The sequence below is a fragment of the Saccopteryx leptura genome, chromosome 13, assembly GCF_036850995.1.
Source record: "Saccopteryx leptura isolate mSacLep1 chromosome 13, mSacLep1_pri_phased_curated, whole genome shotgun sequence".
NCBI lineage: Eukaryota > Metazoa > Chordata > Mammalia > Chiroptera > Emballonuridae > Saccopteryx > Saccopteryx leptura.
Genome location: NC_089515.1, coordinates 30,185,632 through 30,329,810, shown reverse-complemented (window position 1 = coordinate 30,329,810; position 144,179 = coordinate 30,185,632). Strand labels below are relative to the sequence as shown.

General features: G+C 44.3%; 1 protein-coding gene, 2 non-coding genes and 2 pseudogenes across 4 annotated transcripts; 3 read left to right on the top strand and 2 right to left on the bottom strand.

Annotated features, from left to right (window-relative positions):
* Positions 1–31,758: 31,758 nt before the first annotated feature.
* ARHGAP19 (Rho GTPase activating protein 19) lies at positions 31,759–115,230 on the bottom strand. 2 transcript variants are annotated; one of them, XM_066355587.1, is made up of 12 exons: positions 115,151–115,230; positions 78,745–79,010; positions 77,613–77,693; positions 75,483–75,692; positions 70,478–70,704; positions 67,535–67,621; positions 56,904–56,969; positions 53,801–53,992; positions 49,048–49,149; positions 43,423–43,527; positions 42,485–42,563; positions 31,759–35,946 (listed from the first exon to the last, which is right to left on the bottom strand). In XM_066355587.1, the coding sequence occupies exons 1-12, from the start codon at positions 115,204–115,206 to the stop codon at positions 35,936–35,938; spliced, it is 1,482 nt and encodes a 493-aa protein (XP_066211684.1). In that variant the 5' UTR covers positions 115,207–115,230; the 3' UTR covers positions 31,759–35,935. The 2 variants fall into 2 exon arrangements, with proteins under 2 accessions (XP_066211684.1, XP_066211683.1); XM_066355586.1 differs by lacking the exon at positions 42,485–42,563.
* On the top strand, positions 61,968–62,073 carry LOC136385124 (U6 spliceosomal RNA). The gene has a single exon (XR_010747734.1). It is a non-coding gene; the product is annotated as a U6 spliceosomal RNA (small nuclear RNA).
* Positions 73,605–73,721, top strand: LOC136385113 (U6 spliceosomal RNA; annotated as a pseudogene).
* Positions 87,084–87,189, top strand: LOC136385112 (U6 spliceosomal RNA). The gene has a single exon (XR_010747724.1). It is a non-coding gene; the product is annotated as a U6 spliceosomal RNA (small nuclear RNA).
* Positions 110,553–111,964, bottom strand: LOC136384858 (small nuclear ribonucleoprotein G-like; annotated as a pseudogene).
* Positions 115,231–144,179: the final 28,949 nt, after the last annotated feature.

The following is a 144,179-nucleotide window of genomic DNA, read 5'->3' as shown; positions in this document are numbered from 1 at the left end:
TGAATTTGGAGGCTTTCTACCCCTGCTGGTGTGAACACCAAGTCTTCCCAATTCTGTGGGAGTGCCAAAGATTGTTCTGCCAGCTTCTTTTGGGTGGAGCTTCCTGGCTTCAAATACTTTAGAGCATGCCTTGGTCGGTGCCCAGCTGAAGAGCAGGGTGGGATGAGGCATGTAGGGTGAAACCACCTGCAAGTTCCTGGCTGCAGCCATTCCCTCCCCAGTGAGAACTCGAACCACATGTCGGCTTCATGTGGGCTACCAGCAGCATGCCTCTCTGGCTTAAAACTTCTCTCCGGGTTGTATGCTGGGCCAATTTAGTGCTCGCCACACTGTTTTCCCTCTGGAAGGAACCACCAACCCACATGACCACTGTCTAATGTCCCATGTACAGTCTCCTTTATATTTTTTTCTGGCTTTTTGTTGTTTAAGGTAGGATGGTACATTTGGCTCATTACTCCATCTTGGACATAAACAAATTTGTAAAAGATCTTTAGCGATAATCTGTATGGTCTAACACTCCCAGTGAGGTGGGAGAAGCAGGCTAGCAGACAGTCGCTTTGCTCTGACTAGTACACGGAAACTGGCCGGTGGGGAAGGGGCTGCCGTCACATGGGGCTTCTCTCCCTTCAGAAGGACCTCCCACTCTTTGCACCTGAGCCCTTGTGCTAGCACGCTCTTCCTGCCATCCTCAGCGTGGCCTGGTCCTCCCAGCCCCAGCAGCCCTTCCCTGACCAAGGTCTGGGGACAGCCCCCTACCCTGCCACGTGATCTCCTGGTTCCTGGGGACCTCCCCCTAGAGCACTGACATTTACCGTAGTGAGTGTGCGAAAAGGCCTAAAGCAGGGGTCTCAAACTCAACTCAGCATGTGGGCCGCAGAGCAAGATCACAGCCGTTTGGCAGGCCACACTAGGTCTACAAAAGGCAACTGTTAGGCTACACTTTTCTCACTGTAGTTAAAAACAAAAAAAAATCAGTACAACAAGCACAATCGTACATGCAGTTTACTCAGTGTCACAAAACGACCAGAAACTGTAGTTCGCATCACAACTGCTGTTAACTAAGCTAATATCTAGCTAGGATGCTAGAGAAATGAAAAATACAAGTAGGCCCCTAGGCTTATTTAATTTTATCCAAAATATTTTGAACTTCGTGGATTAGTCTGCGGGCCGCACAAACTCACGGGCCGCGAGTTTGAGACCCCTGGCCTAAAGGATGATTCAGAAATAGCCAGTTGAGCAGGAGTGAATGAAGAGTGTTCCAGACAGAGAAGACAGAGGAGGAGAAAGCCCAGAGCAGGAACAGGCAGAGGAGGGCCTTTTGACATGACAGGAAGTAGGTTTTCAGGAGCGTGCTGGTCAGGGAAGGGCAGATAAATCTGTTAAGGAATAGGGCTGGAAAAAAAAAAAAAGGAATAGGGCTGAATCCTAAGGGAAATGGGAAGCCTTCTGAGGGCTTTAAGCTGAGGAGTGAGATGTGATCAATTTTCTCTCCTCTACTTTTCCTCTAATTCAGCCCTTTCTTCCTCCTGTGGCACGTGGGAGAGTCCTATCTGGAAACACATGGCATACCCCAAAACTCACACATGAGAAGGAGGAGGCAGCCTTCTCCATCTGAGCCAGTCTGCAGTCCTCCAAAATCCAAGAAGATGACAAAGACTGGCATCAGGAAATTCATTAATCCCCATGAAACACGGGAGCCTCATCTCTAAGGAATAATCTTTTCTTTTCTTTTTTTTGGTAGCAGAGACAGAGAGTGTCAGAGAGAGGGACAGATAGGAACAAACAGGAAGGGAGAGAGATGAGAAACATCAATTCTTCGTTGTGGCTCCTTAGTTGTTCATTGATTGATTTCTCATATGTGCCTTGACTGGGGGGCTACAGCAGACTGAGTGACCCCTTGCTCGAGCCAGCGACCTTGGGTCCAAGCTGGTGAGCCTTGCTCAATCCAGATGAACCCGTGCTCAAGCTGGCGACCTCGGGGTCTCAAACCTGGGTCCTCCACATCCCAGACCAACGCTCTACCCACTGCGCCACCGGCTGGTCAGGCTCTAAGAAATAATCTTAACTGCTAACAAATACTTCCATTGTGTCTATAAATTCTAAGGGCTTATAATATTGTAAGAGCTTTATATATTTAAATATTTAATCCTCCCAACAAACTTGTGAGGTAGGTACTATTTTTATAAATGAGAAGCTGAAAGTTCAGAGAGATCTAGTAATTTATCCGAGGTCACACAGTACATGGGTGGCAGAGCCAGAATATAAATTGGGGATAATTTATATTTATTTTTATATCCAACACCTGTAAGTGCCTTACACTGTACTGTCATGTAAGTGTGTTCATTTCAAAAAAAGCCAAAACTGGTGAGAGTTTTAGGGCAAGGGTCTGTCTAGAAAACGTCCTTTTGACAAACCGATGATTCATTTTGTAGGATTCCTTTTTCTCCTTTCTCCTTAACTTCTTCTGCAAAGGAATGGTTTCTGGGTCGGCTTGGCACATCCAGATATTCTTAGACTTTGCCTTGCCTTCATACACCACGGATGGGGACTTCTAATCTCAAATGCAGTAACTTCCTCAAACTGACACAAACCTAAGCTCAGCAGTTCATTTGCTCAAGCCAGTGACCTTGGGTGGGTCCAAGCTGGTGAGCCTTGCTCAAACCAGATGAGCCCGCGCTCAAGCTGGCGACCTTGGGGTCTCGAACCTGGGTCCTCCGCATCCCAGTCTGACGCTCTATCCATTGCGCCACCGCCTGGTCAGGCTATAGGCGATTTTTAACCTCTTCTTTTATACTTTTCTATATTTTCTGTATCTTCTACTATAAACAGGCTCTAAAAAAAATTAAAACATTAGTTTAGAAATAAACATGTGGCCCTGGCCAGTTGGCTCATTGAATAGAACATCGACCTGGCATATGGACATCCCAGGTTCGATCCCCAGTCAGGACACACATGAGAAGCGACCATCTGCTTCTCTTCCGCATCCTCTCCCCCTTCTCTCCCTCTTCCCATCTCACAGCCAGTGGCTCAGTTGGTCTGAGCATCAGCCCTAGGTGATGAGGATAGCACAGTTGATTTGAGCATTGGCCCCAGATGGGGGTCCCTGGGTGGATCCTGGCCAGGGCACGTGTGGGAGTCTGTCTCTCTATCTCCCGTGTTCTTGCTTAAAAAAGAAAAAAAGAGCCTGACCTGTGGTGGCGCAGTGGATAAAGCGTCGACCTGGAAATGCTGAGGTCACCCGTTCAAAACACTGGGCTTGCCTGGTCAAGGCACATATGGGAGTTGATGCTTCCTGCTCCTCCCCCCTTCTCTCTCTCTGTCTCTCCTCTCTCTCTCTCTCTCTGTCTCTCCCTCTCCTCTCTAAAATGAATAAATAAATAAATAATTTAAAAAAAAAGAAAAAAAGAAAGAAAAATGTAAACACTAAATCTATAACCATTGCCTGATTTTTTTTTTGTGTGTGTGTGTGTGTGTGTGGCAGAGACAGAGTCAGAGAGAGGGACAGATAGGGACAGACAGACAGGAAGGGAGAGTTCTTCATTGTGACACCTTAGTTGTTCATTGATTGCTTTCTCATACATGCCTTGACCGTGGGCCTTCAGCAGACCGAGTAACCCCTTGCTCGAGCCAGCGACCTTGGGCTCAGGCTGGTGAGCTTTTGCTCAAACCCAATGAGCCCGCGCTCAAGCTAACGAGCTCGGGGTCTTGAACCTGGGTCTTCCGCATCCCAGTCCGATGCTCTATCCACTGCACCACCGCCTGGTCAGGCTGAATATAATTACCATTAAGTTTAATATACTAAAATTAACAATTTTATGAGCAAACTAAATGCTGAATAACACAATTTTATGTTACTGCATTGTCAGAGCTTCTATAGCTCTGCAAAGGGTGTTTAAAAACTAAGTGACAGGCCCTGGCCGGTTGGCTCAGCGGTAGAGCGTCGGCCTGGCGTGCAGGGGACCAGGGTTCGATTCCCAGCCAGGACACATAGGAGAAGCGCCCATCTGCTTCTCCACCCCCCCTCCTCCTTCCTCTCGGTCTCTCTCTTCCCCTCCCGCAGCCAAGGCTCCATTGGAGCAAAGATGGCCCAGGCGCTGGGGATGGCTCCTTGGCCTCTGCCCCAGGCACTAGAGTGGCTCTGGTCACGGCAGAGCGACGCCCCAGAGGGGCAGAGCATCGCCCCCTGGTGGGCAGAGCTTCGCCCCTGGTGGGCGTGCCGGGTGGATTCCGGTCGGGCGCATGCGGGAGTCTGTCTGACTGTCTCTCCCCATTTCCAGCTTCAGAAAAAAAAAGAAAAAAAATACAAAAAAAAACAAAAAAAAACTAAGTGACAGCTCTCACAAAATATCTAGAATTTGTGGAAACAGAGAATATATGAGAGGCTACCAGGGCAGAGGGAGGTGGGAATGAAGGGTTACTGCTTACTGAGTACAGAGTTTCTATTTGGAGTGATGAAAAGTTTTGGAAATGGGGTGATAGTTGCATAATACTGTAAATATAATTAACACCATGGAATTGTACACTTAAAAATTGTTAAATGGCAAGTTATATAGATTGATAGCTATATAGCTATAGACAGATATAGATACAGATATATAGATGATATATAGATATAGATGATATAAATATAGCTATAGATATAGATAGATATAGATATAGATGATATAAATATAGCTATAGATATAGATAGCTATAGATATAGATATAGATGATATAGATAGATATATTTACCGCAATATAAAATGGTAATAATAAATGATGGTTCAGTTCAGAGAAAGGATGTGATCCCAAATGCCCTGTCCTCTCAATGGTCTTTGTCTGCAGACGCCCAGGCTAGACCCATAAATGATAAACACAGTAATGGCCACTCACATCAGTGACGGCCACCTGAGGTGACTGACCTGCTCATCACTGCCCCTGGACAGGGACAGGGTCTTTGAACCCAGGCAGTCTGACTCCGGATGTCACACCTTTAAGCATTTCATGGCACTCCACGATGGTAAAACAGTTTGCTGTACATGACATGAATCATCTGTATGTCGGGACCCTGCAAAGAGGTCCTGTTGTCCCTATTCATGGGCAGAAATCTGAGGTTCAGAGCAAACTGCCTGCAAGTTATCCAGCTGGTGGGGGGGGGGCAAAGCTCCATTCTCAGACCCCAGCCTGGCCAGCGGGCAAGGCCAGACAAAGTGTAATGACCGACTGCAGAGGGCAGGAAGAATTTTTAAAGCTGACGGTTAGGCTGCCCTGGGCTTCTGCCAAGTCCGTTTGGAGTGTCTCTCATCCTCTTCAGGGATCATTCACCACTGCCGGGAGCAGGGCCTGGAACCCAGGGTCCAAAATGAGTTTGCTGATGCTTGTCCACCACGAGCCCTGCCTGGCGGGACAAGGGTGGGTTCCGCTGGAGGTTCCGGGAGACAGAGAAGCAGAGGGGCAGCTCAGACACTGGAGAGCAAGGTGGAGCCGTCTGGACTCCCGTGGGGTTGGGGGAGGGCATAGCTAAGAGGAGCTCCTAGCTAATGGGACCACATGCCTGTGTGGGATGAATCAGGACAATGCTACTGGACAACTGGGGGTGGGTGGCGCAGGGACCCTACGGGAGACTTCAGGCACCATCTGTGAGGGGCTGAGGGCAGACACGCACTCCAGTCAGCGCAGGTAGTCCAGCTCTGTGACCAATTTAGTTGCCCAGCCACCCTACCCTTGGTTTTCTCCATGAGGACAAATGCTTAGTGCCCCACATAGCACAGCTGAATGCTTCTCCCAGAATAAGCACTTCAATCCCCCACTTGACAGACGAGGAAATGGAGCCCCTGGAGGACAAGGAACTGACCTAGAGTCACCAGAGTCACCAAGCTGATTGGCTGTCTGTCAGCGTCTGTGCTGCTCATGTTTGCAGCCTGGCACTTGGTCCAATCAGGGACCTAGTAGATGCTCAACAAATGTGTGTAAAACCAGAACGGACTAGGATGGGAGCAGAAAACTCAAGTCCCAGTTTTTGAGGAGAAACAGAATTTTGAAGTCCCAGGATAATAACAGTTGTTCAGAGCCAGAGCAGCCAGAGTCTAGAGAAGTAGACCCAACCCAGGGACCCCAGGCGCCTGCCCACACGGCTCTACTCCTTTCTGCAAGAAAGTTAGAGCTTCCCTCTCTCTTTTCCAACTACTCCCTCCAGCGGTTAGGGCAAGGAATGGCCTAAGGGCTGTGCCTTCCAATGGGAGCTGGAAGGAAGCTTCCACAGCCTCTAGTTACAGTCTATGAAATGTTTCCTTAAATGACTTCCATTAAGTTCATTCAATAAATATTTATTGCGCATCCACCATGAACAAGAGCCTGTATTGCTGAAACAAGAAGTGTGATCCTTGTTAAAATCAGAAACAAATTTATAAGAGTTTTCTACAGCCAGAAGTATTTAGGGGACAAATATAAGCATTCAAAACAGAAATTATTTCAAAAGCAAAAAGCTAAGGTTAGAATGGGTCATTCTTTTTGAGAGAGAGATTATTCCCTTCCTGATGAAAAAAAAAGAAAACAATGTACAGACATGGTGAACTGATGGCGGGGGGGGGGGTCCAAACCTGTTTCCAGCAAATACAGACTACAGACACCACCCGCTCATGACGACCAGAGAAAGCTGAAGGTTTGTCAGCAGGTAAAGCAAGCCTAGACAAGCCCCTGAAAACTCAGGAAAGAATGAGAGGGAATTCAAGATTTCTTCAAGCCTGCAAAAAAACAAAGTTAAATTAAGTAACTGATAATATAAAATATGGCAAAATAGGAAAACAGTGAGAGGTTAGAGAATGAGCTGCCTGGTTGTGTAGTTGTTTACTTTTCTTTAAGTCTTTCTCTAAGTTGCTATAATATTCTAGAGTCAGAGTCTGAGTTCAACAGCTCCAGGTGGACCTGAATCCGAGCACTGATTTTTAGGTGAATAGAGACCATGTTCACAGTTAGTTCACATGTTCAATGCTTTGTGAGTAGAAATCCAGCTAAACATTCACCTTCCCTATGACCCAGCAAGTCCTCTTCTGGAGGGAGATGAATAGATGATAGATAGATGATAGATAGATAGATAGATAGATAGATAGATAGATAGATAGATAGATAGATAGATAGATAGACTATAGATAGATTAGATAGATAGATAGATAGATAGATAGATAGATAGATAGATAGATAGATAGATAGATAGATAGACTATAGATAGATTAGATAGATAGATAGATAGACTATAGATAGATAGATAGATAGATAGATAGATAGATAGACAGACTATAGATAGATAGATAGATGATAGATAGATAGATAGATAGATGATAGATAGATACAGGCTTAGCTCTGGGTGCTATAACAAAATACCACAGGTGGATGGCCTAAACAACAGACATTTGCTTCTCAAGCTCTGGATTCTGGGAAGCCTAAGATCAAGGTGCCCACATTGTTAGGTTCTTGGTGAGATCCCTCTTCCTGGCTTGCAGATGTCTGCCTTCTTGCTGTATTCTCACATGGAAAAGAGGAAAGGCTGATGTCTCTTCCTCTTCTTATAAGGAATAATAGGAATAATTACAAGTTCCATCATTGGGGCTCTACCCTCATGACTTTGTCTAAACCTAATCATCTCCCCAAGACCCCACTTCCTCACAACATCACATTGAGGGTTTGGGCATCAACGTACGAACAGAAATGACAAGTTTAGCCCTGGCCGGTTGGCTCAGCGGTAGAGCGTCGGCCTGGCGTGCGGGGGACTCGGGTACAATTCCCGGCCAGGGCACATAGGAGAAGCGCCCATTTGCTTCTCCACCCCCCCCCTCCTTCCTCTCTGTCTCTCTCTTCCCCTCCCGCAGCCAAGGCTCCATTGGAGCAAGGATGGCCCCGGGCGCTGGGGATGGCTCCTTGGCCTCTGCCCCAGGCGCTAGAGTGGCTCTGGTCGCAGCAGAGCGACGCCCCGGAGGGGCAGAGCATTGCCCCCCGGTGGGTAGAGCGTTGCCCCTGGTGGGCGTGCCAGGTGGATCCCAGTTGGGCGCATGCAGGAGTCTGTCTGACTGTCTCTCCCCGTTTCCAGCTTCAGAAAAATACAAAAAAAAAAAAAAAAGGAATGACAAGTTTAGTCCACTGAAACACATGTATAATAATATTTAGCAGCCTCATTCTTAATAGCCCAAACTTGGAAATAACTCAACTGTTCATCCATAGAAGGATGAATAAATAAATTGTGTTGTATCCATACAGTGGAATAATGAGCAAGAACAAACCTCTGGCAACGTGAATGAACCACACAGGCATTAGGCTGAGTGAAAGAAACCAGACACAGGGTACATATTGTTTAATTCAATTTACATGAAGTAACGTGCAAGCTAAACTAATCTGTGGTGATAGAAGTCAAAATAATGGTCGTGTTAAAGAGAATAGTGGCAGGAAAGGACACAGGGGAATTCTTCTGGGCTTCTGAAAATAATCTATATTTTGATCCCGGTGGTAGGAGTGTGTGTGTGTGTGTGTGTGTGTGTGTGTGTGTGTGTGTGTGTAAATACACTAAGTTGTACACTTAAAGTCAGTGTACTTTATAAAGATCATACCCCATTTAAAAAAAACAAAACATTTCTATCAGGGATGACAAGTACTTGATGGGCATACTACCACTTTCCGGTCTTGCCTGTGGCAGTCGTGGCTAATTAATCACCCTACTCCTTCCCTGAAACAGCTTCCGGACCATTCTCCAGCCAGCACTCCAGCCAGTTTGCTCTGAGACAAAAACAATTAGTGTTCCCTTCTGTGTACACAGGCATCTTAATTAAGAGAGAAGGTATGCTATCATCTCTGATTTGTGTAGCCATGCTTTGGGCAAGCCTGACTTCTGCTATCTGGCTGGTGGCGGCTTCCCTGAGTTCCAGCTTCAGTTCCCAGGAGGAAATGGCTTCGGAGGAGCAGACTGGGAACCTGGAGAATGAAAGCATGAGGGGCGCACCACTGGGAGGGAGCCCCCTGACTCCGCTCTCCAGATAACAAGGGGGGCCAGCAAAGGCTAGAGTTTGAGTGGGGCCCACTTCCTAGCATGTAGCACAAACAGTTTTCTTTGCTCGTAGGGAATGCAGAGAGAAAAGGACGGGAATAAGAGCTGGACGCTGGGAAATGATGCCCTCTTGATTTGCCCACCATCCTCCGGCAGAGGAAACACAGCCTCCCGCTCGCTCGACTGTCACCCAGGCTCCTCTGCGCCTTCTCGGGGATGCTAACCCTTCCTATGGCTCCACCCTTCGCAGCTTACAAGATCGTCTACATTCTCAATCACACAACTAGTGATCTGGACAGAGTGGAATACCTCCACCCCTGGACAGAGTGGAATACACCTGCACCCCGTGTTAAATAAAGAAACTGGGGCCCAGAGATCTTGTGTGACTCACAAACAAAACAAATCCAGTCTGCCTTACTCCTAACACCATGTTCCTTCTCTGTCTTTTCCTCCACTGTTAGTCTTTATTTTTACATCAAAGCACAAAATGGTCAAATTGTTCTATAAGATTTGTTTTCAAAATGGCAGTCCCCCGCCCCATTTCCCTCCCCTGGAGCCAAAAAATTGATTGTGTTAGAATTTATCTCCACGATGTAGAAAATAGGTCCACACCAACTTGAATCTCTGTGGAATCTCAGCCTACTGAGAACACAAAGAAGATTCTACAAGCAACCTGAAAGAGTAAAACTAGTGTCACCTACAAAGAGCTAGGAAATAGAATCGTCTTGGTCCTCTAAACAGCAACGTGGAAGCCCAGAAGCCAGTAGAACAATACCTTCAAAATTCTGAATGAAAATGATCCCCAACTTAAAATTCCAGGCACAGCCAAACTGTCGATCAAATGTGCAGGTGAAATAAAGACATTTTTAAACATTAAGGTCTCAAAATCCTGCCCCTCATGTACCCTCCCTCAGGAAACAATTAGAGGATGCCCCATCCTTTATAACATTCCCAGCATTTTGTGGCTATTGGGCCCGTTTCTATTTTCCCTATCCTTGAAAGCACTGAACCTTCAGAAAAATCCTTCTTCTGTCAACTTACTATGATTTTGAGAGAGTGAAAGCAAATGGATTCAATCAATTATCGTACCCAGAAGTTCTCTGCTCTTTTATTGATTTTTCTAAGTAATGGACCCTTCAAATAAAACCTTATGCAAAAGACAAATAGCTAGGGCACACAGAAGCAACACTGCACGGGGTCTAGTATGGTTTCTCTCCATCGGCTGTTAAGAAAGTTGCTGCAGCTAATTAGTGAAAAAGCAATGATCAGATTAGAACAACACCACTTTGTACCCATAAATTAATGAATGGATCTAGGCATTGAATACCAGCAGCTGTTAACATCCCTCCCTACACGCACCCGCACAAAGCGATAACACATCATGTGTGCTTTTTGATGAAAGAACACACCACCTAGAGTTGCCAAAAAATCAAAACCTGAATGAATCAAGTCTCCAGACCTAAGTATCAATCCACTGGAAATGCAGAGAATAGAGGACACACTGAACTGTATCAGTACATAGTCTGACTGGGGAAGGTCACTGGTGAATGCCCGGGATTCTTCAACATATAAACTAAAAAAAGAGGGAAAGGGATCAAGAGAAGAGAGAACCTTTGAATTAAAAGAGACTTAAATGAAAAAAAAAAAAAAAAAGAAAGAAAGACAGAGATTTAAAGGATATACAAATAGCCTGGGGAAGAAGAACCGCAGGAGAAAGAGGGTGGTTGAAGGAGTTGGAAGGAACGGGAGGGCAGGAAAGAAAAAATAGCCAAATAAAAAGGGGGTAAGCGTACACCCACGTTCATGGCAGTACTAGTCACAATAGTCAAGATGTCCACTGGCCTGACCTGTGGTGGCGCAGTGGATAAAGTGTCGACCTGGAAATGCTGAGGTCGCCGGTTCAAAACCCTGGGCTTGCCTGGTCAAGGCACATATGGGAGTTGAGGCTTCCTGCTCCTCCCCCTTCTCTCTCTGTCTCTCTCTCTCCCCCCACCCTCTCTCCTCTCTAAAAATAAAAATAAAAATATGTCCACTGATAGATGAATGGATAAACAAAATGTGGTACACTATTCAACCTTTAAAGGAAATTCTGACACATGCTGCAACATAAATGAACCTTGAGGATATAATGCTAAGTGAAATAAGCCAGTCATGAAAAGACAAATACTGTATGATCCCTCATATGAGGCACATGGAGTAGTCAAATTCAGAGAGACAGGGGTAGAATGATGGGGAGTTGTTTAATGGATATAGATCTCAATTTTGCAAGGCAAAAACATTCTAGAGATGTGTTGCACAAGAATGTGACTATACTTGCCTGACCAGGCGGTGGTGCAGTGGATAGAGCATCGACTCTGAGGTCGCCAGCTTGAGCAAGGGGTTACTCAGGCTGCTGTAGCCCCACTACATATGAGAAAGCAATCAATGAACAACTAAGGTGTCGCAACAAAAAACAATTGATGCTTCTCATCTCTCTCCGTTCCTGTCTGTCTGTCCCTAACTATTCTTCTTTCTGACTCTCTCTGTTTTTGTAAAAAAATAAAACAAAATACAAATGTGACTATACTTAACACTGTTGGACTGTGCCCTTAAAAGGGGTTAAAGTAGTTAATTGTATGCCTTGTGTTCTTTACTCCAACTACAATTTTTCATTTAATTTTACGAAGTGGTTGAGACTAAATGGTAAGTCTAAGAAGGAGCTTGGGTAATAAAATTATATAGACATGCAGGAAGTAATTACCATAAGAGTCGGGAAGGGGGCTGCTTTGGGGGGAGGAAAGGAGCTGTGTTTGAGACACAGAGCGTGGAGGCTCTGGAACTGTGTTTCTTGATCTAGACCAGGGGTAGTCAACCTTTTTATATCTACCGCCCACTTCTGTATCTGTTAGTAGTAACATTTTCAAACCGCCCACCAGTTCCACAGTAATAGTGATTTATAAAGTAGGGAAGTAACTTTACTTTATAAAATTTATAAAGCAGAGTTACAGTAAGTTAAAGCATATAATAATAATTACTTACCAAGTACTTTATGTCGGATTTTCGCTAAGTTTGGCAGAATAAATCTTTATAAAACAACTTACTATATAGTTAAATCTATCTTTTTATTTATACTTTGGTTGCTCCACTACCGCCCATCATGAAAGCTGGAACACCCACTAGTGGGCGGTAGAGACCAGGTTGACTACCACTGCTCTAGATGCTAACTTTCCAGAGTGGTCACCTTATGATAATTCATTATGCTATGCACTTGTCTTCCACAGTTTCCTGTATCCATTTTAAATAAAATTAAAAAGTAACAACAACAAAAAGATGAAAGCTGTCGGCCAACATATTCTGGTAAAACAACCATTTCATCTAAATGAACAGAGGAGAATTGGGGAGCGAGGGGGCCTGAAGCAAGGCCCACCCCCCTTGGCCGTGCTTACTTTTGCAACCGCCTACCCTGCACCATGTCCTCTCTCTGCACTTGAACCCCAGGTCTGGCACACAGCCAGCCTTCACCCCTAGGGACATTTTCACAGAGCTAAAACAGCTGAGCTCCGCCGGGGGTCACAGAGGGAAACAGGACTCCACAGCAAGACAAACCATGGTCTCACACAAGCTCAGACACCTTTGCTGTCAGCTGTCAAATTTCATTTTCTGGTTCCCAGATTTTCTAATATGATGTCTGCTAAAACCCTGTGCCACCATAATGTGCTGTCACAGGGTCAGGACTGTGACAGCTTTCTGTGAGTCTGGTGATGAGAGTCCCAATGCCAAGTCCCTGATGCTTATACAAACATGGCACCCAGCTTACCCAGGAGGCTGCTGTGGAGTAGTGGTTAAGACCACAGCTTCTGGTTTCTGCTCCCTGGGTTCAAATCTAGCTCTGTTACCTGGCCTGGACCACTGGGGCCATAGGTGACTTATGATTCCCAGGCCTCTCTTTCTCCATGTGCAAAGTGTGCTTTTTAACATTATTTCGAAGGCATATTACAGGGCCTCAATAAGCTGAAATATATAAAGTCTTTTATTTATTTATTTATTTACTTATTTACTTATTTACTTACTTATTATTTTTTTTTATTTTTATTTTTTTTTTATTTTTTTTTTTTTTTAGAGAGGAGAGGGAGAGACAGAGAGAAAGAGAGAGAGGAGAGACAGAGAGAGAGAAGTGGGGGAGGAGCTGGAAGCATCAACTCCCATATGTGCCTTGACCAGGCAAGCCCAGGGTTTCGAACCAGCGACCTCAGCATTTCCAGGTCGACGCTTTATCCACTGCACCACCACAGATCAGGCTTATTTATTTATTTTAAGTGAGAGGAGGAGAGATAATGAGACAGGCTCTCACATGCTCCCTGACCAGGATCCACCCAGCAAACTGTCTTGAGCCTCTGCTAGAATCAATCAAGCTATTTTTAGCACCTAAGGCCAACACTTAGGCCTATGGAGCTATCTTCAGCACCTGGGCCAACGCTCAGACCAATCAAGCCACTGACTGCGAGAGGGGAAGAGGGAGAGAAGGGGGAGAGGGAGGGAAAAAGAAGCAGATGGTTGCCTCTCCTGTATGCCCTGGCTGGGGATCGAACCCAGGACATCCATACGCCAGCCCGATGCTCCATCCACTGAGCCAGCTGGCCAGGGCCTATCAAGTCTTTTCAAAGAGAACCCGGCTTGGCATAAGGAATCAGTACTTATTATTATGTTGTGTAAAGACACAGCCCGAGATCCACAATAAGCAGAGAGGAAACACAGGGAGGTGGGGTAGGTCTCCACCAATGAATCTTTGTGTCCTGGGGGCGGAACAGCTGGAGAAGTCTTGCTGCTTCCAGACTTGTTCTCCAACTGCCTGCCTGACACCTCAAACTCAACATGACAAAGCCCAATTCCTGAGCTCGCCTTCCCATCCTCTCCTAGGGCTCTCTCTCTCTCTCCGAACGCCCTGCTGCCTGCCCAGTTAGGCCAGCCAGAAGCCTGCATAGCACTCTTCACTCCTCCCTCTTCCTCACCTCACTGCCGACCTGTCATCATTGTGACAGACACACCTCACCTTCTGTCACGAAGTCATTCACTTGTCTCCTTCTCCCCATCTTCCCCCAGACGCTATGGACTGTCGTTCCCTGGGGTTACACCACACACTTGTCCTCCTCATCACTACCATAGTCACCACTCAAATTTACTTCTGTGATTATCTGATTCGTCTCTGCCTCCTGGGCTAGACTGTATGCTCCAGGAGGGCGGGGGACATGCCTGCGTTACCACCACAGGATCTCTTCACTCGCCCGTGCCTAGCCTGCACCTAGCAGGTGTCCAGTGAAGAAACGCAGAATGAACTCAGTGCTAGATTGAAAAGGAGCTTGGTTCGCCCAGTCATATGCTGTGGCCCAGGGAGGCGCACCGTCCGCAGCCCTAAGCCACCACTTCTCTCCCCCTGCTCCCTCCCCTTTACCCTTCTGCCTGGGGCGGACCTGGACAAGATTGTTTCCATGAAAACCTGGCCCCACTGAGTCGAAACCTCTGCTGCAGGACCCTATGAGTTCCTGTAGAGCCTGTGAGTTTGCGTACTTCCTCCAAGGCTGGGGGAAAGACATGTGGCCACAGTCGGTGAAGACCTTTGCCCCACCCAGGAACCTCCCCCCACTCTCCCCTGCTGGCTGGCGCAGAGGGCTCCCTACACGGTCACTTGTTTAGTGAGTATTCATCGAGCACCTACTATGTGCCAGGCACCGTGCAAGACGCGTGGGGCACCTCCCTGAACAAACGCAGCAGACACAGCCCGACAGAATTTCTCCCCTTCCTACCTGCTAACAACACCAATTCTGTTCAGAATCCCTTCGTCTTTCTAACACTCCAAAGCACAGTAATTTATTCCGCTTATTAGTGTTCGGTTTAGCAATGGGCATGTGACAATTCTAGCCAACGAAACTTAACGGAAATCTCCTGGGGAGGTTTTCCTCACTCTTACAAAGAGATGTAGGAAGAAACTCCTCCTCCTCGGCCCGTAGGAGGTGCTGTCTGGAGCTGGGGCAGCCATCTCGCAACCTTGAGGGAAACGGATGACACTCAGAGTGGCGGAACTGAAAGATGGAAACAAGGCAGGTCCTCAATGACCCTGTCGCGCTGTTGAACTCACCAGCCTGCACCTGCCCTGCCCCTGGTCTTGCGGCATACAAGGATAAAAGCCCTCAGGATTTATGCTGATCCTGGATGGATTTTCTGTCCCTTGTGCTGAAAGCCACCTACAAAGGCAGGGCAGGGAGTTTACACTTGCTGAGCAATTGCTGGATTCCAGGCCCCAAATCACAAACCTTAAATCTCTCTTGGTAGCCTCACACCCACTCTAGGAGCTGGAAACCATTGCATCCATTCTATAGCAGACAAAGCTGCCTCCCCTCACGACTGTTCCCCCTGCTCACAGGGAATCATGGGCCTCACATTCACTCGGGTACTTGCGACATACAAAATATACAAAGTAGGCCCTGGCCGGTTGGCTCAGTGGTAGAGCGTCGGCCTGGCGTGCAGAAGTCCCGGGTTCGATTCCTGGCCAGGGCACACAGGAGAAGCGCCCATCTGCTTCTCCACCCCTCCCCCCCTCCTTCCTCTCTGTCTCTCTCTTCCCCTCCCGCAGCCGAGGCTCCATTGGAGCAAAGATGGCCCGGGCGCTGGGGATGGCTCCTTGGCCTCTGCCCCAGGCGCTAAAGTGGCTCTGGTCACAACAGAGCAATGCCCCGGAGGGGCAGAGCATTGCCCCCTGGTGGGCAGAGCGTCGCCCCCTGGTGGGCGTGCCGGGTGGATCCCAGTCGAGCGCATGCAGGAGTCTGTCTGACTGTCTCTCCCCGTTTCCAGCTTCAGAAAAAATACAAAAAAAAAAAAAAGAAAAAAAATATATATATACACAAAGTACAATAGATAGATGGGTTTCCAGGTTCAGAGAACAGCTCCATCGTATGGCAAGAGGGCAGCGTCCATGGTTCTAGACTGCTTTGTATTCCTCTGATCCTACAATTCCACGTCTAGAATTTAACTCATAGATTTACTCCGATGTGAAATGACATATGGTCAAGGAAACATACTACCACATAGTATGCAAAGCCAAAGATTAGAAATAATGCAAATAACCATTGGTATGAGAGAGTTGTTGTATGGGGCTCCTGTGGCCATAACAAATTACTGCAGACTGGGCGGCTTAACAGCAAAAATTTCTTCTCTTACAGTTCTCTGGGGGCCAGAAGTCTGAAACCAGTATGATTGGCCCAAGGCTCTAAGACAGAATCCTTCCCTTGCTTATTCTAACTTCTGGTGGCTGCTGGCTTTTTTTTTTCCAGAGTCAGAGAGAGGGATAGATAGGGACAGACAGACAGGAACAGAGAGAGATGAGAAGCATAGATCATTAGTTTTTCGTTGCGACACCTTAGTTGTTCATTGATTGCTTTCTCATATGTGCCTTGACCGGGGGCCTTCAGCAGACCGAGTAACCCCTTGCTCAAGCCAGAGATCTTGGGTCCAAGCTGGTGAACTTTTTGCTCAAACCAGATGAGCCTGCGCTCAAGCTGGTGACCTCGGGGTCTGGAACCTGGGTCCTCCGCATCCCAGTCCGACGCTCTATCCACTGCGCCCTCTCCTGGTCAGGTGGCTGCTGGCTTTTCTTGGTTTGTGACAACGTCACTGCAATCTCTGCCTCAGTGCTCTCCTCTTCTGCATCAGATCTTCTGTCTCATAAGGACCATTGTGACTGCATGTAGGGCCCACCCAGAAGATCACGGACAATCTCCCCATCTTGAGATCATTAATTTAATCACACCTGCAAAGCCCTTTTTTGCCATAAACTTAACATTCACAAGTTTCAGGGATGAGGTTGTAGACATTGTTTAGGGGGCCGTCGTTCAGCCAACCACGTGACACATCCACACCCAGGAACACCATGCAGACGTGAAGAAGAATGAGTGTCTCTCTGTATACAGTCACGAAATGGATTCTAAGGAATATTAAAATTTTTAAATAATTAAAATTTATATAATTTGTATAATTAAAATACCTTAGCTAGTCAGGGGCCTTTACTTGAGGGAGTGAGCAAACCTTCTGTTCTGCATAGTCTGATTCCTCAGTGGCCCTGCCTTTTGTTGGTTGCTATGGTCTTCCGTTAACTTTTTTTTAATTGATTGAGTTTAGAGAGAAAGGATGAGAGAGAAACATCGATTTGTTGTTCTACTTATTTATGCATTCATTGGTTGATTTTTGTAACATGCCCTAACTGGGGGTCAAACCTTCAACCTTGGGGCAGTTGGTGAGCTTTTTGCTCTACCAACTGAGCTGACCAGCCAGGGCTTCCATTAAGTTTTTGTTTTTTGTTTTTTTAATTTTTTTTTTTTTTGCATTTTTCTGAAGCTGGAAACAGGGAGAGACAGTCAGACAGACTCCCGCATGCGCCCGACCGGGATCCACCCGGCACGCCCACCATAGGGCGATGCTCTGCCCATCCTGGGCGTCGCCATGTTGCAACCAGAGCCACTCTAGGCCTGAGGCAGAGGCCACAGAGCCATCCCCAGCGCCCGGGCTATCTTTGCTCCAATGGAGCCTTGGCTGCGGGAGGGGAGGAGAGAGACAGAGAGGAAGGCGCGGCAGAGGGGTGGAGAAGCAAATGGGCGCTTCTCCTGTGTGCCCTGGCCGGGAATCGAACCCGGGTCCTCCGCACGCTAGGCCGACGCTCTACCGCTGAGCCAACCGGCCAGGGTCCATTAAGTTTTACTAAGTACTAAGATGTACCCCAAAGTTGCAGATAGAGTTTTGCCACATTGTGTAGCAGCAATCTACTTTCCCTTTGGTTCAGAGGAATATGGAGCCCAACATGGCCAGGTGACAGTCCCCACCAACAGCGGTCCTCCATCAAAACTATGACCTCCAAACCAGCGGAGCTCAAAGCTGCAGACATGGGAAACAATTCTGTAGACACGTTTTCTGTATCAAATAGGGAAGAGCCCCTCCCATTTCCACCTGCTGATTGTTATAGGAGAAACAGTCACAGCGTCAAAGAAAACAGTGCCCCCTGTAAGACAAAACCCCAACCTTCAGGCCAGCTGGTACCATAACCAAGTCTTCAGTGGTCACCACACTGTTCTATCGGGCCCACTGCTTCTGGCGTACAGGGCATATGGTAAGACTGGTGAATTCCCCAAAGCACAAACCCATTGCTGCTCTCACACTGCTCTGAAATGGGTTCCCTGATCAGAAGCAGCATTATGTGGAATACCAGGACAGAGAATATGATATTCCATGAACACAGAGATGGTCGGGCTGGCACAAGGAATTCAGGAAGGGGTGGCAAACATGTATCCAGAGTAGGTATCTGTTCCAATGAGGACAGTATCGATGCCCCTCCATGATGGAAGGGGTCCAAGTGTAACTGATCTGCCACCAGATGGCTGCCTGACTAGTCCACCCAACTCCAGGAATGGTAAGTCTCTAAAATATCTGGAAGGTATTTCTTTCCTTCCTTTCCTCATTCACTAAACAATTTTCTGAGGCTCCCTGGGCCCAGCTCTATGCTCAGCCTGTCAGTGGCCCAGCAGGGCTGGGCCCTTGGTCACCACATCAGGCTCATGGTTCTTGCACAGGGACATGAGAAACAAGATGGCTACAACTGCCACCACTTCTCAGACAGATTGATATGATGAAATGAGCACTGGACAGGGAGTCCAGAGCACCTGACTTTTAGTTCGAGGCTGGCCACTGGCGCAGCTCCCTCGATGGGAATGAAGGCACATTGCCTCACTGGGTTCCGTCTCCGCGTCCTTGAATCAGAGCAGAAGCCCCAGGATAGCGGGTACCAATGGTGGACAAGAGTGGGGTGGTTGGGGCCTGACCTGTGGTGGCGCAGTGGGTAAAGCGTCGACCTGGAAATGCTGAGGTCACTGGTTCGAAACCCTGGGCTTGCCTGGTCAAGGCACATATGGGAGTTGATGCTTCCAGCTCCTCCCCCCCTTCTCTCTCTCTGTCTCTCCTCTCTCTCTCTCCCTCTGTCTCTCCCTCTCCTCTCTAAAATGAATAATAATAATAAAAAAAAAATTAAAAAAAAAAAGAGTGGGGTGGTTGGACTGGTTCCCTTGGGTGCAGGAAACAAGGAAGTCAGTTGTCTATGGAGAATTTTTAAATAATAAACTAATAAGTCTGCTTTCTATCATCACTATATGCGGGCGTATATGTCAGTGAGAATACTCCTCACCAAGTAAATCTTGTTTGCCTAATTCTAAACAATTTGTACCATTACTATTGTTTTAACAGTAAGCTTAGTTTTAACAATGTATGTGTAGGCTTTAAATTAGCACATTTTACTACTGATCTTTTAATAAACATATTTTACACGAATGTAAACTTGGAGAAATCGCAATTTCACAATTGGCCCCAGACACACACAGACGCAGCTACATATGTTTAGTTTTAGAGTAAGTTTGTAATGGTTGGGAATCTTTCAAGCTCACTTCTGGCTAAAATTTAAACAAGTAAATTGAAGGCAGAGATTTAACCGAGGTCCCCACCCACGGACTCTTTAACACCTGATAGATTAACCCGGGGAAAGGTCACCTGCGCCATCTAGTGGCATAAATGGTGATTACAGGTACATGTACCTGGACTTTCTTATCTGGGAAGGCAACTGTCCAAAAAAAGTAAGAGTATGAACAAATAAATAAATAAATAAACAAAACCAAAATAGTAAGAATTACATATGGTTATTGAGCACTTTAAATGTGGTTTGTCTTAAATGAGATTTGCTGTAGGTGTAAAATGCATACTAGATCTTGAAGCCTTAATATTAAAAAAAAAAGAATAGCCTGACCTGTGGTGGTGCAGTGGATAGAGCATCGACCTGTAATGCTGAGGTCACCGGTTCAAGACCCTGGGCTTGCCCAGTCAAGGCACATACAAGAAGAAATATGATGCTTCCTGTTCCTCCCTCCCATTCTTTTTCTCTCTCCCTCACCTCTCTAAAATCAATAAATAAAATCCGTAAAAAAAATTTTTAAAAAAGAATAAAGTATCTCACTAACAATTGTTTATACTGATTACATGTTGATTTTATATTGATGACATGTTGAAATGATAATACTGAGGGTGGGTTGCAGCAAGGAGATTCAATTAGACAAAGCAACCCAGAGCTGATTGAATTCATATATGTCTCAATACCAGTGAGCAGTTCCCTTACTTCTCCGGGCTTTAGCTTCCTTGTCCATAAAAATAGATTGATGGCCCTGACCAGGCAGTGGCGCAGTGGACAGAGCATCAGACAGGGAAGCAGAGGACCCGGGTTCAAAACCCCAAGATCGCCGGCTTGAGCTTGGGCTCATCTGGCTTGAGTGTGGGCTCACTAGCTTGAGTAGGGGGTCACTGGCTTGAGCGTGGGATCATAGACTTGAGCCCAAGGTCACTGGCTTGAGCAAGGGGTCACTCGCTGTGCTGGAGCCCCCTGGTCAAGGCACATATGAGAAAGCAATCAATGAACAACTAAGGTGCCACAATGAAGAACTAACTGATGCTTCTCATCTCTCTCCCTTCCTGTCTGTCTGTCCCTCTCTCTCTCTGTCACACACACACAAAATAGATTAACGATAACTGTATCACAGGATTATGATGATTAAATGTGATAAGGCATATAAAATTCCTGAGACTCAGTGGGTGCTTAATAGAAAATGGTTTCCTTCCTCTCTGAAATGATCAAAATGGCAAGAAAACTAGAACAGATGGCTTTCCCAGGCACTGGCTGAGGGTCTTGATTTACCTCCCTTTTCCCACATTAATGCTAAGCTGCTGGTGCCTTGGTCAGGTAAGCAGCCTTCCTGACGGTAGAGGACCAGCTGGGGCCCGCCTGGCCACTCCCTCTCGGGGCCACCTCTACGCCCAGCACCAGGCACCAGCTCACTCTGCACTCTTTTGGCCTGTGTGGCTCCCAGTCCAAACACCTGTTCCTCCCCTTCCTGCAGAGAAGTGTCCCCTGCCTCTCTACCTCCATGACTGGGGACAAACAGCTCACGCACTGCCACCTACATCAGCGGTTCTCAGTATGGTCCCTAAACCAGCAGTATCAGCATCACCTGGGAACTTGTTAGAAATGCAAATTCCTGGGTCTCAAACAGAAACTCCAGGGATGTCAGCTGTGTTGCAACACGTCGTCAGGGTGATTCTGGTGTACACGTTCAGAGCCGCTGCTCTATAAAGCCCCACCAGCCGCCAGGCCCTTCCCTGCTGCCAGGTCCCGCCCTCCCACTGCCCCCCCATCTAGTGATCCCTTATTCTATTGAGGAGAAACTCTCCCCGTGCTTAAAACTATCCTCTACTCTCCCCCTTACTCCTTCGCCTGCCATAATGCTGAGCAAACCTCAGTCATAGCAAACCTTCAATATTTTTGTCACACAAACAGGCCACTTTCCTATATCTCTTGCCCAATATTCTTTTAATTGATTTTAGTGAGAGAAATAGAGAGACACAGAGAGAGAAACATTGATTTGTTGTTCCACTTATTTGTGCATTCATTGGTTGATTCTTGCAGGCCCTGACCAGGGATCAAACCCATAACCTTGGAGTATCCGGATGACGTTCTAAACAACTGAGCTACCTAGCCAGGACCATTGCTCCACATTTTTAATTGGACACTAATTAAATATACAACTTCAGCCTGGTCCTAAAGAATCTACAAATTCAGACTCAATATACAAATCATATGTTTCTGTTGCTCATTAAAGCAAATACAGTGGTGGGGTTCAAATAATTTAACAACTGGTTCTCTGCCCTAACAACCATTTTTAAGTATAAAAAAACGATATACTGGAAAGTATTTTATTATCTCATGCATTTAATTCTTAAATAAGAACAATAAAAGAGGTACACAAAACTAGATTATGAGTTTCAAAATATTAATGAAAAAATATTAAATAATACTTGACAAAAAACAATAAAACTGCGTCGGCCTGGCGTGTAGAAGTCCCGGGTTGGATTCCCGGCCAGGGCACACAGGAGAAGCGCCCATCTGCTTCTCCACCCCTCCCCTCTCCTTCCTCTCTGTCTCTCTCTTCCCCTTCCGCAGCCGAGGCTCCATTGGAGCAAAGATGGCCCGGGCGCTGGGGATGGCTCCTTGGCCTCTGCCCCAGGCGCTAGAGTGGCTCTGGTCGGGGCAGAGCGACGCCCTGGAGGGGCAGAGCATCGCCCCCTGGTGGGCGTGCCGGGTGTATCCCAGTTGGGCGCATGCGGGAGTCTGTCTGACTGTCTCTACAGATTTCTAGCTTCAGAAAAATACAAAAAAACAAAACAAAAAACAATAAAACTGTTATTTAAGATATTTCCATATCGCTTCTTGATTGGCGTCCTCCCTTGCAATTTATTTTTACCTATGAGCGGAATGAACATGACTATGGGCGCTCAGAATATGCTGTTGTGCAGATGAATGTTATAAAAGAGTAAGGAATGTACATTTGTGATTTCCACACTGGGCAGCTGTCCAGGCGCCCACCTTAGAGAGAACCCTAGTTACAAGCGCCATTTTAACAACCAGTTCACTGAACTCAACAAAAAATTAGGTGTCCATTCTGTCGAACAGGTGAGAACCGGCTGAATCCCACCACTGAGCAAATACTGTTGACATTTGAACAGTTCATCCAACGTACCCGCTAAAAGGCATGCCTTAAGTGTGGCCTGGCTCTTCCAGAACACAGTCCACCTACCCTGTCCATCCCCCACAGCCTCAGTTTCCCTTTATCTCATCTAAACTCCGCGCTTGTCAGCACCACCTTCCTGGACCGCTCAGCACGCCCTTTATCTACCCTGCACCCTGCTGAAATGCCCCAGAGATCCCTGAGGACTCCGCATGAAACATCACCGGCTCAGCAGATACACAGAATGACTGAACTGTGATGTCAGGCTCCTGTGATGTCACTGCTGCCCCCAGCACCCCAGTACCCCAGCCCGTGTTCATTATGTACTCTGCTCGGCACTACCTACAGGAAGTGTCCCCGGGCCTCCCCTGTCTGGCACTTCTCACCTTCTCTCCAGCCCTCCAGCCACCCACCTCTCACACCACTCTCACAAAGGCCAGGAGCTAAACACAATTGGCACCCTGTTAAAAAAAATAACTCCCTTCCTGCCCCTCAAAAATCAAGCTGATCTGGACAAAACACACGCACAAACATTCTACTGAGGCAGAATACACACAGAAGAAAGTACACGTGCAAGTTTATAGCTCGAGCCTTGCCCAGTTGGCTCGGTTGGTTAGAGCATTGTCCTGAAGCACAGAGGTTACCGGTTCAATCCCCAGTCAGAGCACATGCAGGAAGAAATCAATGTTCCTGTCTCTCTCTTGCACTCATTCTTCCTTCCTCTCTCTAAAAAATCCATTAATACAAAAACATTTTTTGCCTGATCAGGTGGTGGCGCAGTGGATAGAGCGTCGGACTGGGATGTGGAAGATCCAGGCTCGAGACCTCGAGGTCGCCAGCTTGAGGCCAGGCTCATCTGGTGTGAGCAAGGTTCACCAGCTTGAGCCCAAGGTTGCTGGCTTGAGCAAAGGGTCACTGGGTCTGCTGTAGCCTCCCGGTCAAGGCACATATGAGAAAGCAATGAACAACGAAGGAGTTGCAATGAAGAATTGATGTTTCTCATCTCTTTCCCTTCCTGTCTATCCCTATCTGTCCCTCTCTCTGGCTCTCCCTGTCTCTGAAAAAAAACAAAACAAAAAAACCCCAAAGTTGCCAGCTTGAGCGCAGGCTCCTCTGGTCTGAGCAAGGCTCACCAGCATGAGCCCAAGGTCACTGGCTTGAGCAAGGGGTCACTCGGTCTGCTGAAGGCCTATGGTCAAGGCACATATGAGAAAGCAATCAATGAACAACTAAGGTGCTGCAACGAAAAATTGATGTTTCTCATCTCTCTCCCTTCCTATCTGTCCCTATCTATTCCTCTCTTTGTTCCTGTCACACACAAACACACACACACACACACACACACTCACACTCACACACACACTCACAAGTTTTTTTAAAAATTTACAACTCAATGAATCTTCACAACTTGAACACACCTGCGTAACCAGCAGCTCAGAGCTCCCCGGGGTTCACTTACATACTACCCACTGTCCAACCCCACCCTGAGCCATCATTCTGCGATTTTTTTTTTTTTTAAGAAAGAGAGAGAAATAGTGGGGAGAAGTGGGAAGCATCACCTCGTAGTGGTTTGGAACCAGCGACGTCAGCATTCCAAGTGGACGCTTTATCCACTGCACCATCACAGGTCAGGCATCAGTTTTCTAATAGCATAGATTTGTTTTGTCTGTTTTTGTACTTACATAAATGACATAATGCGATATGCACTTTTATGTCTGGTTCTCAGCCACATTGTCACATGTAATTACAGGTCATCTGTTCTCACTGCTGTGTAGTCTTCCCCTGTAGTAGTTTTCCATTCCTGCTGTAACAAACTATCACAAACTTAGTGGAGGTCAGAGGTCAGAAATGGGTCTCACAGGGCTACAATCAAGGTGTCAGCAGAGTAGAGGCTTAAGGAAGAATCTGTTTCCTTACTTTCTCAGTTTCTAGACTCTAGAATCTGGAGGCTGCCTGCGTTCCTTGGCTCCTGGCCCCACTTACATCGGCAAAGCCAGCAACGGCCAGCTGAGTCTAACACTGACATCTCTCTGCTTCTGACTCCAGTCTCTCTCTTCATTTAAAAACACTTGTGATACATTTGGTCACCCTGATCATCCAAGATAATCTCTTCAAGATCAGCTGAGTGATCCCTTATTCCCATGGGCAACCTTGATTCCCCTTGCTATGTAACGTAACATATGCCCAGGATGTGACCATCTGGGAGGGCGCCCTCCTCTGCCCATTCTGCCGTTGACAGGCACTCGGGCAGTCCCAGTACGAGTCTCGGTGAGCACATTCCTGTTGGGTAGAGACACACCAGTGGAGTGGCTGGGTTATAGGCTACATGTCCCGCTTTAGTAGATGCTGCCAGTTTTTCCAAAGTGGCTGAACCCATATAACACTTCCACTAGCCACCTAAGAACTGTAATTGTGTCCCACGTTGCAACAGTTGGCATTTTCCGTGGCTCCTGCTGACATCAGAGACTTCCTTTTCACTCTGCCTTTCCTCAGTTCTGCGGGGTCCAACGATGTTTCAACTTGACCATCCATTCATTTCCATTTCTGTTCCCAGATGCAAAATGTTGAAAAAAGTCAGGCCATTTTCTGACCAAAGCTCAGATTTGTACAATACCTGTGGTCACTTACGGCCATTCAGCAATCCTAATACTTACAGAATCTTGTGGCGACAGCAACGGCAGGAGCTACGCGTATTCCATCGTCCCACTCAGAGCAGTTATGTCACGCACACCATAGTCTGTCATGTTGCTGTGCCTTTAGTTATGCTATTGTCCCTGCACCAAAATCGCTTTCCACAGGCTGCTTCTCACATCCTCACAACATGTGCCCTCCAAAAGAGCCCCCAAACCTCTCGGTGGGACTCTGCTCCCCTCCCCTTTGCTTCCACAGCACTCAGCACTGCCTTACTGCCTACTGCGTCTTATTAACATCCCCCGTCTGTCCCACTGCGCTGGGCCGTAGGGGCCGAACCAGGGTGACTGGACACCTGGCCTTGCATTTATCACTACTCAAGGCCCGAAAGCTCAAATTCTGTGGCATTAGGGACAGGAACCACCACGGGACAGGGACCACCACTCCTGGCACATTTTCACCTGGGAAGGAACGGACTAGAGAAACGATCATTCCGTCAGGGAACATATCTGCTTCAGTTCAGCACTTACAAGAGCCTCCTGTGTGCCAGGCACTGGACCAGGTATTGTGGAAACAGAACATAAGGAGCAGCTCCTGCCTTCAGGAGCCAGGTTTCCAGGAGCCAGAGCCACTCTTCTCAGGGCTGGCCATTGGCCCCAGAAACGCAGAAGCATGTAATAGGGCCCCACCTCCAGCACATCGGAACGCTCAGGTTTCAAGCCAGCCAGGGAATGAAAGGAGGCAGAGTCAACACACCAGCTGCAAGTTGACATGGGATTAGTGACCAGTGACAGAAACAAGATGGTGGCTTGGGGCAGGCGCAGAGGGGTTCGCTGTCAAGTGGCGCGAGAGAACTTTCTGGAGTGATAGAAATGTTGTATACCATAGCTGGAGCAGTGGGTACAGGAATGTCTTCATCTGTCGAAACATATCAAACTGTGCTGTCAGTGGAGTTGATTTGAAGAGAGCTGGATTCGGAGTCCGCATTGCCACTCACTGGGTGGATTATCTCAGGCCTGAGTCACCATCTTTCCATCTTCATTTCCGTCTGTGAAACACCGTCTGTGAGCTGGTTCAATGGTTTTCAGTTTCCTTATTTAACCAGAGTCTTACTCTAAACCAGAGACCAGGGAGCTCCCCGGCTGCTGTGGGCGTGGGGAGTCTGGTGGCGTCCTCAGTCCCTTCCTCTTCCCACGTTATCTCTAAGTCCCAAAGAGCTCTGACTGGCTCTGATTCTGTCTGGGCTGAGGATTTGCTTCAGACTAAATATATCCCCGTTCCTCCATACCAGATGGTTTCCAGATTCCTTTGGAAGGCATGGAAGGGAGGGCAGAGACAGGAACAGAGCCGTGGCCTTCCCCTCCATTCTCTTCTGCCTGCTTCCTTTGACGGAGATCACACAGCAAGTGTTTGAGGAGTGGCCGTAGTACTGGACCTCTGATTAGTGGTCAATTTCAGTTGCATTCAAGTTCCTAATAAAGCCTAGATTACGATCATTAGTAAATCCCAGTGACTCTTCACCAGGGAGAGGCAGGAGGCCCGGGCCTAGGCCTCTACGCTACCGAGAGACCAGTGGGTCTTTGTGCCGGACCACTGGGTCATGCGGGAGGAAAGTCACATTTTCACTGTTTTCTCCTCTGACCAGCACGGCTTCCCCTTCTGCTTTCAGAGAACTGTAGGAGTTCCCTGCAGTTGAAAGCGTGAAGACCCCTCTTAACACTCATAAATTTCAGTTTCCATACCTCATAGCTAGCTGCATTATTATCCATATGGAAAATGCAAGCCACACACACAAACACAACTTATTATGAGTTCATTAACTTATATATATATACACACACATATATACATATAAATTTTTTAAGCATTTATTTGAGCCAAACTGAGAGCATTGGCTGAGGAGCAAGCTCTCAAAATGCTCCTTAAAAATATCTTGATGATGCCTGACCAGGCAGTGGCGCAGTGGATAGAACGTCAGACTGGGATGCAGAGGACCCAGGTTCGAGACCCCAAGGTTGCCAGCTTGAGCGTGGGCTCATTTGGTTTGAGCAAAAATTCACCAGCTTGGACCCAAGGTCGCTGGCTCCAGCAAGGGGTTACTCGGTCTGCTGAAGGACCGCGGTCAAGGCACGTATGAGAAAGCAATCAATGAACAACTAAGGTGTCGCAATGCGCAACGAAAAACTAATGATTGATGCTTCTCATCTCATCTCTGTTCCTGTCTGTCTGTCCCTGTCTATCCCTCACTTTGACTCTCTCTCTGTCTCTGTAAAAAATAAAATAAAATAAATAATTTTTAAAAATATCTTGATGGACCACCCCGTAGGCAGACACTGAAGGGCAGGCAGTGGTTGGCACACCCTGACTTAGAGTCCCCCACCAGGACCCTACTGCCCCGGGGCTGCAGCCCACAGAGGGCGCCAGCGAGCTGGATCCCGATCAGGCATTCCTGGAGCCAGCCCGAGCCGGCAGCTGATAAACCCTAGCCAGCTGCTTTTCCTTGGACTTCCCCTCCTCTCTCCAGGGTGGTCTCAGCACTAAAGGAAATGAAGAGATGGGGCCACAAGTGCGGATGGACTCGAGGCAGAACTTCTGAGGGGAAAGAGGACAGCCAGCTTCAGAACGTAGCGATATAACATGAGCCATATAGGTAACTGAGTATTTTCTAGCAGTCATGTTAAGGTAAAAACAAACAGGCAAAATTACTTTTAGTGATATAATTTAATTAACTATATCTCCAAAATATCATTTCGATATATAATCAATATAAAGAAATTTAGAAGACATTTTCGCATTCTTTTTTTCTTACTAAGTCTGAGTTCTAGGGTGTATTTCACACTCAAGAGCGCAACTCAGTTCAGACTGGCCACATTTGAAGTGCTCAATACCCACACGTGGCGAGAGGCTGCCACACTGGGCAGTGCACTGGGGAGAGCGAAAGCCAGAAGAGAGTCTCTTGGCTTCCCGGCAGGGCCCCCCCCACCCCCCCATGTGGGAAGGCCATTCCTGGAAGGCGCACTGCTGCTGTCATCCCGGAGCCAGCACCTAGCAGCTCCGGAGAATGTCCTGTGCAGACCAGGGACCCAGCAGGAGACAGTGTCATTTGTGCAGAGGATGCCAGGTGGGACTTGCAGGCCAAATCCAGGCCGTGGAGTTGTATTTGGCTCCCACGGTGCTTTTAAATCTCTTGAAGTGGTTGTTGTTCTCTTGACCTTACATTTCCTTCCTGACTCCTGTGGACACTGGGACGTGTAATCCCTGCATAAAGCAGTTCCTAAAGTCAGGCATTCCTGAATGTTAATCTTGGCTCTGCCACTTTTTAGCTGACAATGGATACATTAAACTAGTCCTGGCCCTGGTCGGTTAGCTCAGCGGTAGAGCGTCGGCCTGGTGTGCAGGGGACCCGGGTTCGATTCCCGGCCAGGGCACATAGGAGAAGCGCCCATTTGCTTCTCCACCCCCCCCCCTCCTTCCTCTCTGTCTCTCTCTTCCCCTCCTGCAGCCAAGGCTCCATTGGAGCAAAGATGGCCCGGGCGCTGGGGATGGCTCCTTGGCCGCTGCCCAGGCGTTAAGAGTGGCTCTGGTTGTGGCAGAGCGACGCCCCAGAGGGGCAGAGCATTGCCCCCTGGTGGGCAGAGCATCGCCCCTGGTGGGCATGCCGGGTAGATCCCGGTCGGGCGCATGCGGGAGTCTGTCTGACTGTCTCTCCCCGTTTCCAGCTTCAGAAAAAATACAAAAAAAAAAAAAAAAAAAAAACTCGTCCTATGAGTACTCGACTATAAATTGAAGATAACACTTCACAGAGATGTGACTTTAGTGACACAGGAATTAATTGATAGCACAACGCTGAGTACACAGTAAATACCCAGTAAAGCGTGGTATCAGTTTTCCATCCACAGGGGACTTGTACTCTTTAGAGGCCCCGTCGTAATTCCTCTCCCAACACCGGGACACTGGGCAGCACGTGGCAGAAGGACCTCTGGAAAGCAACCCTCACTTCCAGAGATCGGCTGAGGCACGGCTTCTGTACTCACAATCGTTAGGCAGTTTATTCCCTTCTCTGTTTTCCACAGGTATGGTTCAATTGAAGTAAACATTTCTCCTTATTAAGGCACTGAAAGTATTTAAACGCTGATTTCCAGGAACAAAAGGGGGAAGCTAGCAATGAACCAACAGCCCCTCTTGCTGACCTCCACCCTGGTTCCAAGGGGAAGACCCTCGGGATCTGAGCACCGGCTGCTGCTACTGATAAAGGACAAGAGAGCAATGGTCCCCTTGGACCCACACTTGGCCATGGCTCAACCCCAATTTTAGTTTTTGGTTTTTGCTTGTTATGGGGGTCATCAAGAGACTGGGACTTAAAAGAAACACCTAAAAAAAAGAAAGCGCCCTGGCCGGTTGGCTCAGCGGTAGAGCGTCGGCCTAGCGTGCGGAGGACCCGGGTTCGATTCCCGGCCAGGGCACACAGGAGAAGCGCCCATTTGCTTCTCCACCCCTCCGCCGCGCTTTCCTCTCTGTCTCTCTCTTCCCCTCCCGCAGCCAAAAGGCTCCATTGGAGCAAAGATGGCCCGGGCGCTGGGGATGGCTCTGTGGCCTCTGCCTCAGGCGCTAGAGTGGCTCTGGTCGCAACATGGCGACGCCCAGGATGGGCAGAGCATCGCCCCCTGGTGGGCAGAGCGTCGCCCCTGGTGGGCGTGCCGGGTGGATCCTGGTCGGGCGCATGCGGGAGTCTGTCTGACTGTCTCTCCCTGTTTCCAGCTTCAGAAAAATGAAAAAAAAAAAAAAAAAAAAAAAAAAAAAGAAAGCATGATAGCCACACACCATAACCCCCTCAAACGGGGTTCAGACTTCTTCACCATTCCCATTCCCATATGTGTCTAATTCAGGAATGTAGGTCAGAGCAAAGAGCGGGCAGCCCACCCCAGGAGACAGAGGCCATGGCACTGGCCGGGGAGGAAGGGGAGACCAAGGAGAACTCTCTGCAGGTCTCCGTTCCCCAGCCTTTCTCTCTGCATGCCGGCTTCTTCGTTCCTCTCTGAGGCAGTGCTCAGCACTGCAGTAGACATTTTGATCCTCCTCCCAGCTATTTATCAAAATGACGCCTGTCCCTCTCCTTTTCCTTTCCTCCTCCTGCATTACCCAGTTTCCCTGGTTGTGTCAAGGAGAGAATCTGCATGCTTCGCTTTCAAGGAACCTGGCTCCTGTCTTTACAGTAAGTAATGCAAGTTGGTCTTTGGGGGATGAGGACCAAGGGACAGACAGCCCTGCACACTCGTAGGCAGCTCACGCGGCAGGAGGAGAGGATTGGGGTGATGGAGTAGAGGCAGCCGCAGAGCTTTTTTCCCTACTCCGATTTAAGTAACTCCTTTGTCATCAAAAATGACAACGTCAGCGTCAATAACCTGCTGGTCATAAAATCCATCCTTGGCAGAGAGAGAATTAACATTTGACGAACACTTGCCACCTGCCAGGAGCTGTGCAAGGCTCGTGGTTCTCAGTAGTTCAGTGGTCAAGGACGCCTCTGGGATTCAGGTGGAAGCTTTAAAATCTCTCCCTTAGAAAAGTCAAATGTACACAAAATTTTACAAATGATATCCTGAAGTACAACCACAGACCCCGAATTAAAACCTTTTGTGCTAAGCCCTCACGTCTGAGAGCATGGAATTATTGAGACTAGACACCCCTGTCCCCACGCCCCTTACAGATAAGGGGACAGACATAATACGTGGCAGAAATAACATGTCAGCCAGAGTTGTCTGAACACTACAACTTCTGTTCTAGATGAAAATGCCATTTGCTTTTTACTGTTCTGTAAATATCACTTATTTTTAAATGAGGAAATAAAGATTATGTGAGAAAAGAAAATCTGTGCAAAGTATTCTAAACCCAGCCATGGGAAATCAGAAAGCTCAGACTTCCTGGAGGCTCCATCCCACACCGTCAGCCAAAGGGTCCCCTCCGCACTCCCCACCGGAGAGCAAGCCAAACAGGCGCTTTTCTTAGGGGTTTCATATACCTCAGAACAAGAGGCAACCTCTGTGTCACTAACACCTCAATAAAATGGGGGGGGGGGTAAAAAAGGCAAGCAATTTCTCTTTGAAATAATCTGTCAGTCAAAATGCAAATTAAGAAACCAGTCAAGCCTGACCAGGTGGTGGTGCAGTGGATAGAGCGTTGGACTGGGATGCTAAGGACCTGGGTTTGAGACCCCAAGGTCGCCAGCTTGAGCGTGGGCTCATTTGGCTTGAGCAAAAAGCTCATCAGCTTGGACCCAAGGTCGCTGGCTCAAGCAAGGGGTTACTCGGTCTGCTGAAGGCCCGCAGTCAAGGCACATATGAGAAAGCAATCAATGAACAACTAAGGTGTTGCAACGAAAAACTGATGATTGATGCTTCTCATCTCTCTCCGTTCCTGTCTGTCTGTCCCTATCTATCCCTCTCTCTGACAATCTCTCTCTGTCCCTGTAAAAAAAAAAAAAAGAAACCAGTCAAAGCCTATGGATATGAAATAAAAGACATTTAATTTCAGAATTCTACATGAATATAAAAGAAAGACAATGCATATGATTATTTCTTTACAGTTACATACACACATATATATATATGGGATATATATTCAAACAAGAATGGGAAAAAATGGCGACAGTGATAAAACCTTGCTTTTCCTGTTGAGCGCTCAGGGATAGAGCAAAGGCAACCCTTGCCATGACAAAGGACCCGGGCAGGAGTTTCCCCAACAGGTTCTGCTGGTCCCTAAACATGTCTAGGGGATTGCTCAATGGCTCTTTAGCATCACTGTGGCCTCACACACTCCGGTTTCCATGGTAACACAAGCACTCCGGCTATTATGTACCCTACCTCCTCACTAGCCCCTCCATCAACTCTCCACGGTGGAAAGATGTCAGCATTAGTTGTCTAGGAAAGCCAGGTTTTACAGCAGTTTTAGATTAGGTTAATTACTACTGCTGTGAAAAGCTGTGCATCTTAGGAACCCAAATCCCCCCCCCCCCCCCAAATCTAGGGCAATTCAGCCAAATGCTGGTATCCAGGTTTGGGACTGAAGTCTTCGGCACGAAGACTTCAGGGTGGAGGAGGGCAGGCTCTCTCCCGGGGAAAGGCCTTCTACTTAGAAAAGACTCCGGGAATGAGAGCCATCGGCCTCAAGCATCTGTATGAGGCCCTGTACAAAGGAAGCAGAGCCTAGAGAAGTCGTTCCCACAGACGGCTTTTCCCAGGTATGCATGGCCACACAGCTAGTCCTGCGGGCCCAGCCCCGACCACAGGTTCTCCCAAAAGGCAGTATTTTAAATCATGTCCTAACAGAGGCTCCTGTAAGGGAAGCTAAACAGAAACCCGGCTATTCAGGAGGAAAGCATGGCACCGCTTTGGCATTCCGGGATCAACTGGCTTCCAACCACCTCTGAACACTCACTGGTCACCGCAGTCAATAGCCCTGCACGACTCCATGCCCCAAGGGTGGCCCGTCATCGCTGACTGGCTCTGGAAGGACATTCAGGGTCAAGAATCAGCTGTGGTTGAAGGTGGACCAGCTGGGGTTGAAGTATCAGCTCCCTTTAATACGTTGGCCGCTCAGGTATAATCAGTATCTCTGCTGTGATGGAATTTTTCAAACCAGATTCACTGGTCCCAATGCAAAAGCCCAACATTTTAAAAGGAAAGAAACTCCAATGCCTCTGGTTCTCACTGATTTACCCACACAGATCTGAATCAATGAGGAGGTCTGCGTTTTGAGCTTGAGCCCCTGGCCTGAAAACACTGCCCCGTACCAACACCACAGCAAAACCCATCGCAACTGACCCCTGAGAGAGATGCCATCCTACAAGCCAGATGGAGGGGCATTTCCAAAGAGATTGTTCCAACATGAAAAGTAAACACAACATTTAAAAAAAAATCTTATAGATTTAAAAAATTGTAAATACTGGCTCAAAAATACCCCGCCCACCAGTACAGAAGGGAGACAGTACCCTTCTTCGGCAAATGAAAAGGTTTGTCTCAGACTTCTCCGTACGATTCCACAGGATTAGAACAGTTTTACATTACAAGGCAGAAGGTTATGCTATTTGTTTCTCAAATTTGGATTTCAAGTGGATCACAGCTTCTATTAAAAAAAAAATGACCTCTCATACCCTTAAAGCAAGGGAAAGCATATTTAATAAATAACTTAAGTGAAACACACACACTCAAATACAGACATGAACTGCCCAAGGGAAGCATGTGCGTGTGACAGACATCTCTGTCACCACCCTAGGCCCAAAACACTATCGATTCCATACAACCAAAGACAGGCTCCTAAACCTCAGGTCCCTCCCTCAGTTCCATCCACAGAACAAACTTGATGACAAGGAGGTATCAGGTCACTGCTCTACTCCTCTGTCTGAAGCCAGACCGTGAGTGACAGACCACACCACACCGGCGCGAAGTCGTTAGATGAATAAAGTACGGCATGCAGGGAGAAGACTAACGCAGTCTCGCCTACCAAAAGGGGTTTCTGTTTGAGTTCACTGATGGTGCAAAGAATTTTATTTTTTCTCAATAAGGAAAAAAGCCCAATGGAAACCTCCACAAATGAACTTGTTAATAAGTACTTTTAAGAATGACAAAACTGCTCTAGAGAGAGAGGCTGCTAATCTGTTTTAAACTCCTAACCATCCATTGTTCACCATCTATTAAACTGGAAAGCCAAATTTTCTTGTCTTTCTTCAGTAATGCTGTTACAGCAGCAAAAGAGACAGTTGAGTATGGAAAGAGGATGACGCCTGGACACACAACCACTCTGCTCCAGGGCCATCTCTCATCCAGCAATACTGCAGCATTGTCAACAGTTTAAAAACAGGCAACCACACTTTGCTGGGCAACTGCTTCCCCGCGGAGGCCTGACTCGGCTCCAGCACAGGGCTGAGAATGGCTACCCGGCTTCTCAGAGCAGCACCAACGGGGCCTTCCCGCGGCCCGAGCTGCTCTCGGGGCGGTGGGTATCTACCCGGCTTCTCAGAGCAGCACCAACGGGGGCCTTCCCGCAGCCCGAGCTGCTCTCGGGGCGGTGGGTATCTACCCGGCTTCTCAGAGCAGGCACAAACGGGGCCTTCCCGCGGCCCGGGCTGCTCTCGGGGCAGTGGGTATCTACCGGGCTTCTCAGAGCAGGCACCAACGGGGCCTTCCCGCGGCCCGGGCTGCTCTCGGGGCGGTGGGTATCTACACGGCTTCTCAGAGCAGCACAAACGGAGCCTTCCCACGGGCCGGGCTGCTCTCGGGGCAGTGGGTATCTACACGGCTTCTCAGAGCAGGCACAATCGGAGCCTTCCCCCGGGCCCATTTACACGGGGTCAAAGCCATGCCGTTGCTCACCTCGAACACATGTGGACATCTCAACCCAGTCGGAGCTCAAGCTCCTGCCCCATCACCAAACTCCTCCTGTGCCCGTTAGGACAAGGAGGGGCCTGTGCAGCTCTGAGAACGTTGGTGATGAGCCACACCACTTCCGACTGAGAACTCCTCTCCTTTAAACCCTCCCAGCCCTGCAGAGGCTGCTGCTCACTTGCTTCCAGACTGCGGCTGCTCTCAGAAGACAGTCTAGCACACCTGATCCCTTAGAAGGATGCAGTGTAATCCCACCCCTCAGCAGTCACCCTGGACGTAAAGCCAGCCCCAGCCCAGTCATACTCCAGAGCCACCGGGACACAGATACTTCAGCAAGCCTCTAGGAAGCAGTCAGAGACCTTCCGGGACTCACAGTGATCGGGCACAGAAACGCTGGCACCGCCTGGGCACCAGCGATGTTTCAGGCGAGAGGAAACCGAAAGGAGAGGGCGTGCCCAGCAATCTCGATTACTTGGCATCACTGAAGAAAGAGGAAGAGGAGGGAGAGAAAAGGGGGAGAGGGAGGCAGAGAGGGATACAATTTAATAATTAACATTTGTTAAAATATGGTATCATTCTGAAGTTTCCTTTTTCAATACTGTAGGCCAGATACCCTGCAATCTCAGGACTAAGAAATAATGAAAAATTTCCAGGAAAGCTATAAATTCCTTGGCCGTAAACAAGGTATTGAGGAATACAGCCTCACGAGATCAAGAGCTTCCCCAAAGCTAAAGGGGGAAAGACATCTGGCTTAGAGCCCATTTAAATTACATATACAAAAAACAGCTTTAAACAATACACAAACAAGAAATAAACAAGAAATAACAACGAAAATATCCAATACTACCAAAACAGAGAAAAGTCCAAAATATCAGTTAAAAATAACATCAGTCCACTAGGACTGACAGTACTTAAAAAAAAAAAAAAGTTAAAGAAAGAAAACCACAGGCAGTTGAGCACAAATCTCATATTTGTAAAAAACAGAATTTGCCTAAACAAATACGTGGACCAAGCGCTTGCGCCTGCTGGTGGGGCCCGTTTACGGTGCTGGGTAAGCCGCTGGCCGGGTAGTGGTTTCCCCATCATATTTAAAAAGAGAGAGAGCTGCTAGCACTGCTTCAGAAGGCAGTCTGCGGAAATCATCCAGTGAGTGGGGTTAGAGGTATCAGTCGAGTCATAGGATTAATTTTCACAATTCAAAACGCAGCAAGCAAGCTGCAAGTCCAAGCTTCTCCGTGAGCAGGAATGACACCTGGCCCACAACAGAGAGAATTCTGGGTGCACACAGTGCTCCGGATCCTTCAGAGGAATCCTAGGTTGAAAGAGAGAGAAGAGCATTAAGCATGTTCAGAAATATTTCTTTTTTGCAAACATCCCACCTATAAGGTAGAGAATCTACGCTTAATATTTTCTACAAACTGAGAATTAAAAAATTTAATGGAAAATTGATGAGTTTTTACCAAGTAAACCTCACTTTGTCCTCTTGCTCTAATTAATCTCAGTGCATTACATCATCTTTTTTCTCAAACACAGTTTACATTCCATACCATTCCACACCAGTTTCAGATGTACAGCCAAGTAGCCGGAAAAGCACAAACTCTACAGTGTGGCCCCCTGCTGCCCAAGCACCCACCTGGCCCCATGCCCAGTTACCTTGACATTATTAACTATATAGTTCCCATGCTGCACTCTGCAGCTCTGTGGCTACTCTGCAACTACCACTCTGTCCTGCTTAATTCCCTCACTGTTTCGCCCAGCCCCAGAGTTACAAAGCTACTGAGCAGGGAAGCTGGCCCTGGCCGTGTTTGTCTTTCTGTAATGCACGTGCCTAACTTAAGCTTTTTAATTGTCAAAAAGCATCCAGCTTCAAAGACTGAAGAAACACACGGCCAGCCACACCAATAGATAAAGATCCAGGCTGCCTCCTCCACTGAAGTTCCTGTTATAAAGATCTTGGTTGATTTCAGTAACTGACCATTAGGGTAACTATTTTTTTCTTCCTACACTTTAAATTCCCCCATGTTTTAAATTTGCCAATAAAGAGTGAACCTGTGATCTGATCAAGTTGTAGCACAGTGGATAGAGCACTGACCTGGGATGCTGAGGCCCAGGTTGGAAACCCTGAGGTCACCAGCTTGAGTGCAGGCTCACCAGCTTGGGCATGGGATCACAGACATGATCCCATGGTCGCTGGCCTGAAGCCCAGGATCACTGGTTTGAGCAAAGGGCCATTGGCTCAGCTTGAGCCTCCCACCCCACCCCCTGGTCAAGGTACATAAGAGAAGCAATCAATGAACAACTAAAGTGCAGCAACTACAAATTGATGCTTCTCATCTCTCTCCCTTCCTGTCTCTCTCGCTTAAAAAAAGTGAGCCTGTGAAACCCCAGCCCACACCTCCACCCCAATAGAAGCAGAACCCCAGGCCCATGTGCTTCTCTCGCTCTCTCTCTCCGCCTGTGACCTCGCTATAGGGCCCAGGTGTGCTGGGTAATTTCCAGATCTTGTAAGTAATAAACTTTTTTATCCCCAAAGTTTTCTGATGGTCACTGCTGAAGAGCATCTTACAATCATAACCAAAACTACAATTAAAAAAACCCTACAAGGGTCAGTCCATACACAACATTTCACAACATAAGTTACTGACAGGCCAAGACCCGTACAAAACACCATCACTACCACTTTCACCACCAAATGTTTACTAACTGCATACTAGATGCAAGGCACTGTCATTATGGAAAGAGAACAAATGACAGGAGGCCACAAGTACTATTCTTTTTTTTGCACATTGATTTGAGACAGAGAGAAAGAGGCATCAACTTGCACCACTTGGCTATTCCGTGTAGTTGTGCCCTCACTGCCTGTTAGTATGTGCCCTGATCTACAACCACGCCAGGACAACTAGCCACCCCCACAGTGTATTTTTTTTTCTTTTTTGTGGCAGAGACAGAGACAGGGAGGACAGACAGATAGAAAGGATGAGAAGCATCAGTTCTTCATTGTGGCATCTTAGTTGTTGATTGCTTTCTCATATGTGCCTTGACCGGGGGACTACAACAGAGCAAGAGCAAGTGACCCCTTGCTCAAGCCAGCAATCTCTGGGCTCAAGCCAGCGACCATGGGGTCATGTCTATAATCCCACACTCAAGCCAGCAACCCTGTGCTCAAGCTGGATGAGCCCATGCTCAAGCCAGATGACCCTGTACTCAAGCTGGCGACCTCAGGATTTCAAACCTGGGTCCTCTGCATCCCAGTCCGATGCTCTATCCACTGCGCCACTGCCTGGTCAGGACCCACAAGTGTATTCTTAAGTCTGGCCTTTTTTTCCATAAGAAAAACTAGTTACAGATAACACAATACATGTGAAATAAGCATTTTAGTAGCATCAGGAAGAGTTCAAAGGGAAAAGGGTATCTGGCTGGATTAGCTATAAAAGGTTGCAGCCTGACCTCTGGCGGCACAGTGGCTAAGGCATCAACCTGGAACGCTGAGGTCGCCAGTCTGAAGTCCTGGGCTTGCCCGGCCAAGGCACATATGAAAAGCAATGAATGACTGAAGTAAAGCAACTATGAGTTGATACTTCTTGCTCCCCACCCCATTAAAATCAATCAATAAAATCCTAAGCCCTGGCCAGACAGCTTCGTCCCGGAGCACAGAGGCTGCCGTTTCAACTCCCAGTCAGGGCACATACAAGAACAGATCAACATTCCTGGCTCTCTCTCTCTCCCTCTTCCTCTCTCACTAAAAAGAAAGAATTTTTTTCTAATCTCTTAAAAAAAAAAGGTTTCAAAGAAAAAAAAAGGTTTCGGGGGGAGGGGGCATTTAGGCTGGGCTTTGAAGAATGAGTAAGATTCTCATTGCTGAAATTAATGCCCATTAGTAAGTACATACCTGTGCTTGTATGCACACATATACACACACTTTATGACCTAAATACCAGAGGCCTAGATTAAGTAAACACGAAGGCCTTTGGTAGTGACTTGTAAGAATAGCTTAAGAGGCCCTGGCCAGTTGGCTCAGCGGTAGAGCGTCGGCCTGGCATGCAGGGGACCAGGGTTCGATTCCCGGCCAGGGCACATAGGAGAAGCGCCCATTTGCTTCTCCACACCCCCCCCTTCCTCCCTGTCTCTCTCTTCCCCTCCCGCAGCCAAGGCTCCATTGGAGCAAAGATGGCCCGGGCGCTGGGGATGGCTCCTTGGCCTCTGCCCCAGGCGCTAGAGTGGCTCTGGTCGCAGCAGAGCGACACCCCGGAGGGGCAGAGCATCGCCCCCGGTTGGCAGAGCGTCACCCCTGGTGGGCATGCCGGGTGGATCCTGGTCGGGCGCATGCGGGAGTCTGTCTGACTGTCTCTCCCCATTTCCAGCTTCAGAAAAAAAAAAAAAAAAAAGAATAGCTTAAGAACCCAACACATTGGTTTCCAGGTTTAAGGAGGAGACCTTTTATCTCTTTGTTAATTAAACTGTCACCCTAAATCAACTCTATGACCCACCAGACCAGCAACTTGTTTTGAGCAGGATCATTCCCCCAAAAAATAAATTAAAAAAAATAAGTAGGTGCACCCTGGCCAGATAACTCGGTTGATTAGAGCGTTGTCTCGATACGCAAGTGTTGTGGGTTTGAGCCCTCGTCAGGGCACATGCGGGAGCAGACTGATGTTTTTGTTTCTGTCTGTCTTTCTCCCTGCCTCCTTTCCTCTGTCTCTAAAAATCAATCAATAGAAATTGTTTTAAGAAGCAGGTGCTAATTCAGCAGCTCTCACCTGGGGGTGATTTTGTGCCCCCTCTTGCCAAGGGACATCTGGCAATGTCTGGAGGCATTTCTGCTGTCACAACTAGGGGAAGGGTGCTACTGGCATCTAGTGAGTAGTGACCAGGGTGCTGCTAAACATTGTGCAATGCACAGGGCAGCCCCACAACAAAGACTTACCTGACCCCAAATGTCAATAGTGCCAGGTTAAGAAACCCTGTGTTAAATAAATGTCTTTTTGGAGTACTATTAATGCTAAATTGCATTATCTTCTTCAAAAAATACTTGTTCCTTTTCTAAAATCACCATCAAAAAGATCCACGGTCGCGCCTGACCTGTGGTGGCACAGTGGATAAGGCTGCCTTATCCTGGAATGCTGAAGTCGCTGGTTTGAAGCTCCAGGCTTGCCTGGTCAAGGCACATATGAGAAGCAACTATGTGTTGATGCTTCCCGCTCCTTCCTCCTGCCTTTCTCTCTCTCCTCCTCTCTAAAATCAATAAATAAAATCTTTAAAAAAAAGGGTTGTACTCATTGTATAAAAAATACAGGTGATGCGCCTGACCAGGCGGTGGCGCAGTGGATAGAGTGTCGGACTGGGATGCAGAGGACCCGGGTTCGAGACCCCAAGGTCGCCAGCTTGAGCGCGGGCTCATCTGGTTTGAGCAAAAGCCCACCAGCTTGAACCCAAGGTCGCTGGCTCCAGCAAGGGGTTACTCGGTCTGCTGAAGGCCCGCGGTCAAGGCACATATGAGAAAGCAATCAATGAACAACTAAGGTGTTGCAACGCGCAATGAAAAACTAATGATTGATGCTTCTCATCTCTCTCGTTCCTGTCTGTCTGTCCCTGTCTATCCCTCTCTGTAATAAATTAATAAATAAATAAATAAATAAATAAATAAAATAAAAATTAAAAAAAAAATACAGGTGATGCAATGAAATCTGTGGGCTTGGAGACTGAAGAGCTCCTATCTGGAGATGCAAGCCTGGACACAGTTATCACCCAGAGAACAGAACTGGGATGCTGAAGCAGACAAAGATGCCGGTGGGGGGCGGGGGGCAATAGCAGAGATGAGCAGGGAACTTAAGCACTGAAAAACACAAAGAGGAGGAGGGGGAGGCAGACAACAGTAAGCTGCCGCAGAGATGGGAGAGAATTGAAGAGGAAGGAGGAGAACAACATGACAGCCAAGGAAGGCATTTCAAGATACCGCAAGTGACCAGGCAGAAAGTAAAATGAAAATGCCATTGCCTAATCCACTGGAAGGTCGTCATTATCCGTGGGCCTCCGCTTTTCTGAATCACTAACATTTCTGAGAATCTAATAAAAATATGTGTATTTTTTCTCCTCCAGAAAAATGCACATATGCGCCTACACATAAAATTATACCAGTAATACCAAGAACTTTATTAGAAATTTATGAAGTCCACAGTTAAGAGGTCAAGCAACCCTGCTCTAAAACTTTTTGGTAAATTATATTAAACTGGCTTATTTTTAAATGCCTTTCTTCCAAAAGCAGAGTTGTCAAGATAGAAAGACCTAACTATTTCTTGACTCTTCAAAAGTTAAAGCAAAAAAAGATGTAACTAATAAAAAAACCACAACGTATTCTTCAAAAATACCATTTGCATGGTTTTGACTTACAGGTATATAGACAGAACTACTTAGACACACATAACTCAAACACCAAACCTGCCTCAAACAGCCCATCTTAGAAGTCAGAAGAAGGTGGAAGAAAAGAATCCAATCATTCATTCAAGGATAAATAAGGAGATTATGCTGAAATCTAATTTTTTAGAAAAGTATAAAGATTTATCCATAATGACTAGGCTTTTCTTTTCTCCCCATAGCTGATGAAAGAGTACTTATACTCATGCCTCATCGGTGTAATGAGCATGGCAAACCAGAGATCACTCCAGCTGCCACACAAGCCTAATCAAACAAGACCAAGTCCCATCCAGTTTTCTTTTGTAACAATAATCACAATGTGCTTCCAAAACATTACTTCACTTGAGCCTCATAAGAAATCGCTAAAGGCCCTGGCCGGTTGGCTCAGCGGTAGAGCGTCGGCCTGGCGTGTGGGGGACCCGGGTTCGGTTCCCGGCCAGGGCACATAGGAGAAGCGCCCATTTGCTTCTCCACCCACTCCCCCCTCCTTCCTCTCTGTCTCTCTCTTCCCCTCCCGCAGCCAAGGCTCCATTGGAGCAAAGATGGCCCGGGCGCTGGGAATGGCTCCTTGGCCTCTGCCCCAGGCGCTAGAGTGGCTCTGGTCGAGGCGGAGCGACGCCCCGGAGGGGCAGAGCATCGCCCCTGGTGGGCGTGCCAGGTGGATCCTGATAGGGCGCATGCGGGAGTCTGTCTGACTGTCTCTCCCCGTTTCCAGCTTCAGAAAAATACAAAAAAAAAAAAAAAAAAAGAAATCGCTAAAGTAGATGTAACTATATCCTCATTTTCAGAGGAGGAAACTTGGCCTCAGAGAGAATGAATGGTTTCCCAGGCCAGAGGAATGATGACTGAAATCAGGTCTAACTCTTATACAAAGCCCTGGTCTCCCCGGGGAACGCATGGCTTCTTCAGAGGAGAGCACAGCAGCCCCTGACTTTTATCAGAAGACCCTGGGCAGTCAGCAGTCCCAGCACTAAATGATCCTCTCTGTTCTAAGCCTCAAAAACATCTTGTGTATGTTTTCCAGGGTCCTTCAGAACGAGCTGTTTATCTGGAAGGCTTCGCTGATAAAGCTGAAGTCTACAACAGAAGGGAGCAGAGCTACTTCATGTTCACTGAGCATATTCTCAGAACTTCCGCACTTGGTTTCAAAAATTAGTTAACACTTGTTTTTAATTTGCTTAACAAATACTCTGAAGATATCTTTCACGTGTTCCATCTGTCCAAGAACACAGAGACCAGGTGGGTCTGTGTTCACGGCTCTACCCCGCTCACCTGGGAGAGGGCTGAGGAGATGCTCAGTAACCATCTGCTAAGTGAACTCAAGGGCAAGGACCCAGCCTTGTAATTTTTACATTTCTGACAAGTGGGAATTCGAAAAGTGCTACTGACTGACGAGGTGCAGAAAGGAACCACATTCAATAAGAATATAGAATTAGTACCTTTTTTCCCCTCTTTCTTCCCCTCAGACCACTTCAATCTTGTTGGTGTCATCAGGGCAGCTGGGGAGCCAGAAAAGAACTGTAACAAGAAAATTTTATGGGGGCTTATAAATTCTAGTGTCATTCTACCAAACAAACTTGACTAACAGAGAAATTATTTACTGGTTCAGTTTCGATATGAAGAATTCTACTGACATATTTATATCTACTTAATCTTAAATGGCTTTCTTGCTGGCTTAATGAAGCAAGCATGCCTGGGGATGCCAAGGACCCCTCCACAGGCAATGCAGTGCCAGGTAGCCTGGCTCAATGCTACCCACGCTGTGCAGTCTCCCAGTAATCAGCGCTCCCCCCGCACGGTGTTCAGGAGCTATTTCACTGTATTGTCTTCTCTGCTTATGACTGGCTATATCTTCCTTGAACTCAAAATGTGTCTGTTGAATGAATCAATGAAAACCTATAGAAAGATGAGAGTCACCAAGGATGAAATGATTAAGAAAAGGGCAGCATGACCAGGTAGAGGCACAGTGAATAGAGTGTTGGACTGGGATGCGGAGGACCCAAGTTCGAAACCTCGAGGTTGCCAGCTTGAGCACGGGCTCATCTGGTTTGAGCAACGCTCACCAGCTTGAGCCCAAGGTCGCTGGCTCAAGCAAGGTCACTCGCTCTGCTGTAGGCCCCTGGTCAAGGCACATACGAGAAAGCAATCAATGAACAGCTAAGGTGACACAACAAAAAACTGATGCTTCTCATTTCTCTCTCTTCCTGTCTGTCCCTCTCTGTCTCTATCACAAAAAAAGAAGAAAAAAAAAAAAGAAAAAGGCATGGTTGAATGGTCCAGAGAAACACAGTAAAACAGATGTCAGTGTATCAATATTCCTCCTTTCTATAGATGAACACATACAAAGAGAAAGTACATACAAAGAACAATATCTTACTAAGTTCATGTTTTCTTTGCTTTTTAATTCCCCAATGGCTGGAGATTCCGGAGTCGGGGCCTTGTTCTTCTTTTCTGACATCATCTGATTTCCCAGGACCTTCCGCTGATTTAGGAAGAGAAAATATTTTATTTGTAAACATCTACTGTATCTATAGTATAGCTATTCTGGCTTTCAAAACTATAGTTTCTGATAAATTCTCCCGGGCCATCTTTTACAAAGGAGGTCAAAGTATGTTACCAAAAAAAAAAAAAAAAGAAGAAAAGAAAACCCTAAAATCATTGCCTTTCTTTCTTTTTTTTTTTTTTTTTCTGAAGTTGGAAACGGGGAGGCAGTCAGACAGACTCCCGCATGTGCCCGACAGGAATCCACCCGGCATGCCCACCAGGGGGCAATGCTCTGCTGCAATCAGAGCCACTCTAGCGCCTGAGGCAGAGGCCACAGAGCCATCCTCAGTGCCCAGGCCAACTTTGCTCCAATGGAGCCTTGGCTGCGGGAGGGGAAGAGAGAGACAGAGAGGAAGGAGAGGGGGAGGGGTGGAGAAGCAGATGGGCGCCTCTCCTGTGTGCCCTGGCCGGGAATCGAACCTGGGACTCCCACATGCCAGGCCAACGCTCTACCACTGAGCCAACTAGCCAGGGCCTTCATTGCCTTTCTTTTAGGTAGGAAAAGAAAACCCTGAGCCTGACCAGGCGGTGGCACAGTGGATAGAGCGTAGGACTGGGATGCGCGGAGGACCCAGGTTCGAGACCCTGAGGTCGCCAGTTTGAGCGCGGGCTCATCTGGTTTGAGCAAAGCTCACCAGCTCGGACCCAAGGTCGCTGGCTCGAGCAAGGGGTTACTCTGTCTATTGAAGGCTCACGGTCAAGGCATATATTAGAAAGCAATCAATGAACAACTAAGGTGTCGCAACGAAAAACTAATGATGCTTCTCATCTCTCTCCTTTCCTGTCTGTCTGCCCCTATCTATCCCTCTCTCTGACTCTCTGTCTGTCTCTGAAAAGACAAAACAAAACAAAACCCTGAAATCATTGTCTTTCTTTTAGGTAATCACTTTTCCTCTACATTTAATAGGGCTGCCCTGGCCAAGTAGCTCAGTTGGTTAGAGCGTTGTCCCAATATGCCAACATTGTGAGTTAGAGCCCCAGTCAGGACACATACAAGAATCAACCAATGAATGCATGAATAAGCGAAACAACAAATCGACATTTCTCTCTCTCTCCCTTCCTCTCTCTCTCTAAAATCAGTAAATAAAAATAGGCGCTGGTCAATTGGCTCAGCGGATAGAGTGCTGGCCTGGCGTATGGACATCCCAGGTTCCATTCCTGGTCAGGGCACACAAGAGAAGACACCATCTGCTTCTCTCCTCCCTCTCCCCTTCTCTTTTTTCTCCTCCTGCAGCCAGTGGTTCAACTGGTTCAAGCGTCGGCCCCAGGTGCTGAGGATAGCTCAGTTGGTCTGAGCATCAGTCCCAGACGGGGGTTGCCAGGTAGATCCCAGTCAGGGCACATGTAGGAGTCTATCTATTTCCCCTCCTCTCACTTAAAATAAATAAAAATAAATAAATATTTTTTTTAAAAGGGAGGCTGCAATGTTAGCAGCAACTTTGCAGTTGATTTAGACTCCCTAATACAGGCAACTACTGTGTGCTTCTGTGACCACAAAAGAAATGCCAGTTACTTGTATAATTTTTTCCCAAAGCTATTGTCTCTGGCAGTTCTCAAGAGGCCCCTCCTCCACTCCCAACCAAAGAATACTTACACTGGGTCCACTCTAAGACTTTGCTTTCCTGTCGTGTCCACACACAGGAATGGAAAATTTTGAGAAATTCTGTAAGAGTTTCTAATATGGCCACAAGAGGTTACAGAATTTCCTAAGAGGGTCACATGACTATAAAAGCATTCAGAGCAAAACTAAAGGCCCTTTCATCTCTGAACAGCTTAGAGAGCTGATGTAACTTAATGTAACAGCTGACAGTGACAATTCCATCTCTGAAAAAATCTTCCCTCTTTTCTTCATTAGAAAATAAATTTAAATTCCAAAAAAAGAACATGAAAACTAGAACACTAAACTCTACAACAGGGGTCCCCAAACTTTTTACACAGGGGGCCAGTTCACTGTCCCTCAGACCGTTGGCGGGCCGGACTATAAAAAAAACTATGAACAGCCTGACCCATGGTGGCGCAGTGGATAAAGCGTCGACCTGGAACACTGAGGTCGCTGGTTCGAAACCCTGGGCTTGCCTGGTCAAGGCACATATGGGAGTTGATGCTTCCTGCTCCTACCTCCTTCTCTCTCTCTCTCTCCCTCTTTCCCTTTCTCTCTCTCTCTCTCTCCTCTCTGAAAACTGAATAAAATCTTTAAAAAAAAAAAAACCAAAAAAAAAAAAAAACTATGAACAAATTCCTATGCACACTGCACATATCTTATTTTAAAGTAAAAAAACAAAATGGGAACAAATACAATATTTAAAATAAAGAACAAGTAAATTTAAATCAACAAACTGACCAATATTTTGACCATAGTTCCAATGGGAACTATGCTCCTCTCACTGACCACCAATGAAAGAGGTGCCCTTCCAGAAGTGCGGCGGGGGCCGGATAAATGGCCTAAGGGGGCCGCATGTGGCCCGCGGGCCGTAGTTTGGGGACCCCTGCTCTACAATATACATATTAGCAGCAATATTCAGAATATCCAAATGTGATAAATTATTTATGAGAGAAATTTTAGAGGAAAAAAGTTTAGCAAAAGAAAAAAAAAAAAGAAATCAAAACAATAAAAATCAAATAGCTAAAACAGAAATATTTGACTGACTCCTTTCAGAAGTCAGAGAATGCCTCAGAGTAAGCTGAACTGGGGATGCCAAGAGCCAAAGCATTGACTGTAAAGCCTCCAGAGAACTCTGTAAAAGACATTTCATTACTCCACTGCTATAGAGCCAAAACCTACAACTATTACTAGCTCAAAAGTCTCTTCATTTATAATAAAAACACCTGCCAACCAGGCGGTGCCGTAGTAGATAGAGCTTTGGCCTGGGAGGCAGAAGACCCAGGTTCGAAACCCCAAGGTCACCAGCTTGAGCGTAGGCTCACCAGCTTGAGTGCGGGAGTCACCAGCTTGAGTGTGGGATCATAGACACAATCCTATGGTCGCTGGCATGTGCCCAAAGGTCACTGGCTTGAAGCTCAAGGTCGCTGGCTGGAGCAAGGGGTCACTCACTCTGCTGGAGCCCCCCAGTCAAGGCACATATGAGAAAGCAATCAATGAACAACTAAGGAACCGCAACAAAGAACTAATGTTTCTCATCTCTCTCCTTTCCTGTCTGTCTGTCCCTGTTTGTCTGTCTCTCTCTCTCTCTCTCTCTCTCTCACTAAATAAATAAATAATGCTACTATAAACATGGGCATACAAATATTTGTTTGTGTCTCTGCTTTCAATTTGGGGAATTATATACCCAGAAGTGAAAACTGATAGATCATACAGTAATTTTATTTTTAATGTTTTTAGAAACCACCATACTGTTTTCTATAGAGGGTGTGCCATTTTACACTCCACCAAAGGTACACAAGGGTTCCAGTTCTCCATATCCACACCAACACTTATTTTCTATTCTTTGTTACAATAGTCATCCTTGTGGTTATGAATTGGTATCTCATTATGGTTTTGATTTGCATTTCCCTAATGATAAGTGATACTGTACATCTTATTCGTGTGTTTATTGGCCATTTGTATATCTTTTTCCTAGAAATATCTATTTAAGTCCTTTGGCTATTTTTCAATTGGGTTTTTTTGAGGGGGCTGTGGGGGTTCGGTTTTTTGCTATTGTAAGAGTTCTTTTTTTTGCCTGACCAGGCGGTGGCGCAGTGGATGGAGCGTTGGACTGGGATGCCGAGGACCCAGGTTCGAGACCCTGAGGTTGCCAGTTTGAGCGCGGGCTCATCTGGCTTGAGCAAATTAAAAACACACTCACCAGCTTAGACCTAAGGTCACTGGCTCAAAAACAAGGGGTTACTTGGTCTACTGAAGGCTCACGGTCAAGGCACATATGAGAGGGCAATCAATGAGCAACTAGGGTGTCACAACGAAAAACTGATGATTGATGCTTCTCATCTCTCTCTGTTCCTGTCTGTCTGTCCCTATCTCTGACTCTCTCTCTCTGTCCCTGTAAAGAAAAATAAATAAATAAATAAAAATTAAAATAAAAAAAAAAGAGTTCTTTTTATATTCTGGATATTACTTTCTTATCAGATATGTTTTACAAATATTTTCTCCCATTCTGTTTGTTGCCTTTTCACTCTGTGAGTGGCAAAGGAAACTTTAATGTCAAGCAAACCTAATGTTCCAGAGGCTATTGGCCCCAGTGGCTCAGGACTGAGCATGAATTTTAAACTTCTATTAATGATATTAACTAGGACCAAAATTAGAGTTGGATGAAGTTGCAAATGCTAACAACTACAGCTTACTAGAAAAAAATATATGTACTATATTTTTCGCTCCATAAGACAAACTTTTTTCCCCCAAAAGTGGAGGGGAAATGCCCGTGCGTGTTATGGAGTGAATGTTTGGTTTTTTTAGCTGCTGCAGGTTCCCGGACAACTAGAAGAGTATTTGAACATTAAAGTCTCTTCTCATTTGTTAATAACACTGCTAATGGTTGTTAATACTGCTGTTGAGTTTACATTGTTGAAATATTACTGTCGTATGTTTTATTAAATATTTTAACACACCATTTGGTTCAGAATATTTTTTTAAAATTTTTCTCCTTAAAACCCTAGGTTCGTCTTATGGAGCAAAAAATACGGTATATCACAAGACATACACATATTTGAGGGGGCACAATTTTTCATTTTAAGCAAAGAGCTCCTTAATTCTTGCTAGATTTATAGATGTTAATAATGTTAAAACAATTTTAAAAAGAAAAACAGGAGAATATAGAACAGTGCTAATCTCACTCCAAGTTTACTAGATAGAACCTTGCCTTAGTTTTTCCTGGAAATCTGAACCCCATAATCAAGTTATCTACTGCCACCTGATGACAATATCCCTTAACTACAAGTTCCATAAAGACGGGTAAATCGAATCTGCAGACAATGATGGCAGCAACAGCATAGAAGTACATATTGTATTTGTTTTAAAAAGAAAATTTGTAACGAATTTGATACAATGTAAGAGAATATAACTGATCAAACATGAAGCTCACAAAAATTTGAGTTATTTAAAACATAAAATCCATGTTTTAACAATTTTCCTAGTCTCTGTCAACCTTTTCATTTCTCTATAACTTGAGCAAAATTGCACAATGAAGTGTGTAGTGAAAAGAAGGCCACGAGGAAAAAGAGACTCCCTACAGGAGCAGGAATAAGGACTCTGCTCTCAGCCCCAGAGGAAGGACAGGCCTTTATTTCTTTTATTCCTCCCTTCTCCAATCACAGAGCCCCTTCTCTGATTTGAAGCACAGCAAAATGCTTTGAAAAACAAAACCTCTTCCCAAGTTCTGTCCTTATCCCCCTACAAATGAGCCCTTTATAGGATCCCAAAGAATAGAAGAAAACTGTTTATGCCTAAGACAGTCCAACTGTTCGATTTTCTCAGTCAATGCAGAAACCACCAGCGCAATGGACCCACCTTAATAAGGCCACTGAAGGAATGTGAACGGGCCCTCTTCTTCTGTACCCGGGGAGTGGAAGGTTCTTGCCCTGGTGTTTGGGTCACAGACTGCTTATTAAACTAAAAGAAAACAAAAAGAACATTTTGTTAATATTCTCTCATCAAGAGATAGATAGCATTCTGTGACAACCTTATGAATAGCTAAGTGTAAATACCGAGACAAGTCCAGGAATAAGTGAGTCTGCACACAAACACATTAGTAAGGTGGCAAGCAAATCACAAAGGCAGAAAAGATGCTGCCAAAAAACAGGTCCAAGTTTATTAAATTAGTATGAGGGTTAATTAAATAGTACACAGCAAAAAGTCAAATTGGAATCGGATCTATCAACAGTATTAGATCTAACTGCCAGATTACAGCAAATAACAGAGGACTAAATAACATATTATATGTCACTACAGAAACGCAACCAGCCAAATCCAGACTGCGGGATATAGGAAGAACAACAACATGATTTATTTCGCAAATAAACTGCGAGAGGTGGGGAGAATGTGTACATATATTTAAATGCCATGTGATATCTTGAATTGGATCCCAGAACAAAGATATTACTGAAACACTGGTAAAATCTGAGTAAGGTCTGTAATGTTAACAGTAGTACCCTTGTTAATTTCTTAGTTTTGATACTGTTAACAGAAGAAACTGAGTGAAAGGTATGTGGTATTCTCTGTACTATCTTTGCAATTTTTCACTAAATATAAACTAAGTCAAATTTTAATAGTTTATTCAAATAAAGAAAATTTGGCAATTTTTTAAAGGAGAAAGAGAAATGAGAGAAGAGGGACTTATAGATTTAAAAAAGACCTTGTAGTTGCATCAACAACAAAAAATGCATACCCTTTGGTCAAGCCACTTCTAGGAAAAAATCTGCAATGAAAAGACTTATAACAAAAATGTATATGCTTGACCAGTGGTGGTGCAGTGGACAGAGCATCAACCTGAGATGCTGAGGTCCGAGGTTCAAAACCCCAAGGTTGCCGCCTTGAGTATGGGTTCATCTGGCTTGAGCACAGGCTCACCAGCTTGGGCATGGGGCCATCGGCTTGACCATGGGATCATACTTAATCCCTGGTTTGATCCCAAAGGTTACAGGCTTGAAGCCCAAGGTTGTTGGCATGATCAAGAGGTCACTGGCTCAGTTTGAGACCCACCTCTCATCAACGCATGTATGAGAAGCAATCAGTGAACAACTAAAGTAATGCAGCAACAAACTGATGCTTCTCATCTCTCTCCCTTCCTGTCTCTCTCTCTCAAAAAAAGTATAAAAAGAATGTATAAACTAAAAAATGACCTAATTGCCCCAACATGCCCAACAGAAGGCAAACTATACATACATTAGATTATATATAATAAAATATTATGTAACCATTAAAATGTTTACAGCCTTTTAATGACATTAAAATGTTTATGATATAATTTTAAATGAAAAGGGTAGGATATAGAAAAGTTGAATATATATTCTGTCAATTAAGCAGAAGAAAAAACGTGAAAAACACACTTATAAGAAGAAACAATAGAGAAAATACTCTAAAATGTTATCAGTGGTTATCTCTAGATTATATGTAGTTTTTCTTTTTTTCTTTCTCTTTACAGTCTTGTGGAGATTACAATGTCTTCATAGTAAGCATTATTTTTATAATCATGGAGAAAAATTAGAAAATAGTAAAATTATAGTTTATTCAAAAAGAAATGGCAATATTTTAAATGTAGGCAAAGAGTTTGCAGGCATGCATAAGAAAATGCTTATGCTGTAATATTTAGTGAAAAGGGAATGATGAAAGAAAGTCTAAGGCAGGGGTCCCCAAACTTTTTACACAGGGGGCCAGTTCACTGTCCCTCAGACCATTGGAGGGCCGGACTATAAAATAATCTATGAACAAATCCCTTTGCACACTGCACATATCTTTTTTTTTTTTTCTTTTCTTTTCTGAAGTTGGAAATGGGGAGGCAATCAGACAGACTCCCGCATGCGCCCGACCGGGATCCACCTCGCATGCCCACCAGGGGCTGACGCTCTGCCCATCTTGGGGCATTGCTCTGCTGCAATCAGAGCCATTCTAGCGCCTGAGGCAGAGGCCACAGAGCCATCCCCAGCGCCCGGGCCATCTTTTGCTCCAATTGAGCCTTGGCTGCGGGAGGGGAAGAGAGAGACAGAGAGGAAGGAGAGGGGGAGGGGTGGAGAAGCAGATGGGTGCCTCTCCTGTGTGCCCTGGCCGGGAATCGAATCCGGACTCCTGCACGCCAGGCCGACGCTCCACCACCGAGCCAACCAGCCAGGGCCTGCACATATCTTATTTTAAAGTAAAAAAACAAAACGGGAACAAATACAATATTTAAAATAAAGAACAAGTAAATTTGAATCAACAAACTGACCAGTATTTTAATGGGAACTATGCTCCTCTCACTGACCACCATTGAAAGAGGTGCGCCTTCCAGAAGTGTGGCGGGGGCCGGATAAATGGCCTCAGGGGGCCGCATGCGGCCTGCGGTCCGTAGTTTGGGGACCCCTGGTCTATGGTATACTCAAACTATATAAAAATATATCCATACAAAAAGGACTGAAAGAGCCAAAAGTAAACAGGGGTGTGATGAGTGATTTTATTTTTTTATCCTTCTCTATAATTTTCTATTTTTCTTTTTTTTTCTTTTATTTTCTTCTTATTTTTCTTTAAAAAGAAAAAGGAGCCCTGGCCGGTTGGCTCAGAGGTAGAGTGTCGGCCTGGCATGCAGGAGTCCTGGGTTCGATTCCCAGCCAGGGCACACAGGAGAGGCGCCCATCTGCTTCTCCACCCCTCCCCCTCTCCTTCCTCTCTGCCTCTCTCTTCCCCTCCCGCAGCCAAGGCTCCATTGGAGCAAAGTTTGCCCAGACGCTGAGGATGGCTCCATGGCCTCTGCCTCAGGCACTAGAATGGCTCTGGTTGCAACAGAGCGATGCTCCAGATGGGCAGAGCATCACCCCCTGGTGGGCGTGCCGGGTGGATCCCGGTCGGACGCATGTGGGAGTCTGTCTGACTGCCTCCCTGTTTCCAGCTTCAGAAAAATACAAAAAAAAAAAGAGCAAAAACAATACTAAGACAGGATTCTTGATAAGTGATTACACCTGTCATTACTCCTGAATTACTTAGTCACAACCAAGAATTAAATCACTCCACTGCTTTAAGTCTGTACTAATTCTGAGCCAACACTATCTAAAATCCCAGTCATATCACAATTTGCTAGATGTCATAATAACTTCAAAGAGAGTGAAAGAAAATTTCTCTTAAAGGACTTTGTCAATTGTAAAGAACAGCTCAGTTCTCCCTGCCCAGACAGCTCAGCTGGTTAGAGCATAACCCTGAAGTGCAGAGGTTGCCGGTTTGATCCCCGGTCATGGCACATACAGGAACATCTTCTTTGTTCCTGTCTCTCTCTTCCTCTCTCACTAAAATCAATAAATAAAAATAAATAAAGAACAGCCCAGTTCAACATTGTCTGAGCACTTGCTTACGTCTGGCCATATACTTGAGATAAGGTATAAAAAACAAAAACAATTTAAAACACAGACCCTTCCCTCAAGAAGTTCCCAACTGAATACAAAGTCAAGACTGGCCTGGCCAGTTCAGCTGAAATTCAAGAGGGTCTGAGTTAAAATAAATTTCCTGAGAAAGAGACTAACCATGTCATCAGGATTTACTCAAAATGGCAAATGAGAGACCTCCCATTTTTCCAAAAGAAACAAACTTAGCCACTAGAATTCCTATTTCTAAGACAAGGCCCTTGGATAATGGTGTTTTCTAACTGCAAACAACTCACTAAGAGCTACCACTTTTGTTCTGCTATGCCAGCCACTTGACATAGATTCTCTATAATCTACAAAATGGGCATTATTACAATCACCATTTTACAAAGAAGAAAACTGAAATTCAGAAAAGAAAAGTTATTTGCCAAATAGGCCCTGGCTGGATGGCTCAGCAGTAGAGCGTCGGCCCGGTGTGTGGGAGTCCCAGGTTCAATTCCTAGTCAGGGCACACTGGAAGCGCCCATCTGCTTCTCCACCTTTCCCCCTTCTCTCTCTCCCCCTCCTCCCCCCTCTCTCTCACCGCCCCCCCTCCCCACCCCAACAGCCATGGCTCATTTGAGCAAGTTGGCCCAGGTGCTGAGGATGCACCATGGCCTCGATTCAGGTGCTAAAATAGCTCAATTGCTGAGCAATAGAGCAACAGCCCCAGATGGGCAAAGAATCGCCCCCTCGTGGGCTTGCCAGGTGGATCCCGGTGGGGGCACATGCGGGAGTCTGTCTCTCTGCCTTCCCCTCTCACTTAATAAAAAAAAAGTTATTTGCCAAATAAATATGAAGGGCTTAAACTATGGAATAATATAGTGTAACTGCTGGTTCCCTCTCAGAAAACTTGGTACATGACCAAATTAGAGAAACTCTTAACCACACTTGGATCCTTCTGTTTAACTTGAGAAATCCAAGAGCCTCCACTCCTTTCTCTAAAAGGGCAGTAGTACAGAGCGCACTGTACTACTACTTCCATAGACAAGTTTGCTTCCACGGCTGAACCAAAACTTGGGCCAACAGGAGTCAAAAATTGAATGAGATTCTTTTCTATTGTTTTTCTTCTTTCTTTCTTCCTTTTTTAAATGACATTCTTAACAATATTGCTTAGTGATTGTACAACCACGATCACATTCCTAAAGCCCTGTCACTGTCCGCCTGCTTTCGGGCACCTGTCTGATGAGCTGTTTCTTCTTTGCGGACTCGGGCAGATTGTGAACGTGCTGGAACAGCTCTCGCAGGGCCTCTTCCGTGCGCTGCTGGGTCTCCTCCTGATGAGAGCAGGAATCGGTCCGGTTCCGTTTCTGAGATTTTGCCAGTTGGAAGGACTTAGAATGACATGAAACTGTCAGATCAAGATCATCCTAGAGAAAATTTTAAAGCATAGTAAATTAATATATCCTACCAGCTTGGTTTTCAGGTTCCCACAACCCTGAAGCAAAAAGAAGGGTGGGGGAGTGGAGAACACGATATATTCTTATACCCAGGAATGAGAAAGTCTAGAAACTACTATCAGCCCTGGCTGGATAGCTCGGTTGGTTAGAGCGTTGGCCTGATATGCCAGTTCGATCCCCAGTCAGGGCACATACAGGAACAGATTGATGTTTCTGCCTCTCTCTAATATCAATTAAGTAAATTTTAAAAACTATTATCAGATAAAGAGAAACCTCTAATTATATAAGTGAAAGTTTACTTAGAAAGTCACAAAAGTAGAAGAAATGGGCTCAGGAAACAAGTTACAGAGGCAAAAGGTTCCCTTGGAAAAAAAGAAAGAAAAAACAAAAAAAGAAGGGCTCTTTGAGCTTAGGAGAGAAAAGGGTAAAGGAAACTAAAGGTAACACGCCTGGGGGGAAGTGAGGGAAGGGGGAAAAGCGGAGGGGTTCGAAAAGGCACAGGCGTGCTCCAGAGAGGGAGAGCAGGAAACCTGCAATTATAGACTATATTAACTGCCCACTCCCATACCTACCCAGAGAACCTAAATTCATTCAGAGTTGTCACCAAAAGCTATATATGAGCATCTTTCAACCTCACGTATTTTCACTGTAACCCTATGATATACACAGGAAAGTATCATCATTCCCATTTGATAGAAGAAAAAAACTGAAGTTAAGCTCTAAGTTTAAACTTTTCTTGGATACTGAAGTGACAGACCCCTCCGGGAGCCCAGGTACACCAGTTCTTGGCTGGTGTTCTCTCCCACATGACAACGTGATGTGAAACTACATGGCAGCAGTGGAGACACAAAACAACTCTCTTAGAAAAACCACACCCCAGTTAAGCTAGTTGAAATCAAATACCATTTGCCTGGTCACACCAAGTATTTGCTAAATAGATGCAGAAACAAACAGGAACAGGAAAAAATAGTACAAGATGATAGTTTCAGTTTCTGACCAAGATGAACTAAACAAATATCATCAAAACTTACTTGTGAAGACCCTAGCCGGTTGGCTCAGTGATAGAGCATCGGCCTGGCGTGCGGAAGCCCCAGGTTCGATTCCCGGCCAGGGCACACAGGAGAGGCGCCCATCTGCCTCTCTAGCCCTCCCCCTCTCCTTCCTCTCTGTCTCTCTCTTCCCCTCCTGCAGCGAGGCTCCATTGGAGCAAAGATGGCCCGGGCGCTGGGGATGGCTCCTTGGCCTCTGCCCCAGGAGCTAGAGTGGCTCTGGTCGCAACAGAGCGATGCCCCAGAGGGGCAGAGCATCGCCCCCTGGTGGGCGTGCCGGGTGGATCCCGGTCGGGCGCATGCGGGAATCTGTCTGTCTCTCCCTGTTTCCAGCTTCAGAAAAATAAAAAAAATAAAAAATAAAAAAAAAGAAGAAAAAACTTACTTGTGAAATTTTTTTAACTTCTCACTTTTTAAGGTCAATAATCATATGTAATCTTGTTAATAAACATCACACATTTCCTTTCTAAGTTCATATTTTAGCTATTTGATAGTTTGTTACCTCACTGTTGAACCTGAAATAAGACTGTAGTACATAGTACATAAAATTGTACTTTTATTACCATGAAATATTTACTACATTTGACATTTACAAACTGTTTATACCTGTATGCCTTAAGAATGCATACAGGCTCTATGAAAACCTTTAAACACACCATGTGTGCCATCAGCACGGAACCTCGGAAAGCAGGCTGGTGCGGGAGCATTTTCTTCCTAAGGGATTCATTAACCTTTTTAGAAAATAGATCTTAGTATAGACTCAGAGTTTTTTGTGTGTGTCACAGACTTTTTTCAACTTTATTGGATTATATCTGACAAAATTTTAAGATATTTAAAGTAGACAATGTAATAATAAATAATATTCCTAAGAAAAATCTCATATACAAACTGACCCCATACTCCTTTTTTCACACCTAAAAGGAATAAAATAAACATATTTTTAAATAATCTACAGGAGCGCCTGACTGGTGGTGGCACAGTGGATAAAGTGTATACCTGGGACACTGAGGTCCTGGGTTTAAAACACCAAGATCGCCAGATTTCATGCAGGCTCACCAGCTTAAGCCCAAATGTCTCTGACTTGAAGCCCAAGGTCACTGGCTTGAGCCCAAGGTTGCTGGCTTGAGCAAGGGGTCACTGGCTCAGCTGGAGCCCCCCAGTCAAGGCACGTATGAGAAGCAGTCAATGAACAACTAAATGCCACAACTACAAGTTGATGCTTCTCATCTCTCTCCATTCCTATCTGTCGAAGGAAGAAATGGAGGCGGGGGGGGGGGGGGGGGGGGGGGGAGGGAGGGAGGAATTTATAGGAGCACTTTTACTTCAACATAACTTTCAGTCTTTTTCCTTATCTCAAAATAACTAATTTTAAAGTATAACAAAAACATTTTATTTTCCATAGTTTTACTTTGTTTTTTTTGTGGGGTTTTTTTTTTTTTACAGACACAGAGAGAGAGTCAGAGAGAGGGATACGGACAGATAGACAGGAATAGAAAGAGATGAGAAGCATCAATCATCAGCTTTTCGTTGTTATACCTTAGTTGTTCACTGATTGCTTTCTCATATGTGCCTTGACCGTGGGCCTTCAGCAGACCGAGTAACCCCTTGCTTGAGCCAGCGACCTTGGGTCCAAGCTGGTAAGCTTTGCTCAAACCAGATGAGCCCAAGCTCAAACTGGAGACCTCGGCGTCTCAAACTTGGGTTCTTGGCATCCCAGTCTGACGCTCTATCCACTGAGCCACCACCTGGTCAGGCCATACTTTGTTTTAAAACTCCATTAATTTTAATTAATGCTCTCCTTGTTTGAGCTAAGAACAATTTCCTATTCTTACCTTTGATGCTTGAGTTCTGGAGCTCAAATAGTGCAATCTGGCACATTCCCGAATGTAAGCAGGAGCCTGGGCAAGTTACAAAAGAAAAACAAGACCAAATAATTAGTAGTATCTACAGTTCTTTTAAAACTCAAGGACAGCCTACCGGTGGTGGTGCAGAGGATAGAGCACTGACCTGGGACACTGAGGTCCCAGTTTCAAAAGCCCAAGGTCACCGGCTTGAGCGCGGGCTCATCCAGCTTGAGTGTGGAGTCGCCAGCTTAAGTGTGGGATCATAGACATGATCCCGTGTTCAATGGCTTGAGCCCAAAGGTCGCTGGCTTGAGCAAGGGGCTTGAAGCCCCCTAGTAAAGGCACATATGAGAAACAATCAATGAACAACTAAAGTGATACAACTACGAGTTGATGCTTCTCATCTCTTCCTCTTCCTCTTTCTCTCTCAATTAAAAAAAATTAAAAATAAAAGACTTAAGGATCATGGTTCTCAAAATAATTTGACTGGCAGATTACTTTGAAAAAACAAAACACCTTCAAAATGCTTTTTTCTATAGCTTCCACTAAAAAGATAATCTCAACAATCTGATGGGAAAACTGTGAGAAGACACCACTGTAGCCGTTCCTGCTTTTAGAATCAAATATAGTGTTGTCCCAATCTGCCAACATTGTAGATTTCAATCCCCAGTCAGGATACATACAAGAATACACATACAAGAATCAAACAATGAATACATAAGTGGAACAAATCAATGTTTCTCTCTCTAACTCTCTCTCCCTTCCTCTCTCTCTAAAATTCAATAAATAATAATTCTTTTTAAATATATGGCATGAACATACTCAAATGAGTCAGAAAAACTATGTCAATGTTTGAAGTCATGTTTATACTTAACAAAAGCCACTCCTAAAATTCTTACAAATTACAAGTGGTCATATTTCAGAATCACTGTACAGAAAATACCATTTAGAATTACTATGGGGAATAACAGACAAGGAAGAATTTACCTTACTAATATATTGCCCAGAAACCTGTGACAAGAACCCTGATACAGTCCTAGTAGAAGTATAAAATAATATAACCACTATGGAAGAAAATTCAACATCTAAGAAAATGACATTTAGCCTGACCAGGCAGTGGTGCAGTAGATAGAGCGTTGGACTGGGATGTGGAGGACCCAGGTTTGAGACCCCGAGGTCGCCAGCTTGAGCGCGGGCTCATTTGGTTTGAGCAAGGCTCACCAACTTGAGCCCAAGGTCGCTGGCTCAAGCAAGGGGTCACTCCATCTGCGGTAGCCCCTCGGTCAAGGCACATATGAGAAATCAATCAATGAACAACTAAGGAACCGCAACGAAGAATTGATGTCTCTCAGCCCTGGCCGGTTGGCTCAGTGGTAGAGCGTCGGCCTGGCGTACAGAGTCCCGGGTCCAATTCCCAGCCAGGGCACACAGGAGAAGCGCCCATCTGCTTCTCCACCCTTCCCTCTCTCCTTCCTCTCTGTCTCTCTCTTCCCCTCCCACAGCCGAGGCTCCGTTGGAGCAAAGTTTGCCTGGGTGCTGAGGATGGCTCTGTGGCCTCTGACTCAGACGCTAGAGTGGCTCTGATTGCGGCAGAGCGGCGCCCCAAGATGGGCAGAGGATCGCCCCCTGGTGGGCATGCCGGGTGGATCCCGGTCGGGCGCATGAGGGAGTCTGTCTGATTGCCTGCCTGTTTCCAGCTTCAGAAGGATGCAGAGGAAAACAAACAAACAAACAAAAAAAACAAAACAAAAAAAAGAATTGATGTTTCTCATCTCTCTCCCTTCCTGTCTGTCCCTCGCACTGACTCTGTCTCTGCCACACACACACACACAAAAGGAAAATAACATTTAAATTTACCATTTACCTAGAAATCTCACTTCTGTGAATCTATTCTGAAGACTTAATTTCAGTAATACAAAATACACTTGGATATATTACTGAAAAGATTGGACACAATCTCAAATAATACTAACAGCGGTCTGACTGAACGAACTTTTATATACCCACACAATGTAATACTATGCAGTCATTAAAAACTGAAGAAGGTTGACCTGGACTGCTGAGGTCGCCAGTTCAAAACCCTGGGCTTGCCCGGTCAAGGCACATATGGGAGTTGAAGCTTCCTGCTCCTCCCCCCTTCTCTCTCTCTCTCTCTCTCTCTCTCTCTCCCTCTCTCTCTCTCTCTCTCTCTCCCCCCCCCCCCTCTAAAATGAATAAATAATTTTTAAAAAACTGAAGAAGGAAGAGAAGAAGGGATGGAGGGAGGAAGGGAAGAAACACTTTGTGAACGGATATGAAGTGATTTCCTTTGCATGAGAATTATGAAACAATGTATAAAGTACTTGAGCAAAATGAGGAGGAAACAAGAATATACACACATATATACACATTTGTTTTCACAAAAGAAACACTAAGAGAAGAAGCCAGAAAACAATGCAAATAGTAAATGAAAGAACTGTGATTTTTCTAGGTATACCTTCTCATGTAGCTTTACCTTTTCAACCATGTAATACACTACAGATTCAAAAAATAAAATTAAATCCAAAAGGAAAAGAAGGCAAACCCTCAAACTGAATACAAACAGAAAAAAATGAACATATCTATATATCAGATTGATAATATAAGCACAGAGAAAGGAATTATTTTACCTACCTTTTGAAAGCTATATGCTGACTACACACCCTTAATGAGATATATTCAGGGGAAAAGGATCTGAAAGGAAATCTTAAACTTCCATCAGAGGGATTACATAGGTTTACTGTTAGTAATGACAGTTATATTATTTTGAAACTAATTTATGTGTATCATAGGATAAAGCAAATAATATACATAAATGCAATGAAAATCTGAAATTTGCCATGCAAGAAAAAAAGATACAAATATAAAGTAAAAGAAGAAAAAGCTCGATAATGTTAAATCTGATCTTGAATATTAACATGAATTAATGATTTCTTCTTTTTTTTTCATTTATTTATTGATTTTAGAGACAAGGGAAGGGAGAAATACAGACAGAAACACTGATCTGTTCCTGTACGTGCCCTGGCTAGGGATTGACCTGGCACCCTTTGTGTATAGGGATAACACTCTAAACCAGCGGCAGTCCCTACCACCCACTAGTGAGCATTCCAGCTTTCATGGTGGGCGGTAGCGGAGCAACCAAAGTATAAATAAAAAGATAGATTTAACTATAGTAAGTTGTTTTATAAAGATTTATTCTGCCAAACTTAGCAAAAATCCGACATAAAGTACTTGGTAAGTAATTATTATTATGTGCTTTAACTTGCTGTAACTCTGCTTTATAAATTTTATAAAGTTACTTCCCTACTTTATAAATCACCATTACTGTGGAACCGGTGGGCGGTTAGAAAATTTTACTACTAACAGATACAAAAGTAGGCAGTAGGTTAACTACCCTGCAGTCTAAACAAATGAGTTATCTGGCCAGAGCAAACTAATCTTTTTTGTTGTTGTTTTTTAGATAAACAGGAAGGGAGAAAGATGAGAAACATCAACTTATAGTTGTAGACTTTAGTTGTTAATTGATTGCTTTCTCATACATGCCTTGATGGGGTCAGGGCGGGGGGGACTCCCACCAAGCCAGTGACCCCTTGCTCAAGCTGGGGAGCCTGAGCTCAAGCCAGATAAGCCCACGCTCAAGCCAGGAGTTTTGAACCTGGGTCCTCAGCATCCCAGATCAACACTCTATCCACTGCGTCACCACCTGATCAGACTAATGATTTCTTGTTAAAAAGTTTTTATCTACATACTTCCTCACCCTGAACAAGCCAACGTCAGCCCCAGAAAAAATGAGTGTACCCAGTGTTAAAGAAGCCAAGGCTCCTTGGAGAAAATGATTGATTCCCGCACCAGGGCAGAGCAAGAACACAGGGAGCCGGGGCCATTTTTACGCCAGAAAGGAAACACTCAAAGGCTAACAGAGTCCTGTCAAAAAGACACAACAGGAACTGACTTGCAAGAACAATCACTGGAAAAAATCTGGGACAATCTGACTATCAAAATTAGTACTGCCTGACCAGGAGGTGGCACAGTGGATAGAGCATCAGACTGGGATGCGGAAGGACCCAGGTTCGAGACCCCAAGGTCGCCAGCTTGAGTGCAGACTCATCTGGTTTGAGCAAAGCTCACCAGCTTGGACCCAAGGTCGCTGGCTCAAGCAAGGGGTTACTCAGTCTGCTGAAGGCCCACGGTCAAGGCACATATGAGAAAGCAATCAATGAACAACTAAGGTGTTGCAACGCGCAATGGAAACACTAATGATTGATGCTTCTCATCTTTCTCCATTCCTGTCTGTCTGTCCCTGTCTATCCCTCTCTCTGACTCACTCAATGTCTCTGTAAAAAAATAAATAAAAATTTAAAAAAAATTAGTACTAAAGTTGCATAACACTTTGAATAAGTAAAAATCCATCAGTCTATAAAGATACTCATAAAAAAAAGAGAATGAGACAGAGAAAAGGAAAACTATTCTCAAAAGAAGTCAGCTAATAAAGATTAACTAATAGAATTAGAAAATCTACTACTTTGTAATACCAAATGTAAGCATAGATTTCAGCAGGATTATCAGTGGATGCTAAAATCATTATATTACACAATATCCCTGCAAGTTATTTACTGTTCCAAAGGGGAAAAATATGTACCTTCATGTTGAGGTACGTGGCAGCAAGCAAAATCAGTATCACCAAGAGTGAGGCAATCTGACACTGTGCGCCTTGTAATGTGATGCAATATGATGCAGTGTGATACACACAAACATCTTTGCCAAAATTGCTTAACTTGAATCTAATCAAGCCACACACCTAACTACAGTTTGCAGAAACTGCATAGAAGGGGAGAGAGGAACAAGTTAAATGACCTTGAGAAAACTGTGAGACAAATTTAGAATGTGGAGTGTTCTATAACACAACTGGCCCTCATGCTGCAACAAATCAATGACATGAAGTAAAAGCATGACTTTTCCAGATTAAAAGTGACGTAATAATCAAAAGTAAGAAATAAACCTCAATTAGCTTATGTTTAAAAAAAGCAGCTGTGAGTGCTCACTTCAGCAGCACACATACTAAAATCGTAACAATATGGCAGAGATTAGCACGGCCCCTGCGCAAGGATGATGCACAATTCATGAAGCAGTCCATATTTGGTGGGGGGGATCCAGCTATGAAGTATATTCATTTTTTTCTTTCTTTTTTTTGAAATATATTCTTAAGACAAATAAATTTGAATATGTACTGACTTATCTTAGATGTGATAATGGTACTGTGACTAATAGAACATTCTTCCTCTGAGGAGATGCATGGTTAAGTATTTAGGGTGAAGTACATGATGTCTGCAATTCACTGTCAGTGGTTCAGCCACAAAAAGGAAAATAAGAATAAGCAGAGATAAAGCTGAACGTATGCTGAATGTGCAGAGAGTTACATGAATGTTCAGTTTTACTGTGCTTTTCTACGTATTTGAAAGTTTTCAAAATAAAGTTGTAAAAAGTCTTGTGATAGACATTATGATATTGGCAGTTTAATTTTTAACTTGAAAAACTATAAAACAGAGGTAAAGACCAAAAGTAATTTCCTCCAAACACGAATGTGACAGAACCCACACTGCCACCTATTCTATAAACTTAAAATACCCACACAAGCAAAAACTCTACCCAACAAGATAATACAGCAAAAGGGATATCCAGAAAGGGAGTCAGAGACAGACTGGTTTAAATGAAAATGAGGGTCTGTAGTATTATACAATTCATAGGAAAGGACTTACCAAATAAAATAAAAATTGGCCTTAAGTGTATATATTAAGTCCATAGGAAAAGATGTGACTCATGTTGGAGAGAGATAAAATCAGACTGGGTCAGACAATAAAGAAAAGAACTACATTTAGCTAAGAGGAATTTTAGGGGAAATGGTAGGGCAGGAAAAAAAATTACAAAAGAACACAAAATAAGGCAGCATAAGATATGTGGATTAAGGAGGTGAAAATTCACACAAAGGGGCCTGAGAACAGGAAGAAACAACAAAGCACAGGAACAAATCTGGAGTGAAACAGGACCCCAGAAAAAGTGACGGAGCACACAGAACAATCAACCATGTCCATCCTGGAAAAGGCTCAGGGAGGAACATCATCAGCCAAAGCTGTAAAGCAGTGCCCACAAGGACACCAGTTCTGACCCAAACTGAAAGAGAAGAGACCTAGGACCAAAATAAAATCTCCAAAAAACTTTCTTCCTCTCCATTCAAGATCAAAAAACACTATCCTGGAAATAAAGTGGCAAACAAGAATCAAAACCCCAGGGATGAGAAGCTGAAAGAGGGATCCATAGAAGAGGAGAGCAAAACAAGAGTAAAAACAGAGAATGTTTGAGTCCAATCATCAGAATGTGTACCAGGCTCAATTACATCTAGCAGACTATACTCTAGCTTTATCTCTAAGGTTTGTACAATCTGTGCTCTCAAAATCCTCTGCAGTGAGTTATCTGACACAGTAAAAAAGGACTTTGCTGGTGTGATTAAGTTAAGGACCTTGCAGTGGGAAGATTATCCTAGGTTACCTATCAGAGTGGGTCCAATATAATCACATGGGTCCTTAAAAGCAGTGACTCTTTCCCAGCTGTGGTCTGAAGGAAATCTGGCTATGGAAGAATGAGCAGAGACGCAACCGTGACAGCCTTAAGGACAGAGGAAGGGGACTATGAGCCAAGGAATGTGGGCAGCTTCTAGAGCAGGGGTCGGGAACCTATGGCTCACGAGCCAGATGTGGCTCTTTTGATGGCTGCATCTGGCTCGCAGACAAATCTTTAATTAAAAAAATAACCGTTAAAAATATAAAACAGCCTGACCAGGCAGTGGCGCAGTGGATAGAGTGTCGAACTGGGATGTGGAAGACCCAGGTTCGAGACCCGAGGTTGCCAGCTTGGGTGCCAGCTTGGGTGCTGGCTCATCTGGTTTGAGCAAAAAGCTCACCAGCTTGAGCCCAAGGTGCTGGCTCCAGCAAGGGGTTACTCGGTCTGCTGAAGGCCCGCGGTCAAGGCACATATGAGAAAGCAATCAATGAACAACTAAGGTGTTGCAACGCACAACGAAAAACTAATGATTGGTGCTTCACATCTCTCCATTCTTGTCTATCTGTCCCTGTCTATCCCTCTCTCTGACTCTCTCTCTCTGTCTCTGAAAAAAAATTAAAATATATATATATATATAAAACATTCTCATGTATTATAATCCATTCATTTCCTACCGCTCATGTTCATGGTTGCGGTTCTGGAGCCAATCACAGCTGTCCTCCGGGATAACACCAAATTTTTATTGGATAATGCCTAACGTACACAGGTCATTGTACGGCTCTCACAGAATGTCATTTTAAAATATGTGGCGTTCATGGCTCTCTCAGCCAAAAAGGTTCCCGACCCCTGTTCTAGAAGGTGGAAAAGGCTAACAGTCTCTCCTGGAACACCCAGAGACGAATGCAGCCCTGCCAACTCCCTGCTTTCAGTCCAGTGAGACTCATGTCAGACTCCTACAGAACCATTAAGATGATGTTTGTTGTTTAAAGTCACTTAAAAAAAAATCAGGATATCCTTCACAGTGAAATATAAGTACATAGTTTCAGTTTTGCAAAATGAAGAGTTCTGGAGATAAACTGCAGTGATCACTGCACAACAATATGTATGTAATTTGTGAATGAAAAAAGGAGTTCTATGGAAGTAACCTCACTGGATATCTGATCATAAATTCCAAACTGGGCAGGTCATGAGGGACAGTCATGACCAAGGCCTATATTTTCTTTAGTGAGAGGTTTCTAAGCAAGCCCTGTCCATTGTTCATATGCACCCAGGTTAACAAACTTTTAAAATGCCAGAAGTAATACCCTTGCAGGGGTATTACCCCCTTGAAGGGAGTGTTAACCCTCGAGAGAGCACATAATCTTGTTAACTATCCTGTAATCCAGTGTTTTTCAACCAGTGTGCCGTGAGACATGGTCAGGTGTGCTGTGGGGAAATTAAACATGGGTCTCCAAACTACGGCCCGCGGAGGCTATTTATCCAGCCCTCCACCAGCTGCCTCCATCCTAACATAAACATTCCCCTCACAATCCCTCCAGCTATCAGCGACAGGAAGAGTGGAGGCACAGGGAACGCTCACTGACCAATCACCTTCTAGGATTCATCCCGACCACTAGCGATGAACCAATAGTAGGCCGCCTCTCACCCACACCCAGGAAGGTCCCCGCTCGGGCTGCCGCGCCTAGTAGTTGAAACTGCTACTCCTCCCCAAGGTCCCGATTTCTAATCCTGGTCAGGACTGGAGGTAAATGTTGCCACCACTAGATGAAGCCTCAGCCTCAGCTGGTTATGTCTATCCTGATGGTATATATAGATATTTGACCTTTTTCTTTTTTTTTTTTCTTTTTTTAATTTTATTTATTCATTTTTAGAGAGGAGAGAGAAAGGGAGAGAGAGAAACAGAGAGAGAGAAGGGGGGAGGAGCTGGAAGCATCAACTCCCATATGTACCTTGACCAGGCAAGCCCAGGGTTTCGAACCGGCAACCTCAGCATTTCCAGGTCGATGCTTTAGCCACTGCACCACCACAGGTCAGGCCGACCTTTTTCTTTTTAAAAGAGGCCCCCGCAGAGGATGATATACAATGCATCACCATGCATCACGATGTTATCTAACTTTAAAGCTAAAGTTTGCTGATCTTCCTTTGGACAGTTTTTGGTTATCTGTTGCCAAGGAGTTCCCCATTCTGGCCAACAAAGCTATTTTGACATTGCTCCCGTTTTCAACCACATATCTATGTGAGCTGAGCTTCTCAAGCTTGACTGCAATAAAAACTAAAAACAGAGAGAGACTGAGAACTGTTGAGGAAGAGCTTCGTGTGTGTTTTCTACCATTCCTGCCAGGATATCCCTTTTGTGTTCATCAAAACAGGCCCAGGTTTCACACTAAGTGAGTATAAATACATTTAGAAACTATATTATTAACTATATGTATAATATGTACTGTGTTAGAGTGTCATTTTGGTAGGTGGTGTACCCCAGGATTTTTTTTTTTTTTAATTCATTTGAGAGAAGGAAGAAAGGAGCAGGAAGCATCAGCTCCCATATGTGCCCTGACCAGGCAAGCCCAGGGTTTCGAACCGGCGACCTCAGCATTCCAGGTCGACACTTCATCCACTGCGCCACCACAGGTCAGACGCCCCAGGATTTTGTAAATGTAAAAAATGTGCCGTGGCTCAAAAAAGGTTGAAAATCACTGCTGTAATCTAATCCTCACCTTGCTTCCTCCCTACCTCCAAATAATCTTCCTTACTTTTCCCTCCTTAATTTCAAATGCACAACAGAAGCTGCAAACCATTATTTTCTGGAGCATTTGTGATCTTGCTTCCTAGCACATGTCATAAGTTTGGTTCAAATAAACTCATAAAAATTCTCTACAGGTTTGGACACTTCTTACATTGACAAATTAATGCCACTGCACACAGTTAAGACGGTAAATCTTGTCATGTGTATTTTACCACATTAAAAAGAAATGAATAAAAAAGAAGCTAGAACCGGATGGTCTTAAAAATTCTCAGCCTTTCCAGATGGCAAAAGGTGCTAAATTTAAGAAAGTCACTATCAGAGAAGTAGTTCTAAAGAAAAGTACAAGGATGTGACTGTGCAACCTTTATAAAATTTTATAAACATCAAAGGTCAGAATACTCAGTTATACAAAGGGCCCTTTCAAGAGGCATGGTGGGCCTCACAGGTCCTCAATCAAAGCAGAGGGCCTCTAGGAAGCTTAAAGGCAGGGGTCCCCAAACTTTTTACACAGGGGGCCAGTTCACTGTCCCTCAGACCGTTGGAGGGCCAGATTATAAAAAAAACTATGAACAAATCCCTATGCACACTGCACATATCTTATTTTAAAGTAAAAAAACAAAATGAGAACAAATACAATATTTAAAATAAAGAACAAGTAAATTTAAATCAACAAACTGACCAGTATTTCAATGGGAACTATGCTCCTCTCACCGACCACCAATGAAAGAGGTACCCCTTCCGGAAGTGCGGTGGGGGCCGGATAAATGGCCTCAGGGGGCCGTAGTTTGGGGACCCCTGCTTAAAGGTATCGTCCCTCAGCCTTCTCAACTGGAAATTAAGTAGAGGAGGGTTTATCTTCAAAAAATCTGTATATGTAGCTCTTGTCTAATAGAGTGAATCCCACTGAAATCCACAGCAGACCCAGAAGTTCTTGAGGAAATTACATTGGCAGAAACAATGCTAGTTTGGACTAAAAGGGACAAAGAGTACAAAATGAAAGGAGGCTGTCAGACCCTCAGAATTCTACTGGCAGGAAGCAGTCAGGATAAAATAATCAGTGCCCAATACAGGCTGCTTTTCATGAAAAGGGAAGGCTAACCCAAGGGTGAAGCCAGCTTCCCAGAGGCAGAGCCTACTCAGCCTCCAGGCACCTTCCTGTCCTCCCCACCTTGGTTGTTCCCTCCGGGTCTGCGTTCCAGCCCCAGGGCTTCTCTGATCTAGTCATCATCATTTTTAAAGCCCACCTTAGGATCCCACCTTGCTCCATCCTCCTTATTACCACCCAATCCCATCCCTTACCTACCTTAAAAAGTTTCTGGGAGTGTTTAATCATAAAAGCCATCCCATTGTTTAACTTTGTGATATTCTCTTGAAGGTCATTTGCAGTGACCTATTCAGAGAAAAGAAACCAAAAAAGCGGATTAAGAACTGGGAAATACAGGCAGATACTCCATTTACTTACCAATAAATTTATCCTTCAAAGGTAGGATAGTTTCTGTCCCTCACAAAGGTGCCCCTAATACAATGTTTAATTCTGAAAAGGCTTTTTGGCTCAGCAGATTTCCACTAGAATGACATAATCTAGGAAGAACCACGTGTCCCTGCAGTGACGAGGAAATCCTTGAGAACCAATCTTCATTTCCTAATTCTGCTTGAGAATTAGACATGTGTTGGTCAAATAAGTTTGTAAATATGATATATATGTTTGCTCGCTTGTGACTTATATTGGGTGTGGGGGACAGGCTATAAGCAGGCCAGGTCGTTGTAGCCTAAGGTTTGGTTTTGGGACTAAACTTTTCCCCACACCCTTGACTGATTGTATGATCTGGGTGGTGCACTCTCATGAGGAATCCAATTATGCCTTGGATAAGTGACTTTGTATCAGAGACTTCCTTGTTTGTATATTGGATTAAGGGATTTTGGTTTTCTACACTATAAAGTGGGACAGACCAGGAGCTTGGACACACAGTTCCTGCTATCACAATTGCAGGGGCTTCCCTGATCCCTTGCCCTTCATGGGAAGAGCTGGTTTTCTGCTTTTCCCTTGTCTTCTTTTGTGGTTTGCCTGTCTTGGTGAGACACCAATAAATAGGATGGCCCCCCATCCTCTGACTCCGCCATTTCTTTATCGTCTGCCCGAATCCAATGGGAACCTGCATGTGAATGGCCAGGATGGCGGCTCCTGGCCTTACAACATGCAAGCAGAGCTGTTAAAGATCTAGTCTGGAAAGAATCTGTCCCAACCACCAAGGACACTGCCCCCTCAGAGAAACTGGAGTTTCTCCAAAGACAAAAGAGAACTGTCATTACTAACTGATAACAAAGGTAGCATCTGTTTCTTAAAAACACAGGCAAATGGTCATTGATTCCCTTCTCTTGCTCCTCCTGCCTCTTTTTCAGCACTTCAGCATCCTACTATCGCAAGCCCTCATCCTCAACATGGACCTTTATTACTTAATTTTTGCTGTTAGCAAGACCTCTTAAATACTTCTCTTTACAGGCACAGGTTACTCACTCCTTTTTCAGTCTCAGTTAGCTGGTTCCAAAATCCTTATTATAACTTGACCGGTGGTGGCACAGTGGTTAGGGCGTCAACCTGGAACACTGAGGTCCCAGGTTGAAACCCTGAGGTCACCAGCTTGAGTGCAGGCTCACCAGCTTGAGTGTCGGGTCACTGGCTTGAGCCCAAAGGTTGCTGGCTTGAGCCCAAGGTTGCTGGCTTAATTAAGCAAGGGGTCACTGGCTCGGCTGGAACCCCCCCAGCCCAGGTCAAGGCACATTTGAGAAGCAATCAATGAACAACTAAAGTGCCACAACTACGAGTTGATGCTTCTTATCCCTCTCCCTTCCTGTCTCTCTCTTTAAAAAAAATTCCTTAACATGGACAAATGTTGCTGTGTCCTTTCCTTCTCATCACCCAACCATCCTCCCACACTCATCCCCACACCCCACCAAACTTTCTCTGGGGAGAGGCTCTTCCTGGCCCAGAACTTCATATTATTTTTTTCACTAGTTAATCACTAGGTAAAATGTTCCACATAAACCTCTCCTTTACCTACCTTTTCTCATTTCTTATATCCCCAAAATACTTTATAAGTCATCATCTCCATCTATTTCTATTATCTTTCCAACTATCTAGTCAGGTGAATGGGAAAGGTATTATTATGCCCAGTTTACAGGGGAGGAGCCTAGGCACAGAAAAGATAAAGAATACAACTTCCAACCCAGGTATCCTGACTCCTAATTTCATCAATAGTAAAACTTATATAATGAATGGACAAGAATAAGAACCTATGTACTACATGTCAAGAATTAGTTCAAAAGATTTTAGATAATTTCTTTCTCATGTAAGTCACTGAGAAGGCCATATTCTCAGGAATAAGAAGCACATTCAGCTTTATCCAAAGAAAGACTATCTTCAGAAAATATAAAAGTTAGGACAAGGCGGGATTGTTCTATGTGTCATCTTACCTTATTAAAGCTTAGTGACCTTATTCTATAAGATCAAACAGCTCTATTCTAAATTTATTTTTTTATTTATTGATTGATTTAAGGGAGGGAGGGAGGGAAGGAAGAACATTGATCTGTTCCTGTATGTGCCCTGACTGCGGATTGAACCAGCAACCTCTGCGTATTGGGACCATGCTCTACCAGGGGTCCCCAAACTTTTTACACAGGGGGCCAGTACACTGTCCCTCAGACCGTTGGAGGGCCACCACATACAGTGCTCCTCTCACTGACCACCAATGAAAGAGGTACCCCTTCCGGAAGTGTGGCAGGGGGGAGGGGATAAATGGCCTCAGGGGGCCGCATGTGGCCTGCGGGCTATAGTTTGGGGACACCTGCAACCAACCAAGCTATCAGGCCAGGGCTCTATTCTAAATTTATACCATGTAATCTTCAGGAATCAACTTGATTTCCCAAGAAGTCTTTCATGTTAAGAAGGAATTCATACTGACCCAGCCAAAATGAGTATTCTTGTTTATGTACTAGCTATAATTTTTCACTGAATTCCACTAATAAACTGCCATTCAGGTTTATCAAAGATTGATTTATAAGTGAAGTTAACAGGAATTGGCCCCCTCAGGTGTTGATGACTCTTAAATGAACTAATAAAGTAAGTTCCTTAACTTGTTAAACGGAAGACCAGACCTTGGACCCTTGATAACCTCATCAAAGTCCAGTCACACAATGAGGCCCCACCCAAGGAAGCCTAGCAGTCTCTCCTCTTCCTCTCAACACTCACATTTTTTGGCCACAGGACATGGGGTGCAAACATAAGGGCAAGGTTATGGGCAGACATCTTATTCTTATCTTGTTTCTTTGCTGTCTGGTACAGGAGATCGAGCAGTAGCTTCAGCAAGTTACGATTGGGTGGAGGGAGAATGAGGAAGAGCAACTGAAGAGCCTCAATTTGCCGCTCCTTATCTGGTATATTGGTCTTGTTTCCTTTATCATCAAACCGCATCAAATCTGGAGGACAAAAAGATGATTGCAAAGGAGGGCGCAAATACAAGCCAAAAAAAATTAATGTTATTACTATTACCCTCCCCTCAACTCCAATCAAAGAAAGAAAAGAATCAGGCATAAACAGAGACTACAGCAAAACATGACAAAATGTCAACACAATTCAATGATGAAAAGAAAATTCCAATCAAAAATAGGCAAAATACTTGAATAAATATTCCGCAAAGATATACAGCCTGACCAGGCGGTGGCACAGTGGATAGAGCGTCGGACTGGGATACGAAAGACCCAGGTTCCAAACCCTGAAGTTGCCAGCTCGAGTGCGGGCTCATCTGGTTTGAGCAAAAGCTCACCAGCTTGGACCCACGGTCGCTGGCTCAAGCAAGGGGTTACTCGGTCTGCTGAAGGCCCACGGTCAAGGCACATGAGAAAGCAATCAATGAACAACTAAGGAGTCGCAACGAAAAACTAATGATTGATGCTTCTCATCTCTCTCCGTTCCTGTCTGTCCCTATTTATCCCTCTCTCTGACTCTCTCTCTATCTCTGTAAAAAGGAAAAAAAAAGATATACAAATGGCCAATAAGAATTTGTATACTCATTATCATTAACTATCAGAGCAATGTAGATCAAAACCAAAATGAGATACTACTTCATACTCACTAGTATGGCTATAATCAGAAAGACTCACAATAACAAGTGTTGACAAGAATGCTGAGAAAATTAAATGCTCTTACACTGCTGGTGGGAACGTAATATGGTACAAGCACTTTGGAAAACAGTTTGACAATTCCTTAAAAAGTTAAACATAAAGTTTACCATATGACCCACCAATTCCACTCCTATATGTACACCCAAGAAAAATAAAAATATGTCCAGAAACCTTTAATAATTTCACCCCCTTCACTTTTCCTCACCCAGGTATTTTATTGCTAAAAGAAATCTGACAGTGAATTACGCTGATGACAGGATAATCCAGGCAGTTCCTCATGGAGTCAGAATCATTGTTTCTCCTCTATGAGACTACACAAGTTATTAAAAAACAAAGCCCCCTGGCCTGACCAGGTGGCACAGTGGATAGAACATCAAACTGGAATGCAGAGGACCCAGGTTCGAAACCCTGAGGTCACTGGCTTGAGCACAGGCTTATCTGGCTTGAGCACAAGCTCACAAGCTTGAGCAATGAGGGGTCGCTGGCTTGAGCGTGGGATCACAGACATGACCCCATGGTCACCGGCTTGAGCCCAAAGGTTGCTGGCTTGAGCAACGGGTCACTCACTCTGCTGTAGCCTCCTACACATATGAAAAAGCAATCACTGAACAACTAAGGAGCCACTATGAAGAACTGATGCTTCTCATCTCTCTCCCTTCCTGTCTGTCCCTCTCTCTGCCTCTCTGTCTCTGACACAAAAAAATTAATAAATAAACATAGCCCCTTGGATAACTGGAATTTCAAAAGACATAAGTAATTATTTGGGTATAATTAATATAGACCTGAAAATGATTACAGTGTGTTGTTTGAACTGTTGAACTGCAACAATGATTCCAGGTTTAGGAAAGACAGGTCATAGATCTAAAAACTGTTCCATTGCTATGAAACTGAAAACAAAAATCCCATCCAGATATCAGCAAGGGGCATCAAGGTTACAACTATGCCACACCTCAATATGACTTCAAAGAACAGTGAGTCATGGGGTGGTGAAGGGGAGAATTTCAAATACTGTACTAAATTAACTCAATGGGAAAGTAAACAGAAAAAGCATTGTTCATGTTAACACTTATATAAAAAATTTATCAATATTTTCCATACCTTTCTCAAAGATCCAACAATTTTATTTCTCTCCAAACTAACTGTAAAGTTATGTAACATTCCAGTAATATTTTCTCATTTGTATCATATGAATTACTGATAGTACCAAAAAGAATCTAATCTTACTAGATCTTAGAAATTCAAACTTAGTTTTCTTTTCTTTTTCTTTCTTCTTTTCCAAGAGAGAGGAGGGGAGATAGACAGACTACTGCATGTGCCCCAACTGAGATCCACCCCATAACTACCATCTGAGGCCAACACTCTGCTCATCTGGGGCCATGCTTGCAACCGAGCTATTTTTAGCATCTGAGGTAGAGGCTCCACAGAGCTATCCTCAGTACCCAGGGCCCATGCACTGAAACCAATCGAGCCATGGCTGCAGAAAGGAAAGAGAGAGAAAAATGGGGGGGATGGAGGGACAACGGATGGTCACTTCCTGTGTGCCCTAACCGAGAATCAAACCTGAAACCATCCACACACCAGGCCCATGCTGTACCACTGAGCCAATTGGCCAGGGCCAAACTTAGGTTTCTTTTAAAGATTTTATTTATTCCCTGGGTGGTTGGTTCAGAGGATGGAGTATCAGCCTGATGTATGTATGTCCCAGGTTCGATTCCCAGTCTGGGAACACGAGAAGCGACCATTTGCTTCTCTCGCTCCGTCCTGCAGCCAATAGCTCCATTGGTTTGTGTCCGCCCTGGGGTGCTGAGGATAGCTAGCTATAGGCAGTAAAAACAGCTTGGTTAATTGGAGCACTGGCCCCAGACAGGGGTATCCAGCTGGATACCAGTTGGGGCACATGTGGGAGTCTGTCTCACTATCTCCCCTCCTTTCACTTAAAAAATAAAAAAAGATATTATTTATTGATTTTAGAGGAAGGAGAGAAAGAAAGGCTGGGGGAGGGGGTGTAGCGTAAAGCATCAACTCAAAGTTGCTTCTCGTATGTGCCTTGACTGCACAAGCCCAGGGTTTCAAACTGGTGACCTCACCATTTCAGATCAATGCTTCAACCACACTGTACCACCAGTGAAGCTTAGGTTTCTTAAATATAAAAATTATTCAAAAGAAAAAAAATATTTTCCATAAAAATAGAAGAGGTGCTTGCTCGCTTTAGCAGCACATATACTAAAATTGGAACAATACAGAAGAGATTAGCATGGCCCCTGAGCAAGGATGACACGCAAATTCGTGAAAGCATTCCATAAAAAAAAATTAGAAAGGAGAAAAATGCTCAAGGACAGAAAACTAGAGCGGCATAACAGCAGTATAATTGAAGAATGAACTCCCTACAACACACACATTAAAGTAGAATAAGAAAACTATGAGTTGAGCTCAGCGGTAGAGTGTCGGCCTAGCGTGCGGAGGACCCGGGTTCGATTCCCGGCCAGGGCACACAGGAGAAGCGCCCATTTGCTTCTCCACCCCTCCGCCGCGCTTTCCTCTCTGTCTCTCTCTTCCCCTCCCGCAGCCAAGGCTCCATTGGAGCAAAGATGGCCCGGGTGCTGGGGATGGCTCCTTGGCCTCTGCCTCAGGCGCTAGAGTGGCTCTGGTCGCAATATGGCGACGCCCAGGATGGGCAGAGCATCGCCCCTGGTGGGCGTGCCGGGTGGATCCCGGTCGGGCACATGCGGGAGTCTGTCTGACTGTCTCTCCCTGTTTCCAGCTTCAGAAAAATGAAAAAAAAAAAAAAAAAAAGAAAACTATGAGTTGAAAATGGAACATTCTCCAAGATATATTAAGGAAAAAAAAAACACAAACCCACTCATGTCTATAATACCCTACCATTACATAAAAAGAGAGAAAAGGACTATATTTAAGTATTTTTAAGTATATAAAATATCTAAATATATATATATATATCTCTGGAAGGATACATTAACAATCATAGATAGCATTGGTTGCCTCTAAGAAGAAAAACCAGGTGCTAGGACACAAGGGTGGGAGTCTTTTCACTATACACTCTTTTGAACCCTTGAATTTGAACCATGTGAATGTATTGACTATTTAGAAAGCAAATAAAATTATTTTTAAAAATTAAACTTCCTTGAGGTGGTGTATACACAACATAATAACATACAGATGACATACTGTATTATAGGATTGTATATAGCCTGACCAGTGGTGACACAATGGGTAAAGCGTTGACCTGGAACACTGAGGTCCCAGGTTAGAAACCCCGAGGTCACTGGCTTGAGCATAGGCTCACCAGCTTGAGCAAGGGGGCACAGGCTCAGCTGGAGCCCCGCGGTCAAGGCATGTATGAGAAAGCAATCAATGAACAACTAAGGTGCTGCAACTATGAGTTGACGCTTCTCATCTCTCTTCCTTCCTCTCTTGTCTGTCTCTCTCTCTCTCTAAAAATAATAAAAATTAAAAATAGAAAGTAATCAATGAACAACCAAAGTGACGCAACTACAAGTTGATGCTTCTCATCTCTCTCCTTTCCTGTCTCTGTGTGTGTGTCTGTGTGTCTCTCTTGCTTAAAAAAAAAGAATTGTACATATATAACTTTATTAACTAATGTCACCTCAATAAATTCAATTTTTTAAAAATCCTAGTGAAAAGAAATAAAACTTTCAAGAGTAGAGATTATCTCAATATATTTTGCTGCATAATAATATTCAGCAAAAGCCTCAAAGCAAGGCAAATGTACCAAACCTATAACCATCTCAAGAATGTGAATTAATCCAACAAAAAGGCATACATTTACTGAGCAACTAAATATTCAAAGCACTATGCTAGGATCCCCGAGGGATAAAAATAAATAAATAAAACCCAGATTTAAAAAAACAAAACATTTGATTAAATCAAACTGAGCTGGCCAATACTTATGACTACCCAGAGAAGTCCAGAGACCATGAAGTTTTAACCTAGATTAGAATAAATACTGCTGTAGGTTACAAACAACAGAAAATTCCAAAGGACCTTACTAAACTTAAAAAATGAACTTACATCTCCTCACCCCCTATACTCACCAGCAATTTTGAGGTGTGCGTGGAAATGTTTGTGTGTCAGCAAGGGCTCAGGTAACTCTCCTAGAAACATCTTCAGCAAGGTGGCAATGTCATTTGAGTGAAACTCCCCTGATTCCAAGTCAATATCAGTTCCATTGTTGAGAGCGTCTCTTAAAATCTGCTGTCGGACACTATTCCCTGGTACTCGAAACAATCCCTCTATTCGCAAGTCTGTTTAGCATGAAAGAAAACAGAAGATATGCAAAAAGAAAGCAGGATTTAAAAAAGTCTTCTAACAGGCTACTTTACACTTGAAAAGCCCTTTACAAAGACCTAAAAGAATGTTTGCCTTTTTCTCCAGAGTAGTTTAAAACTCCCGAGCCCCTGAGGTGACACATGGTCCCCCCAGGAGTCATTCAGTATTCTGAGGCACATCTGGAGACTAAATTTAACCTAAACAATCGAAATGAGTTTGAAAAATAAATTGGAAGAAAAGTTAGATCTCCCTAAGTCCCCTTTTCCTTTGGCCATCCGAGACTTTGAAGGGGCCGAGTTCATGTGTGGAGGTCTGTTGCTCCTATAAACAGTTGCCCAGCTCAGAATGAATCTAGAATCTCTGAGTTGCCTCTGGAATTGGAACTCTAACCTGTCAGATCAGCTTTCAGTCTAAGGTTCCTGGAACCTCTGCCTCTTCCCAACTAAATAAAGTATGCTTCCCTCCCAACTAGGTTCTAAACTGATCTCAGGAGATTTAAAAAATGGGACATATATAATTTTGATCTGGAAGAACTATGAGAGTTCATGTTTTCAGCTTGGGGATATATTTATCTTCATATCATTCTCTAATTGAGGGGATCAAGTTCAAATGCCTATAGGGCCAGGCAGGCAACAGTAAATGAATGACCAGGAACCATAACAAACTAGAGCACAGACTTGTGCTCTAGCTGATTATGTCAAAGTGGCAACAGGGCCCAAGGATGCTAGATCTTCCTATCATTCCAAGAAATTGAAAACCTGGACTTTCCCCCATTTTAAAATACTGATAACTAATTTTATTTTATTTATTTATTTATTTTTTTGTATTTTTCCGAAGCCAGAAACAGGGAGGCAGTCAGACTCCCGCATGCGCCCGACCAGTATCCACCTGGCACACCCACCAGGGGGCGATGCTCTGCCCATCTGAGGCGTTGCTCTGTTGAGACCAGAGCCACTCTAGCGCCTGAGGCAGAGGCCATGGAGCCATCCTCAGCGCCCGGGCAAACTTTGCTCCAATGGAGCCTTGGCTGCGGGAGGGGAAGAGAGAGACAGAGAAGAAGGAGATGGGGAGGGGTGGAGAAGCAGATGGGCGCCTCTCCTGTTTGCCCTGGCCGGGAATCGAACCCGGGACTCCTGCATGCCAGGCCAATGCTCTACCACTGAGCCAACCGGCCAGGGCTAATTTTATTTTTAATTTAACCATTTGCCAACCAAACAAAACAATGTAGATGACACAAGCCCTAGGCTGCCAGTTCACAACCTCTGCTCTAGCTCCTCACACAGTGTCCCACATAGAATAAGCCATAACTGTTTGTGTTGAATTTATCAAAGAGTCATATAATCCCACACATTTCACCTAGAGCAAGGACATAACTAGCATGACTACTAAAAAAGAAAATGGGAATTAAGTGAAGAATGTATTTTAATCATAGAATTCTTAAGATAAAAAATATTTCTGGTACTAAATTATGCTCCCTTGAGTAAATGTTGTAATTCTCTGGGAACAATGTATTTTTCCTGAAAATAAATGTCTGAGTCAAAGGGAAGATGTGATTGCATAGACATTGTGTATTTCAGTGTTTTTCAACCACCAGTCCACCAGAACTTTCACACAACATCAGGGTGGGTAACTTTCTCACAGACCGGCAAGAAATTTCTAGAGGACCAGCAGTTGAAAAACATTAATCTAACTGATATACATCTTTGAGAAAAAAATCCAAATCGATACATGAGATGAATTTTAAGAGAATACACTTAGAAACATGGCACCTGAAATTATCACTGATGTCTCTGTTGATGGATAATTGGCACCTACTAACTCAAGGATGTTAGCTCTTAATAGAAAACTGACAATTCTTCATTAACAAAGAACAGCAAATTTTCAAGTAGCCTTACTTTTATGTAGATATTCAATTAGCTGGTATATCTGGGCAATGCCTTCCTCTGTCAGTGGGGATCCAAATACTACTCCTTTTTCTAAAAGAAAAAGAAGATATCATATGATAGGACAGGATTATTTTTCCTACAAATAGTACAAAGTCAGTATACTGAAAACCACTCAAGCAACCTATGTTACAGTTCAGCAAGTGTTTTCACAAGGTCAGTAAACAAAAATCTTAGAGCTGGAAGTGCACCAGAAAATGCAATCAAAACAACTCTCAATCAACTCTGCAAGTTTAATATTAGATTAAGGTTCCTTGAAAGCAAAGATCATCTTCTTATTTAAGTAACAACACCTAAAATGTTGATATGTAATTTAAAAACAAATCATAGAACTTAGTCACAATTGCCAAAGAATGACAGATTATCCACTAGAGATAATCCACAGAGTTTCTGTTATAATGTTTAAACTTTTTTGCCACCTTAATGATTTCCTTAACATTTAATAAAATAAAACAGTACCTCTTTAATATCTTATCAAAAGCAGTGCCACAGTTTATTTCCTGGGAAGGCTTCTTTTGGGTTTCACAGCTATTTGCTTTTTCAAAGCATTCCATGGAATAAAAACATTTGGGAACTGACCACTGTAGTACAAGACCATTCTGTCTTTACTGATCCTCTAGCAGTGTATCGTTTTTTCTTTACTTTTTTTTAATTGATTTTAGTAAGAGAGGAAGCGGAGCGGTGGGAAGGAGGATGTCGATCTTCTCCTTATGTGCCCTGACCGGGGATTGAACTGGCAAAGTCTGCGCTTTGGGATGATGCTCTAACCAACCAGCTATCCAGCCAGGGTGTAACATTTTTTTTAACTTCTTATTTTTTAGTATTATTTTAGTACAGTATTAATAGGGCATGAAAATTAGTTGTCCTGATAAATTCCTAACAATGCCCTCTCAGGAACTGATGTAAGTTTGCTTTAGTTTATCTAGACTGTTTTTATAATTTTTATTGTTTTACTACTTATAAAAATGAAAACAAACAAACAAAGACCAAAATTGCATTAGCAACTCCTCAATGAACATGCAGATGTAAGGAGTGAAGCCCAGAAAGCAACTGAGAGTGTCCACCCCCCGGACACATCGCCTACCCTTTCGCTTGAGAGACAGGAGAGACCGGAAGAATCCTGTTGCTGGGCCAGCCCCACCAGGCAACTTAAGGTCCACTTCTCCCATCAGCTGAGCCAACTCAGTTCCAGGCAAATCGATGAGCCTTGTGATATTGCTGACCACCAACTCAGTGAACACCTCAGGTTTCTCATGCCGGAGTTTTTCCACAAAAAAATCAGGGTTGAAGATAATAGGCTGACCTCGAAGGGAAGAGTCATTGCAGATAACAAAATTGCAGATGGCATCACTGAAAAAAATGAAACAAGAGAATCGTTTGGGGGACCATTTTTATATGCATTTCTCATGCCCTCTCAACCATACAATTATTCACTCTCTGTAGGTTAATCTACACATTGGTCTTTTGAAAAACTTTATCTTTAATTTGTTCACTGTACAGAAGACAAGTTAGACTTGTTGCTGTTTGTTACACCCGCCTAGATACTCGGGAATATAAAGAAATGACAGCAGATTGCCTCTATTATGTGACCTGAATTTGCCTCTTATTTTCAGGCATATACCATAGGAATATACAGATCCTTACAGTCTCCCAAATATAATATATTAGAATTAGTAGTTTCATAGACCATATTTCCTTTTTTATTTTTTTTTATTTTTATTTATTCATTTTAGAGAGGAGAGGGAGAGACAGAGAGAGAGAGAGAGAGACAGAGAGAGAGAAGGGGGGGAGGAGCTGGAAGCATCAACTCCCATATGTGCCTTGACCAGGCAAGCCCAGGGTTTTGAACCGGCGACCTCAGCATTTCCAGGTTGACGCTTTATCCACTGCGCCACCACAGGTCAGGCCCATATTTCCTTAATAAAAGAGTCAAACCCTGAATTATTACTACTAAATATTTGTAAAACATCAAACCTGCAGCTGTTCCCCATAACACACCAATGGGTAATCATAAAATCAAGGCCTTCATGTGAATACAGTACTGCCCATGCAGTGATCAACTGCTGACCACACCGTGTTCAGGCTAGTCTCAAAGACAACAGACCATGTGAGAGTAAGTATGAAGAACTAAAACTAAGTCTAAATAGTAGTAGCATTTTTTTTTTTTTCTGAAGCTGGAAACGGGGAGAGACAGTCAGACTCCCGCATGCGCCCGACCGGGATCCACCCGGCACGCCCACCAGGGGGCGATGCTCTGCCCCTCCAGGGCGTTGCTCTGCCGCGACCAGAGCCACTCTAGCGCCTGGGGCAGAGGCCAAGGAGCCATCCCCAGCGCCCGGGCCATCTTTGCTCCAATGGAGCCTTGGCTGCGGGAGGGGAAGAGAGAGACAGGGAGGAAGGAGGGGGTGGGGGTGGAGAAGCAAATGGGCGCTTCTCCTATGTGCCCTGGCCGGGAATCGAACCCGGGTCCCCCGCATGCCAGGCCGACGCTCTACCGCTGAGCTAACCGGCCAGGGCCAGTAGTAGCATTTTGAGGACAATTACCCATAAGGTTCTTTGGTTCTTGGGTCCCTACACAGTCAAGTATTTTCTCATAATCAACCCCCTTTAATTGAGCCAGGGACCCTTAATTCTGTTCCTCATAACCAAATCAGCCTTCGCTAGAATGTAAGGCACAGGTACATAAAACAGATATTAACTCAGCCTTATCCAGGTCCAGAAATAGGTTTTATTTGAAAATCCTTCAATTCCGGCCCATCATCTAAGTCCAACCTTTCCTCAGACAGATTCATCTCTCTACGGTACTTGGAAAAAAAGTCTAGTATTTTGCTTTTAATTTCACTCTTCTGCCTGACCTGTGGTGGCACAATGGATGGAGCATTTACCTGGAACACTGAGGTCGCTGGTTCGAGGCCCTGGGTTCCCCTGGTCAAGGCACATATGGGAGTTGATGCTTCCTGCTCCTCCCCCTTCTCTCTCTCTCTCTCCTCTCTAAAATGAATAAAATCTTTAAAAAAAAAAAAGTCAACCTAGAACACTGAGGTTGCCGGTTCAAAATCCTGGGCTTGCCTAGTCAAGGCACGTATGGGAGTTGATGCTTCCTGCTTCTCCCCCTTTCTCTCTCTCTTTCTCTCTCTCCTCTCTAAAAATGAATAAATAAAATCTAAAAAAAAAATTTCACTCTTCTATCACCGAGTAATACTCAGCAGATATTAATGTTGCCCCCGATCTTAGCTGGTTTTCCAGTCCCACAATACTTGGCTTATACTTCTGACAAAGATCCTTTGCCTCTCAGACATCATTCCTGCCTTACTCTTTGTTTCCTAATGCCTAACTACTGTATTTTTTACTTTTAATATGTTACATATAAGAACTGAATTACTCCATCTCATGGAGCAGACCCATCACCACTTGTTTGTACCCCTACCAATTATCTCTAATGGCTCATTCTAATCCTTATCATATAAACAGTCATCTATTATATAACCGATAAGTAGATACAACAAAAGCCAGAAAGGACAAGTAATCACATGTCAGGCAAAGATGAAATTCATCTGACTCACACAAACATGCTCAAAATAAAAACCATCACAATTTTAAAATCTCCCACAACACCTAGATCCCAAAGCACAGTTCCAGGATAAATGACTTCTCTAAAAATTAAATATAACTAACCTATAACACATTGCCAACTCCTCATGGATAATTTTTAATAATTGTATAATGAAAACAGGGCATGAGTAAACTTCAAAGTCCATCTATACTTCCTTGAAAAATAATTAATAACTTTAATAAGTAGCCCAAATCTTCAGTTGGTGGCTACTAAATTCTTTTTTTTCTCTAAAATGATAATATAAGAACTGACATAAAAACTTCAAATTATGAATGTGTTCTCAAGCCAAAAAGTCATTAAAAAAAGAGAACTTAAAATGCTTGTCTCAACTTTTTACACACTAAGGTAGATTATTTTTCCTGTATAAACTTAAAGATGCTAATGATTATAATATAAGCCAATTAAAATCGAAAGCAACTTTATCCTAAACTGTTCGCAATGCTTTTTTTTTTTTTTAATTTTTTTTTTTTTACAGAGACAGAGAATCAGAGAGAGGGATAGACAGGGACAGACAGACAGGAACGGAGAGAGATGAGAAGCATCAATCATCAGTTATTCGTTTTGACACCTTAGTTATTTATTGATTGCTTTCTCATATGTGCCTTGACCACGAGCCTTCAGCAGACCGAGTAAACCCTTGCTCAAGCCAGCAACCTTGGGTCCAAGCTGGTGAGCTTTTTTTGCTCAAGCCAGATGAGCTAGCGCTCAAGCTGGCGACCTCGGGGTCTCGAACCTGGGTCTTCCGCATCCCAGTCCGATGCTCTATCCACTGCGCCACCGCCTGGTCAGGCTGCTTCTTTTTATTTTTAATACCACCTAATTTCTGTCAAAAACAAGTCATTATAAAATTATTGTTTATAGCCTAACCAGGCAGTAGCACAATGAATAAAGCATCGGCCTGGGACGCTGAGGACCCAGGTTCAAACCCTGAGGTCAGCAGCTTGAATGTGGGGTTCACCAGCTTGCGTGCCAGATGTTGGCTTGAGCATGGGATCATAGCATAGACATGACCCCAAGGTGGCTGACTTGAGCAAGGGGTCCCTGGTTTGGCTGGAGCCCCCTGGTCAAGGCACATAAAAGAAAGCAATCAATGAACAACTAAGGTGGCACAACTATAAATTGATGCTTCTCATCTCTCTATCTCTTTCTCTCTCGCTAAAAAGAAAAAAGAAAGAAAACTAGTGTTTTCAATCACTATCAGTTAAAAATTACTACTCTACTGAGAGAGTCAGAAAGTCATGAAATGTGTTAGCAATGAAGAGTCTTATAATTTAACAGTTTAAACCTGTGGTTCTCAAAGTGTGTGCACTGGTGTACCCTAGAAGATTTCCAGTGTGCCCTATGGTATTCCAGAGAAATGTGTGCCTGTTGGGGACCAAAAAACCAACAGGGTTTTTGGGGTTTAGATCTTTGGGGGACAGAAGTGTGGGGAATTGGCTGTAAACTGACAGTCTGCCCAACCCCCCACTTCACTTGCCTGATTAGGTTGCAAAAGGCTATTAAGCTGTGGTGCTGGATTGTTTACACTACCCCCCATGTTCCCCAGAAAGACTGAAGGCAAGTTTCTTCTTTGTTTGGTGTAAAGTTAAGATGATATGTATGGTGGGGGTTTTCTGCACTTGGTAAAAATTCTTGGGTTGCCTTGGAAACATGATCAGAGACCATTGATTTGCTAATAGCCTCACTTTGCCCTATAAATAAAGCAAAATGTGCTTTTGGGGCTAGCTTTGTTCTTGCCAGCAGCAATTACAGGGCCCTCCTGACCCATATTTTCTTTTTTAATTTTTTTATTTTTTTATTTTTTTTTACAAAGACTGAGAAAGAGTCAGAGAGAGGGATAGACAGGGACAGACAGACAGGAACGGAGAGATGAGAAGCATCAATCATTAGTTTTTCGTTGCACGTTGCAACTTCTTAGTTGTTCATTGGTTGCTTTCTCATATGTGCCTTGACCGCGGGCCTTCAGCAGACCGAGTAACCCCTTGCTCGAGCCAGCGACCCTGGGTCCAAGCTGGTGAGCTTTTTGCTCAAACCAGATGAACCCACGCTCAAGCTGGCAACCTCGGGGTCTCGAACCTGGGTCCTTCCACATCCCAGTCCAACGCTCTATCCACTGTGCCACCGCCTGGTCAGGCACGACCCATATTTTCTTAATTCTGCGTATTATCTTAATTCCGCACCGTTCCCACTCAGGACCTGAAATTACTAGCTGCACTGGTTTGTGGCATGTGCCCAGATATAAAAATAAATACAGTTACTCTATTATAACATTTCATTACGGAAATACTGCTCTTTTTGTTAACATATCATTATTATATTTATTATTAACACATCATTATATTATTTATGTTTCTCATAAACACAAGAATGAAAAAACATAACACATTCGCGCCAGGACCGGCCATATTTACTAAATCTTACTAAGAATATATCTATATATATAAAAAGATAAGTTTTTGTTGTTTTTTTACTTTTTAACCCCCTTTTTTTACGAATTCTAAAAAGCATAACTCAAAAAATGTAACATTGGCCCTGGCCAGTTGGCTCAGTGGTAGAGCGTCAGCCTGGCGTGCAGAAGTCCCGGGTTCGATTCCTGGCCAGGGCACACAGGAGAGGCGCCCATCTGCTTCTCCACCCCTCCCCCTCTCCTTCCTCTCTGTCTCTCTCTTCCCCTCCTGCAGCCAAGGCTCCATTGGAGCAAAGATGGCCCAGGCGCTGGGGATGGCTCTGTGGCCTCTGCCTCAGGCGCTAGAGTGGCTCTGGTCACAACATAGTGACGCCCAGGATGGGCAGAGCATCGCCCCCTGGTGGGTAGAGCGTTGCCCCTGGTGGGCGCGCCGGGTGGATCCCGGTCGGGCGCATGCGGGAGTCTGTCTGACTGTCTCTCCCCGTTTCCAGCTTCAGAAAAATACAAAAAAAAATAATAATAATAACATAAAAATGTTTTTTAATGCCAGAATAAATTTAATTTTGTCGTATTTATTTCGTTCAATTACCATAAAAGCATGCCTGGACTTCATTTTTTTTCTTTAATATTTGACTTAATTGTTATAACATATTTCTCAGAAATTTGTATATAGTGCGCCTACAATTACTTGTAGGATTTTAAATGCACCCCAACTTCAAAAAGTTCGAGAACCACTGGTTTAAACTATCGTTTTACAGATTTCACATCCCTTTTAATTCTGAAAAAACAGATTTCAGATCAAATTAGTTCTAACATATAATATATATAAACAGCATCCATTATATTCCTAAAGTAGAAACATATACATACAACCTCCAGATTTTATTACTATCCAGAGCAAGACTCAGTTACGATTCTAAACCGTACATTACAGTCGACCCTATGGCACTAAACAGGATCAAATACACAAGTGAGAGAGGAGCTAGAAGCACAAAGTCCCAAATACATTGTTTCTCAACAGAATCCTTTCTACCTGGCCTTCGCCCCCAAGTCAGCTCCATCCTAAATAAGTAGGACAAGTAAAAAAACAAATAAGCTCAAGGTGGCTCCTACCTATTCACAAGAAATACAAGAAAAAGCTACCTTGGGAGTCATAACACAAAGTAACAAGCAATCTCCGTTTCTTTTCCCCTTCTCTTTCTTTCTCCCCTTCTTCCCCATGATCATTCAATTTAATTTCTTTAACTCCATTTTTTTCCACTGTTCCTCACTTCTTCTGACAAGACGGGAAAGAGAGAAACAGTTAAAAAGAAAAGTAAAATGGAAAGTGAGAGATGGAAAAGACAGATACAGTAGCTTATGTTTTAAATCATCTCTGTATTACAAAGCCTGCTAATCCCTTTCCACAGAATACATGCTACCACAATGTAAAGCTGGAAACAGGAAGAAGCATGGCTAAGAATTTAAGACATTTCTAGGACTAAAGAAAAAATACTGTATTTAAGTAAAAACACTTCCTACTCTACAGTGTCTTATTTTAAAACAACAAACTCTGCGTTTGCTCAAGTTCAAGAAAAAAAATAAATTTCTTACATAAGAGCCGAAAGCTTCTGATGAGGCATTGGTAAATCGAAGAGACGGGGAAAGCTTTCTCCTTGTTTGCTGGGACAAAGGAACCCTCCTTCCCTTCCCCATTACAGCCTACACAAATTCCAGACATGTTACAGGACACAAGGGCACATTATGGGGCCTGAAAGGCAGTACTTATTAGGACTCTAAGCACTCATCTGCAAGAAGGAACAAAACAGAAATTAAAAACTGGACCAGTTAATTGTATATGCCAACACACCAATGAAGTTCAACAGCAGTCTCCCATCACACTGAAAGATGTATTACATGAAACAGTCACATAATCTAAGAGTATAAGGACAAGTAGTTTTATAATATAGAGGCAAAGGTGATCCCTACCTCACATCATACACAAAAATAATTAATTCCAGCCTGACGTGTGGCGGTGCAGTGCATAAGGCATGCAGAGGTCAACAGTTCAAAACACCAGGCTTGCCTTGTGAAGGCACATACAAGAAGGAACTAGTACTATGAGGTGATGCTTCCTGCTGCCCCCACCTTTCTCTCTACATATATCCTCTCTCTAAGATCAATTAATAAATACATATATATATATATGTAAAATAAATAAATAAGCTCCAGACTGAGTAAAGATCTACATATGAAAAGCCAAACTTTAAAAAGTTTGGAAAATAGTATAGAAGAAAAATTAATGAGGCAGAGGAAAGGTTTTATACAAGATAAAAAGAACATAATCCACAAAAAAGAAATGGATACATTTAACTAAATTAAAACTTAAAATTTCTATAAACAAATGGTATTATAAGGAAAGTTATCAAAAAATGAAGTCACATGCCTCTGCAGAGAGGAAATGCTTGAAAGAACAGGAGTGGGAGAAAAACTATTCACTGTATGTCCTTTTGTACTTTCTGGATTTTTGACTTATATGAATATATCCATTCATAATACTGTGAATAAATTTGAAACTTTAAAAATAATAATAAAAGATAAGCCATAAACTGAAAAAAAAAACTCAAAATACATTTGCCATGCATTAAAAGGATTAGCATTCAGAATTTATCAATATACCTAAAACTTACTTTAAAAATACACTCGCCCTGGCCAGGACACACCGGAAAAGCGCCCATCTGCTTCTCCACTCTTCCTCCTCTCCTTTCTCTCAATCTCTCTCTTCCCGTCCCATAGCCATGGCTCCATTGGAGCAAAGTTGGCCCAGGCACTGAGGATGGCTCCATGGCCTCTAGAATATCTCCAGTTGCAATGTAGCAATGCCCCAGATGGGCAGAGCATTGCCCCCTAGTGGGCTTGCTAGGTGGATCCTGTTGGGGCACATGCAGGAATATCTCTGCCTCCTCACTTCTCACTTCAGAAAAATATAGCCCTGGCTGGTTGGCTCAGTGGTAGAGCGTCGGCCTGGCGTGTGGGAGTCCCAGGTTCGATTTCCAGCCAGGGCACACAGGAGAGGCACCCATCTGCTTCTCCACCCCTCCCCCTCTCCTTCCTCTCTGCCTCTCTCTTCCCCTTCCACAGCCGTGGCTCCACTGGAGCAAAGTTGGCCTGGGCGCTGGGGACGGCTCCATGGCCTCTGCCCCAGGCGCTAGAATGGCTCTGGTTGCAAAAGAGCAACGCCTCAGATGGGCAGAGCATCGCCCCCTGGTGGGCATGCCGGGTGGATCACAGTCGGGTGTATGCGGGAGTCTGTCTGCCTCCCCGTTTCCAACTTCAGAAAAATACAAAAAAAAAAAAAAAAGAAGAAAGAAAAAAAAAAGAAAAATATAAATAAATATGTAAATAAATAAATAAAAATACACTCGAGTTTACTTTGGCAGCACATATACTAAAATTAGAACAATGCAGAGAGATTAGCATGGCCCCTGCACAAAGATGACATGCAAATTTGTGAAGCATTCCATATTTTAAAAAAAACACTCAACAGAAAATTAGTCAAAGAATATGATCAAGTAATTCATAGAAGGGACCTAAATGACTAATAAACATGAAATGAATCTCAATTTTAGAAGTTATCAGGGTAATGCAAACTGAAAAATGTTATCTTTCCCCACCCATCATTCTAGCAAAAACCTATCAGATGCAGGCACTATCCTTTTATTCCTGGTTTAATAAGGATTATTTCTTTATTCATAATCATTAGTCAGTGCTTAACTTTATCAAATTTTTTTACATGTTGATGATCATATGCTTTTTCTCCTTTATTTTGTTAATGTTGTGAATAACACTGATTTATTTTCTAATGTTAAACCAACCTTACATCTCTAGAATAGACCCAATGTTGTTATGATACATTATCTTTTTTAAAAAATATTTTGCCATTGATTTGAGAGAGAGAAGCATCAACCCATGTTCTACTTAGTGCTCCATTTAGCTGTGCACTCTCTGGTCATTTCTGTATATGCCTTGACCAGGGGTCCAACCTGTGACCTTGGTGCACCAGGAGAATGCTCTATCCATTGAGGAACCCAGCCAGGGCTATTATAACTTTTATATATTACTGAATTGTTTGCCAAGTTTGTTTAGGTTACTTCAAACATGTTCATAGTGAGATTACCATGGAATTGTCCTTATTTTGCCTTCAATAAATTTTATATCAAGGTTGTCTTGGCCTTATATAGTTGGGGAGTGTGTCTTATTTTTCTATTTTCTGAAAAAGTATATGTAAGATTGTTATAATTCTTTAAATGTTTGATCAAATTAGCTAATAAAACTCTGGACCTAGAGCTTTCTTTGTGAGAAGGTAATTTTAATTATATATTCAATTTACTCTGTGCTATACGGCTAACCAAATTTTCTATTTCTTGTATTAATTTTGGTAAGTTGTGTATTTCTAGGAATTCATCTATTTCACATACATTCTCACATTTTATTGGCATAAACTTGTTTGTAATATCTTCTTAGGAACTTTTTAATATGTCTAGGTTCCATAGTGATGTCCTCTTCCTCTTTGGTCCTTATATTGGTAATTTACGATTTCTTTTTTTTTTTTTTTTTTTTTTTTTTCTTTTTTTTTTTTCATTTTTCTGAAGCTGGAAACAGGGAGAGACAGTCAGACAGACTCCCGCATGCGCCCGACCGGGATCCACCCGGCACGCCCACCAGGGGCCACGCTCTGCCCACCAGGGGGCGATGCTCTGCCCATCCTGGGCGTCGCCATGTTGCGACCAGAGCCATTCTAGCGCCTGAGGCAGAGGCCACAGAGCCATCCCCAGCGCCCGGGCCATCTCTGCTCCAATGGAGCCTTGGCTGCGGGAGGGGAAGAGAGAGAGAGAGAGGAAAGTGCGGCGGAGGGGTGGAGAAGCAAATGGGCGCTTCTCCTGTGTGCCCTGGCCGGGAATCGAACCCGGGTCCTCCGCACGCTAGGCCGACGCTCTACCGCTGAGCCAACCGGCCAGGGCCACGATTTCTTTTTAATGCATGAATCTTATTAGAGGTTTATAAATTTTGTTAGCTTTGTTAAGGTTTTGCTGAATCCTTTTATTACATGTTTGTTGTTTATTTCATTAATTTCTGCTCTTATCTTTTTTACTTCCTTTTTCTACTTTCTTTATTGGACTCAGGATAAACATTGCACCGCCAATCAGTGACAAAAGGATAACATTTTCACTAAATGGTGCTGGGACACTTAAACATCTGTGGAAGGAAAAAATAAAAATTGACACCTAGCCCTGGCCAGTTGGCTTAGCGGTAGAGCGTCGGCCTGGCGTGTGGGGGACTCGGGTTCGATTCCGGCCAGGGCACATAGGAGAGGCGCCCATTTGCTTCTCCACCCCCCCCCCTTCCTCTCTGTCTCTCTCTTCCCCTTCCGCAGCCAAGGCTCCATTGGAGCAAAGATGGCCCGGGCGCTGGGGATGGCTCCTTGGCCTCTGCCCCAGGCGCTAGAGTGGCTCTGGTCGTGGCAGAGCGACGCCCCGGAGGGGCAGAGAATCGCCCCCTGGTGGGCAGAGCATCGCCTCTGGTGGGCAGGCCGGGCGCATGCGGGAGTCTGTCTGACTGTTTCTCCCCGTTTCCAGCTTCAGAAAAATACAAAAAAAAAAAAATTGACACCTATTTCACACTATATACAAAAATCATTCCAAGTGAACTGTAGACCCAAAGGCGAACAGCAAATTAATAAGCCTTCTAGAAGGTAATATAAAAGAATATATTCATTCTTAAACTCAAGGTGGATAAATAATTTTTAAGTAACACAAAAAATATTAACCAGAAAGAAAAGCATTAATACATTTGACTTCATTAAAATAAGAACTAGTATTCATCAAAAGACACCATTAAGAAAGTGAAAAATAGCCTGATCTGTGGTGGCACAGTGGATAAAGCATTGACCTGGAACGCTGAGGTCACTGGTTCTAAACCCCAGGCTTGCATGGTCAAGGTACATATGAGAAACAACTACTACAAGTTGATGCTTCCAGCTCCTACCTGCTCCTTCTCTTTCTCTCTCTCTCCTCTCTAAATTAGACAAATTTTAAAATCTTAAAAAAAAAAAAAATGAAAAAGCAAGCCACAGAGAATTGGAAAATATATATGCAATACATATAGCAAAAAAAAAAAAGGTGGGGGTCTCATATCCTGATTATATTAAGAATCTATACAAATCAATAAGAAAACAATGTTTCAACAGAAAAACTGGCTTGAGATTTCAATAAAATCTCATAATAAAGAATAGCCAAATGCTCATGAAAAGAACTACTCAGCCTGACCAGGCGATGGCGCAGTGGATAGAGCGTCCGACTGGGATGCGGAGGACCCAGGTTCGAGACCCCGAGCTCGCCAGCTTGAGCACGGGCTCATCTGGTTTGAGCAAAACTCACCAGCTTGAGCCCAAGGTTGCTGGCTCAAGCAAGGGGTGACTCGGTCTGCTGTAGCCCCCCTGGTCAAGGCACATATGAGAAAGCAATCAATGAACAACTAAGGTGTCCCAATGAAAAACTAATGATTGATGCTTCTCATCTTTCTTCGTTCCTGTCTGTCTGTCCCTATCTATCCCTCTCTCTGACTCTGTCTCTGAAAAACAAACAAACAAACAAACAAACAAACAAAAAAAAAAAAAACAAAAAAGAACTACTCAATATCATTAGACATCAGGAAAATGCAAATCAAAAAACAATGACATAGAGCCCTGGCTAGTTAGCTCAGTCAGTTAAGAGCCTCTTCCAAACACAATGGGTTCAATCCCCAGTCAGGACACACACAGGAAGCAATCAAAGAATGCTTAACCTAGTGGAACAACAAATGAATGCTTCCCTTTCCCCTCTCGCATCTCCCCTTTCCTCTCTCTGTTTCTCTCAAAACAAAACAAAAAGAAGACATACTATTTAATAGAATGGCTAAAATGAAAGATACTGACATTAGCAAGGTTTAATGAAAGTAATAGTAATTTTTTTTGAGAGAGAGAGAAGCATCAACTCATAGTTGGTTCACTTTAGTTTTACAATGACTGCTTCTCTTCTGTGCCTTAACTGGGGAGCTCAAGCTAAGTCAAAGAGTCCTTGCTCAAGCCAACAACCTTGGGCTCAAGCCAGCAACATTAGGTTTCAAGCCAGTGAGCTTTGGGCTCAAACTGGCAACCTTGGGATCATGTCAATAATCCTATGCTCAGCCCTGGCCGGTTGGCTCAGCGGTAGAGCGTCGGCCTAGCGTGTGGAGGACCCGGGTTCGATTCCCGGCCAGGGCACATAGGAGAAGCGCCCATTTGCTTCTCCACCCCTCCGCCGCGCCTTCCTCTCTGTCTCTCTCTTCCCCTCCTGCAGCCAAGGCTCCATTGGAGCAGAGATGGCCTGGGCGCTGGGAATGGCTCTGTGGCCTCTGCCTCAGGCGCTAGAGTGGCTCTGGTCGCAACATGGCGACGCCCAGGATGGGCAGAGCATCGCCCCCTGGTGGGCAGAGCGTGGCCCCTGGTGGGCGTGCCGGGTGGATCCCGGTCGGGCGCATGCGGGAGTCTGTCTGACTGTCTCTCCCTGTTTCCAGCTTCAGAAAAATACAAAAAAAAAAAAAAAAAATCTTAAGTGGAAAAACTAAGAGGAACAATGAGTTGATGCTTTTTTCTCTCTCCCTTCACCCCCTATTCTCCCCCCCACCTCTTTCTCAGTGGGAAAATTTTTTTTACATGTTCACTGAAATATTAATTTCTAAACAGCCAAAATTAAAAGCAAAATATCCAGCAGAATGGTTTTTAAATTGTAGCATGTAATGGCATATCTTAAATGTTTATTTTTGTTTTTCTAATTGACTTTAGAGGAAGGGAGAGTGAGAGAGAGACAGGAACCTCAATCTGTTCCTGCATGTGCCCTGACTGGGATCTAACTGGCAACCTCTGTGCCCCAGGATGAAGCTCTAACCAGCTGAGCTATCCGGCCAGGGCTAATGGCACAGCTAACGGCAATGGAAATGAACAAAATCCACTTACATGCACCATCATGGATGAACCGCACATATGATAAGCAAAAGAAGACACAGAAACCACTTACTATATAATGCCAATGATATCAAATTTTAAAGACAAACAAAACTATAGTGTTTAGAGATACTTGCTTAAGTGGTAAGCTTATAAAGAGAAGCCAAGATTTATTTACAATAAATTTTGGGATAATGGTTACCTTTGAGGATTAATGATTAAGAGAAGGAATGAGAGCATGAGGGGAGTTTCGAGGGTGCTAGCAATGTTCTTTTTTAGGATTTATTTATTTATTTATTTATTTTTGTGGCAGAGAGAGAGTCAGAGAGAGGGACAGACAGGAAGGGAGAGAGATGAGAAACATCAATTCTTCGTTGCGGGTCATTAGTTGTTCATTGATTATTTCTCATATGTGCCTTGACCAGAGGGCTACAGCAGACCGAGTGGCTATAGCAGACCGAGTGACCCCTTACTAGAGCCAGCGACCTTGGGTTCAAGCTGGTGAGCTTTGCTCAAACCAGATGAGCCTGGGCTCAAGCTGGCAACTGCTGGGTCTCAACCTGGGTCCTCCACATCCCAGTCCAGACACTCTATCCACTGCACCACCGCCTGGTCAGGCGCTAGCAATGTTCTTGTGATAAATCATTGAGCTACGGGGAAAAGCGAGGGGTTCACTGAAGTAAATATGACAAATGTTAAGATTTGTTGAAGTTGAGTGATAGAAAAAGAGTATTGATTATATTATTCTATATATTCATATGTATAATCAACATCTTTCACGACAAATTATTTTAAGAAACCAAGTAGTTTTGGCCAAAATTTTGCTATAACTTGATGTAAATATAGAATATCAAAGTATATACTAAAAATTAATTTCCTCATCATAAATGTTTTAGATGGCCAGGACCAGGAGAATCAGGTTAGGTATGTAGGCACGAAGACATAGCAAATGGCTTCAGTATTTAAACGCATATACTAGGCAGCTATCCTGAAGAGTGATAAAGGCAAGCAAGACCTACCCTTCAAAAAGGATAATCTTGATAACCTACTTATAGTCTGCAATTATTATTTTTACCACTAGATGGAACCATACATGAAAGGTGAAATGTTTAGTGAAAGAACTGGAAACAGAATTCAAAGCTAAAAAATCAATTACAGAAAAATGAATTACATGTGCTTTAGAGCTATGTTGAAGCCATGAATCTGAAAAATCCAACTGCAAAAAACAACAACAACCCATATCCTGCAGAGGTATCTTTTGGCTGACTACTACTAAAACTGCGTATCCACAAAACTTAATGTTTCCTCCCTAGTGAACTGCTTAACTTGATTTGTTCTTCAAGAACCACAACCTTGGCACTATCTATCAAAATATGAGCTATATTTAAAATTGTCTAAATACGTCAATGTTGCAGGTTCAATCCCAGTCAGGACACATATGAGCTTCAACCAATGAATGCATAGATAAGTGGAACAACAAATTAATATCTCTCTCTTTAAAATCAATCAATAAATTAAACATTTTAAAGATTTTATTGATTGATTTTAAAGAGAGAGAAAGAGAGAGAGAGAGAGAAAGGCAGGGGGTTGGAGGAGCAGGAAGCATCAACCCATAGCTGCTTCTGATATGTGCCCTGACCAGGGAAGCCCAGGGTTTCAAACTGGCGACCTCAACATTCCAGGTTGATGCTTTATTGACTGCACCACCACACATCAGTCAATAAATAAAATTTTTAAAAAATATTTAAAAAACACTATAGCACCTGACCAGGCGGTGGCACAGTGGATAGAGCATTGGACTGGGATGCAGAGGACCGAGGTTCAAGACCCCGAGGTTGCCAGCTTGAGCGTGGGCTCATCTGGTTTGAGCAAAGCTCACCAGCTTGGACCCAAGGTCGCTGGCTTGAGCAAGGGGTTACTCGGTCTGCTGTAGCCCCACGGTCAAGGCACATATGAGAAAGCAATCAATGAACAACTAAGGTGTCGCAACAAAAAACTAAGGATTGATGCTTCTCATCTCTCTCCGTTCCTGTCTGTCTGTCCCTATCTATCCCTCTCTCTGACTCTTTCTGTCTCTGCAAAAAAAACAAAACAAACAAGCAAAACCACTATAGCAAATGTAGTTGTCATTATAGTGACATGCAATTACAAATTTAATATTAAGAACTATGTGATTTCTATACTTCATTCATGAACTTTTTTCTCTTTTTATTGATAGTGATAGAACCTGGCAGAGACACCTTTATCTCTAATCAGATAACATTATTTTAAAGCATGTTAAATAATATTTTACTTCTTTATCACAACACATTTCAGAAACTTGAACAAAGGTTAACCAAATCATTTTCATTTTCATTTTCTATGGTGAAAATGAAAAGGACAAAATATAATTTGGATCACATAATCAGGAACCTTTCTGAAATGAATGTAGTTTTACACAGTATGTTGGACAAAATTTTCTGTTGAACTGGCAGAAAGTTTATCTGTTTTACATTGGCTAAGAACACTGTTGTATTTTGTTATCTTACCAAGTCCCAAAAAAATTAGTTTTATGCTATGTAATATACTCTAGCCAATAAGCAAAAGAAATAAAGTCAAAACTTAGTTATTTATTTGAAATTGATCTACATGACTTTAAGGAAAACATCTCATTTTCATACCTGTGGATATAAATATTTTGATTACATATTAATTCTTCAGAAGCTCAAGGGTTAATAATACAGTGTAACTAAACTCAGCTGGCAGGAGTTTGAATTTTTCTTTATCTGTGGTTGTTTCATTCTTGCAGTAACAAAAAAATTGGAGTCTAGTTTTCAGGCAATAGCTAAGCTTAACAAATCACCTGTATTTATCTTAGTAACTGATATTGTTATTTATTATGTTTTCATCTGATTATCTTTACCACTAGATGGTAAAGACTTTATAGTTTTGAACTGGATACTAACATATTTCTCATTATAAAACATCATTAACTGTCATTAACCCACTCCATGTTTAAATAATTATTTATAAAGTAGAACACAAAACTTGTCAGCATCTAACAAAATTGTTTTAACCCCTGCCCCCACGATAGTTTTATAGTGAATCACAAAACAGAACAGTAGTGGATGCTTAACCTACATGAAGGCTGAACATTTAAAACTTTTTTCAAAAATCATAATTTATTTTATCATTAATAAAAAAAATTTTTAAAAGAGCAATGGTTTTCCTACAAGATCTTAAATAGTAGTAAAGACCATAACACAAAAGAGTTACTGCCTTGGCCGGTTGGCTCAGCAGTAAGGCATCAGCCCAGCATGTGGAAGTCCCGGGTTCGATTCCCAGCCAGGGTACACAAGGAGAAGCACCCATCTGCTTCTCCATCCTTCCCCGTCCCCTTCCTTTCTATCTCCTTCTTCCCCTCCCGCCACCAGGGCTCCATTGGAGCAAAGTTGGCCTGGGCGCTGAGGATGGCTCCATGACCTATGGCTCCAGTTGCAACGGAGCAACAGCCCCAGATGGGCAGAGCATCGCCCCCTAGTGGGCTTACCAGGTGGATCCTGGTTGGGCGCATGTGGGATTCTGTCTCTGCCTCCCTGCTTCTCATTTCAGAAAAATACAAAAAATAAATTTAAATTTAAAAAAAGACTTAGCCTGACCAGGTGGTGGCGCAGTGGATAGAGCATCAGACTGGGATGCGGAAGACCCAGGTTCGAGACCCCAAGGTTGCCAGCTTAAAGCGCAGGCTCATCTGGTTTGAGCAAAGCTCACCAGCTTGAACCCAAGGTCGCTGGCTCAAGCAAGGGGTTACTCGGTCTGCTGAAGGCATGCGGTCAAGGCACATAAGAGAAAGCAATCAATGAACAACTAAATGCCACAACAAATAACTGATGATTGATGCTTCTCATCCCTCTGCCTTCCTATCTCTCTCTATCTATCCCTCTCTCTGACTCTCGCTGTCTCTATAAAGGAAAAAAAAGGAGTTAGCTGTCCAAATGCAAGGTACAGCTAATAAAAGCTCTAAGAATTCAGAAGTAGAAGAGTATCTTTCACCCTTATACCAGAGTTGAGATTTGAACTAGGTATGAGTAGGGTTTGGATAGTAAAAAAAAAAGTAGTGGCCCTGGCCGGTTGGCTCAGTGGTAGAGCGTTGGCCTGGCGTGCGGAAGTCCTGGGTTCGATTCCCAGCCAGGGCACATAGGAGAGCCGCCCATCTGCTTCTCCACCCCTCCCCCTCTCCTTCCTCTCTGTCTCTTTCTTCTCCTCCCGCAGCGAGGCTCCATTGCAGCAAAAGATGGCCCCATTGCAGCAAAAGATGGCCCGGGCTCTGGGGATGGCTCCTTGGCCTCTGCCCCAGGCGCTAGAGTGGCTCTGGTCGCCACAGAGCGACGCCCCGGATGGGCCGAGCATTGCCCCCTGGTGGGCGTGCCGGGTGGATCCTGGTCGGGCGCATGCGGGAGTCTGTCTGACTGCCTCCCCGTTTCCAGCTTCAGAAAAATACAAAAAAAAAAAAAAAAAGTAGTACTTAAATAAGGGACTTTTTGTTTGATTTGTTTTCATTTATTGATTTTAGAGAGGAGAGGAGAGAGAGACATTGATTTGTTGTTCCTCTTATTTATGTATTCACTGGTTGACTCATATGTTCCCTGACCCAGGATCCACTCCACAACCTTGGCATATGAGGACGACACTCTAACCAACTGAGCTACCAGGCTAGGGCTTGTTTTTTTAAGAAACATAAAATGCTTTCTCTATGTATTAGTGGAAAGCCCTTTCCAAGACATAACCTTAAACAAAAGGAAGTGCGAAAGAGAGTTACAGAGACAGAGGACATCTGTTGTTTGTGCTACCCAACATCTATTTCCCCCTTCCTCTGATAACGGCATCCCTATTTTCCTCTGAGCATTAACCTCTCCATCTTTCATTCTATGTGGTTTGGTAAATTGATACCCAGTGTGAGCATATGACTCGGGTATAACTAATCAAAACATTCTATCCTCTTCATTGACTCAGGCAAAGGCCCACAAGCGGAACCAGGACAAAAGGACTTGATTCTTTTTTTTTTTTTTTTTTTAATTTATTCATTTTAGAGAGGAGAGAGACAGAGAGAGAGAGAGGAGAGAGAGACAGGGGGGAGGAGCTGGAAGCATCAACTCCCATATGTGCCTTGACCAGGCAAACCCAGGGTTTCGAACCGGCAACCTCAGCATTTCCAGGTCGACGCTTTATCCACTGCGCCACCACAGGTCAGGCAGGACTGGATTCTTAAAACTCGTGCTAGACATTAAGATAGCTCAACTGGTAGAATATACAACTGAAGCTGTTGGTGGTCCATAACTGCCACCTTTTTGTGAAGAACCTACTTCTTATGAAGCAACTCCAAAGTAACCTAGTGACACTGAGATTTGAGGTTATCAATACAGATTAAGTTGTGCTTGATCTATCTCCTAAACTTCTCAATTTCTTGAGCCTCTTTACTAAGGTAGCTTAAGTCTGTCACATATAACTGAAAGAATCCTAGCAAAAGTAAATATATAAAAATGCCTCTAGTAGGAATCTGAGCCCTCCTTTCCCTATCTTCCCCTTCAGAGGACAGAGTAGCCATCGTGGGTCTTCTGCCTCCCTGCCGCCTTCCTGAGATGGTCTCACTTCTTACTGTGCTCACAATCACCACTGCCTGCAAAGCCTGACCCTGGGGCTGTAGCTGGCAGCTCTACTTAAGAGTCACCTCTCTTCGCTATCTTTCTTTTTTTAATTTGTTTTATCTCTTGTGCTTCTCCTTTCCACACTATTATTCAAATGCTTCTTAGTTTTTCATAAACCAGTCTTGGTTTTTCGCACAAATGCGAACCTTTGTTCAAATGCACCAATCACAGCACACACAGCAAGCATCCTTTGGTTCTTCATCTCAACTCATTTCAGCTATTTTCACCATTTACATTATTCAAAAATTCTTCTAAAAAATTTTAGCCTGACCTGTGGTAGCACAGTGGATAAAATGTTGACCTGGAATGCTGAGATTGCCAGTTTGAAGTCCAGGGCTTCCCCAGTCAAGGCATGTATGACAAGCAAGCAATGAACAACTATAAGTGAAGCAACTATGATTTGATACTTCTCACTTCCCCTCTGCTCGCTGTAAAATCAATAAATAAAATCTTTTTATGCTAAATAACTGATGCTGTTATTAAATCTATATGAAAGATAAGAGAGTATCTAACTGATAATTATAATTAAAAACTACACTTGTTCAGCCCTGGCTAGATAGCTCAGTTAGTTAGAGCATCATCCCAATATGCAGAGGTCGTGGGTTCGACGCCCAGTCAGGGGCATATGGGAACAGATCAATGTTTCTGTCTCTCTCCCTCCTCTCACTAAACCTCAAAAAAAAATTCTATTTTTTTGGTATTTTTCCAAAGCTGGAAACGGGGAGGCAGTCAGACAGACTCCCGCATGCGCCTGACCGGGATCCACCCGGCATGCCCACCAGGGGGCAATGCTCTGCCCATCTTGGGGCATCGCTCTGCCGCAATCAGAGCCATTCTAGCGCCTGAGGCAGAGGCCACAGAGCCATCCTCAGCGCCCAGGCAAACTTTGCTCCAGTGGAGCCTTGGCTGCAGGAGGGGAAGAGAGAGACAGAGAGAAAGGAGAGGGGGTGGGGGAGGGGTAGAGAAGCAGATGGGCACTTCTCCTGTGTGCCCTGGCTGGGAATTGAACTCGGGACTCCTGCATGCCAGGCCGACGCTCTACCACTGAGCCAACCGGCCAGGACCAAAAAAAAATTTTTTTAATTTTAAAACTACCCTTGTTCAAAAGCTTCATGTGCAATAAATACCCAAATTAATAGGCTGAAATGCAGTAAGTTTTTAAAATTCCATATATATATTTCAAGATCATTACAAATACAAATTTCTAAAACTTCATATAAATACATAACCCAGCTTAAAAAAAAAAATCACCACAGGAAAATGTGAAATGTCCAAGGAGCTTGCTCAAAGCCACATACCATTTTAGTCGTGGGAAAAGTATCGGTCAACAACATACTATCCGGGATCGTTGCAAGTTTGAAACTACAGGGATCAATAAGGTAACAACACTATATATCTTAAACATCAGCATGCCTCGAAAAATAAAATAAAATATAAACAATAGTTAAGTTAAATATTATTTAACAGTTTTGCTTCAGGTTCAATGTTCCAGGAAACTGTCATTCCATTTGGAATACAGAAACCTTTTTTTCAGCCAAGAAAGTAAGGGTTTATTAGTTGAGGAAATGACGCCAACCCCACAGTCATAGGTAAGCTAGTGCTCAAAGACGTGGCTCCGCCCTGGCAGGTTGGCTCAGTGGTAGAGCGTCGGCCTGGCGTGCGGGGGACCCGGGTTCGATTCCCAGCCAGGGCACATAGGAGAGGCGCCCATTTGCTTCTCCACCCCCACCCCTCCTTCCTCTCTGTCTCTCTCTTCCCCTCCCGCAGCCGAGGCTCCATTGGAGCAAAGATGGCCCGGGCGCTGGGGATGGCTCCTTGGCCTCTGCCCCAGGCGCTAGAGTGGCTCTGGTCCTGGCAGAGCGACGCCCCGGAGGGGCAGAGCGTCGCCCCTGGTGGGCGTGCCGGGTGGATCCCGGTCGGGCACATGCGGGAGTCTGACTGTCTCTCCCCATTTCCGGCTTCAGAAAAATACAAAAAAAAAAAAAAAAAAAAAAAGATGTGGCTCCCAGATAGCTTCCAGGGAATGGGTTGTATATGGGAAAAATTGTTAATCCTGGTGGCTACATTAGTTGGGGCCAGTGTAGGGAGTAGTTGATGCAAACAGTATAGGCTTTTACAAGTTAATATGCAAATAAGTATCTCAATACAAATTTAACTGCCAATTACTTTCTTGTCCTCTCTGATTTCTTTCTGTCCCTCCTCATTCATTCAGATTCTATACACTTCATATTTTTCTATAATTAATGTAGGAAGTGCTGCAGAAAGGGAAATGGAACTTGGAGATAAAATGATTTTCCACATGCACCAGTTATCAATTTACTGCCTCTCAGCCGTCATTGCCTACTCTGCAAAAATAGAGCCAGAGCCTTTAAATAGACTTCCTTTCCCAGCTGGCACAATGTTAAGTCTTATTAATAAAGGCCACTGGAGAGACACTGCAGGAGGAAGCCTTTGCCATCTGGGTCCAGGGTGCTCCTCTAGGCAAGCTCCTACTGTGGGAACAGCTTCGCCGGCACCCAGACGGCAGCACGGGCTGCTTCTCCAGACAGACTCCTGCAGTATACAGGTCGGCAGCACCTACGAAGCAGCAAGGTGAATTTCTCTTTTTTTTTTTTTAGAGAGACAGACAGACAGGGTCAGACAGAAAGGAGAGAGATGAGAAGTATCAGCTCGTAGTTGCAGCACCTTAATTGTTCATTGATCACTTTCCCATACATGCCTTGACCAGGGGGCTCCAGCCGAGCAGTGACCTCTTGCTCAAGCCAGCAAGCTTGGGCTTCAAGCCAGTAACCTTTGGGCTCACACCAGCGACCATGGGGTTATGTCTATGATGCCATGCTCAAGCTGGTGATCCCACACTCAAGCCGGCAACCCCACGCTCAAGCTGACAACCTGCACTTAAGCTGGTGAACCTGTGCTTAAGCTGGATGAGTCCGTGCTCAAGACAGCAACCTTGGGGTTTTGAACTTGGATCCTCAGCATCCCAGGTCAACGTTCTATCCACTGTGCAACCACCTGGTCAGGTCATAAGGTGAACTGTCAACAAGTTCTACCACAGCAACTTCTCTGCCACAGGGAGCCATGGCCATGCCTTCTCCAGTACGCTCTAGATCAGGGGTCCCCAAACTACGGCCCGTGGGGCCGCATGCGGCCCCCTGAGGCCATTTATCCAGCCCCCGCCACACTTCCGGAAGGGGCACCTCTTTCATTGGTGGTCAGCGAGAGGAGCATAGTTCCCATTGAAATACTGGTCAGTTTGTTGATTTAAATTTACTTGTTCTTTATTTTAAATATTGTATTTGTTCCCGTTTTGTTTTTTTACTTTAAAATAAGATATGTGCAGTGTGCATAGGGATTTGTTCATAGTTTTTTTATAATCTGGCCCTCCAACGGTCTGAGGGACAGTGAACTGGCCCCCTGTGAAAAAAGTTTGGGGACCCCTGCTCTAGATCTCTGCCCTAGTGGACCTCTTCCTTGTACATTCTATCTCAGTCTTAAGAATTATAGCTGATTCTTTTCAGCCCAGTTTATTAAAGTATAATTTACAAAATTGTAAGGTATTGAAAGTCCATAATGTGATGATCTGACATACATACACATTGTACAGCTGATTCCAATATAGATTTGTATATTCTTTAGAGATCTCTTTACTTCTTAGTAGCCAATCTCTTGTTACTCTAATCCCGTTAAGAGTTGATAACTCTTTATATTAAACATTCTTTATTCAAATTACTGTATGGTTTCTGTGTCCTCATTGAACCCTGGCTGATAGATATATCAGGTAAAACTAGCAAAACATCAGCAAAAAATAGATAGAATTTCTAGAAACAAACCATCATAAAAGATGGCTAATAAAAGCATAGGAAGAGGGTTCACTCAAAGTAACCAGAAGGTATCTTCAGGAAGAAAGTGCTGCTAAGCACCATCAAAAAAAAAAAGCAATAATCGAATCAAGTGTGATGTGAAATGATGATCTAATCAAGTGTGCTGTGTCTCTCCCAAGGATAAAATGTGCTAGCAAACTGACATAAATAGCTGGTATAATCTTCATGCAAATTACCAAATTTGCATATATCACTTGGCTTATTGTGAGCTCAAATGGAGTCAGTTTTCCCAAACCCATCTAACAGATACAATAGTTCTAAACTTGCAATTAAAAAAAAAAAAAAAAAGACTGCTACACTCTGACGACCTTCCTCACATCTAACCAGAAACCTCCTTTAACACTTTATCTCACAAGCTCTACAACCAAAGGTTAGAGCAGTGGTAGTCAACCTGGTCCCTACTGCCCACGAGTGGGCGTTCCAGCTTTCATGGTGGGTGGTAGTGGAGCAACCAAAGTGTAAATAAAAAGATAGATTTAACTATAGTAAGTTGTTTTAAAAAGATTTATTCTGCCAAACTTAGCGAAAATCCAACATAAAGTACTTGGTAAGTAATTACTATTATATGCTTTAACTGGCTGTAACTCTGCTTTATAAATTTTATAAAGTAAAGTTACTTCCCTACTTTATAAGTCAGCATTACTGTGGAATCGGTGGGCGGTTAGAAAATTTTACTACTAACAGATACAAAAGTGGGCGGTAGGTATAAAAAGGCTGACTACCCCGGGTTAGAGGCAAAGAAAGGTGAACCATTGACCAGTTTATGCAGATCACTTTTATAATTCTATTTGTTCTCCCCCACCCCCTTTCCACCATGACTAGCCTTATCTACAAATAGAATGATCAAACTCTCTAGGCCTTCCTCTAATAAATAAAAGTCCCATCTGTCACTTTTCTTGAAGGGCCACATTACTGTCTTATTAAAGCAAGAACAAGATAATGAAAAAGTCTTCAAGCCTGACCTATGGTGGTGCAGTGGATAAAACGTTGACCTGGAACACAGGGGTCACCAGTTCAAAACCCCAGGCTTGCCTGGTCAAAACACATACAAGATGCAACTACTGTACTATGAGTAGATGCTCCCCACTCCTCCCTCTCACCTCTCTATCTATATATCTTTCTCTCCTTTCTCTAAAAAATCAGTAAATAAAATCTTTTTTTTTAAATTTTTTTTATTTATTCATTTTTAGAGAGAGAGGAGAGAGAGAAGGGGGAAGGAGCAGGAAGCATCAATTCCCATATGTGCCTTAACCAGGCAAGCCCAGGGTTTTGAACCAGCAACCTCAGCGTTCCAGGTCGACACTTTATCCACTGCACCACCACAGGTCAGGCTAAAATCTTTTTAAAAAAGAAAAAAACCTTTAAGAAGTCATGTGTTTAGTCACAAATATTCCATATTCTAAGGCAGGGGTCCCCAAACTATGGCCCGCGGGCCACATGCAGCCCCCTGAGGCCATTTATCCGGCCCCCGCCGCACTTCTGGAAGGGGCACCTCTTTCATTGGTGGTCAGTGAGAGGAGCATAGTTCCCATTGAAATATTGGTCAGTTTGTTGATTTAAATTTACTTGTTCTTTATTTTAAATATTGTATTTGTTCCCGTTTTGTTTTTTTACTTTAAAATAAGATATGTGCAGTGTGCATAGGAATTTGTTCAGTTTTTTTTATAGTCCGGCCCTCCAACGGTCTGAGGGACAGTGAACTGGCCCCCTGTGTAAAAAGTTTGGGGACCCCTGTTCTAAGGCATATGTAAATTAAATTAGCAAATGCAGGAACCTTTCCCTATCTCCAAGTACTTCCTTATCCTTCAAAATCCTTTCCAAACAGGATGCAAGACTCCTGCAGTTACAACTAAGCTTCCTGTTGTTCCTAGCTTCAGGAGCAGGCATGGGCCTCAAATGGAACACCACTGACATACTGTCACAACTTCTCACAAGTGCTACCATTACCAGTTTGCCTTGCCTCCCTCCACCCCATAGCGTGTTTCCCCCTGTGTAAAACGTACCTTAAGTTTGGGGCCCGAAATTTGGGGGGAAAAAAGTATTACATAAAGTTATTGAACTCAAGTTTTATTCATCATAAAATTCATACAACTCCTCATCACTGTCAGAACTCCCATCCACGGTAGAGCGTCGGCCTAGCGTGCGGAGGACCCGGGTTCGATTCCCGGCCAGGGCACACAGGAGAAGCGTACATTTGCTTCTCCACCCCTCCGCCGCACTTTCCTCTCTGTCTCTCTCTTCCCCTCCCGCAGCCAAGGCTCCATTGGAGCAAAGATGGCCCGGGCGCTGGGGATGGCTCTGTGGCCTCTGCCTCAGGCGCTAGAGTGGCTCTGGTCGCAATATGGCGACGCCCAGGATGGGCAGAGCATCGCCCCCTGGTGGGCAGAGCGTCGCCCCATGGTGGGCGTGCCGGGTGGATCCCGGTCGGGCGCATGCGGGAGTCTGTCTGACTGTCTCTCCCTGTTTCCAGCTTCAGAAAAATGAAAAAAAAAAAAAAAAAAAAAAAAAAAAAAAAAAAAAAAAAAAAAAAAGAACTCCCATCCATTAGCTTGTTCTCATCTGTGTCTTGATGACGAATCACCGTCTTCAACAATGAGCAAAAAAAACAAGCACAAAAAAGCAGGAAATACAAGTTAAAAAAATCTACAACCACTGTATAAGACGCACCCAGTTTTTAGACCCCAAATTTTTCCAAAAAAAGGTGCATCTTATTCATGGGGAAATACAGCATGTTCCAGCTTGCTTTTTCTGGTTCACAGTAGGGTTTCTTTCCAGTGAATATTGAGGTTAAAAAGCCTGCGACTCTTTTATCAATTTCCCCTCTTCATCTAATAATAGTTAGCACTTTGTTTTTATGTCTCTTTTAGATTCAAAAAGCAGTGAGCTGTATTTCCTTACTGCCAATTATGTGGGAAGATGGCTACATTTCATTTCCTACTTTAGCTTTTTCTCTTTTTGATCCTTAAGAGTCTCATTATTTTTATACTACTATTGGTAGAGTGGACAGCTTCTATTTGTAGACTGCCTTTTTTCTTTTTTAGATTATTTTTTATTTATTTATTTTTAGAGAGAGAGAGAAACAGAGAAAAGTGGAGGAGGAGCAGGAAGCATCAACTCCCATATGTGCTTTGATCAGGCAAGGCCAGGGTTTCAAACCAGGGACCTCAGTGTTCCAGGTCGACGCTTTATCCACTGCGCCACCACAGGTCAGGCCTGTAGATTCCCTTTTAGTATAATCCACGTAAGAGTAACTTGAAGGTATAATAAACGAAGTGAATTAAAGTTTAGAAAGAACATCACTCTGACAAGAGTCATCCTCAACGGGTCAAAATATAACCTGGAAATCTTTATAGACAGAGCAATTTTTCTTACTTAATTCTTTTTTTTTCTTTGTGTGTGTGTGTGTGACAATGATCATATACTCGCCATTCAACATGAAAATATGAATGTACAGAATAGTCAATATCATAATAGTCAATTTAATATAACAACTTGTTTGGGAACAGATGGTTACTAAACTTATTATGGTGATCACATGGTAAGGAATATAAATGTCAAATCACTATGTTGTATACCTAAAACTAATATAAAGTTGTATGTCATCTATATTTTAATTAAAAACAAGCAAATATGTATTATCTGCAAAAGTCAGACAAGTCTTTCCTCATTTTTATGGAATACAAGGGGTCATACCATCAACAGAACATTAGGAAGATTACTATCTGAATGGCAAATAAGAATTCGTATGGAATTTATCACCATAAAGTAATATTGTATATCTTAGAAATGATTAAGACTACAGGGGTCCTTGGGTTATGACACAGTTCTGTAATCCAAATTTTGATGTAAGCCGAAACACCCTAGCCTAAGTCACTTACCTATCCTAACAGTTGTAAAACCATAATCTACAACATAAAAACACAACAAAGCCATGCCTGACCAGGCGGTAGCACAGTGGATAGAGCGTCAGACTGGGATGCAGAGGACCCAAGTTCGAGACCCCGAGGTCGCCAGCTTGAGCGCGGCTCATCTGGTTTGAGCAAAAGCCCACCAGCTTGAACCCAAGGTCGCTGGCTCCAACAAGGGGCTACTTGATCTGCTGAAGGCTCGCGGTCAAGGCACATATGAGAAAGCAATCAATGAACAACTAAGGTGTCGCAACGCGCAATGAAAAACTAATGATTGATGCTTCTCATCTCTCTCCGTTCCTGTCTGTCTGTCCTTGTCTATCCCTCTCTCTGACTCACTCTCTGTCTCTGTAAAAAATAAAAAAACTAAAAAAATAAATAGAAAAAAAAAACTAAAAAAAAACCACAACAAAGCCACAGAAAAAGAATGCTGCATATTCTTCCACCGCACACAACCAAAGTAGTTCACTCACATAGCCCGTAAGTATGATGCTAACAGCATAAGCCTAAACACTTGTCTCAATTTCTTTAAGTTTTCATGGGAGTGAGCGTCGTAAACTAGAAACGTCATATGTTGAGACTCCTGTATTATTCATTCATTACTGACCACCAAACAAAACTAAGCTAAGTTGGGAATATGAATAAAAATATACCTTGGCTCAGTGGTAGAGCGTCAGCCTGGTGTGCAGAAGTCCCGGGTTCGATTCCTGGCCAGGGCACACAGGAGAAGCGCCCATTTGCTTCTCCACCCCTCCCCCTCTCCTTCCTCTCTGTCTCTCTCTTCCCCTCCCGCAGCTAAGGCTCCATTGGAGCAAAGATGGCCCGGGCACTGGGGATGGCTCGGGCACTGGGGATGGCTCCTTGGCCTCTGCCCCAGGCGCTAGAGTGGCTCTGGTCCCAACAGAGCGACGCCCTGGAGGGGCAGAGCATTGCCCCCTGGTGGGCAGAGCATCGCTCCCTGGTGGGCGTGCCGGGTGAATCCCGGTGGGGCACATGCGGGAGTCTGTCTGACTGTCTCTCCCCGTTTCCAGCTTCAGAAAAATACAAAAAAAACAAAACAAACAAACAAAAAAAACTAATGATTGATGCTTCTCATCTCTCCGTTCCTGTCTGTCTGTCCCTGTCTATCCCTCTCTCTGACTCTCTGTCTCTGTAAAAAATAAAAAAATACTTAAAAAAAAAGAATTCAAACTATTTCTGCTACAGAATAGTATTTTATCTACAGATTTTCATCATAGTTCAAGATCTTATAGCAGCATAAAGAATGATTTAATCAAATTTTCTGAGCCCCTCTATGGTTTCCAGGCAAAAAATGGTCAACCATTTATAGGCAGCTCCAAAAGTAGAAAACTCTTCCCTATAAAATTTAAGTTAATTTTTTACTGATTGATTTTAGACAGAGAGAGGAAGGGGAAAAAGAAAGAGAGGGAAGCATTCACTTATTGTTCCATTTAGTGTGTTCATTGGTCGCTTCCCATTTGTGCCCTGACCAAGGATAAAACACGCAACCTTCCTGTTTCCAGATGAAGCTCTATTTAACCAACAAAGCTAACTGGCCAGGGTCTCTATAAAGTTCTTAATAATACATTCAACCATACACATCTCAGCTAGGGGAGGAGCTCTGTGCCCACTCGCAAACCCAGGTTTGCAAGACTTAGAATCTCATGAGCACCAAGAGACATCAAACTAAGAAAATTAGTGATTCACACTGACACACGAACCATATTTCCCTAAGTTTAAGACATTCCCATGTATAAGATGCACCTTAATTTGGGGGCCCAAAATTTGAAAAAAATGTACAGTCATCCCTCACCATATCATGGTTCACTTTTTGCAGTCTCACTGTAGAGGTTGTGGTTTTTTTTGGTTTTTTTTGAGACAGAGAGAGAGATAGATAGGGACAGACAGACAGGAACGGAGAGAGATGAGAAGCATCAATCATCAATTTTTTGTTGCGACACCTTAGTAGCTCATTGATTGCTTTCTCATATGTGCCTTGACCGTGGGCCTTCAGCAGACTGAGTAACCGCTTGCTCAAGCCAGCGACCTTGGGTCCAAGCTTTGCTCAAACCAGATGAACCCATGCTCAAGCTGGCGAACTTGGGGTCTCGAACCTGGGTCCTCAGCATCCCAGTCCGATGTTCTATCCACTGTGCCACCGCCTGGTCAGGCTGTATGGAGGATTTTTTAAATTGTATATATCTAATTTTTTTTTAATTTATTTTATTTATTTATTTATTTATTTATTTGTATTTTTCTGAAGCTGGAAACGGGGAGAGAGAGTCAGACAGACTCCCGCATGTGCCCGACCGGGATCCACCTGGCACGCCCACCAGGGGCAACGCTCTGCCCACCAGGGGGCGATGCTCTGCCCCTCCGGGGCGTCCCTCTGCCATGACCAGAGCCACTCTAGCGCCTGGGGCAGAGGCCAAGGAGCCATCCCCAGCGCCCGGGCCATCTTTACTCCAATGGAGCCTTGGCTGCAGGAGGGGAAGAGAGAGACAGAGAGGAAGGAGGGGGGGGTGGAGAAGCAAATGGGCGCTTCTCCTCTGTGCCCTGGTCGGGAATCGAACCCGGGTCCCCCGCACGCCAGGCCGACGCTCTACCGCTGAGCCAACCAGCCAGGGCCTATATCTAATTTTATATTGCGGATTTTTCACTATATCATGGGATTTTGCACTATATCACAGGATTTTGCTGTATATAGGTATTTTTATATATTTATTATTTTAATTATTTTTGTGGTAAAATAAGCATTTTCTAGCCTAAAAAATTGAAAAACAATACAAAAATATAAAAAAATATTAGTTAAAACATTAAAAAAGAATATTAAATTGAAATAAAGCTTTAAAATATATATAAGTAATAAAATAATATAAGGTCACTACACGAATTTTTGCCTATTGCGGGGGGTTCTGGAACCTAACCCCAGCAATAGACAAGAGACTACTATATTACATAAAGTTACTGAACTCAAGTTTTATTCATCATAAAATTCATACAACTCCTCATCACTGTCAAAACTCCCATCCATTAGCTTGTCCTCATCTGTGTCTGATGATGAATTACTACTGTCTTCAACAATGAGCTCAGCCTGACCTGTGGTGGCGCAGTGGATAAAGCGTCGACCTGGAAATGCTGAGGTCGCTGGTTCGAAACCCTGGGCTTGCCTGGTCAAGGCACATATGGGAGTTGATGCTTCCTGCTCCTACCCCCTTCTCTCTCTGTCTCTCTCTCTCTCCTCTCTAAAAATGAATAAATTTAAAAAAAAAAAAGAAGGGAATTAAAAAAAAAAAAATGAGCTCAAAAACAAGCGCGAAAAAGTGAGAAATGCAAGTTAAAAAAAAAACAACTACAACCACTGTATAAGATGCACCCAGTTTTTAGATCCCAAATTTTTCGGAAAAGGGTACATCTTATACATGGGGAAATACAGTAAATAAGATCACGCTACTGCAGCAATTTTCAACTGGTGGTTAGCAAGAATTTTTTTTTTTTAATTTTATTTATTTATTTATTTATTCATTTTTAGAGAGGAGAGGCAGAGGGAGAGAGACAGAGAGGTAGCAAGAGGAGGGAGAGACAGAAGGGGGAGGAGCTGGAAGCATCAACTCCCATATGTGCCTTGACCAGGCAAGCCCAGGGTTTCAAACCGGCGACCTCAGCATTTCCAGGTCGACGCTTTATCCACTGTGCTACCACAGGTCAGGCCTAGCAAGAATTTTTAAAACATTCAGTACTTGGCCCTGGCCGGTTAGCTCAGCGGTAGAGGGTCGGCCTAGCGTGTGGGGGACCCGGGTTCGATTCCCGGCCAGGGCACACAGGAGAAGCGCCCATTTGCTTCTCCACCCCCACCCCCTCCTTCCTCTCTGTCTCTCTCTTCCCCTCCCGCAGCCAAGGCTCCATTGGAGCAAAGATGGCCCGGGCACTGGGGATGGCTCCTTGGCCTCTGCCCCAGGCGCTAGAGTGGCTCTGGTTGTGGTGGAGCGACGCCCCAGAGGGGCAGAGCATCGCCCCCTGGTGGGCAGAGCTTCGCCCCTGGTGGGCGTGCCGGGTAGATCCCGGTCGGGCGCATGCGGGAGTCTGTCTGACTGTCTCTCCCCGTTTCCAGCTTCAGAAAAATACAAAAAAAAAAAAAAAAAAAATTTTCAGTACTTGACTATTTGATCAGGGACACTGACCTCTTTTTCCCTTAGACTGTCAAATATAAAAATGGCAACAGCCAACACAACAATAACTGTCCAGTGTGAATGCCTTGTCTTGAAGCATAAATATATAGGCCTATAACAGAGTTGCATCTTATTGGTCACATTGCATAATAAGGTTGCATCTGATGAGTTAATTCTTGGTACCTGAAATCCTTATATACAAGTATAGGCACCTGATTTATTTTATTTATTTGTTTATGTGTTTATTTGAGTGAGGGTGGGGGACAGACAGGAAGCGAGAAAGATGAGAAGCACCAATTCTTTGTTGTGGCACCTTAGCTGTTGTTCATTGACTGTTTTCTCATATATGCCTTAACCGGGGAGCTCCAGCAGAGCAAGTAACCCTTTGCTCAAGCCAGCAACCTTTGGGCTTAAGCCTGTGACCACGAGGTCATGTCTATGATCCCACGCTCAAGCTGGCAACCCCACGTCATGCTGGTGAGCCCGCACTCGAGCTGGCGACCTTGAGGTTTCAGACTTGGGTCCTCAGCATTGTAAGCTGATACTCTATCCACTGAACCACCACCTGGTCAGGCTATTTATTTATTTTTAATCTTTTTTATTTACAGATTTGATTTCAGAGAGAAAGGAGAGAAAGAGAAAAACAACTCGCTTTACCTACCCATGCATTCATTGCTTGATTCTTGTATGTGCCCTGACCAGGATCAAACCTGCAACCCTGGAGTATTCGGTGACATTGCAACCAACTGAACACTCAGCCAGGTTGGCATCTGATGTTTTGTTGTTTTACTTTTATTTTTTTTAAGACCAATACAGCCCTAGCCAGACAGCTCAGTTGGTTGGAGCACTGTCCCAAAGCACAGAGGTTGCTGGTTCAATCCCCAGTCAGGGCACCTACAGGAACAGCCGATGTTTCTGTCTCTTTGTCTCTCCCTGCCTCTCTCTAAAAGCTTAAAAAAAAAAAAAAGACCAATACAAAAGTTTATCTAACATAGCTCAATGTGAGAATGTACATGATTCAATTTTTTTTTAATTTAGAGAGAGAGAGAGGACGTAAGAAAAAGAGACAGAAACATCCCTTTCTGTATGTGCCTTGATTAGGGACCAAACTGGCAACTTTAACATATCGGATGAGATGATGCTTTAACCAACTGAGCTACCCATCCAGGGCTCGATTTTTATATTGTAGTAAAACAGGTGCTGTGGAAAGGGGACACAAGGAAGCAGTTGATTTCTTTGATGAACACAGCCATTCTTTATACTCATTCCAAGGCTTCTAACATGATGATACAATTTCTTCAAATTACTACCATTCCAATACTGTTCTGTTGCCCACTAGTTGCCATCTTTACATAATCATCTATCACAAGATTCATAAAGGGATCAAATCCCTGCAATGATCCTTGGACACATCTGCCACCATTTAATTTCAATGATAACTTCTGCTTTTGATTTTTTCTAAGACTTTATTCATTGATTTTTTTTTAATGGAGGGGGGAATGAGAAGGATCAATTCATAGTTGCTTCACTTTAAATTTTTTTTTTTTATTCATTTTTAGAGAGGAGAGAGAGAGACAGAGAAAGAGAAGGGGGGAGGAGCTGGAAGCATCAACTCCCATATGTGCCTTGACCAGGCAAGCCCAGGGTTTCGAACCGGCGACCTCAGCATTTCCAGGTCGACACTTTATCCACTGCGCCACCACAGGTCAGGCCCAGTTGCTTCACTTTAATTGATCATTGACTGCTCGTAGTTTGTGCCTTGACCTGGCAAGCCCAGGGTTTTGAACCAGTGACCTAGCACCCAGGTCAATACTCTATCCACTGTGCCACCACACGCCACGCTCAACAATGACTTCTTGTCCGTAAGGTTTTATTAATTCAGGAGGGTGAGCTTTGTTCCCGGTATCTACTCAGCGAGCTCAAAGACACCTCCAAACAGAATTCGTGGTCTGATTTTTTTAAAAGTCACTTTGAAGCAAAACAGAAAGGTAATTACTATTATATTTTATGTAAATCCATCAAAATTATACCTTTTTTTGTGAGATTGTCAAAAAAATATATTTTTGGTGTGTGCAGAATTTTAGCAATAGTTTATGTGTGTGAAAAAAAATAGTTTATGTGTGCGATGAGATGAAAAAGGTTGAAAACCACTGCTCTACTAAATTCTAATATATATATAATCAAGACAATTAAGGTCTGCCTGACCAGGCAGTGGGGCAGTGGACATAGAGTCGGACTGGGACACAGAGGACCCAGGTTTGAAACCCCGAGGTTGCCAGCTTGAGTGCGGGCTCATTTGGTTTAAGCAAGGCTCACCAGCTTGAGCCCAAGGTTGCTGGCTTGAGCAAGGGGTCACTCAGTCTGCTGTAGCTCCCCAGGTCAAAGCACATATGAGAAAGCAACCAATGAACAACTAAGGTGCTGCAACAAAGAATTGATGCTTTTCATCTCTTTCCCCTCCTGTTTGTCCCTATCTGTCCCTCTCTCTGTCTCTCTCTCTGTCACAAAAAAAAAAAAAAAAAAAAAAAAAGACAATTAAGGTCTCAAGGCTGGAACAAGACTAGCTAGATATTTGTTTTCAAAAATGCTAAATTTTGGTGTGCTTGCTTAGGAGAAAACACGCTGTAGAAATAAAGTCATGATCTCCTATTGCAGATCCCTCTAATCTGCTTAGTTGTTCTAGGAAATATATTGAGTACCTGCAAGGCTCAGAGGTAAGAGCTTTAAAAGAATTGCCTAATTTAATCCCAACATTTTCTGGAATAGATCTCATTACTGCCATTACAGATGAAAAAAATTGAAGCTGAGCCTTACCCATGGTGGAGCACAGGATCAAGTGTTGACCTAGAATGCTGAAGTCGACAGGTTCAAAACCCAGGCTTGGCCAATCAAGGCACATAAGAGAAGCAACTACAAGTTGATTCTTCCTGCTCCTCCCCCTTCCCACCTATCTCTCTCTCTAACTCTCTCTCTCTCTCTCTCTAAAATCAATAAGTAAAATACTTTTATTTATTTTATTTATTCATTTTAGAGGAGAGGAGAGAGAGAGAGAGAGAGAGAGAGAGAGAAGGTGGGAAGGGGGAGGAGCAGGAAGCTTCAACTCCCATATGTGCCTTGACCGGGCGAGCCCAGGGTTTGAACTGGCGACCTCAGCATTTCCAGGTCGACGCTTTATCCACTGCACCACCACAGGTCAGGCCTAAGTAAAATACTTTTAAAATATACTTTTTAATTTAAAAGAAACTGAAGATAAGAGAGGTTTAAAAATTGGCCCAAGTAATCTATTATTTTTGGTGCTATTGTAAATGGGATTGTTTTCAGATAATTCACAGTTTTTATGTAGAAATGCAATTGATTTTTGTATGTTGATTTGCATCCTGCAACTTTATTAAATTTATTAGTTCTAACAGGTTTTTTGTTAAGTTTTTAGGATTTCCTATGTATAAGAACATATCTGCACACAGGGATAATTTTACTTATTCCTTTCCAATTTAAATGCCTTTTTTTTTCTTGCTTAATTACTCTAGCTAAGCCATCCAGTACTGTGCTGAATAGAAGTGGCAGAGCTGGGCATCCATGCTTTCCTTGTTCCTGATCACAGTTGGTTATCACTTCATACCTGTCAATATGACTACTATTAAAAAAGAAAAGTGTTGGTGAGGATGTGGAGAAATTGGAACTTTGGTACACTGTTGATGGCAATGAAAGATGATGAGGCCTGACCTGTGGTGGCACAGTGAATAAAGCGTTCCACTCCAATCCCTTCTCTCGCTTTCTTTCGCTTTTTCTAAAATCAATAAAGAAGGAAGAAAAAGGCCTGACCGGGCAGTGGCGCAGTGGATAGAGCGTCGGACTGGGATGCGGAGGACCCAGATTCGAGACCCTGAGGTCGCCAGCTTGAGTGCGGGCTCATCTGGCTTGAGTAAACAAAAACAACAACAACCAAAAAAAAGCTCACCAGCTTGGACCCAAGATCGCTGGCTCAAGCAAGGGGTCACTCGGTCTGCGGTTAAGGCACATATGAGAAAGCAATCAATGAACAACTAAGGAGCCGCAACAAAGAATTGATGCTTCTCATCTCTCTCCCTTCCTGTCTATCTGTCCCTCTCTATGACTCTGTCAAACACACACACACACACACACAAAATTGAAAATAGAACTATCATAGGATCCAGCAATCCCACTTCTGGGTATTTACCCAAAAGTATTAAAATCAGGATCTGGAAGACATCTTAGCACTCCCCTGTTCAATGAGGCACAATTAACAATAACCAAGATGTGGAAACAACCTAAATATCCATGGACAGATGTACTTAGAATGGAATATTACTCAGCTTTTATAAAGAAAATTCTCAATCGATGAACAACTAAAGTGACACAATTATGACTTGATGCTTCTCATCTCTCTCCCTTCCTGTCTCTCTCTCAAAAAAAAAGAAGAAGAAAATTCTGCCTGACCTGTGGTGGTGCAGTGGATAAAGCGTCAACCTGGAACACTGAGGTCCCGGTTCAAAACCCTGGCCTTGCCCGGTCAAGGCACATATGGGAGTTGATGCTTCCTGCTCCTCCCCTCATCTCTCTCTCTCTGTCTCTCTCTTCACCAAAATAAATAAATAAAAATTTAAAAAGAAAAGAAAATTCTGCCCCAGCTGGGTGGCCCAGTGAATAAAGCATCCACCCAGTACACCGAAGGTCATGGGTTGGACCCATCCCGGCACTAGCAGAACTAATCAATGAGTGCACAACTAAATGGAGCAACTAAGTGAGACAAGTTGATGCTTCTCTCTTTCTCTCGCTCTCTCAAGTCAATAGGAAAAACTTTTTAAAAGAAAGAAAAGTCTGCATATGTGACAACATGGATAAAACTTGAAGATCTTATGCTAAGTGAAATAAGCCAATTAGAGAAAGATAAATACAGCATGACACTACTTATATGAGGTATCTAAAGAGTCAAAGCACAGAATTAACTAGGGGAATGGCAGTTGCCAGCCGCTGGAAGGAGGGGAAAATGAAAAGTTACTAACAGGCATGAAGTTTCAGTTAAGCAAGATGAATTAGCTCTTGAGATTTGCTATATAACACTGTACCTACTGTCAACAATACTATATTATACACTTAAAAATCTCCTAAGTCGGTTGATCTCTTAAGTGTGTGTGGGGGGGATGTTTGTTTGTTTGTTTTTACATATTGATTTTAGCAAGAGAGGAAAGGAGAGCGAGACAGGATCTGTTCCTGTATGTGCCCTGATCAGGGACTGAACCAGCAACCTCTGCGCTTCAGAACAAAGCCCCAGCCAACCCAGTCATCCGGCCAGGACTTAAGTGTGTTCTTACCACAATAAAATACTTTTTTAAAAATTGTCCAAGGTCTCAAACCCATTTCTAACTGACACTCAAACCCTTGCTCTGACTTAATCATATACTAACTGGGAACGGCGCAAAAGGGACTGACAGTTCTCTTCCAAAGCTGTGTGACGTTGGAAAAATCGCTTAACAGCTCTGGCTTTGAGTTTCTTCACCATCAAGACGCACCTCAGTGCAAAGGAGGAAGCACTGCCACCACCAACTGGTCGGTTTGCAGCCAATATCACGGGGGAGAGGGGGCAAGGGGGGCCCCCACCGGCATCACGAGCGCCAAGCGGGGGCCCGACTAAAGCCCAGCGCCGGGCCAGACCACCGCGTCCCAGCACCGGCAGGCGCCAGGGTGCGAAACATCGTGGGAGGAAGGCACAAAGTCCGGCCCCGCTGGATCACCATGACCCAAAGGAAAGGCGTCAGGATGACCAGCCCACGTTTCCTAGGCAGCTGGACCAAAAACTCATCTCACCTCGGACAGGATTCCCGAGCTGGCACCTCCCCTTCACTCTGCGCCTCAGTCGCCATCTTAGTCAGCAAACTTCTTTCACCGCCCCCACGCTAGACCCCGCCCCATGCCTTTGTATTGGCTAAGGTCCTTTCCCCCTTCTTCCATATGATTGGATGACTTGGCCGCCCTTCTCAACCAGAACAGTTTCATCCTATTATTGGTCTATTCAAATAGCTAACTGTCATTGGTCACCTCCTGCCTGGCGGAAAACAGAGGGGTTGGGCTGGGAGGAGACCCAGCCCCCGTCGCCTGAGTGTTCTACAATAGTTTCTCGTTTTGATTAACCCTTCGGACTCCACCGATTTTTTTCGTTCAAATCAGATAGATATTCGCAGCCTACGCTCAAATTTTGTCCTGATGTGTAAACCTCAGAATTACAAAACTGTCTAATTTAAAAGTCACTCTCCAGTTCTGGCCGGGTTGCGGTTCCATTCTTGGTCGGGGCACAAAAAGAATCTCTTTCAATCTCTCTCTCTCGAATCAATGAATTATTTTTGTTTAATTTTTTTTTTTAAATAAAAGTCTCTCCAAATGCAAGATTTCGTTTTCTGTCTTGAACAGTGAGTGATACCTAGAAGGGTAGGTACAGAGTGGCATCAAAAAGTACTTACTATTATAGCTCACAGCCTGCTTTCCTCAGATGGTCACACGCTTCGTTCCACCCGCTCCCTTCCGGCTCCCCAGAGAACCCAAAGAGGGTGCCTCTCTACTCTGAATCACGGAACCAAAACCGCATAACTTTGTCCCTGGTTAAGCTTTAATCCTCCAGTGGAAGAAATAACCATAATTATGGTTGCCCTCCCTGCCTCGCCGGTTTCTGGTGAAAATTAACCGAGGTAACAGTTATGAGAACATTGTAAACTTAAAGCATTATTATTATTTTGTTGTATTCTTTTTCTATGCTGGGTTTTTCTAGGGGTGTTTTTTCTATTGCTCCTTCTAACCTCCTTTCAGCTTAGGTTCTCCCAGCACCCTACTTCTCTTTTACTAAACTCTACCCATATATGTTTCAGTTTCTCAACAGTTTCCCGCCTCAGAGGTTTTGCATGTGTTGCTTGTTCTGGCTGGCCCCATTTTCACTTAATTGTCATTCAGATCTCAGCTTAATGTCGCTGATTCAGATGCTTTTCATGGTCCCCACTGTATAAATCAGTTCCTTTACTAAACTTTCACATAGTATTCTGTATTCTTCCTTCATAGCTCTTATCACAATTCATAATTATATAGTTGTTTGTATGATTATTCTTTTTTTTAATTTTTTAAAATTCATTTTAGAGAGGAGAGAGAGAGACAGAGAGGGAGAGAGAGAGGAGAGAGAGACAGAGAGAGAAGGTGGGGAGGAGCTGGAAGCATCAACTCCCATATGTGCCTTGACCAGGCAAGCCCAGGGTTTCGAACCGGCGACCTCAGCATTTCCAAGTCGACGTTTTATCCACTGTGCCACCACAGGGCAGGCTGATTATTCATTTTATGTGAAGGTTCCCAACTAGACTTCCTGCCACAAATGGGCAGAGACTAGAGGTATTTTGTTGACCATGACCTATGGCAGGCATATAATAAATAGCCTTTCAATAGATAACTTTTGAAAAAAATTTGGGGTGTTCTTTTGCCTTTTTAAAATTTTTCAGTTGCAATTGACATTGAATTTTATTTTATTTTAGTTTCAGGTGTACAGCATAGTGGTTAGACAATTATATAATTTATGAAGTGGTCCCTTCAATAATTCCGGTACCCACATGGTACCATAGTTATTACAGTATTGTAATATGCTGTACTTCCCCATGATCTTTTGAACAAATTAACAAACAAGTATTCAGACTATATTATCCAAACCAAAAATTGAATCACATGTTCTAATAGATTACTTCAATTAATGAGAATTCTTATTAAAATTTGATAAAAGTATCAAATAAGACTGTATTTAGTTTTATGTTTAAGAAATTGTTTTTATTGACATAATACATGAAAAGAAACCAAAATGTATCAATGAAATTTTTATATTTTTTCTTTTAAAGAGTTTATTTATTGATTTTAGAGAGAGGATAGAAAGGCAGGGTAGGGTGAAGGAGCTAGAAGCATTAGTTCATAGCTACTTCTCCTTTGTGTTAGAATCCATGGGAATCCGAAAGACCAGAGTAACAGGCTTTATTGAAAGGAAGAAAGGAACCCTGCCGGGCACTTCTCCCGGGGAGAAGAGCACCGGTTACAGACTAGGGGCAAATTATATAGTGTTTGGGAGAGTCTAAAGGAATACTGAGGCAAAAGTCCTGGTATGTCCGGAATGCTCCTTCTTGGGGGGCTTGCTAGCTTCTTGGAATTCCTTTGTCTCAGGGGCAATAGTCCAGTAAGGGTGAGGTCTGACAGATAAGTGGAACATCAAGAGGGCAGTTTGGAATTCACTTATCTATCACTATGTGAGTTGATCAGGGAAGCCCAGGATTTCCAACTGGCAACCTCAGCATTCCAAGTCAATGCTTTATCCACTGTGCCACCACAGATCAGGCTGAAGTTTTTCATTGAACCCCATCCTGACCAGACAGACGGTGGTGCAGTGGATGGAGCCTCAGACTGGGACCCAGGTTCGAAACCTTGAGGTCGCTGGCTTGAGCACAGGCTCAACTGGTTTGAGCACAGCTCACCAGCTTGAACCCAAGGTCGCTGGCTTGAGCAAAGGGTATTTTGGTCCCCCCCCCCCAATCAAGGCAATCAATGAACAACTAAGGTGCTGTAACAAGGAATTGATGTTTCTCATCTCTCTCCCTTCCTATCTGTCCTCTCCCTGTCTCTGTCACAAAGATTAATAAATAAATAAAATCTTTTTTTATTTTTAAGACTTTATTTATTGATTTTAAAGAGGAGAGAGAGAAAGAGGGAAGGGGGTGAGAAACCGGAAGCATCAACTCCCATATATGCCTTGACTAGGCAAGCCCAGGGTTTCAAACTGGCGACCCCAGAAAATAAAATCTTTAAAAAAAAAAAGAATTCTAACTTCCCTTCTCAGGCAACACTTCTATCTCCATTGCTGTGTAATAAGGATCATACATTCATTTGTAGTTATGGTTTAGCCAGTTACTCTAGAGAAGGGGGTGTTTCTCCTCAGAACCAACTGTTCGGCTGTGACTTCTGATTAAAAGCAAGCACCATTGCTGAGTGCTCTAAAATTACACACATACCATCTGACAAACCTGCACACAGTCTGTTTCTGCAAGAGTGTCACAGCTCCCCTGAAATCATCCTGGCTCCGTCTAGGTAGCATTTGTGAGTGTGGCGATAAGCATGGCTCTATAGATGGCATTCATGAAGGTTCAGAAAATCATCTTGTTTCCTACAATCTGGCTGATCAAAAGGTCACAGAAAAGTGGCCCCAGCCCTCAAAGAGTTTATAATAGACTCAGGAAGACCAAACGAACATACATAAGTCACATACAACAGAAGACAGATTAGTATAGTAAAGGGCTAAATATTAAAGTAGAGAGCAGATTCCTAGGAATTCAGACGTGTGGAGAGGGGAAGAAGGGCTGATGCTCTCAGGGATATTTAAGAGCAAGGGCATGGCCTGACTGGTGGTGGCATAGCATCAGCCTGGGATGCTGAGGTCCCAGAATTGAAACTGCGAGGTGGTCAGTTTGAGCACATAATCATCAACATGATCCCAAGGTTGCTGGCTTGAGCCCAAGGTCGCTGGCTTGAGCCTCCCAGTCATAGCACATATGAGAAGCAATCAATGAACAACTAGAGTGACACAACTACAGGTTGATGCTTGTCATCTCTCTCTTGCTGTCTCTCTCTCTCTCTTTTAAAAATAAAATAAAAAACAATTAAAACCAAAAAAAGAACAAGGGCATGGACACAAAGTCACTGCAAATCCATCTACCTACCCTAACAAACTTCAAGCTTTGGGGGCAGAAGTAGTGTTCTAATCATTTTTGTATTTCCAGGCCCTAACCCCAACGGAGGGGAAGAAAGGGAGAAGAAGTTGAAAGAGAAGTAGAAGGAACAAGATGAAAGAGAAAGAGAAGGAGGCTCTGTCCATGACACCCAAGCCCATGTAGTCATCTCCACAACCCATATCTGACCACACCCTCCAACAATGCAAGTGACTTGCAGTCCCGGATGAATCTTTCTGTTTTCCACTATTTTTCTTGCTGTTTTCTCTGTTTAAATTAAAACAGGATATTTTGATGCTCACATCAAAATATGAAAGTGTCATCTGCACAAAGAGCATTTCTGAGCCTTGCATTGAGACTGATTAGGGATGGGGTGAGTGTGCCTGCTGACCATTAAAAAAAAAAAAAAGGACCGCCTGACCAGGCGGTGGCGCAATGGATAGAGCATCAGACTGGGATGCGGAAGACCCAGGTTCAAGACGCCGCGGTCGCCAGCTTGAGCACAAGCTCATCTGAGTTGAGCAAAAAAAAAAAAAAAAAAAAAAAAGCTCACCAGCTCAGACCCAAGGTCGCTGGCTCAAGCAAGGGGTCACTCAGTCTGCTGAAGGCCCACGGTCAAGGCACATATGAGAAAGCAATCAATGAACAACTAAGATGTCGCAACGAGAAACTGATGATTGATGCTTCTCATCTCTCTCCGTTCCTGTCTGTCTGTCCCTATCTATCCCTCTCTCTGACTCTCTCTCTGTCCCTGTAAAAAAAAAAAAAAAAAAAAAAAAAAAAAGAATTAAGCTCTGGCCAGATAGCTTGGTTTGTTAGAACGTCCTCCCAATGTGCAAACATTGTGGGTTCGATCCCCAGTCAGGGCACATACAGGAACAGATGAATATTTCTGTCTCTCTCTCTTAAGTCAACCAATCAATCAATCAGTCAATAAAACTAAAAATTTAGCCTGACCTGTGATGGCGCAGTGGGATAAAGCCTTGATCTGGAACACTGAGGTCGCTGGTTCGAAACCCTGGGCTTGCCTGGTCAAGGCACATATGGGAAGTTGATGCTTCCTGTTCCTCCTTCCTCTCTCTCTCCTCTCTGAAAATTGAATAAATAAAGTCTTTAAAAAAAAAATCTTAAAAAAAATAAATAAATAAAACTAAAAATTTAGCAGTACATTATCTTGTTAAATGGCCAATAACCCTGACCAAAGATGGAACCACAACCTTGGCATGTAGAGCCTACCCTCTCAACTGAGCTGCCAGGCCAAGTGGGGCCAGCTGCTTCATTCCCCCCTTTCTTTCCAGCTGACTTGTATTTGTTATGATAAAGTCTTCAAACTATCTTTCTAATGGCTTTCTCACCATGTGTTAATATGCAGCTCTTTTCTGTTTATATTGTTTAACTACACAAATAATACATGAAAACATTTTCCTTGTAAAAAAAAAATAATTCAAATACAGATAAAATCTTCCTTGTCTACCACCCCTATGTCTAATCTCTCCTCTAAGAAGCCACTATTTGGCCTGACCTGTGGTGGCACAATGGATAAAGCGTTGACCTGGAAATGCTGAGGTCGCTGGTTCAAAACCCTGGGCTTGCCTGGTCAAGGCACATATGGGAGTTGATACTTCAGCTCCTCCCCACCTTCTCTCTCTGTCTCTCTCTCCCTCTCTGTCTCTCTCTCTTCCTTTCTCTCTCCTCTCTAAAATGAATAAATAAATAAAAAATTTTAAAAAAAGAAGCCACTATTTTTAGTTTGATATGTGTCCTTTCAGATCATTTTCTATACACTACATTTAATCAAAAAATATTTATTTTTAATTTTTCCATTGATTTGAGGGAGAGAGAGAAAGAGAGGAGGGATGGGAAGAGAGAGACAGAGGGGTGGAGAAGAGATAGAAGCATCAGCTCGTTGTTTCACTTAGTTGTTCTATTTAGTTGTGCACTCACTAGTTGCTTCCCATATGTGCCCTGAAAGGGTATCAAACCTAGGACCTCAACACACTGGGAGGACACTCCATTCACTAAGCTACTCAGCCAGGGCTTCAACAAATATTTATTGAATGCCTACTATGTGCCAAGCACTGTTCTAGGTCTGGAGATATATGGCTAAATAAAACAAAGTCTCTCTCCTGTGGCACCTCTTGCGGCCTTACATTCTAATTATAACACACATGTACATAAAGTATATTATTTTGCTCTATCTTTAGAGAAGTGGTGATAACACTGTACATATTATACATAGGTCTTGGAGATCTTTCTATGTCAGAACACAGACGGCCATTATTCTTTTGAACTACCGTGTAGTATTCCACATTACAGATGATTGCTGCTTTATTTAAACTATCCCTTCCAGTTGCACATTTAGGGTTATGTCAGCCTGGGTTGCAAGCACTGGACACTGGCACTGGCTAATTTAACAGAAACTGGGTTTGTTGGAAGGATACTAGCTTGAAGAACGGGCAAGAAGGCAGGGATTTAGGGACCCAGAATCCCAATCAAGGTCACACCATTCACTGTCACTTGACTTCCAGCACGATCTCCCCTCTGCTGATTTCCCATCTACCTTGGGTCTCTGTGTCACTCCCTGGAGAGGCAGAGACATGGGTGAGAACATCTGATTGGCTGGCCTAGGCAATGTGCTCCCCCCTTTTGCCAGGAGGAAAGTCCTGTCTCCCACCAAAGTGGAAAATTACCCCCCCCCCAAGAAAAAAGTTAAAGGACAAATGTGTACTACAAATTATTTCTAATTTTTTGTCTCCTGGGGCACTAATTATTCTGGGCTGGAGCAGAGTTTAACCTGTCAGTCTCCTTTGGATACACCAAAGACGAACATCTACATCGTTCCACTAGCCAAAGAAAGGAAATTGTCTTCAGCTTTGCCATAGAATTCTTGTCAAGATTGGTCACAGGCGAGAGAGTGGGGAGAGAACTCAATGAGGCCAAGGGTAGAGGAACCAATTCTGTGCAGTTAAAAACAACAGATTCAGGACTGGAACCCCCAGGTAAAAACTCTGGGGCTCATCCTCCCCAGTGAGAACAACAAGGTGGGAAGCAGCCAGGTCACTAGCAAGAGGCTAGCAGAGGGAAGGAAAGGCTGGAAGCGCATGCAGTCAATGAGCAGTTGTGAGTGGGACTCATCGTCTGGCAGGCCCTGAGCCCTGTGTTGGGACTAGGGAGTTGAATGACCCCTAAATCCCATGCTTGGAAAGCTTAGACTGCACCCTGGCTGGGTAACTCAGTTGGTTAGAGTGCTATCCTGATATAACAAGATGTGGATTCAATCCCTGGCCAGGGCACATACAAGAATCAGTCAATGAATGCATAAATAAGTGAAACAACAAATTGGCATTTCTCTCTCTCTCTCCACTCTTCCCTTGCCTCTCTATCTAAAATTAATACATTTAAATTAAAAAGAAAGAAAGGGAAGAAAGAAAGAGAGAGAAAAAAAAGAAAGAAAGGGAAGAAGAGAGAAAAAGAGAAACAGAAAGAAAGAGAGACAGAAAGAAAGAAAGAAAAGAAAGAAAGAGAGAGAGAGAGAAAGAAAGAAAGAAAGAAAAGAAAAGAAAAGAAAAGAAAAGAAAAGAAAAGAAAAGAAAAGGAAAGGAAAGAAAAGAAAAGAAAAGAAAAGAAAAGAAAAGAAAAGAAAAGAAAAGAAAAGAAAAGAAAAGAAAAGAAAGCAAGCTTAGCCTGACCAGGTGGTGGCGCAGTGGACAGAGCATCAGACTAGGAACCTGAGGACCCAGGTTTGAAACCCTGAGGTCACCAGCTTGAGCCCAGGCTCATCTGGCTTGTGTGCAGGCTCACCAGTTTGAGTGTGGGGTTGCCAGCCTCAGTGTGGGATCATAGACATGACCCCATGGTTGCTGGCTTGAGTCTAAGGTCAGTGGCTTGAACAAGGGGTCACTGGCTCAGCTGGAGCCCCCCAGTCAAGGCATGTATGGAAAGCAATCAATGAACACATAAGATGCCACAACTCTGAGTTGGTGCTTCTCATTTCTCTCCCTTCCTGCCTGTCTGTCCCTCTCCCCCACCCCTCCTCTAAAAAAGAAAGAGAAAGAAAGAAAGAAAGAAAGAAAGAAAGAAAGAAAGAAAGAAAGAAAGAAAGAAAGAAAGAAGAAAGAAAGAAAGAAAGAAAGAAAGAAAGAAAGAAAGAAAGAAAGAAAGAAAGAAAGAAAGAAAGAAAGAGAAAGAGAGAGAGGGAGGGAGGAAGGGAGGAAGGGAGGAAGGGAGGAAGGAAGGAAGGAAGGAAGGAAGGAAGGAAGGAAGGAAGGAAGGAAGGAAGGAAGGAAGGAAGGAAGGAAGGGAGGAAGGAGAAAGCAAGCAGGCTTAGACTGTAGCTGAAGAGCAATAGGGCCAGGTTGTCTGGGCTGCAACAGAGGCAAGGACCAGAGTCTTCGAAAACCTGAAGGTACTTCAAGCAACCAGGCCTGAGGTGGAGGCTGGATCTGAGGAGTCAAAGGGTGGTCCTGAGTCTTACAGGTTGAGTTGGAAGACCTGAAAACCCACCAAATCCCCTGGCCAGTTGGCTCAGTGGTAGAGCGTCAGCCTGGCGTGCAGAGGTCCCGGGTTCGATTCCCGGCCAGGGCACACAGGAGAGGCGCCCATCTGCCTCTCCACCCTTCCCCCTCTCCTTCCTCTCTGTCTCTCTCTTCCCCTCCCGCAGCGAGGCTCCATTGGAGCAAAGATGGCCCAGGAGCTGGGGATGGCTCCTTGGCCTCTGCCCCAGGCGCTAGAGTGGCTCTGGTCGCGGCAGAGCGACGCCCCGGAGGGGCAGAGCATCGCCCCCTGGTGGGCAGAGCGTCGCCCCTGGTGGGTGTGCCGGGTGGATCCCGGTCGGGCGCATGCGGGAGTCTGTCTGACTGTCTCTCCCCGTTTCCAGCTTCAGAAAAATACAAAAAACAAACAAAAAAAAACAAACCAAAAAAACCCCCACCAAATCATTTCGTTGGAATTGGAATCTCTCTGGCCCTCTAACCAGAAACACCCCAGGTCTTGATGATAAGTTTCAAAGCAGTAACATTTATGATATTCAAGAAGTTGTGATGTTCAGGAATGAGCGGTACATATGAACTCACTATGTTGAGTGTTATTTCCACAGTCATGTGAGCTGAAGCCTGGAAGGATCTTTTCTTTCTGCCACTAAAACTCATTCTCATAGAGGGTGTTTTGGTATGGAGAGAAATTTTGCACATAAGTCACTATAGCTATTAGGAAGTAGGGTGAAGGTCAAGAAAGGCCTCAAGCCTTCCCTTTGCTCTCTATCCTTTATACAAGAGCCTTCAGAGTCAGCTTCAAAAGTTCCCCATTCAGCCCTGGCCGGTTGGCTCAGCGGTAGAGCGTCGGCCTAGCGTGCGGAGGACCCGGGTTCGATTCCCGGCCAGGGCACACAGGAGAAGCGCCCATTTGCTTCTCCACCCCTCCGCCGCGCTTTCCTCTCTGTCTCTCTCGTCCCCTCCCGCAGCCAAGGCTCCATTGGAGCAAAGATGGCCCGGGCGCTGGGGATGGCTCTGTGGCCTCTGCCCCAGGCGCTAGAGTGGCTCTGGTCACAACATGGCAACGCCCAGGATGGGCAGAGCATCGCCCCCTGGTGGGCAGAGCATCACCCATGGTGTGCGTGCTGGGTGGATCCCCGTCGGGCGCATGCGGGAGTCTGTCTGACTCTCTCTCCCTGTTTCCAGCTTCAGAAAAATGAAAAATAAATAAATAAATAAATAAATAAATAAATAAATAAATAAAAAAGTTCCCCATTCAAAATCAGAAAGTAAAAGAAAATTATCCCTCAACTTCTGGTATGCTTCTAGTCATCCCACCCATAGGATCCAACTTCTTTCAAGAATGTAGGAAGTAGGCCTGACCAGGTGGTGGTGCAGTGGATACACCATCGACCTGGGACACTGAGGAACCGGGTTCAAAACCCCCAGGTTGTCAGCTTGAGCGTAGGCTCACCAGCTTGAGCATGGGGTCACTGGCTTCAGCATGGGATCATCAACATAATCGTGTGGTCACTGGCTTGAGCCCAAAGGTCACTGGCTTGAGCAAGGGTTCACTGGTTCAACTGAAGCCCCCCAGTCAAGGCACATATGAGAGGCAATCAATGAACAACTAAATTGATACAACTATTAGTTGATGTTTCTCATCTCTCTCCTTGTCTGTCTGTCTCATTGTTTCTCTCACACTAAAAATAAATTTTAAATTTTAAAATTTAAATTTAAATTTAAATTTAAAAAAAACCTATATCCTACCTCTACTAGACATAGGTTTTTGCTTGGATGCATCCAGCATCTCCCCAGGGGTCCTCTCTTTCCTTTAGTGAACACAGACTAGTAGTCTGTGTTTTGGGTGGGACTGACTCTATCTCTGGCTATCGAGATAGACAAACCACTCGGGCCTGGCCAATCAGAGGACCCTCCGGAAGCAAGGACCTCACAGTCGGTGGTGGGATTCAACTAATTTAACAACCGGTTCTCTGCCTTAATGGCCGTTTTAAGTATTAAAAAACAATATAGTAAAAGGTAGCTAATTATTTCATGCATTTAATACTTAAGAACAATAAAAGAGGTACACAAAACTAGATTATAAGAAAGAGTTTTAAAATATTAATGAAAAAATATTAAATAATACCTGACAGGCCTGACCAGGCGGTGGCGCAGTGGATAGAATGTCAGACTAGGATGTGGAGGACCTGGGTTTGAGACCCCGAGGTCACCAGCTTGAGCTCAGGCTCATCTGGCTTGAGCAAGGCTCACCAGCTTGAGCCCAAGGTTGCTGGCTCGAGCAAGGGGTTACTTGGTCTGCTGTAGCTCCCCGGTCAAAGCACATATGAGAAAGCAATCAATGGACAACTAAGGAACTGCAACGAAGAATTGATGTTTCTCATCTCTCTCCCTTCTTGTCTGTCTGTCCCTCTCTCTAACTCTCTCTGTCTCTGCCAAATAATAAAAATAATAATAATATCTGAGTCCTGGCCGGTTGGCTCAGTGGTAGAGCGTTGGCCTGGTGTGCGGAAGTCCCGGGTTCAATTGCTGGTCAGGGCACACAGGAGAGGCACCCATCTGCTTTTCCATCCCTCCCCCTCTCCTTCCTCTCTGTCTCTCTCTTCCCCTCCCGCAGCTGAGGCTCCATTGGAGCAAAAGATGGCCCGGGCGCTGGGGATGGCTCCTTGGCCTCTGCCCCAGGCGCTAGAGTGGCTCTGGTTGGGACAGAGCGACGCCCCGGAGGGGCAGAGCGTCGCCCCCTGGTGGGCGTGCCGGGTGGATCCTGGTTGGGCACATGCGGGAGTCTGTCTGACTGCCTCCCGCTTCCAGCTTCAGAAAAATACAAAAAAAAAAAATGATAATAATAATACCTGACAGAAAATAATAAAACTGTTATTTAAGACATTTCCATATTGCTTCTTTTTTTTTTTTTTTTTTTTTTTTTTTTTTTCTGAAGCTGGAAATGGGGAGAGACAGACAGACAGACTCCCGCATGCTCCTGACCAGGATCCACCGGGCAGGCCCACCAGGGGCGACGCTCTGCCCACCAGGGGGCGATGCTCTGCCCCTCCGGGGCGTCGCTCTGCCGCGACCAGAGCCACTCTAGCGCCTGGGGCAGAGGTCAAGGAGCCATCCCCAGCGCCTGGGCCATCTTTGCTCCAATGGAGCCTTGGCTGCGGGAGGGGAAGAGAGAGACAGAGAGGAAAGAGGGCGGGGTGGAGAAGCAAATGGGCGCCTCTCCTATGTGCCCTGGCCAGGAATCGAACCCGGGTCCCCCGCACGCCAGGCCGACGCTCTACCGCTGAGCCAACCGGCCAGGGCCCATATTGCTTCTTGATTGGAGTCCTCACTTGCAATTTTTTCACCTATGGACGGAATGAACATTACTACAGGTGCTTAGAATACGCTGTTGCGCCTGACCTGTGGCGGCACAGTGGAGAAAGTGTCAACCTGGAATGCTGAGGTCACTGGTTCGAAACCCTGGTGCTTGCTAGGTCAAGGCATATACAGGAAGCAACTGCTATGAGTTGATGTTACCTGCTTCTCTCCCCTTATTCTTTCTCCCACTCTCTTTCTCCTCTCTCTAAAAATAAATAAAAATTACAATTAAAAACGCTGATGAACATTAAAAAAGAACCGGTGCGAACCGGCTGAATCCCACCACTGCTTATGGTCCAAGTAACTATAGAAAGGAAGCATATGGTAAGAGCCCCACTGGGGAACTGACTGAGCTGGGAAGGACAGGAGAAAGCACTGCCTACGGGGGACAGCAGGGACAGCTTCCTGTAGGAGGTTTGTAGAGTCATTCTCTGCACAAGGACCAGGACCAAACATGGGGAGACAGGAACATATAAGACAGGGGTCCCCAAACTACGGCCCGCTGGCCGCATGCGGCCCCCTGAGGCCATTTATCTGGCCCCCGCTGCACTTCCAGAAGGGGCACCTCTTTCATTGGTGGTCAGTGAGAGGAGCACATTGACCATCTCATTAGCCAAAAGCAGGCCTATAGTTCCCATTGAAATACTGGTCAGTTTGTTGATTTAAATTTACTTGTTCTTTATTTTAAATATTGTATTTGTTCCCGTTGTGTTTTTTTACTTTAAAATAAGATATGTGCAGTGTGCATAGGGATTTGTTCATAGTTTTTATATAGTCTGGCCCTCCAACGGTCTGAGGGACAGTGAACTGGCCCCCTGTGTAAAAAGTTTGGGGACCCCTGATATAAGATATGTTTGGAAGCTGGCAAGTGTCCCGTCTCACAGGAGCAAAGGTCTTCTGTGGAGCTGGAGGACAAGATAAGGTTGGAAGAGTGGACCAGGGCCAAGCCTCTGAGAGTTCTGGATACTGTGTTAAGGAGCTGAGAGTATTACTCAGGACGCCATGTGGACCTATTCAGAGTGGGGGTGGGTAGGTAACCTGAGCAGTGTTGGGCGTTAGGAAGTTGATATGCCAGAAGAGTGGATTAAAGGGAAAGAGGCTAGAGCCCAGGCACACAAGCTGTATGAGCCCAGCCAAGGAAACATGAAGGGCATTGGCAATGGGACCAGAAATAGGGCATGACTACTGGCAGAGGCACTAAGGGAAAGAATCAACAAGCCTTGGGGAATAAGAAGTAGGCAGAGTTCAAAGACCAGGCTGCAAACCCTGGGTAATAGCATCTGGGTAGTGGTTTGAGAAGGGCAGGTTTTGACATCAACCTAAACCAAGTTTGAATCCTGGCTCTGGCATTGGTAATCTGTGTCATCTTGGGCAAATTTTCTCATCTTTGTGCCTTGGTTTTTTTATCCATGAAAGGGAATAACACCTAACTCAAAGGTTATTGGGAAAGTTAATAAATATAAAGCACTTTTCAGGGTGCCAGGCATAGAGTTAAATATTCAATATAGTTAATGGGTACCAGGTTTCTTTGGGATTATGCAAATGTTATAAAATTAGATTATGGTGATGGTTGCACAATTCTGTCAATATACTAAAAATTGTTGAATTGTACATTTTAAATGGGTGGATTTTATGGTTCAGAAATTGTATCTAAAAAAATAGTTTAAAAAAATAGTTTAAAAAATAATCCAAATGTGGTAAGTACTATTATCATCTGCTTCTTTTCCTGGCCTGAGTACTTCTCATAGGCCTGACTAGCATCACTTTCCAAACCTTCTTTGTGGATTTTCTGATTATATTAGCATTGTCTTTTAAAAGTTCCTGGTTGGTATAAACAAGATAATGTTACTTCTTTCTCATATAAAAGAATATCTAGCCTGACCTGTGGTGGCGCAGTGGATCAAGAGTCAACCTGAAACGCTGAGGTTGTCAGTTCAAAACCCTGGGCTTGCTCGGTCAAGGCACATAGGGGAGTTGATGCTTCCTGCTCCTCCCCCCTTCTCTCTCTCTCTCTCTCTCTCTCTCTCTCTCAGATATATCTATCTTTCTATCTATCTATTAATCTATCTATCTATATCTGTCTCTCTTCTCTAAAATGAATAAATAAAAATAATTTTTAAATAAAGAATATCTAGAGGTAGGCAGTCTAGGATTATATTTGTGTCTTCAGACATTGTTTGAGATTCCTTTAAATCCACTGCTCTTTCATATGGCTGCTAGAGCTCTATCACATCCACATTCCAGGCAACAAGAGGGAAGAAAAAGAGAAGACCTTGGCTGCCTGTCTAATAGGGAGAATTTTCAGATATACCCCATAACACTTCTTACATACATCTCATTGGCCAGAACTTAATCATATGACCCCATCTAGCTGCAAGAGAAGCTGAGAAATGTGGTCCTGTGGCTCTGGTGCAGTTACAACTTGGGGTTTATTGAAGGCGAGAATGGTAATTGGGAGGCAAACAGCAACCTCTGTTATAACTACTATTTGACAAAGGAAGGCAGAATACCTGGGGTATACACCTGAAACTAATATAATATTTTATGTCAACTATAATTGAATAATAAAAAATGATTTTATGTCCTGGCTGCGTAGGGCATAAAATTGGTATGTATTGGTTATTGGTTGGTTAGAGTGTCATCCTAATACATGAAGGTTACAGGTTCGATCCTGTAGATGTGCCTGGGCAGGACACAGATACTAATCACCCAATAAATGCACAAATAAGTGGAACAACAAATCGATGTTTCTCTCACTCTGTCTCTGTCTCTCTCTAAAATCAATGTAAAAAAGTATTTTCCTTTTTTTTTTTTTTTTGTATTTTTCTGAAGCTGGAAACAGGGAGGCAGTCAGACAGACTCCCACATGTGCCCGGCCGGGATCCACCCGGCATGCCCACCAGGGGGCAATGCTCTACCCATCTGGGGCGTTGCTCTGTTGCAACCAGGGCCATTCTAGCACCTGAGGCAGAGGCCATGGAGCCACCCTCAGCGCCCAGGCCAACTTTGCTCCAATGGAGCCTTGGCTGCAGGAGGGGAAGAGAGAGATAGAGAGAAAGGAGAGGGGGAAGGGTGGAGAAGCAGATGGGCGCTTCTCCTGTGTGCCCTGGCCGGGAATTGAACCCGGGACTTCCGCACGCCAGGCCGACGCTCTACCACTGAGCCAATTGGCCAGGGCCTAAAAAAAGTTTTTTGTTTTATTTTTTATTTATTTTTTATTTTTTTAGGTTAAAAAAAGTTTTTAAAGAAAATCAAAATAAAAGCTTTTGAGATCTTGTTCCTATCATTTTGGGTCAAATAAAGTCATAAAAAAAAAAGAAAAAGAAAAAGAAAAAAATGATTAAAAAAAAAAAAAGATGGCCTGACCTGTGGTGGCACAGTGGATAAAGCGTTGACCTAGAACACTTAGATTGCCAGTTCGAAACCCCAGGCTTACCTGGTCAAGGCATATATGGGAGTTAATGTTTCCTGCTCCTCCCCCTTCTCTTTCTCTCTTCTCTCTCTCTCTCTCTCTCTCTCTCTTTCCTTTCCCTAAAAATTAATAAAATCTAAAATTAAAAAAAGGGAAGGAGAGCCTGACCAGGTGGTGGCATAGTGGATGGAGTGTCGGCCTGGGATGCTGAGGACCCAGGTTCGAAACCCCCAGGTCGCCAGCTTGAGCATGGAGTAACCAGTTTGAGGGGGGGTCACAGACTTGAGTGTGGAATCAAGCCAGCGACCATGGAGTCATGGTCGCTGGTTTGAGCAAGGAGTCACTGGCTTGGCTGGAGGCCCCCTCCCCGGTCAAGGCACATATGAGAAAGCAATCAATGAACAACTAAGGTGCTGCAATTATGAGTTGATGCTTCTCATCTCTATCCCTTCCTGTCTATCTATCCCTGTCTGTCCCTCTCTCTTTCTCTCTCTTGCTCTCACTCCCTCTCTTGCAAAAAAAAAGAGGGGGAGGCAGAATAAAAAAAAATGTAAATGCATAAAATATCTTTAAAAGAATACACAGGAAATGATAATATAGTTTGCTTCCAGAGAGGGAAACTGGGTGGCTGGGGTCAGAGGTGGGAGGAGGACATTGATATTATTCATGTTGACCCTTAGCATTTGGAACCATGTGGCTGTATATCTATCTATTCAAATAAGTAAAACTAGCCCTGGCCAGATAGCTTGGCTGGTTAGAGCATAATCCTGGAGCACAGAGGTTGCCCATTCAATCCTGAGTCAGGACAGATACAGAAACAGATTGATGTTCCTGTCTCTCTCCTCCTTCCTTTCTCGCTAAAATCAATCAATCAAAATAAATAAATAAATAAAACTAGAATTTTTTTTTTTGTATTTTTCCGAAGTGAGAAGGGGGTGCGGGGGAAGCAGACAGACTCCCGCATGTGCCCGACCGTGATCCACCCAACACGCTCACTAGGGGGCGATGCTCCACCCCTCTGCGGGGTTGCTCCACTGCAGTCAGAACCATTCTAGTGCCTGAGATGGAGGCCATGGAGCCATCCTCAGCGCCCGGGCCAACTTTGCTCCAATGGAGCCTCGGCTGCGGGAGGGGAAGAGAGAGACAGAGAGGAAGGAGAAGGGGAGGGGTGGAGAAGCAGGTGGGCGCTTCTCCTGTGTGCCCTGGCCGGGAATCGAACCCGGGACTTCCACACTCTGGGCTGACACTCTACCAATGAGCCAACCGGCCAGGACTAGAATCTTCTTTTAAAATACTAAAGTATGTTACCAGGCCATATGTCTCCTGATTTTCAAATCTGTTGACACCACCGCTGTCCTGGGCATCCAGTTACAGACCCACCTGTTCCTAAAACCCAGTTTTACCAGCTGCCTGTTATTTTTCCATTCTCCCCCCACCCCCGCACTATCGACAGTCTCAAGGCCTTCTCAGGCTCCAGCTTTCTCCTGCTACTCTACTGAGAGGTGTTTAATACCTCATTAGCACCTCTTACATCTCAGTTTGAATCCCCTAATTTCCTCAATTCCTTTGGTACAAACCCCACCTCCCCAACCAGCCCAGCTCCAACAGCCTTCCTATCTGGGAGCCGGGAGGCAATGCAGGGCTTAGTCAAGGGGCCAGCCCGTCTCTGCCTTGCTGCTCCTGAGGTCCATCACTCAGGGAGGATGCTAACCTTTAAAGATGTCAAGACTCATTCCTGACATACAGTTTGAAATCCTCCACACTGGGCAAGAATTTAGTCAATCCACAGCAGGTTGTCTATATCCTTCCAACACCAGAGAATGAGTCCACACAATTCCCCTGTCAACCGGCCAGCAGGGTGGACACTTCCTCCTTTCCTTCCCACTAGTCAGCCCTCAGCCCCCCATTCCCTGGGCAGTTCGAAAGAAAGTCACAAAATGAATCACTCCTTTTCTGTAGCTTGGTGTTTGTTTGTTTTTTAACATTTTATTCTCAATATTTTCAAGTAGTTTATAAAATTGAAAGAATTTGACAGTGAACTACCTTATCTACCTTATTACCCAACACCTAGATGCTACCATTATGTTTTAGCATTTAAAAATTAAGATATACAGCCTGACCAGGCGGTGGCACAGTGGATAGAGCGTAGGACTGGGATGCGGAGGACCCAGGTTCAAGACCCCAAGGTCGCCAGCTTGAACGCAGGCTCATCTGGTTTGAGCTAAGCTCACCAGCTTGGACCCAAGGTCTCTGGCTCGAGCAAGGGGTTACTCGGTCTGCTAAAGGCCCACGGTCAAGGCACATATGAGAAAGCAATCAATGAACAACTAAGGTGTTGCAAAGAAAAACTGATGATTGGTGCTTCTCATCTCTCTCCATTCCTGTCTGTCTGTCCCTATCTATCCCTCTCTCTGACTCTCTCTCTGTCTCTGTAAAAAAAATAAAATAAAATAAAAATTAAGATATACAAAAAATAAAAATAAAGGCTCTGGCTGGTTAGCTCAGTGGTAGAGTGTCACCCTGGTGTGTAGATGTCCCAGGTTCAATTCCCAGTCAGGGCACACAGGAGAAGCGCCCATCCACCCTCCCCTTCTCACTTCTCTCTCTCTCTCCCCTCTCTCTCTTCCCCTCCTGCAGCCATGGCTCGATTGGAGCGAATTAACCCTGAGCACTAAGGATAGCTCAATGGCCTCCATGTCAGGTGCTAAGTAAAGTTCTGTTGCTAAGCAATGGAGCAACGCCCCAGATGGACAGAGCATCACCCCCTAGTGGGCTTGCCCGGTGAATCCCGGTCAGGGCGCATGCCACTGCCTCTGCCTCCCTTCTTCTCACTGAATAAATAAAACTTTTTTTTTTTAAGATTTTATTTATTTATTATAGAGAAGGGGGGAGGAGCAGAAAGCATCAACTCCCATATGTGCCTTGACCAGGCAAGCCCAGGGTTTTGAACCGGCAACCTCAGTATTTCCAGGTTGACGCTTTATCCACTGCGCCACCACAGGTCAGGCTAAATAAAACTTTTTTAAAATTTAAATAAAAATTGAGATATACACCTGACCAGGTGGTGGCGCAGTGGATAGAGCATCGGACTGGGATGCGGAAGGACCCACGTTCGAGACCCCAAGGTTGCCAGCTTGAGCATGGGCTCATCTGGCTTGAGCAAAAAGCTCACCAGCTTGGACCCAGGGTTGCTGGCTCCAGCGAGGGGTTACTTGGTCTGCTGAAGGCCCGCGGTCAAGGCACATATGAGAAAGCAATCAATGAACAACTAAGAAGTCACAACGCGCAACGAAAAACTAATGATTGATGCTTCTCATCTCTCTCCAGTCCTGTCTGTCTGTCCCTATCTCTGCCTCCGTAAAAAAAAAAAAAAAAAAAAAAAAAAAAAAATTGAGATATACTTCACATAACATTACATTCACTTTAAGGTGAATTTTAATGACCATAGACACTCTGGGTTGCACAGGTCAGGCCACAAGGAGGTCAGCATGCCACCTCAGACTCTCCCAGTGGCAGACTTCAAACTAGAGAGGCCTAGAAAATGAATTTTGCAGTATAAAGCAGGGGTCCCCAAACTACGGCCCGCGGGCCGCATGCGGCCCCCTGAGGCCATTTATCCGGCCCCCACCGCACTTCCAGAAGAGGCACCTCTTTCATTGGTGGTCAGTGAGAGGAGCATAGTTCCCATTGAAATACTGGTCAGTTTGTTGATTTAAATTTACTTGTTCTTTATTTTAAATATTGTATTTGTTCCCGTTTTGTTTTTTTACTTTAAAATAAGATATGTGCAGTGTGCATAGGGATTTGTTCATAGTTTTCTTTATAGTCCGGCCCTCCAACGGTCTGAGGGACAGTGAACTGGCCCCCTGTGTAAAAAGTTTGGGGACCCCTGGTATAAAACATATTCTGGCTCTAGCCTGGTGGCTCAGTTGGTTCGAGTGTCAACCTGAAACACCAAGATCGCAGGTTTTATCCCCAGTCAAGGCACAACCTTGATACAGGAATCAACCACTGAATGCATAAATAAGTGAAACAACAAATAATGTTTTTCTCTCTCTCTCTCTCTCTCAAAAGCAATAAATAAATTTTAAAAAACCACATTTTCTTTTTTTTAATAAAAATAAATTTATTATTAATTTTAATGGGGTGACATTGATAAATCAGGGTACATATGTTCAGAGAAAACATCTCCAGGTAATTTTTTTTTTTTAAAGATTTTATTTATTCATTATAGAGAGGGGGGAGAGAGAGAGAGAGAGAAGGGGGAAGGAGCAGGAAGCATCAACTCCCATATGTGCCTTGACCAGGCAAGCCCAGGGTTTTGAACCGGCAATCTCAGTGTTTCCAGGTTGACGCTTTATCCACTGCGCCACCACAGGTCAGGCTCCAGGTTATTTTGACATTAGATTATGTTGCATACAAATCACCCAAAGTCAAATTGTCTTCCGTCACCTTCTATCTGGTTTTCTTTGTGTCCCTCTCCTCCCCCCCAAAACCATTTCCTTAAAAAAAAGAAAGACAGCCTGCCTAGGCGGTGGCGCAGTGGATAGAGCATCGGACTGGGATGTGGAGGACCCAGGTTTGAGACTCCGAGGTTGCCAGCTTGAGTGCAGGCTTATCTGGTTTGAGCAAGGCTCACCAGCTTGAGCCCAAGGTCGCTGGCCCAAGCAAGGGATTACTCGGTCTGCTGAAGGACCCCGGTCAAGGCACATAGGAGAAATAATCAATGAACAACTAAGGAGCCGAAATGAAGAATTGATGTTTCTCATCTCTTTCCCTTCCTGTCTGTCTGTCCCTCTCTCTGACTCTGTCTCTGTCACACACAAAAAGAAAGACACATTTTTCTTTTAAAATTTTATTTACTGCCCTGGCCAGTTGGCTCAGCAGTAGAGCGTCGGCCCAGCATGTGGAAATCCCAGGTTCGATTCCCGGCCAGGGCACACAGGAGAAGCGCCCATCTGCTTCTCCACCCCTTCCCCTCTCCTTCCTATCTTTCTCTTCCCCTCCCGCAGCCGAGGCTCCAATGGAGCAAAGTTGGCCCAGGCGCTGAGGATGGCTCTGTGGCCTCAGCCTCAGGCGCTAGAATGGCTCTGGTTGCAAAGGAGCAACGCCCCCTAGAAGGCATGCCGGATGGATCCCCGTTGGGCGGATGAGGAAGTCTGTCTGCCTCCCTGCTTCTAACTTTGGAAAAAATACAAAAAAGAAAAAAAGTTTATTTACTGATTGATTTTAGGGAGAGAGGAAGGAAGAGAGAAACATCGATTCATTGTTTAACCTATTTATGCATTCAGTGATTGATTTCTATATGTGCCCTGGCTGGGTATCAAAACCGCAACTTTGGTGTATTGGAGAAAATTTCTAACAAACTGAACTACCCAGCCAGGATGAAAACACACATTCTAAGACTACAACTGCAAATCTTTTAATTACATGGATGACCTGGCCCCGCAGCCTTACCCAGGTACCAAAATTCTGCCTATAATCCATTCTGTGTTCCTGGGGCAGGATTCAGAAATGGAAATCTCTATTTCCCATGTTCAGTAGAATCCAGTGAGTATCCGGGCTTCCTCCCACCCCAACCCCCTTTACCCATTACATTTAACTGAGAACCCTGTGTGTTATATATAATCCAGCACAACACCAGCACTACAGCAGCGATGGGAACAATAAGAACAAAGGAACTCAAACCGACCTTCAGCAAGTGCAGCCCAATAGGATTTCACAAGAGTTCCTGTGAAAGTAGTGTGGGCTTGATGACCCTCAGGAGGGTGAAGACCCATCCCCAGATAAAATGTGTGAAGAGGAAGTAGGAGAGTGGGACAGCTACTGCCAGGGGCCATTCCTTCTGCTGCCTGGGTGGCCCAGTCTAACGAATTTGACGAAGCCATCTAGTCTGATTGATATGAGCTGGTGGCAGGATGCAGAGCCAGAGAGGTCCCCTGAGTCATCACCAGAAGGGAGAGAGGGAACAGGGCAAGAGTCAGTGCCATGTAGGGAGCTGGCTGAGGAGGAAGTGGAAGAGAGGGACAGTTACCCCCAGGGGCCTGGTCCCTCTGCTGCCTGGTTGGCCCTGTTTAACAAAGCCGATGAAACCATCCCGTGTGATGTGAGTTGGTTGGAGGATGCAGGGCTGGAGAGGTCCCCTGAATAAAGAGTCATCACCAGATTGCAAAACAAAGGGATCGAGAAAAAAGTCCAGGAATAGAAAATCGTATATAATTTTTTTTTTGAGAGAGAGTGTGTGAGAAAAAGACAGGAAAGGGAAAGAGAGGGTGAGAAGCGTCAACTCATAGCTGTTTTCACTTTAGTTGTACATTGATTGCTTCTTGTATGTGCCTTGACCAGGGCCAACCCAGTGTCCCCTTGTTCAAGCCAGTGACCTTGGGCTTTTCAAGCTAGTGACCTTTGGGCTCAAGCTAGCAAGCTTTGGGATCGTGTTGACAATTACCCCACTCAAGCCAGTGACCCTGAGCTGATGAGTATGGGCTCAGAGCTGGTGACCTCTGGGCTTCCAACCAGCGATCCTAGCATTCTGGGTCCACACTTTATCCACTGAGCCACCACCAGTCATGTAAAGACCGTATTCTGGCCCAGGCCGGTTGGCTCAGCGGTAGAGCATTAGCCTGGCGTGCGGGGGACCCGGGTTCGATTCCCGGCCAGGGCACATAGGAGAAGCGCCCATTTGCTTCTCCACCCCCCCCTTCCTCTCTGTCTCTCTCTTCCCCTCCCGCAGCCAAGGCTCCATTGGAGCAAAGATGGCCCTGGCGCTGGGGATGGCTCCTTGGCCTCTGCCCCAGGCGCTAGAGTGGCTCTGGTCGCGACAGAGCGACGCCCCGGAGGGGCAGAGCATCGCCCCCTGGTGGGCAGAGCGTCGCCCCCTGGTGGGCGTGCCGGGTGGATCCCGGTGGGGCGCATGCGGGAGTCTGACTGTCTCTCCCCGTTTCCAGCTTCAGAAAAATACAAAAAAAAAAAAAAGACCGTATTCTTTTTTTTTTATTATTCTTTTTTTTTTTTTAGAGAGGAGAGAGAGAGAGAGAGGAGAGGAGCTGGAAGCATCAACTCCGATATGTGCCTTGACCAGGCAAGCCTAGGGTTTTGAACCGGCGACCTCAGCATTTCCAGGTCAACGCTTTATCCACTGCGCCACCACAGGTCAGGCCTTTTTTTTTTTTAAGATTTTTTAAAATTATTAATATTCATTTTAGAGAGAAGAGGGGGAGGAGCAGGAAGCATCAACTCCCATATGTGCCTTGACCAGGCAAGCCCAGGGTTTTGAACCGGCGACCTCAGCATTTCCAGGTCGCTTTATCCACTATGCCACCACAGGTCAGGCAGGCAAAAACCATATTCTTAAATTGAAAGACGGTATATTTGACAAAAATGCTACCTTGAGCCTGACCTGTGGTGGGGCAGTGGCTGAAGCATTGACCTGGAAGTGCTGAGGTCGCTGGTTCAAAACCCTGGGCTTGCCTGGTTAAGGCACATATGAGAGTTGATGCTTCCTGATTCACCCCCCCCCCTTCTCTCTCCCTCTCCCCTCTCCCCTCCAAGCTCTCTAAAATGAATAAATAAAAATTTTAAAAAATGCTACCTTGAGCCTGATGCTACCGGGCAGTTGGTGGCACAGTGGATAGAGCATCAGACTGGGATGTGGAGGACCCAACTTCGAGACCCCGAGGGCACATATGAGAAAGCAATCAATGAACAACTAAGGTGTCGCAATGAAAAATGATGATTGATGCTTCTCATCTCTCTCCGTTCCTGTCTATCTGTCCCTCTCTCTGACTCTCTCTCTGTCTCTGTAAAAAAGAAAAATGCTACCTTAAACATTGTGCTTCCCAATGATTCAGATGACTGAGTTTAAAAACAAAGTGTGTGAGCCTGACTTGTGGTGGTGAAGTGGATAAAGGGTCGACCTGGAAATGCTGAGGTCGCCGGTTCGAAACCCTGGGCTTGCCTGGTCAAGGCACATATGGGAGTTGATGCTTCCAGCTCCTCCCCCCTTCTCTCTCTCTCTGTCTCTCCTATCTCTCTCTGTCTCTCCCTCTCCTCTCTAAAATGAATAAATAAAAAATTAACCTGACCAGGCAGTGGTGCAGTGGATAGAGCATCGGACTGGGATGCTGAGGACCCAGGTTCGAGACCCTGAGGTTGCCAGCCTGAGCATGGGCTCATCTGGTTTGAGCAAGGCTCACCAGCTTGAGCCCAAGGTCGCTGGCTTGAGCAAGAGGTTACTCTGTCTGCTGTAGCGCCCCGGTCAAGGCACATATAAAAAATCAATCAATGAACAACTAAGGAGCAGCAACTAAGAATTGATGTTTCTCATCTCTCTCCCTTCCTGTCTGTCACTATCTGTCCCTCTCTCTGACTCTCTATCTCTGACACACACACACACACACACACACACACACACACACACACACAAAGGCCCTGGCCGGTTGGCTCAGCGGTAGAGCGTCAGCCTGGTGTGTGGGGGACCCGGGTTCGATTCCCGGCCAGGGCCCCTCCTTCCTCTCTGTCTCTCTCTTCCCCTCCCGCAGCCAAGGCTCCATTGGAGCAAAGATGGCCTGGGCGCTGGGGATGGCTCCTTGGCCTCTGCCCCAGGAGCTAGAGTGGCTCTGGTCGCGGCAGAGTGACGCCCAGAGGGGCAGAACATCGCCCCCTGGTGGGCAGAGCGTCGCCCCCTAGTGGGCGTGCCGGGTGGATCCCGGTCAGGTGCATGCGGGAGTCTGTCTGACTGTCTCTCCCTGTTTCCAGCTTCAGAAAAATACAAAAAACCCCACAAAAAAACAAAAAACAAAGCGTGTGAGAAAGACTGGCTCTTTTGATGAAGTTAGTAATAGTTCTAAAGAAAACTCTTATCATGAGGCATGCAGGGCAGCTATGTTGGCAGCAAGCTTTCTATCCCCAACTTGTCTGGCCCAGCAGCAAAAAGGTCAACAACAATAATAAGGTAACTCATTTGGTTAGAGTATTGTCCCCATACACCCAGATTACGGGTTTAATTCCTGGTCAGGGCACATACAAGAATCAACCAATGAATACATAAATGAGTGGCAGAACAAATCAATGTTTCTCTCTCTCCCTCCCTTCCTCTCTCTCTAAAATCAATTTTTAAGAAATTTTAAAAACCCACAATAATAAGTATGCTGAATATGAGAATGAGAACATCCCTCTAGTGTGTTGCCAAGAAAGCAGGACTTGAAATCATTTACAGCAGCTTTCAAACAGAACATATGACTACCCAGGAGGGAGTGGAGTCCATGACATCATCCCAGGAATCATCGGAAAGGAATGAAATGAATTACTAAATTACAGCTACAAAGAACTAAATGTTGCATCATCATGATGGGCTAGAACATGCTGTCTTGATTTGAACTAATAAAACTCTTATACAAACAATAAATAAATAAAGTAAATTTTAAAGTGTACACTTTTTTTTTTTTTTTTTTGTATTTTCCCGAAGCTGGAAACGGGGAGGCAGTCAGACAGATTCCCGCATGCGCCTGACCAGGATCCACCTGGCATGCCCACCAGGGGGCGTCACTCTGCCGCAATCAGAGCCATTCTAGCGCCTGAGGCAGAGGCCACAGAGCCATCCTCAGCGCCCGGGCAAACTTTGCTCCAGTGGAGCCTTGGCTGCGGGAGGGTAAGAGAGAGACAAAGAGGAAGGAGAGGGGGAGGGGTGGAGAAGCAGATGGGCGCTTCTCCTGTGTGCCCTGGCCGGGAATCGAACCCGGGACTCCTGCACGCCAGGCCGACGCTCTACCACTGAGCCAACTGGCCAGGGTGTACACTTTTTTTAAAGTGTACATTTTTGAAGTGTAAACTTAAATGGTTTTTAACATATTCACTGTATTGTATAAATACCACCACTATGTAATTCCAGAACATTTTCAACATCCCAAAAGAAACCCCCTACGCATTAAGAGTTAGTACTAATTCCCCTCACCTCCTATCCCTGGCAACCACTAATCTACTTTCTGTCTCTACAGATTTGTTTATTCCGGAAATTTCGTATAAATGGAATCATACAATACGTGACATTTTGTGTCTTTTTTCACTTAGCATAGTGTCTTCAAGATTCATCCATGCTATACTAGTACCTCATTCCTTTTTATGGTAAATAATATTCCATTGTATGAATAGATTTTACTCATCCACTTAATTAGCTAATGAACATTTGGGTGTTCTATTCTTGAGTTATTATGAATAATGCTGCTATAAACATTTGTGCACAAATTTTTGTGTGAACATGTTTTCAATTCTCTCAAGTACATACCTAGGAGTGAAATTGCTGGGTCATGCAACATTAACATTTTATTATGTATGCTTTTTCATAAGTCTACCTTTCTTACTCATCCTTCTATCCATATATTAATCCATCTCATTTTTGTACACTTGAGGATAAATGATAAACATTGGTATACTTCATTCCTAAATTCATCAGCATGTCTATTCACCAGAATTTAATATTTGTTTTTCTCTTCATATAAAATTTACATACAGCCTGACCAGGCGGTGGTGCAGTGGATAGAGCATCGGTCTGGGATGTGGAGGACCCAGGTTCGAGATCCCAAGGTCGCCAGTTTGAGCGCGGGCTCATCTGGTTTGAGCAAAAGCTCACCAGCTTGGACCCAAGGTTGCTGGCTCAAGCAAGGGGTTACTCAGTCTGCTGAAGGCCCACGGTCAAGGCACATATGAGAAAGCAATCAATGACAACTAAGGAACCGCAACGAAGAATTGTTTCTCATCTCTCTCCTTTCCTGTCTGTCTGTCCCTATCTGACTCTCTCTGCGTCTCCTACAAAAAAAAAAAAAAAAAAAAAAAAATTACATACAATAAATACAATGAGTTTTAACACATACGTACACTTGTGAAAACCAAATGAAACTACCAAGATATAGAACATGACCACCACGCCTAAAGTTCCCTCAGGCCTCTTCTGACTCAGACCTTGCCCTGAATCCACCCTCTTCAAAGGTAATCAGTTTTCTGATTTTTTTTTCCACCATAAGTTAATTTTTCCTGTTCTAGAACTTCATATAAACAGAGTCATATGGTGTGTGCTCTTTTTTCTCTACTTTCCTTTTGTCCTTTTTTTTTTTTCCTTTTGTCCTTTTTGTATGCTGTTCTCATATTATAAATGCGTCATAGTTTATTCATTCACCTGTTGATAAACACTTGAGCTGTTTCTAGTTTATGGCTTTTATGAATAAAGCTGCTATGATTATCTGCCTGTAGGTCTTGATGCACATTTATGTTTTTATTTCTCTTAGGTAAATATTTATGAATGTAATCAAATCACAGGACAGGTGTTATGTTTAGTTTTATAAGACACTGCCAGATCTTTTTCTGAAGTGGTTGTACTGTTTTTCATTCCCACACAGTGTATGAGGCTTACAGACTTTGAACCAAAGAATAAAAACACAAATTGTAAACTAACTATAATTATTTTCTTTTTATATTTATTTATTGAGTTTAGAAAGAGAGGAGGGGGGAGAGAGAGCAAGGAACATCAATCTGTTCCTGTGTGTGCCCTGACAAAGAATTGAACCTTCAACCTTTGTTTATCAGGACAATGCTCCAACCAACTAAGCTATCCAGCCAGGGCTTGCTGTAATTATTTTCATCTAAAATTTTTATATAATTAGGTTTGAGATACTCTAGCTAATAAATGGCTGTTTTGACTATACTCTCAAATGAGCAATGATTTAAAATGAAGGGATGACAATTCTATGATTAAAAAAATTGCCTGGCCTGTGGTGGCGCAGTGGAATAAAAGTGCTGGCCTGGAATGCTGAGGTCGCTGGTTCAATGCCTGGGGCTTGCCTGGTCAAGGCACGTATGGGAGTTGATGCTTCCTGCTCCTCCCCCTTTCTCTCTCCCTCTCTCTCTTCTCTCCAGAATGAATAAAGAAAGTTAAAAGAAAAAATAACCTTTAAAATAAATAAATAAATAAAATTTCTCAAAAGAACAGGAATAGAAGAAAACATTCTCAATCTGATCAAGTCCATCTAGGAAAACTCATACCCAACAAGCTTCTTAATGGTGAAAGACAGAATGCTCTTCTTTAAGACCAGGAGCAAGACATAGATGTCTGCCCTATCCTCTTCTACTCAACATTGTTTTAGAGGTTAGAGGTTCTAGTCTGGGAAATTAGGTGAGAAAAATAAAAGGCATCCAGATTTTAAAAAAAGAAGTAAAACTACTATCTGCAGATGACATAATCTTATATAGACAAGATATTAATGAATCCACTAAAACGAGGTGATAAATTTTATGACACCCAATATAAGTCTGTATTTCCAAGATTTCCAAAATTCAATGGTGTTTTTCAAAATGTCTCTCTCTTTTTTTTTCTTCTTTTTTTTTACCAACAGACTGGGATTTTTTTTTTTTAATTGATTTCAGAGAAAGGGAAGAAGGGAGAGGGGCAGGGGGGAAACATCAACTTGTTGTTTCAACTATTTACGCATTTATTGGTTGATTCTTGTACATGTCCTGACTAGGGATCAAACAAACCCACAACCCTGGTGTATCAGGATGACACTCCAACCAACTGAGCCACCTGGCCAGGCTGCTTCTTCTTATATTCTCACACTTTCCCCTCCACACATGGCAAAAATAAGCGCAACTTCTTCTTTTTCTTTCTTTCTTTTTTTTTTTTTTTTTTGTATTTTTCTGAAGCTGGAAACGGGGAGAGACAGTCAGACAGACTCCCGCATGCACCGACCGGGATCCACCCAGCCCGCCCACCAGGGGCGACGCTCTGCCCACCAGGGGGCGATGCTCTGCCCCTCCGGGGCGTCGCTCTGCCGAGACCAGAGCCACTCTAGCGCCTGGGGCAGAGGCCAAGGAGCCATCCCCAGCGCCCGGGCCATCTTTGCTCCAATGGAGCCTTGGCTGCGGGAGGGGAAGAGAGAGACAGAGAGGAAGGAGGGGGTGGGGGTGGAGAAGCAAATGGGCGCTTCTCCTATGTGCCCTGGCCGGGAATCGAACCTGGGTCCCCCGCATGCCAGGCCGACACTCTACCGCTGAGCCAACCGGCCAGGGCCTCTTTTTCTTTTTTAAACAACATCTGACCTATTTCCTCCAGCCCGTCCTCTCTAGTTTTACTCCTACAGTTATCATCTTTGGACCTGCCCACCAAGACCTTTTTGTCTACTTCTCTGGATCCCCGGGCTCCGGTCTCTTCCTCCTGCACTCCCTTCTAAATCATGCTACTCTCCTGCTCAGTATTTTCTTTTATTTTTTTGAGAGCACATTTATTAAAGCCGGGACAGTGAAACAAGGAAAGTCTTAGGATAGACGAAGAAACAGGAGAGCAGATAGGGCTGCACTGGCTCACTGGACAGTCAGAGGAAAGGGGGCCTTGGAGATGGGTTCAGGAGCTGTCATTGCTCACTGCTTCCCTGGTTGCAAGTTTTGTGCGGACCCTTAGAGTTTAGGAGATGCATGCCTAGGAAGGAAGAAAGGTGTTCAGTGTTTTAATTTTTAAAATGAACTTAATGATTTTAGAGAGAGAGGGGAAGGTAGGGAGAGAAAGAAAGACAAAGAGAAACATTGATGCCATGACCTGGGATGGAACCCACAACCTTCTGGCCTCAACTGAGTAGGATGCTGGAACCAACTGAGCTACCCAGCTAGGGCCTTGCTCAGTATTTTAAAGTAGCTCCCTACGCCTGACCTGTGCTGGCACAGTGGATAAAGCATCGACCTGGAAACACTGAGGTCACCGGTTCGAGGCCCTGGGTTTCCCTGGTCAGGGCACATAGGGGAGTTGATGCTTCCTGCTCCTCCCCCCTTCTCTCTCTCTCTCTCCCTCTCTCTCTCTCTCT

What these genes read in the sequence shown, in the direction of transcription:
- ARHGAP19 (XM_066355586.1), bottom strand. Translation starts at nt 115,206, where the DNA reads ATGGCGACTGAGGCGCAGAGTGAAGGGGAGGTGCCAGCTCGGGAATCC. An exon ending in CCTGTCTCTCAAGCGAAAGG is followed by an intron (nt 77,694 to 78,744) that starts GTAGGCGATGTG and finishes TTTTTCTTTTAG; the next exon opens with AAAAAGGAGTAGTATTTGGA. An exon ending in ATGTCCTGTGGCCAAAAAAT is followed by an intron (nt 67,622 to 70,477) that starts GTGAGTGTTGAG and finishes TTCTCTGAATAG; the next exon opens with GTCACTGCAAATGACCTTCA.